This window comes from Heptranchias perlo, chromosome 19, assembly GCF_035084215.1.
Source record: "Heptranchias perlo isolate sHepPer1 chromosome 19, sHepPer1.hap1, whole genome shotgun sequence".
In the NCBI taxonomy this organism is placed as follows: Eukaryota; Metazoa; Chordata; class Chondrichthyes; order Hexanchiformes; family Hexanchidae; genus Heptranchias; species Heptranchias perlo.
The window spans coordinates 1,756,022-1,877,917 of NC_090343.1; the positions used below are offsets into that span (position 1 = coordinate 1,756,022).

At 45.6% G+C, this 121,896-nt stretch overlaps 1 protein-coding gene across 1 annotated transcript; it reads right to left on the reverse strand.

Annotated features, from left to right (window-relative positions):
- Positions 1–47,089: 47,089 nt before the first annotated feature.
- On the reverse strand, positions 47,090–121,510 carry rbl1 (retinoblastoma-like 1 (p107)). Its single transcript, XM_068000151.1, has 22 exons — positions 121,247–121,510; positions 115,246–115,379; positions 113,347–113,547; positions 112,115–112,179; positions 108,889–109,017; positions 102,134–102,294; positions 96,970–97,034; positions 90,000–90,186; positions 89,352–89,518; positions 85,833–85,945; positions 78,900–79,003; positions 78,660–78,797; positions 74,107–74,271; positions 69,776–69,908; positions 67,838–68,122; positions 64,466–64,686; positions 59,723–59,899; positions 57,631–57,702; positions 57,393–57,486; positions 54,954–55,165; positions 52,276–52,440; positions 47,090–50,428 (listed from the first exon to the last, which is right to left on the reverse strand). Exons 1-22 carry the CDS (start codon positions 121,394–121,396, stop codon positions 50,258–50,260), a joined length of 3,309 nt encoding a protein of 1,102 aa, XP_067856252.1. The 5' UTR covers positions 121,397–121,510; the 3' UTR covers positions 47,090–50,257.
- Between the last annotated feature and the right edge of the window lie 386 nt (positions 121,511–121,896).

The following is a 121,896-nucleotide window of genomic DNA, read 5'->3' on the forward strand; positions in this document are numbered from 1 at the left end:
TGATGGCACCTGTGTGGTGATCAGTGCCTCTCCCGATAACCCCACTCTCCAGGTCGATAGAGAGGTGGGCATTCTGTTAATATCAGGGGGGCTTCCAACCGTGTCAGTGCCATCCTGCATCTTAATGTCAGTTACCCTCAGGGGCACCAGCAGCGGCCCACAATACCCTCCATTGTTTGAAGGTGCCAAGTGACTGCTCATTAGCTATTGGTAGACCAGGGCTGCTCTTTGCATCCATGGCTGCAGAAACCAATTGGAAAGTCCCTCACTGCAGAGGAGCACAGATATAATTAGACCCAACACCCCCACTCCGCGATTCAGTCCTTCCTGAAATTCCTAATCTTCCTGATCTCTCTTCCTTCCTTACAAAATAACAGACCCTGGGAACAGGTTGGGGGAGACAGTCTGTAGTGGCAGGCTCTTTGACTGTGAGGGGCTTCACAGTCAAATCCAATTCAATCTGCACCCGACGTCACAGATTAGCAATCAACAGCAGATTCCCCTCCCTCCTCCCTTGGTCATCGGGACACCGGACGGCTGCAGCGAGCTGCACTTTACACAAATATTGTCATAAAATTGTGGACTAAAAGGATTAAATGTTTTAGAGATAAGTAGAAAATTGGAAGGATTTTGTGACCTCTGGGCCTCAGCCCCAGGACCTGGCTTTCATTAACGAGCATGGCCACTCACCCCACCCCCCACTCTCCCCCACCCCTCCACCCCCCACTCCCCCACTCACCCCACCCCCCACCCCCCCACTCACCCCACTCCCCCACTCACCCCACCCCCCACTCACCCCACCCCCCACTCACCCCACCCCCCACTCCCCCACTCACCCCACCCCCCCACCCCCCCACTCACCCCACCCCCCACTCACCCCCACCCCCCACTCACCCCACCCCCCACTCCCCCACTCACCCCACCCCCCACTCCCCCAGCCCCCACTCCCCCACTCTCCCCACTCCCCACTCACCCCACCCCCCACTCACCCCACACCCCACTCCCCACTCACCCCACCCCCCACTCTCCCCCACCCCCCCACTCACCCCACCCCCCACTCCCCCACTCACCCCACCCCCCACTCACCCCACTCCCCACTCCCCCACTCTCCCCACCCCCCACTCCCCCAGCCCCCACTCCCCCACTCCCCCACTCTCCCCACTCCCCACTCACCCCACCCCCTCACTCTCCCCACTCACACCGCTCTCCCCACTCCCCCCACTCCCCGCTCACCCCACTCTCCCCACTCCCCACACTCCCCCCACCCCCCACTCTCCCCACTCTCCCCACTCACCCCACCCCCACACTCCCCACACTCCCCCCACCCCCTGCTCACCCCACCCCCCACACTCCCCACACTCCCCCCACCCCCTGCTCACCCCACCCCCCACACTCCCCCCACCCCCTGCTCACCCCACTCCCCACTCCCCCACTCTCCCCACTCACCCCACCCCCCACTCTCCCCACTCACCCCACCCCCCACTCTCCCCACACTCCCCCCACTCCCCCACTCCCCCCATCCCCTGCTCACCCCACTCCTCACTCCCCCCACTCCCCCACCCCCTGCTCACCCCACTCCTCACTCCCCCACTCTCCCCACTCCCCACTCCCCCCAACCCCCGCTCACCTCACTCCCCACTCCCCCACTCTCCCCACTCCCCACACTCCCCCCACCCCCCACTCCCCCCGCTCACCCCACTCCCCCCACTCCCCACCCCCCTACTCCCCACACTCCCCACTCCTCTACCCCCCACTCCCCCCTACTCCCCACACTCCCACACTTCCCCACTCCCCCCACACTCCTCACTCCCCCCCCACTCCCCCACCCCCTGCTCACCCCACTCCCCCACTCCCACACTCCCCCCACACTCACCCACATCTATAAGAAGGTCTGTTTTTTGTTGCTGGTCCCAGCTGAGTAAACATTGTGATACACCTGACCGACCTTCCAGGAAACAGAGTAACAGGAAACCAGAGTGTAAGAAAGAACATTTTTCTTTGATGACCTAGATATTGTAATATCTAAAAAATAGAAATTGAAAGCTGTTTTTTTGGGTTCTCCTTTTGATAAGTTTTTTTTCCCTCTTCTCTCATTGTCTCCGGTATTTTTCTGTCTCCTCATGTTTTTCCTTTCTCATCCGTATCCTCCTTTGTGGGAGGGCGATGTCTCCGGGAGCACCGTCAATGGCCGTCAATCACCGTCAATGGCCGTCAATCACCGTCAATGGCCGTCAATGGCCATCAATCACCGTCAATGGCCGTCAATCACCGTCAATGGCCGTCAATCATCGTCAATGGCCGTCAATGGCCGTCAATCACCGTCAATGGCCGTCAATGGCCGTCAATCACCGTCAATGGCCGTCAATCACCGTCAATGGCCGTCAATCACCGTCAATGGCCGTCAATCACCGTCAATGGCCGTCAATGGCCGTCAATCACCGTCAATCACCTTCAATGGCCGTCAATCACCGTCCATTTAATGAGATCATGGCTGATCTGATTTTTACCTCAACTCCACTTTCCTGCCCTTTCCCCATATCCTTTGACTCCCTCGCTGATCAAAAATTTGTCTAACTCAACCTTGAATGTATTCAATGACTCAGCCTCCACAGCTTTTTGGGGTAAAGAATTCCAAAGATTCCCCCATGAGGGGTAACATCCTCTCAGCATCGACCCTATGGAGTCCCCTCAGAATCTTGTATGTTTCAATAAGATCTCCTCTCATTCTTCTAAACTCCAATGAGTATAGACCCAACCTGTTCAATCTTTCCTCAAAAGACAACCCTTCCATACCCGGAGTCAACCGAGTGAACCTTCTCTGAACTGCCTCCAATGAGTATAGTTGCGTGGGAAACCCGGAAATAATTTTGTCACATCGGATCGAATGATCACAACTCAATTGAAGGCACTTCATTTACTTTCGGGTTTCGCATCTCCCAGCTGTGCAGCGGGCGTACTGCGCACCCATGTAATAGGATGTGAGCTGGAGTATTTAAAGGACCAATGCAAAAATGGATTTTGAAGGAGAAAGGAGGAACAAGGGAAATGGAAGGACACAGAGCGAAGGCAGCACCAGGATTCAGTGACGCTTCCCATGAGTTGCTACTGCCTGGTGTGAGAAGCAGGAGGGACGTCCTGTGCCCAGCTGACAGGAGGAAGTGACCTGCTTCTGCCACTGAGATGGGCAGCAGGAGCACAGTGCCCAGGTCTGGGGTCCAGGGCAGGAAGCAGGTCAGGAAAAGTGAATAGAGTTACAGAGTCACCTACATCCTGTGGTGTACAACACCCTCCTCTCACTCTGCCCTGCCAAAGACTACTCCATCATGTCACTCCTCACACGCAGATAAGTCTCATCATCAACTGACCTTCACTTTCTGAGCACTTCCTCATCTCCTCATTTGTGAACCCACCTCTCCCACTCACCCCAATCCTGATCCAATGAGATCAATCTGTTTGATACTCACCTTCTGATGCATCTGTTTCATTGGCAGCCTCACCCAGAGCAATGCCTCCATTGGGTGACCCTGTCACCCTCACTCACTCACTCACTCACTCACACGGCTGTTCTTTCTCCCCTTGCAGGAGAAGAGAGCACAAAATGCACGGGAGAGGAGTCGGACTGGAGGGGAGCCTCCACAAATAGAGTCCCTGACAGAGGCGGAGGAGGAGGCGATGGACATCAGTCAGACGGTTGCATGGCTAGCCATCGGCGATGGCAAGACTGGCAACCCACAGACAGCTGGTGACAGAGTTTTAACATCCTTCATGATTTGATGTTATCAATGATTGAACTGTTCCACACCTCAGTATGCTCATTGGAAAGATTGTCACTTTTCCAATGAATAATTAATATTGGATTCAATTGTCCTCTAGGGCCTTCACGGATTCAAGAAGAATCAGCCTCTATGGAAGAAGGCGATTCCTCAGAGGAGCTCAATCCTTCTGTGGACACAACGTGACAGGACATCCAGGCGTGCACCAGCGCAGATACAGGCACTTCGGAGGGCCCTGTTAGACAGATAGTTGGGTTGTCACCTGATGATTCACATGTGAGCACGAGCAGACACTGGTGGCGGGGGCAGGTGTGGAGAGTCCGCGTCGGGGGGTGGTGGGGGCACTCCTCTCCAGGCTCTGCTCAGCTGGGCACAGATGCTGAACCCCGGGGGCCATCCTTGAAAAGGAGAATGATGGAGGTACAAGAGCAACTTTGTGAGGGAGTAGAAAACGTGCCATGCACGCTCACCAATAGCGGGAGGGTGGAGGAGTCCAACTCCATCGCTGGTGGATTGGTGACACAGGAAGTGCGGGAATGTCTGCAATGGAGAGAATGGCAGCCTCCATTGAGCTTCACCAATGAGTCCGTGCAGGCCATGGCACCAGCCGTGCGGACTCTGGATGCCAACATGTCTGCTGCCTTAAACAGGTAGACAGACACTTTAGGCGTGACCTTACAACGTGCCACTCTGCTGCCCAGGACTGATGTGGCCCTGGCCCAGGGGAGGGACGATGACGAAAGGGAACATAGAAGTGGGGACTCCACTCAAACCATTCCCACATTTCACGCGTTGCCACCGCCCCCCGCCCTAACCGGTACCCACAATGCCGCCTCTTTTCCCGCTGGCCGAGTCTGCCCTGTACAGGTGCAGGTGGAGCAGTCTTTGGCCGGGCCCTCACGGACTCCAAAACCCAGAGGGCGTCGGCCGAGAGCACCTCAGCAGTCAGGGCAGGGACCTGAGCAACCTGCCACCACCTCTGCTGCAGCCACAGGGGATGCACCACATAGAAGCTGTAGGAAGAGGAAGGCGAAGGTTTTGTAATCGTCAGGGTAAGCACAAGGGCGTCTGACAAAGTGTCATGTTGTTAATGTATTTTTTTTTGGTTTATGTCTCCTTAAATGTAAGAATTCTCACCACCACTGCCACATATCGCCCATTATTGATTCCCTTTTGTAAATTTGCTCTTCCATGTCCTTCATCATGACTTGATGCCACCCATTGGGCGTGGGTGCAATGGGTGTAAGTGTGGTTAAAGGACTGTTTTCTGCAAAAGGAGGGAGGGGGTGCTGGTGGTGGCTCCAGGCGGCCTCAGTATTTCAAAGTCTTCAATTTGCAGATCTAATTATGAGAACCTGTTAGATATGAGTGAATCCCTGGCATCACGAGCAGCCATGTGCGCCGCTGCTCTGGCGATGGGGGACATCTCCAAGGTCTCTTAGTCGTCTGCACAGAAGTGTATACGACAGCTTGTATATGAAAGGGATATCACTCCATCAATGCACAGCTGCTCTGGCAATGTCCTTCATCATCCTCCTCCTCTTCCTCGTCTTCTGCAATCTTGCCGTCAGATGCAGATGCTTCATGAATGCATCGGAGCTCCTCCACCTGTAACCCTCCCTGTTGAGTGATGTTGTGCGGGAAGCAACACAAGACGATTATTCTGCACACCCTCGTTGGTGAGTACTGAAGGGATCCCGCAGATCGACACAGGCACCTGAAGCACATCTTCAGCATTCCTACGGCTTGTTCAATGACAGACCTTGTAGTGATGTGACTGTCATTGTATTGCTTCTGTGCCTCATCGGTGGGTTTTCTCACAGGTGTCATGAGCCATGTCTGTAGGGGGAATCTTGTCTCCAAGGAGCCAGCCCTTAAGTCTCTCTTGCGCGTAGAAGAGGGCCAGGATGTTGGACTTGTGCAAAATGAGGGAATTATGGCAGCTGCCCGGGAATCTGGCACACACCCACAGAAACCTCTTCCAGTGGTCACACACCAGCTTCCCATTGATGGAGTGATATCCCTTTCGGTTGATGAAAAGTCCTGGCTCATGTGGAGGTCCTCGGATTGCTACATGTGTGCAATCAATTGCACCCTGTACTCTGTCTGGCTGATGTCGTCAATGGGAAGTTGACGTAGTCGGATGCCCTGGAAAACAAGCCATCAGTGACCTGTCGTATCCACTTATGTGCAGACGACTAAGAGACCTTGGAGATGTCACCGATGGCACCTTGGAAGGATTTGGAGGCAAAGAAATTGAGGGCAGTGGTGACTTTAACTGCCACTCAGTTAAAGGTCAACGTGTGGCCACCAGGCGAGCCGAGAGCAGCTCTGTATGAAGGAGCCTGCAGATGTCTGCGATCACCTGACGATTCAATCTGAGCCTGCGTAGGCACTGCTGCTCCTCAGAGAGATCCAAGAAGCTCAGCCTCTGCCTGTAGACCCTCTCACGAGGGTAGTGCCTCCTGCAACCTCAGCCCCTCCGTTGGTCCCCTCTCTGCTCTTCTCCACGTCCTTGTAGCACACCTCTGTCTTGTGGACCTGCAGATCCCAGAATTGCACACCGTGCAATGGTGCTGTGCCTCCTCCTCAGATGTACCGTGGAATAATTCCATTGCACCCCCCCCATCTGATCGCGTCAGTTTGAGAGGCTCCAAAATGGAGGTAAATTTGTCTGAACACAAGAATCCTCAGTCTCAACAAAGAAATCTCAGTTTGAACACAAAAAACTCCCAGCCAAAGGTTTCCCTGAGAGAACTGAGTGCCCGGCTGCAATATTGAGATGCGTCAATCACTGGTTTAAAGACCAAATGAGCTTCGGCTGTAACTGACCTCCGTTTCTATGGCACGTTTCAGAAGCCACGGGAGGGGCGTTCAGGAGGAGTTAAATTCAATTCTGTTACAGAATCCACAAAAAGTTCATTACCTAAAGTCTTTCAAGTACCTAAAATAGCCTTTAAATATCGGCCGGCCGGCTTTAAATGGGGGGGGGGAGTTCCAGGTTTCTGTTGCGCGCATCCTAACACTCCTGGAAGTGAGCTGGTTGGAGCCGAGATGGGGGTCCTGATGCAGAAAAGCTGCTACTTTAACCTCCCACCCGTCCCCAACCCACTCGTTGTTGGGAGTTAAAATTACCCCCATAGAATCATAGAATGATACAGCACAGAAGGAGGCCATTCGGTCCATCGTGCCTGTACCGGTTCTTTGAAAGAGCGATCCAATTAGTCCCATTCCCCTGCTCTTTCCCCATAGCCCTGCAACTTTTTCCCCTTCAAGTATTTATCTAATTCCCTTTTGAAAGTTATTATTGAATCTGATTCCACCGCCCTTTCAGGCAGTGAATTCCAGACCATAACAACTTGCTGCGTAAAAAAATTTCTCCTCATCTCACCTCTGGTCTTTTGCCAATTACTTTAAATCTGTGTGCTCTGGTTACCGACCCTTCTGCCACTGGAAACAGTTTCTTCTTATTTACTCTATCAAAACCCTTTATGATTTTGAACACCTCTATCAAATCTCCCCTTAATCTTCTCTGCTCCAAGGAGAACAATCCCAACTTCTCCAATCTGTCCCCGTAACTGAAGTCCCTCATCCCTGGAATCATTCTAGTAAATCTCCTCTGCACCCTCTCTAAGGCCTTCACATCTTTCCTAAAGTGCGGTGCCCAGAATTGGACAGGATGCACTGCAGCAACTCGCCAAGGCTTCTTCGACAGCACCTCCCAAACCCGCAACCTCTACCACCTAGAAGGACAAGAGCAGCAGGCACATAGGAACACCACCACCTGCACGTTCCCCTCCAAGTCACACACCATCCTGACTTGGAAATATATCGCCGTTCCTTCATCGTCGCTGGGTCAAAATCCTGGAACTCCCTTCCTAACAGCACTGTGGGAGAATCTTCACCACACGGACTGCAGCGGTTCAAGAAGGCGGCTCACCACCACCTTCTCAAGGGCAATTAGGGATAGGCAATAAATGCCAGCCTCGCCAGCGACGCCCACATCCCATGAACGAATAAAAAAAAGGTTGTGGATGTTGGGAGTAGATCGACAGATGTTTGTTGGGTAAGGGCATCGAGGGATATGGAGCAAAGGCGGGTAAATGGAGTTGAGGTACAGATCAGCCATGATCTAATTGAATGGCAGAACAGGCTCAAGGGGCTGAATGGTCTCTTCCTTTTCCTATGCTCCTAATTGGAAGCTGAGCAATGGCTTTGAAGAGCCTGTTGCTGTTGTGAACTGAAGGTCTGTCTTTGCACCGAGAGTCGGTAATGAGTTCAGTGGCCTCCCAACCAAAGAATCCAATTCCACCGTGGCCTCTGGAGTCTCACCGCAGATGAGATGTTCCCGTTGATTAATTCTCCGCACTGTATCTGTGAGACACCCACGGTCTTCCCAGGTGATATTTTTTATTCGTTCATGGGATGTGGGCGTCGCTAGCGAGGCCAGCATTTATTGCCCATCCCTAATTGCCCTTGAGAAGGTGGTGGTGAGCCGCCTTCTTGAACCGCTGCAGTCCGTGTGGTGAACATCTGTAATGTTCTTTATTGTCTTGCACAATGAGTCTTGATTTCAGCCTCGTTCTTCCCCAAGACCTCAGAACGATGCAACTTCCCCAACCTCCCTCAGTCTAACCTTCCTCTCATTTTGTTTGCTCTTCCAGCAATTTGCGACGCAAAACATTTTCAAGCTGAAGGATGAGGGAAAAAGGGCAGGGTGCCAATATATATACTTTAAGGAGTAATATAATTTGACAACAACGTTTAAACAGAATTGTGCCTGGGGTGGGGAGGTTGGGATGGTGGGAAGTGGGAAGGGGAGGGAGGGGGGAGGAGAGGGGATTGGGGGAGGGGAGGGGAGAGACAGGGAGAGGGAGAGACAGGGAGAGGGAGACAGGGAGGGGGAGAGACAGGGAGGGGGAGTGACAGGGAGGGGGAGATACAGGGAGGGGGAAGAGACACTGGGAGGGGGGAAACACAGGGAGGGGGGAAACACAGGGAGGGGGAGACAGGGAGTGGGGAGATAGGGAGGGGAGAGACAGGGACGGGGGAGACAGGGAGGGGGAGAGACAGGGAGGGGGAGATAGGGAGGGGAGAGACAGGGACGGGGGAGACAGGGAGGGGGAGAGACAGGGAGGGGGAGATAGGGAGGGGACAGACATGGAGGGGGGAGACGGGGAGGGGGAGAGACAGGGAGGGGGGAGATTGGGAGGGGGAGATAGGGAGGGGAGAGACAGGGAGGGGGGAGATAGGGAGGGGAGAGACAGGGAGGGGGGAGATAGGGAGGGGGAGAGACATGGAGGGGGCGGAGAGCAACAGGGAGGTGCTGGTAAATGTGCAAATTCTTTCCGCGATATAAATTTTAGAAGTGAAAACAGGAAGTGGCTTCTGAAGCTGAGGGTTTATTTACCTGTAACTGCAGTAAATGCTTGTGGTTAGAGACACATTCTCTCTGTGGCGCTCAGTATGGTTTGTGTCAGCTGAACGATGGCTGGGTGCAGTGTTACCCGGGCCACTCAGGGTTCATTGTTGGATCATTTGGAGATTGAAGGCAGAAGGTGTGGAGTGGTGACCCGCCATGACACTGGGACCAGGTGTTCATTCAATGTCAAGTGCGACAGGACGGGAGCCCCTGCCTCTGAAAGTTTGTGTTGGGACAATGTCCTTTCATCCCTGGGATCTGGGTTGAAATCCAATGCAGAGCGAGGGTTAAGGATCTCCTCGGATCCACAGTTGACTTTCCTGTTGGATACTATAGGAAGGATAGGACCCCCCTCAATAATAAATATAAAGATTTGCACAGTTCCCGCATTCAGTCGCCAGATGTTAATCGCACCTCCAATAAATACATTTTCCGGCCATGTTACAAACACTTGGACCTGGAACATCACTCACTGTCCGACATTCTCTCCTCTCTCACTCCTCCAATTCAGTACAAACTGATGAAAATCATAGAATCATAGAAAGGTTACAGCAAGGAAGGAGGCCATTCGTCCCATCAAGTCCGTGCCGGCTCTATGCACGAGCAATCCAAATAGTCCCACTCCCCCGCCCTAACCCCATAGACCTGCAATTTTTTACTTTCGAGTACTTATCCAATTCCCTTTTGAAGGCCATGATTGAATCTGCCTCCACCACCCCCTCGGGCAGTGCATTCCAGATCCTAACCACTCGCTGTGTAAAAAAGATTTTCCTCATGTCGCCTTTGGTTCTTTTGCCAATCACCTTAAATCTGTGTCCTCTGGTTCCTGACCCTTCCGCCAATGGGAACAGTTTCTCTCTATCTACTCTGTCTAGAATCTTCATGATTTCAAATCTCCTCTCAACTGTCTCTGCTCTAAGGAGAACAATCCCAGCTTCTCCAGTCTCTCCACGTAACTGAAGTCCCTCATCTCTGGAATCATTCTGGTAAGTCTCTTCTGCACCCTCTCAAAGGCCTTCACATCTTTCCTAAAGTGCAGTTTCCAGAACTGGACACAATACTCCAGTTGTGGCTGAACCAGTGTTTTATAAAGGTTCATCATGACTTCCTTGCTTTTGTACTCTGTGCCTCTATTTATAAAGCCCAGGATCCCGTATGCTTTTTTAACCACTTTCTCAACCTTCTCTGCCACCTTTAACAATTTGCACACATTTACCCCCCGATCTCTCTATTCCTGCACACCTTTTAGAGTTGTGCCCTCTAGTTTATATTGCCTCTCCTCATTCTTCCTTCCGAAATGTATCACTTTGCATTTTTCTGCGTTAAATTTCATCTGCCACATGTCTGCCCATTCCACCAGCCTGTCTATATCCTCTTGAAGTCTATCACTATCCTCCTCACTGTTTACTACACTTCCAAGTTTTGTGTCATCTGCAAATTTTGTAATTGTGCCCTGTACACCCAAGTCCAAGTCATTAATATATATCAAGAAAAGCAGTGGTCCCAGCACCAACCCCTGGGGAACATCACTGTACACCTCCCTCCAGTCCGTAAAACAACCGTTCACCACTACTCTCTGCTTCCTGTCACTTAGCTAATTCTGTATCCATGCTGCCACTGCCCCCTTTATTCCATGGGCTTCAATCTTGATGATGAGCCTATTATGTGGCTCTTTATCAAACGCTTTTTGAAAGTGAATGCACCACATTAACTGCATTGCCCTCATCTACCCTCTCCGTTACCTCATCAAAAAACTCTATCAAGTTAGTTAAGCACGATTTGCCTTTAACAAATCTGTGCTGGCTTTCCCTAATCAATCCACACTTGTCCAAGTGACTTTTAATTCTGTCCTGGATTATCGTTTCTAAAAGTTTCCCCACCACTGAGGTTAAACTGACTGGCCTGTAGTTGCTGGGTTTATCCTTACACTCTTTTTTGAACAAGTGTGTAACATTTGCAATTCTCCAGTCCTCTGGCACCACCCCAGTATCTGAGGATGTTTGGAAGATTATGGCCAGTACCTCCGCAACTTCCACCCTTACTTCCCTCAGCAACCTAGGATGCATCCCATCTGGACCGGGTAACTTATCTACTTTAAGTACAGTGAGCCTTTCTAGTACCTCCTCTTTAGCAATTTTTAGCCCATCCAGTATCTTAACTATATCTTCCTTTACTGAGACTCTGGCAGCATCTTCTTCCTTGGTAAAGACAGATGCAAAGTACTCATGTAGTATCTCGGCCATGCCCTCTGCCTCCATGAGTAGATCTCCTTTATGGTCTCTAATTGGCCCCACCCCTCCTCTTACTACCTATTTACTGTTTACATGCCTGTAGAAGACTTTTGGATTCCCTTTGATGTTGTTCTCATACTCTCTCTTTGCCCCTCTTATTTCCTTTTTCGCCTCCCCTCTGAACTTTCTATATTCAGCCTGGTTCTCACTTGTGTTATCAACCTGACAGCTGTCGTATGCCTCTTTTTTTCTGTAAGGAGTCGCACAACACCAGGTTATAGTCCAACAGCTTTATTTGAAATCACAAGCTTTCGGAGCTTTGCTCCTTCATCAGGTCCTTACTCTCTATCTCTTTTGTCATCCAGGGAGCTCTGGCTTTAGTTGCCCTACCTTTCTCTCTCATGGGAATGTACCTGGACTGTACCCCAACCATCTCCTCTTTAAAGGCCGCCCATTGTTCAATTACAGTTTTCCTGCCAATCTTTGATTCCAATTTACCCGGGCCAGATCTGTTCTCATCCCACTGAAATTGGCCCTCCTCCAATTGAGTATTTCTACTTTAGAGTGGTCCTTGTCCTTTTCCATAGCTAATCTAAAGCTTATGATACTAACTCTCAAACAGATATACCGCTTTGGATACTGTTGGGGGAGATGGCTTATCAGGGGAAAGCAGCAAGAGCCAAGTTCGGGGCACCACGGGTGACTCTGCTGCACAGGAGGGGAGGAATAAGAGTGGCAGGGCTATAGTGATAGGGGATTCAATTGTAAGGGGAACAGATAGGCGTTTCTGCGGCCACAAACATGACTCCAGGATGGTATGTTGCCTCCCTGGTGCTAGGGTCAAGGATGTCACGGAGCAGCTGCAGGGCATTCTGGAGGGGGAGGGTGAACAGCCAGTAGTCGTGGTCCATATTGGAACCAACGACATAGGAAGAAAAGGGATGAGGTCCTGCAAGGTGAATTTAAGGAGTTAGGAGATAAATTAAAAAGCAGGACCTCAAAGGTAGTGATCTCAGGATTACTACCAGTGCCACGTGCTAGTGAGTATAGGAACAGGAGAATAGACCAGATGAATGCGTGGCTGCAGGGATGGTGTAGGAGGGAGGGATTTAGATTCCTGGGTCATTGGGACTGGTTCTGGGGAAGGTGGGACCTGTACAAGCAGGACGGGTTACACCCGAGCAGGACCGGGACCAATGTCCTCGTGGGGGTGTTTGCTCGTACTGTTGGGGAAGGTTTAAACTAGAATGGCAGGGGGATGGGAACCTGAGCAGGGAGATAGAGGAGGGGGAAACAAGGATAGAAACAAAAGACAGAAAGGGAAGAAGCAATAGTGGAAGGCAGAGAAAACAAGGGCGAAAAACAAATAGGGCCATAGTGCAAAATAAAACTAAGATGACTAGCAATCTTAAAAAGACAAGTCTAAAGGAACGGAGCATTCGCAATAAGGTAGATGAATTAACAGCGCAGATAGATATTAACGGTTATGATATAGTTGCGATTACGGAGACATGGCTGCAGGGTGACCAAGGATGGGAACTGAACATCCAGGGGTATTCAATATTTAGGAAGGACAGGCAAAAAGGGAAAGGAGGTGGGGTAGCGTTGTTAGTAAAGGAGGAAATCAATGCAATAGTGAGGAAGGATATTAGCTCGGAAAATCACGATGTGGAATCTGTATGGGTGGAGCTAAGAAACACCAAGGGGCAGAAAACATTGGTGGGGATTGTCTATAGGCCCCCAAACAGTAGTGGAGATGTAGGGGAGGGCATTAAACAGGAAATTAGAGACGCATGCAAGAAGGGTACAACTATAATCATGGGTGACTTTAATCTACATATAGATTGGTCAAACCAAATTAGCAATAATACTGTGGGGGAGGAATTCCTGGAGTGTGTACGTGATGGTTTTCTAGACCAATACGTTGAGGAACCAACGAGAGAACAGGCGATCCTAGACTGGGTATTGTGCAATGAGAAAGGATTAGTTAACAATCTTGTTGTGCGGGGTCCCTTAGGGAAGAGCGACCATAACATGATAGAATTCCTCATTAAGATGGAGAGTGAAGTAGTTGAATCTGAAACTAGGGTCCTGAATCTAAATAAAGGAAATTACGAGGTGCGAGTTGGCGATGATAGATTGGGGAACTTTACTAAAAGGGATGACGGTGGATAGGCAATGGCTAATATTTAAAGAATGTGTGCAGGAATTACAACAATTATTTATTCCTGTCTGGCGCAAAAATAAAACAGGAAAGGTGGCTCAACTGTGGCTTACAAAAGAAATTAAGGTTAGTATTAGATCCAAAGAGGAGACATATAAAATTGCCAGAAAAAGCGGCAAGCCTGAGGATTGGGAGCAGTTCAGAATTTAGCAAAGGAGGACAAATAGATTGATTAAGAGGGGAAAAATAGAGTCTGAGAGTAAACTAGCAGGGAACATAAAAACTGACTGTAAAAGCTTCTATAAATATGTCGAGAGAAAAAGATTAGTGAAGACAAATGTAGGTCCCTTACAGTCAGAAATGGGGGAAATTATAATGGGGAACAAAGGAATGGCAGAACAATTAAACACATACTTTGGTTCTGTCTTCACAAAGGAGGACACAAATAACCTGCCAGAAATGTTAGGGAACCAAGGGTCTAGTGAGAGGGAGGAACTGAAGGAAACCAGTATTAGTAAAAAAAATAGTGCCAGGGAAATTAATGGGGCTAAAGGCTGACAAATCCCCAGGGCCTGATAATCTACATCCCAGAGTACGAAAGGAAGTGGCCCTGGAAATAATGGATGCATTGGTGATCATCTTCCAAAATTCTATAGACTCTGGAACAGTTCCTACAGATTGGAGGGTGGCAAATGTAACCCCACTATTTAAAAAAAGGAGGGAGAGAAAAAACAGGGAATTACAGACCAGTTAGCCTAACATCAGTAGTGGGGAAAATGCTAGAGTCTATTGTAAAAGATGTGATAACAGAACACTTGGAGGGCATTAACGGGATTGGACAAAGTCAGCATGGGTTTATGAAAGGGAAATCATGCTTAACAAATCTACTGGAGTTTTTTGAGGATGTAACGAGTAGAATAGATAGGGGAGAACCAGTGGATGTGGTGTATTTGGATTTTCAGAAGGCTTTTGATAAGGTCCCACACAAGAGGTTAGTGTGCAAAATTAAAGCACATGGGATTGGGGGGAATATACTGGCATGGATTGAGAATTGGTTGACAGACAGGAAACAGAGAGTAGGAATAAACGAGTCTTTTTCTGGGTGGTAGGCAGTGACTAGTGGGGTACCGCAGGGATCAGTGCTTGGGCCCCAGCTATTCACAATATATATCAATGATTTGGATGAGGGAACTAGATGTAGCATTTCCAAGTTTGCAGACGACACAAAGCTGGGGTGGAATGTAAGCTGTGAGGAGGATGCAAAGAGGCTCCAATGTGATTTAGACAAGTTGGGTGAGTGGGCAAGAACATGGCAGATGCAGTATAACGTGGATAAATGTGAGGTTATCCACTTTGGTTGTAAAAAGGCAGATTATTATCTGAATGGTGATAGATTGGGAAAAGGGGAGGTGAAACGAGACCTGGGTGTCCTTGTACACCAGTCGCTGAAAGCGAGCATTCAGGTGCTGCAAGCAGTTAGGAAGGCGAATGGTATGTTGACCTTCATTGCAAGAGGATTTGAGTACAGGAGCAGGGATGTCTTGCTGCAGTTATACAGGGCCTTGGTGAGACCACACCTGGAATATTGTGTGCAGTTTTGGTCTCCTTATCTGAGGAAGGATGTCCTTGCCATGGAGGGAGTGCAACGAAGGTTTACCAGACTGATTGCTGGGATGGCAGGACTGACGTATGAGGAGAGATTGGGTCAACTCGGCCTATATTCACTGGAGTTTAGAAGAATGAGAGGTGATCTCATCGAAACATATAAAATTCTAACAGGACTAGACAGACTAGATGCAGGGAGGATGTTCCCGATGGCTGGGGAGTCCAGAACCAGGGGTCACAGTCTCAGGAGACGGGGTATGCCATTTAGAACCGAGATGAGGAGAAATTTCTTCACTCAGAGGGTGGTGAACCTGTGGAATTCTCTACCACAGAAGGCAGTGGAGGCCAAGTCATTAGATGTATTCAAGAAGGAGATTGATATATTTCTTAATGCTAAAGGGATCAAAGGATATGGGGAAAAAGCAGGAACAGGGTACTGAGTTAGATGATCAGCCATGATCATTTTGAATGGCGGAGCAGGCCCGAAGGGCTGAATGGCCTACTCCTGCTCCTATTTTCTATGTTTCTATGATCGCTGTTCCCTAAATGTTCCCCCACTGACACTTGTTCCACTTGACCCACCTCATTCCACGGAACCAAGTCCAGCAATGCCTCCTCCCTCATTGGGCCGGAAACGTATTGATCAAGAAAGTCGGACGTAGGAGTGCGAATGGACTTTGAAGTTTCAGAACACTCGGTCTAAGGATGTCTCTCCCTTTGTAGACTGGGGTAAGAATGGGTCTGGTGTGTTTGTAGAGCATCTGACTTCAGAGAAGAAAACCACCCACAAGATTAACCACTGTTCAAAATAGAAATGCAGTAATGAGTAACATTACATGGCTAAAGAATATTTACCACGGCAGCCACAGGTGGTCACCTTGCCTTTCCCGAGTCCTACATGCAACTCAAGACCATCACTGCCACTAATGGGTAGAGTTATCGGAGGCTGTGAGGGGGGAGTGCCACAAAATGGACAATATTAGCTCGACCTTCCCCCCTTCACCATTACAAAGTACAGATGGTGGTAACAGAGCTCCCCATCACCCTGCTAGCCCCTCCTCCAGGGTCACTAGATTAATTCCTGGGATGAGAGGGTTGACCTATGAGGAGAGATTGAGTAGAATGGGCCTATGATCTCTGGAGTATAGAAGAATGAGGGGTGATCTCACTGAAACATATAAGATTATGAGAGGGCTTAACAGGGTAGAGGCTGAGAGATTGTTTCCCCTGGTTGGAGAGTCTAGAACCAGGGGTCATAGTCTCAGGATAAGGGGTCGGCCATTCAAGACTGAGATGGATAGATTTTGGACTCTAGGGGAATCAAGGGATGTGGGGATAGGGCGGGAAAGTGGAGTTGAGGTCGAAGATCAGCCATGATCTGATTGAATGGCGGAGCAGGCTCGAGGGGCCAAATGACTTAGTCCTGCTCCTGTTTCTTACGTTCTTAAACACCTGGGGATTTTAGGAACAGGAAAAGGCTGTTAAGCCCAACAAGTCTGTCCTTACAAAATTGATTTCAACCCCACCTACCCACCCTCTCACCATGAACTGTTCAATTTTTACCTTTACAGACAGTTGTGATTTCCTTTGTTGATATTTAGAAAGCAAAACAAAGATTGTTTGTTGAGAAAAGATGAAAAGGATTTCAGTTTGTTTTTCCAAGTGATTTAAATTTTGTTGGAAGATAAATTTCAATTATTGGACTACTTCTGAATGGCAGATGTCAGTCACAGGAAACTCTTCCCAATTTAATTTTGGCTGCAAAATCGTTTTTCTTTTAAGGAAATTGCAAAGTGTGTGCATTCATGTGTGTGCGCATATGTACATATGCCTGTGTGTGTATGTGAGTGTGTGCATAAGAACATAAGAACATAAGAAATTGGAGCAGGAGTAGGCCAATCGGCCCCTCGAGCCTGCTCCGCCATTCAATAAGATCATGGCTGATCTGATCCCAACCACAAATCTAAAGAACACAAGAAGTCGGAGCAGGACCCGGCCACATAGCCCCTGGGCCCTCTCCGCCACCCACAGGGCATTGACCGATCCGAACTCAGCTTCATGTCCAATTTCCTGCCCGCTCCCCATAACCCATGCACACACATGCATATGTGTGCATATGCATGTGTGTGCACGTACATGTGCGTGTATGTGTGTATTTGTGTGTGCATACATGTGTGTACCTGTGTGTGGGTGCATGTGCCTATGTGCTCGTGTACGTGTTTTTGTATACGTGTTCATGTGCATGTACATGTGTGTATGCATGTGTGTACGTGTGTGTGTGCATTCATGTGTATATGCATGTGTGCACATGTGCATGTGTGTGTGCAAGTGTAAATGTGTATATATGTGTGTGCATGTTTGTATGTGTGCATACATATATGTGTGCGCATGTGCATGTGTGAGGGTGTGCGTACGTGTATGTGCGTGCACATGTACACACACGTGTGCATGCACATGTGTGTGCGCGCATGTGCGTGTGTATGTGTGCGTGTACACGTGTGTTTTTGTACGTGTTTGAGTGCCTCGGTGTACATTGGGTGCGGACAGGATCAGGCTCGGCTGTGAGTTCCTGGTGAGCTGGGCTCGGGGACCATCTCCCTGCGGGTAATCAGCGCCTTTTTGGAGGGGAGAAAAGAAATTGCAGATGATCAGGCCAGACATGGTATCAGGATTCACTTTACTGGCTGGCTCAGCGAATATTACAGCTTCTCCATGGTGTGTTCCAAAGATCTAATTTACTGAAGTTGACTGTTGCTATGCCAAACCATCCAGGGACTGCAACACAATTCCTGCAGGAGGTTCACTCCTGATCGGCCATTGATAATGAAACGCATTAATTCAAAACAGCGCCGTCTTTGTTAAACTGTGCGTTTGGCAGACATTATTTTTGACATGAATCAGATTGACCTGGGTCATTGTGCCACAGTCAGGGGGTAAATCACACACTCTCCTGGCTCTTCTCAATTCCCAAACAAAAAAAAAACTGCCCAAAATTATTTTTTCCGTGAAGAGAATGCCCCTTTAACCCACCTGGCGCTGCCCTGTTGCTCTGTTCTGGACACCGCAATTACAGAGCCCAGACCAGGAAATGAAACCCTGGGCCCATCACTAATTACTCCCTGTAAACACTCTCAATGTTTTTCTTTTACAGAAAAACAGCTGAGTTCAAACAAATTGAAATGAACTTTGAGCCAATGCAATGTAATGAGGAGATGGGGACTGTGCGTCAAGGTTAATTGAGTTCAATGTGCACAGAATTTACAACAAGCGGAAAAGAGTTTGTACCTTTCGATGGTTTTACTGACACAGAATCATTGAATGATAAAGCAAAGAACGAGGCCATTCAGCTCATCGTGCCTGTGCCAGCTCTTTGAAAGAGCTGTCCAATCAGCCCCACTCCACCCTGCTCTTTCCTCATTTTTTCCCTGCAGATTTTTTCCTTTTCAAGTATTTATCCAATTCCCTTTTGAAAGTTATTATTGAATCTGCTTCCACCGCCCTTTCAGGCAGCGCATCCCAGGTCATCACAACTCTCTGCAAAAAATAATTCTCCTCATCTCACCCTTTGGTTTCACTGCAGAGGTGCCAAGAGACAGTGCCAGCTCCAGACGCAGTAACACAGTGCCAGGGGTGGCTTCAGTGGCACAAAGACCCAGGGAGGGGCACTACCAGCATACTCGGGCACTGCCCACCACCAATGTGCCCACTGTCACCTCCCGCCCATAATGTGACTCATTGTGTGATATTTTGACAGGGTAATAAAGGAGCTGTGTAAGCACTAATATACAATTCAAAAAAAAAAGTTTCTGGCTCTGAATCAAACTTCCGTTTTAATATTTATTTTAAAAATTACTAGTTGACCTCCATTGGAATTGCACATGGGCAATGAAGACAAGGAGAGGTAACTTTAACCTCACCTCAAGGTAGTGTAAATCGGGGGGAGGGGTGTAAATCGGGGGGAGGGGTGTAAATCGGGGGGAGGGGTGTAAATCGGGGGGGAGGGGGTGTAAATCAGGGGGTGGGGAGGGGGTGTAAATCGGGGGGAGGAGTGTAAATCGGGGGGAGGGGGTGTAAATCGGGGGTGGGGAGGGGGGAGGGGGTGTAAATCGGGGGTGGGGAGGGGGGAGGGGGTGTAAATCAGGGAGGGAGTGGGTATAAATCGGGGGGGGGAAGGGGTATAAATCGGGGTGGGGGGGAAGGGGTATAAATCGGGGTGGGGGGGAAGGGGTATAAATCGGCAATTCTGCAATTTTCGCAGCCTCCCCGCCCCCAACGCACCTGCAATTTGTGTGTAAAATTGAGCCCGTAGTATCTCATCACTCTGTCGCAGCATGGCAGAGCCTTTCAGGCAGTGAATTACTTTTGGAGCACGGTGACTGTTGCTGTGGGAATAAACACAGCTGCCATTCTGAGCCAGAAACCACCCACAATGTTCAAATGACTGAACGTTACCCAGTCTGAAATCAGCCAACAGATTACTGACCATGCATTGGAAAAGGGACCTGTCCTGTGTGACTCAGTTCCACACTGGGCAGAACACTGGCCCACTCAGTTAGGGGCTTCCTTCTGAGATACACAGAGCGCAAAATTCCTGCTTCATTTAGTCCTGGTATTCAGGTACAGTTAGTATAGTAGTTATGTTACTGGACTAGTAATCCAGAGAACATAAGGTCAAATCCCACCCTGGCAGTTTTAGAAATAAAAATCTGGTCTCAGTAAAAGTGACCATGAACCTGTCGGATTGTCGTAAAAACCCAACTGGTTCACTAATGTCCTTTAGGGAAGGAAACCTGCCGTCCTTTCCCGGTCTGGGCCTAAATGTGACTCCAGCCCCCACACCACTGTGTTTGACTCTTAACTGCCCTCTGAAGTGGCCGAGTGAGCCGCTCAGTTGCATCACCAACTTTTAAAGGCAACTAGGGATGGGCAACAAATGCCAGCCTTGCCAGCGACACCCACATCCTGAAAAATCTGTGAACCTGTGACCTCGGCACTTAACCCAGGATCGGGCCTGCTGGGAAACTCCGCCTCCAACCCGGGCACATGTTCCGTGGCTGGAAGGTTCCCGACTTTTTTTAAAATTCGTTCATGGGATGTGGGCGTCGCTGGCGAGGCCGTGCATTTATTGCCCATCCCTAATTGCCCCTTGAGAAGGTGGTGGCGATATATTTCCAAGTCGGGATGGTGTGTGACTTGGAGGGGAACGTGCAGGTGGTGTTGTTCCCATGTGCCTGCTGCCCTTGTCCTTCTGGGTGGTAGAGGTTGCGGGTTTGGGAGGTGCTGTCGAAGAAGCCTTGGCGAGTTGCTGCAATGCATCCTGTGGATGGTACACACTGCAGAAACTGTGCGCCGGTGGTGAAGGGAGTGACTGTTTAGGGTGGTGGATGGGGTGCCAATCAAGCGGGCTGCTTTGTCCTGGATGGTGTCGAGCTTCTTGAGTGCTGTTGGAGCTGCACTCATCCAGGCAAGTGGAGAGTATTCCATCACACTCCTGACTTGTGCCTTGTAGATGGTGGAAAGGCTTTGGGGAGTCAGGAGGTGAGTCACTCGCCACAGAATACCCAGCCTCTGACCTGCTCTTGTAGCCACAGTATTTATGTGACTGGTCCAGTTAAGTTTCTGGTCAATGGTGACCCCCAGGATGTTGATGGTGGGGGATTCGGCGATGGTAACGCCATTGAATGTCAAGGGGAGGTGGTTAGACTCTCTCTTGTTGGAGATGGTCATTGCCTGGTACTTGTCTGGAGCAAATGTTACTTGCCACATATCAGCCCAAGCCTGGATGTGGTCCAGGTCTTGCTGCATGCGGGCTCGGACTGCTTCATTATCTGAGGGGTTGCGAATGGAACTGAACACTGTGCAATCATCAGCGAACATCCTCATTTCTGACCTTATGATGGAGGGAAGGTCATTGATGAAGCAGCTGAAGATGGTTGGGCCTAGGACACTGCCCTGAGGAACTCCTCCACCAATGTCCTGGGACTGAGATGATTGGCCTCCAACAACCACTACCATCTTCCTTTGTGCTAGGTATGACTCCAGCCACTGGAGAGTTTTCCCGATTCCCATTGACTTCAATTTTACTAGGGCTCCTTGGTGCCACACTTGGTCAAATGCTGCCTTGATGTCAAGGGCAGTCACTCTCACTTCTGGAATTCAGCTCTTTTGTCCATGTTTGGACCAAGGCTGTAATGAGGTCTGGAGCCGAGTGGTCCTGGCGGAACCCAAACTGAGCATCGGTGAGCAGGTTATTGGTGAGTAAGTGCCGCTTGATAGCACTGTCGACGACACCTTCCATCACTTTGCTGATGATTGAGAGTAGACTGATGGAGCGGTAATTGGCCGGATTGGATTTGTCCTGTTTTTTGTGGACAGGACTCTGCCATTGGTGAGCGTCTGTACCACTAAGTTACGACCTTCCTACATTACAACATTGACTACACTTCAACACTACTTCATTGTCTGTAAGGCGCTTTTGGGCAGTCCTGAGATCGTGAAAGGCGCTATATAAATCCAAGTTCTTTCTATCTTTTTCTTTCTTTCTTCCATAGGCCTGGGGGAGAGGGTTCCCAACCCCCACCACAGCAGCTCACTTTTTGCTACTTTTAAAAAAAAGATTTGTTCCTTCCAAATCTTCAGGGGTCCAGGCCTGAACCTTCCAGGTGGGCCCCACAACCACTGGGGGTCTGACCATACTCCAGGACCCCCCGAACCCCTGGGGTGTGGGAATTTAGGGGGTCCCCACTGCACCCCCACCCTTTGCAACGGTGGTCACGTTTGGGGCAGGTGGAGGCTTCACCCCTGACTGGCTGCCGAGGAAACCCCGAGGGATGGGAGGCCTGAGGCCTGAGGCCTGGTGTGTGCTGAGGCCCAGCTTAGTTTCTGGCTGTGGTGCTGGATTCCTGCCTGGTGAAGGACCATGGTCCAGAGAGCAAGACATCGCCAGGGTTGGAAGGAGTAGGAGAGAAGATACGAAAATCAAGAACTAGGTGGTTAGGTGAAACCAAGCTTGGATTTTAAAATTTGGATTTAATGTGGATTATAGGATGAAGAGAAGACTGACGGAGGGGTTCACAGTTCACAGCCGGGAAAGAATATTCCGGATTTCAATGGTGAGGAGCAGGAAAATGGGAGAGTGAGTCAGAAAGTGATATTGGAGTTTAGGAAGAACAAGACAGGACAAGTCAGAGGAGCAATGATCAAAGTGGTAAAACAGAGAGAGGGAGAGAGAGAGAAAGAAAGTCAGGGAAAGAGGGAGAGAGAGATAGACAGTGAGAGAGAGAGAGATAGACAGAGAGGGAGAGAGACGGGAGAGGGAGTCAGGGAGAGAGAGAGACAGACAGAGAGAGGGAGAGAGACAGGGGGAGAGAGAGACACACAAGGAGAGAGAGAGACAGGGAGAGAGAGAGAATGACAGAGAAAGACAGAGAGAAAGTGAGAGAGAGACAGAGAGAGGAACAGAGAGTGAGACAGACAAGGAGAGAGTAAGAGACAGAAACACAAAGAGACAGAGAGATACAGAGAGAGAAAAAAAACAAAGAAACAGAGAATGAGAAACAGGGAGAGAGACAGAGGGAGAGAGACAAAGGGAGAGAGACAAAGAGAGAGGAGCAGAGAATTTAGGTGAGAGTGATAGAGTAAAAGTTGGACTAGTCCCTCGAAGCTGCCAGTTCCTCTTGCATCCCCTGAGGAGGGTGGGATGAGGGTGTGTAATCCCGCCCCTGGCTCAGTTCCTGGGATTGCAGCATCGGTGAGGTGGGTCTTGAGATCAAGAAACGACCGCCACAGTCATCATTGATAACAAAACTGCCGTTCGCCTTTCTCAAGAGGCTTGCTGTTCAGGACAAGCGGTGACTTTGAACATTCGGAGTCCGTGTTTATCTCCTCACTGAGTGCTGATTGCAAACAGCACCATTCGTGTTTGCTCTGTGTCAGGCAACATCATAAAAAGTAAATATTTAACAGCTTTTAATTCCAGCTTCAATGAGTGCCGTGTGTGCAATTGCAAGAGCACAACATGTACTGATAGCAACTCAGAGTCCACAGCCGCAGGTCACCTGCCAGCCTCCCACAGAATGACTCACCTATGCAATGTGGGTAGAACATTGCGGAGCTGAAACTGGGAAAACTTCCAGAACTATTTGATTAAAGTACAAGAATATAGAATACAAACCAGTAACGCTAGAAGGACAAAACACATCAGTTGGCATCCTGAGAAAGGGTTAACATTTCACCTGTTCCAACATTCACAATTATTTTCTATTCATTCTCAGGATGTGGGCGTCGCTGGCGAGGCCGGCATTTATTGCCCGTCCCTAGTTGCCTTGAGAAGGTGGTGGTGAGCCGCCTTCTTGAACCGCTGCAGTCCGTGTGGTGAAGGTTCTCCCACAGTGCTGTTAGGAAGGGAGTTCCAGGATTTTGACCCAGCGATGTTGAAGGAACGGCGATATATTTCCAAGTCAGGATGGTGTGTTACATGGAGTGATGGTGTTCCCATGCATCTGCTGCCCTTGTCCTTCTAGGTGGTGGAGGTCGTGGGTTTGGGAGGTGCTGTCGAAGAGGCCTTGGCGAGTTACTGTAGTGTATCTTGGGGCTAGTACACACTGCAGCCATTGTGCATCAAAGCAAATGAGTTCATAGAATCATAGAAAATTATGGCACAGAAGGAGGTCATTCGGCCCATCCTGTCTGTGCCGGCTGAAAAAGAGCCACCCAGCCTAATCCCACTTTCCAGCTCTTGGTCCATAGCCTTGTAGGTTACGGCACTACAAGTGCACATCTAAGTGCTTTTTAAATGATTTGAGGGTTTCTGCCTCTACCACCCTTTCAGGCAGTGAGTTCCAGACCTCCACCACCCTCTGGGCGAAAAATATTTCTCCTCAACTCCCCTCTAATCCTTCTACCAATTACTTTAAATCTATGCCCCCTGGTTATTGACCTCTCTGCAAAGGGAAATAGGTCCTTCCTATCCACTCTATCTAGGCCCCTCATAATTTTATACAAAGTTCTCTGGTGTCCTTTATTTTCCCAAATTGGCTTTGGTACATTTAACCTGTGAATACTGCAGATTATATATAATCCCTATCCTAAAATCAGCAAAATCCATTCAGTATTGAAAGTGCCAGGTTGAGGGATAATCTCAGAATCCTGGTCACAACGGAGAGGCAGTTCTGTTTTTGGAGCTTTCTCAGATATTTTTCCAGGATTCAGTGTGTCACCCCATTCCCATAGAATCGTAGAAAGGTTACAGCACGGAAGGAGGCCATTCGGCTCATCGAGTCCGTGCCGGCTCTATGCAAGAGCAATCCAGCTCGTCCCACTCCCCCACTCCACGTAGCCCTGCAAATTTTTTCCTTTCAAGTACTTATCCAGTTCCCTTTTGAAGGCCATGATTGAATCTGCCTCCACCACCCCCTCAGGCAGTGCATTCCAGATCCTAACCACTCGCTGTGTAAAAAAGTTTTCCTCATGTCACCTTTGGTTCTTTTGCCAATCACCTTAAATCTATGTCCTCTGGTTCTTGACCCTTCCACCAATGGGAACAGTTTCTCTCTATCTACTCTGTCTAGACCCTTCATGATTTTGAATACCTCGATCAAATCTCCTCGCAACCGTCTCTGTCCCAAGGAGAACAACCCCAGCTTCTCCAGTCTATCCACGTAACTAAAGTCCCTCAACCCTGGAATCATTCTAGTAAATCTTTTCTGCACCCTCTCTAAGGCCTTCACATCTTTCCTAAAGTGCGATGCCCAGAACTGGACACAATACTCCAGTTGTGGCTGAACCAGTGTTTTATAAAGGTTCATCATGACTTCCTTGCTTTTGTACTCTATGCCTCTATTTATAAAGCCCAGGATCCAGATGCTTTCTTAACTGCTTTCTCAACCTGCCCTGCGATTTGTGCACATATACCCCCAGATCTCTCTATTCCTGTACCCCTTTCAGAATTGTGCCCTCTAGTTTATATTGCCTCTCCTCGTTCTTCCTACCAAAATGTATCACTTTGCATTTTTCTGCGTTAAATTTCATCTGCCACGTGTCCACCCATTTCACCAGCCTGTCTATATCCTCTTGAAGTCTATCACTATCCTCCTCACTGTTCACTACACTTCCAAGTTTTGTGTCATTTGCAAATTTTGTAATTGTGCCCTGTACACCCAAGTCCAAGTCATTAATATATATCAAGAAAAGCAGTGGTCCAAGGACCGACCCCTGGGGAACATCTTCCTCCAGTCCAAAAAACAACCGTTCACCACTATTCTCTGCTTCTTGTTATTTAGCCAATTTTGTATCCATGCTGCTACTGCCCCCTTTATTCCATGGGCTTCAATCTTGATGACAAGCCTATTATGAGGCACTTTGTCAAATGACTTTTGAAAGTCCATATATACATCAACCGCATTGCCCTCATCTACCCTCTCTGTTACCTCATCAAAAACTCTATCAAGTTAGTTAAACATGATTTGCCTTTAACAAATCCGTGCTGGCTTTCTCTAATCAATCCACACTTGTCCAAGTGACTGCTAATTCTGTCCCAGATTATCATTTCTAAAAGTTTCCCCACCGCTGAGGTTAAACTGACTGGCCTGTAGTTGCTGGGTTTATCCTTACACCCTTTTTTGAACAAGGGTGTAACATTTGTAATTCTCCAGTCCTCTGGCACCACTCCTGTACATAAGGATGTTTGGAAGATTATGGCCAGTACCTCCCTATATGTGGACCCGGACTCCCCATGGCCTGGAGTGCACTGAATATCCAGGTCTTTTGTAGCGAGCCACGTGATCCTGCTGGATTTCCGATAGGAAGTGGAGTAAACACTTTACTACACTCTGACTTAGGCTGTAAACTGCCACACACATTTATTAATCAATAAACTGGCTAAGTAAACAGTAACAATGACTCATTGTAGATTCACAACAGTAAAAACGTTTAACTATCCTTCCTTAGATTCAGTAGGATAACTAGAATTCACATTTGCTGCAATAAACTGTAATGTGAACTGAGCCAAACATAAGGTCATTCTCAGGATGTGGGCATCGCTGGCAAGTCCAGCATTTATTGCCCATCCCAAGTTACCCTTGAGAAGGTGGTGGTGGGCCTTCTTCTTGAACCGCTGCAGTCCGTGTGGTGAAGGTTCTCCCACAGTGCTGTGAGGGAGAGAGCTCCAGGATTTTGACCCAGCGACGATGAAAGAACAGCCGATATATTTCCAAGTCAGGCTGGTGTGTGAGTCGGAGGGGGACTTGGAAGTGATGGTGTTCACATGCATCTGCTGCCCTTGCCGTTTTAGATGGTGGAGGTTGCGGGTTTGGGAGATGCTGTTGGAGAAGCCTTAGCAAATTGCTGCAGTGTATCCTGTAGGTAGAACACACTGCAGACAGTGGTGGAGGGAGTGGGAGTTTAAGGTGGTGGATGGGCTGATGATCGAGCGTACTTTTTTGTCCTGGATGGTGTTGAGTTTTTTGAGCATTGTTGCAGTCATACTAACCTTTACTTGGCCTATTATTACTTGGCCCAGGGTCTCTCTGGCCTATCTGACTTTCTCTGACAAACCTGAATAGGAGAGGCTGAGAAATACTTTAGAAAAATTGATAACAAAGGCAATTTAAATCTCAGAAACTCAAAAAGAGCTGCCAATTAAACATATTTGACTGTGCGATGGCGTAAAACGAGTGATTGACAGCCCATTATTCTTCTGTCCCGGTTGAAGTCAATGGAAATGAGAATGGGGAGGGTTGTAAAACGAGCTGCTGATTCGCTATCGCCCGTTTTACACCATCGCACAAAGTCAAGAGCTACCCCAAAATGCTTCTATTTGAATTAAATGGTTTGGCCCCTCCCTTGGACATCTGACACAGACAAAATATTTACTGTATCGAAACCAGTTGAGGCAATTCTGTAGGTGCTCCTGATTTTCCACCCCAGACCCTTTGATGGACAGCTCTGTAACAGAGACTACAGCTTGTAGATTTACATTTGGCTGACTCTGTTCAGCTGGCTGCTCAGTCTGAGGCCTCCAACAAGTGGCCATGAGAGATGAGTGACCAATGCTTTGAGGGTGAGTCTTCTGTTGAGGGTTAGCACATTAGACAGAGGCTGTCCTGCAGGATCCTCTCCATTCACTATCACTTCCTGGGTTAATCACCACAAGCCATGGCTAATGTGCGGCTAAATATGGGCCAGCATATCCAAAGTGGGCAGCACTGACGGGGACAGTGTTGCTGTGGCAGGTGGGCGGGTATTTATAATTTTATCTCTGCGTTCGTCCAATTTTGGTCTCTTGCGCATCCCTGATTTTCAACGCTCCACCATTGGCAGCTGTGCCTTCAGCTGCCTAGGCCCCAAGCTCTGAAATTCCCTCCCTAAACCTCTCTCTTTTCCTTTAAGACACTCCTTAAAACCTTCCTCTTTGACCAAGCTTTTAGTCACCTGTCCTAATATCTCCTGATGTGGCTTGGTGTCAAAACTTTTGTCTGATAATTGCTCCTGTGAAGTGCCTTGGGACGTCTTACTACGTTAAAGGTGCTATATAAATGCAAGTTGTTGTAAATCCCCCCTAAGGGGGTGTAAACGATTGCAGGTTGATCCATCACATTCCTGAAGTCTACTACAGTTAAAATATGTTAAGGAAACCTAACTCTTCTTCAGCTGCCCTGAGACAGTCGCCCCATTCTCCTGCTGCTGACCCCAAAGTGGGCTAACTGGTACAGATGGAACTCACCAAAATTATTGTAATAAGGCTGACCCTGGGAAATTGGCTGAGGTTCAGGGCTGGGAAAAACGTTGGGATTTCATCAAGACAACAAATCCCACCTGTACTATTGGGTCCGAGGACTGTCCATTCTCTGTTTAATGTTCAGTAAATTTGTCTATTGGATTGTCGGTTGTGCCCTAGTTTGAATGAGCGAATACTCATCCATCTACTGAATACCAGGAGGCCATGTGACGGCCTGTGATATACTCTGTAAGCCAGTGACAAGGGTTTGATCCTTAGCTCTTGCTGCATGTACCCAGTTTGTTGGGCGGGTGTGGTCCACTCCAGGTCATGGGGGAAGTGAGCCCGCTTACAGAGCAACTGGTGGCCCTAAACTCCAGGAGAATATCTAGCATAAAAACCCATAGATGTGACAACAGCCAGACTGCGCTGCACAGCTGATATAAACGGAAGAAATAGGTCCTGATAAAGTGGGCTCTGAACACTGTTGTCAGCTCAGCTCCAGGGGGCAGCCTGTTACTGATAGTCACTGATCAGTAACTCATCGCCCGCTGTCTCAGTATTGACAAGCTGCCTCATCAATCACCTGGTAAAGATCCCGAATGTGACAGACACTAACAGTTGGCCAATGGCTCTAGATCTATTGACAGCTCCTTGTCACAAGTAATTGATGGGCGGACAGCAAGTGGGAAACATCTGTCTTGAAGCTCACACCTTCAGCCCAGGGCTGCATCAGCCCATCTGCTCTGGCAGCTGTTAACTATTTTTTCCTTTCCGACAATCTTTGTAGATTTTCATCTCGACATCAGTGATCTGTTTGTGATTACTTTCTTCTGTGATTCTCTGCCTCCCTAGGCTGCACAATCGATGGAAAGGGCCTCCAGTCACCACAGCCCTGCACTCTGCAATTCCCTTCCACACCCTTTCCGCTACATCGTTTCTCAACTTCAAAAGCCTCCTCAAAACCTACCAAGTCTCCACTCCCAGGTACAGAGCCAGGAAACAGAGGGTGGAAGAGTCATGACATCTGGTCCAAGCCCCTTCACTTTGCCCAGAAATGTTGGGAAGGTGTTCACAGATCAACTAATTGGCCCATTCACGGCAAGAACAAAATGGTATCTCCCATGTTGAGTGGTGCCAGTGGCTGCCATCTACATTGTGCCTCTTAACGGCAACTTGATTTTGAGGACAGAGAGCATAAGGATCTCATGATTGGCATCTTGTGCTATCAGGGGCACTGGGCGTCACCTCAGTTGTAGAGTCACCACATCTCTTACACCTCGTTATCCAGAGGGAGTGCTGTAACATAAACTGAGTAGGAGATGTACGCTGACTTATTGCAATATGTGGAATAAAGTTCTAAGGAAAGGGTTAAACCTCTGAGCTTCCAGCATCAGGTCCGAGAACGACACAAAGAAAGAACTTGCATTTATATAGCACCTCTCACATCCTCACAATGTCCCAAAGTGCTTCACAGCCAATAAAGTACAAGTCAGAGGAGGTCATGATCAAACTGTGACAGATTGCACCTCAAGCACCGTGTCCAGTTCTGGTCAGACCCACCTTCAGCACCGTGTCCAGTTCTGGTCAGACCCACCTTCAGCACCGTGTCCAGTTCTGGTCAGACCCACCTTCAGCACCGTGTCCAGTTCTGGTCAGACCCACCTTCAGCACCGTGTCCAGTTCTGGTCAGACCCACCTTGAGCACCGTGTCCAGTTCTGGTCAGACCCACCTTCAGCACCGTGTCCAGTTCTGGTCAGACCCACCTTGAGCACTGTGTCCAGTTCTGGTCAGACCCACCTTGAGCACCGTGTCCAGTTCTGGTCAGACCCACCTTCAGCACCGTGTCCAGTTCTGGTCAGACCCACCTTCAGCACCGTGTCCAGTTCTGGTCAGACCCACCTTGAGCACCGTGTCCAGTTCTGATCAGACCCACCTTGAGCACTGTGTCCAGTTCTGGTCAGACCCACCTTGAGCACTGTGTCCAGTTCTGGTCATCGCAACACAAGAGAGACATTCAGGTTCTGGACGTAGAGCAGAGAGGAGCCACGAGGCTAATCCTGAGGCTCAGGATCTGAGTTATGGGGAAAGACTGGAGAGAGTTGGCGAGGAGGCGACTGAGAGGTTGTCTTATAGAGATATGATAGTTAATGGCAAGGAAAAGGTTAATCCAGAGTACTACTTTAAATGAAACAGTGAGAGTGGCACAAGGGGACACAAGTTCAAACTAATAAAAGTCAATTTTTGGACTGATATCAGGAGGGAGTAACACTTGGAATGGACTCCCAGGGAGGGGGTGGGGAGCAGAGGAGAGGGTTAAGAGCAGAGGGGAGGCAAAAACACTGGAATCATTAAAAAAGAACTGGATGCTGCAGTGGTGAGACTGTGGGGTCTTTCTCAATGGATGAATTAAGATGGGCCGAATGGCTGTCCTCACTTGTGAATATGTTGTGTCTTGTGAAGTGTTGTTGCTGTTGTGCAGGCAAACAGGGTTGGAATTTCTGTAGGCTGGGTGGTTCAGAGTTACAGAGGGAGGAGTTTATACATTCTCATACCATAAAGCATTTCACAATGGGTCAGAAAGTGCATTGAATTCTGAGGAAGATTAATCTTTCAGTCAGCTGTACATAAATGGTAAGAATCGAAGCTTCATTCACCCTAATGCAGCCCCCACCCCCCACCCATTACACTTTTGTTATCATTACCTGCGGGTTAGTTCCGGAAACATCTACAGAGGGATTTCTTCTTGTTTATTAAATTTAATTGTAAAACCACTATCGATTAAGCACAGTCAAAGGTATTAACGATTACTTGTCCGGTCACCTTGTTATCTTAACTTGTAACTATTCTGATCTGTGCCTTCAGCTGTCAAGGCTCTAAGCTCTGGAATTCCCTCCCTAAACCTCTCCCTCTCTCTCCTCCTTTAAGATGCTCCTTAAAACCTACCTCTTTGACCAAGCTTTTGGTCACCTGTCCTAATATCTCCTGATGTGGCTCGGTGTCAGATTGTGTCTGATTTACGCTCCTGTGAAGTGCCTTGGGAAGTTTTCCTACATTAAAGGCGCTGTATAAATGCAAGTTGGTGTAGTTGAGTCTGACCCTGTCCTCACGCAGTGCCCAGCAGGAGTCACTGAGTAACTATCCGGAACAGGGTGGAACACTGGGGTTAATTATAGACCCCCGGCAGAGGATATGACTTGAAGCTGAGATCTTCCTGCTATAATTGGCTCAGTGCCACACCGGGCTGTGAATTTACCCAATGGGATCGAGGGGAACAGCCAGATCAATCTTCTTAACCAGAGATAAAATCATGGGATGGGCAGATAGCAGGCTACAGAACCTCTGCTCAAGAGCGGCGATGGGTTTCTGCCAAACTCATTGTCCTGCCAATAAACACAGAACTGTTTCAAAACTGACGGTGACGAGGCCCAGACTGTGTGATGAACAATAGTTTCATCCTCCTGGTTCAGTGAGTAGCACAAACTCACTGTAACCTGCTGTCCTCCGTCAATCCCAGTTACTCAGAGGAAATCAACTGGCGTCTGGTTACAACTAAATGGATAAGTAAACACAGGAATTAAATGTCTGGTGAATATGAGTAAAGAAGGATTAACTGTCTAGCTGCGTACCTCACTCTGCTGGTTCTCTGAACTCCCGAGCCTCAAAGGAATCAGCAGATATACACATGTGCATATATACATGTACATACACAAGACGCACACGTGCACACACACACTCACACCATAGAACCCAGTGGGGGGTCACTGAGTCGTAATGAGGGGCAGGCATCCGAGCTAAGTTTCCCCCCCCTCTTGCTTGGGTTACTGGAGCCAGCCTGGGTGGGATCGACTAACTCAACACAGATCGGGGGCCAAACCTGGGATCTTCCTGGTCCTATACGCTTAGCTCCGCACTGAGCAGGCACCGGAGTGCAAGTGATTGAGATCAGAGATGATTTAACCCCATTTCCTCCCCTTCATCTCTCCAGTGTCCCTGGGTTTGAGAGTGTTGCACACAATGAACTCACTGATTGACTTCACTGATTTACAAACTCCCCAGAAACAGGTGATTGTAGCAACCAGTTGCAAGGCTGCTGTTTATAACAGGAAGAGACTTACAAACCTCAGCTCATAAGAGAAAAGAGTCAAGTTAGTTTGCCTGCTGGTGGGTCAGCTGCAGATGTTTCAACATCCTGGTTGATTTTTTTGGCAGAAGGACAGAGTCCTCACAGAATAAACCCAGACATTACATCTGCTGCCTCACTGTGAATTCATAGCAAAATCCTTTTCTGGTTATGTCATTTGTTTAGACTTCATTAAATGTTGTGGAGGGGGCGAGAGAGGGGCACTGAGCAGGAAGTGTGTGTATTGATCGGATTGGCTGGAGAGCCAGACTAGGGGAGTCCTAACCAATAAAATGCTTGTGCCGAATTTCCTTTTTTTGCCGTTGGCCAACATCAATAATGAAAACCCAACTCTTGCCTTCATTTCGAACCAAATCTTGGCTGGAACGAGGCCAATTTGGCTCCTGTCAGCTTTGGGAATAAGTTCCATTTCCATGATAGTTATGTAGACAGGATGGGAAGTCAGGAACCGGGGCCAATGACTCAGCACCAGGCAAGGGAAACCCATTAAAACCTCCAACTCATTAAATATAATTTCCTTCATAACTGCAGACTACAAGTCCCCAGAATTCCCACCACTAGATGTCTTTTGTGGGTTATTCTGGGTAACAAATACTTCCTGTTCGGGGGACACCTGGTGTTAGGACCAAGGCATTACCACCAGCTCTGATTCTTCCTCCCTCTGAGGAATATACAGGACTGTCAATGCTGGTCCTTCAATCATAAACAACAACAACTTGCATTTAAATGGCACCCTTAGTGTAGTAAAACGTTCCAAGGAGCTTCACAGGAGCGATTATCAAACAAAATTTGACACCAAGCCTCATAAGGAGATATTAGGGCAGACGACCAAAAGCTTGGTCAAAGGAGTAGGTTTTATGGAGAATCTTAAAGGAGGAGAGAGAGGTAGAGAGGCAGAGAGGTTTAGGGAGGGAATTCCAGAGCTTAAGGCCTAGGCAGCTGAAGTCACGGCCATCAATGGCGGTGCGATTAAAATCGGGGATGCGCAAGAGGCAAGAATTGGAGGAGCACAGAGATCTCAGAGGGTTGTAGGGCTGGAGGAGGTTACAGAGATAGGGAGGAGGACAAATGTAATCCATTTGGCACCTTCCTGCAGCACTTAATTGCAGTTTTGATTGTCACTAGTTTGAGTGACTAGTCCCAGTTTGGTTCCCTATTGATCAACTTGTTACCTGAGCTCTCCTGTCCCTCTCTCTGGCCCAGGAAACACACACTGTGATGGCAGTGGGAGGAGGCGGATCAGGGGATCCGTTAACGTTGGGTCTCCACTGCGCTTGAGCAACGCTGGGGCTTCCTGGGGGGGGGGGAGGGACAATTCCTGCGTCTGCTCCCTTTCAATTTGATGTCAGAGATGATGCCCTCCGTGTACGGTACTTTCAAGAATGCGGAAGTGGGGCCCACCAGTACCCGAGGGGCCGGTCCTATTACAGCTGTGGGTCGCAACAGGTGCTGGAAGGAGAGTGGCCTCACTGGAAAAGGGGCCATTTTTGCTGGGCTTGCTAGCTCTAGTCTCTAGTGACTGGACAAACGTGGCAGATAAGCCCCCTGCCTGCACCATTCCCAGCGGGCGGGGGAAGAGGGGATTAAAATACCCCGAAGGTCACTGTCATTGTCCTGCACCTACTGGAGACTGGTTACCGAGTGCCACTGGCAGTGAGTTAGCCACAGGCTTCCCACCTGCTCTACTGCCAGTCATAACGGATTTCAGAAAATGAAAGGAGGAAGAGAAAAACAAATGAAACAAACGGTTAATTAAATGAATAAATAAACTGCATACAGAAGATCAAAGAAGCACTTCTTGCGAAATGAGTCCTTGACAGCTGTTTTTTGCCTGTTGTAAATGGTTTCACACTTAGTCTCACTGTGCCGTGAGGTTAATGATTACACACATTCAGCTAACTGCAAAAGCACAACTGAATAGTTTATAAATGAGGCCAAGGCAGTTTAGAAACCACACACATTCCTGTGTCTAACTCGTTACACTTCCCGCAATTCAGCTCTGTTCCCGCGCTTTCTTGTATCATGATAATTAATGAGAGGAGGCAGGAAGTGATACAGGAAACGCCCATCGTCCTTTAACTATTTAAAGACTCTTTAAGGCCACATTTACTACAGCTGAACAGAAACTTTCTTCTGCTGCTCTAATTAGTGGCTAGTGAGTGGTACTTTATTGGTTGAACAGAAATCAGGGACTTACACACACGGGAGAGGGCTGGAAACATGGGAATTGGGTGTGATTTATAAACTATATGTTCAATAAGTGACAGGTTTTAGTAATAAAAACTGCAAGTCCACAGAAGGTCCATCAGAATCTGAAAGGGAAAAGGAGGTTCCGCCTTGTAAATTGACTTGTCCTTTCTCTTTACAGGTGCAGTTTTTACTGAGGAAAATTGAGACCACTGCACTGTCAGACGTGCCGTCTTTGTGATGTTAAACAGTCTACCCTCTTAGGTGGACGTAAAAGATTCCACAGCACTATTCAAAGAAGAGCGGGGGAGTTCTTCCCAGTGTCCTGGCCAATATTTATCCCTTAACCAACACCATTAAAACAGATTTTCTGGACATTTATCCCATTGCCGTTTGTGGGATCTTGCTGTGTGCAAATTACAATTCACCTCAATGTCTGCCTGGGCTTTGGAGGTGAAAAACCAGCCAGGATTATCGCTCCTAATTGCTACCCAGGAGCAGGTGCGGGTGTGAATCAGGCTTGTGGGCGATGCCCCCTCACCCCCCACCCCGTGGAATATCCTGCTCATCTGTGCAGGCTCACCAATGAGAAATGCTGATTTGGACGAAGTATCGGAGGACTGCCAGAGCACGTGCAGCGATACTGTGGCAGTAATCGGAGCCTTGGGTAGAAAAATAGAAGAGTAAAATGCTGTTTGAAACGCTTCCCCTGTGTTGTCACATGATATAAGCGCTTCCCCCTTCAGAATATAATTCTGGCGGGATCTTGTGGTCAGGCCTTGACCCCGCCCCACCCTTAACCACCGATAATTACTTGTAATTATAAAAATAACCTTGCGTGATAACAAACAAGAGTGTTGGCTGGACTTGGTGTAAGAGGCTCTCTTCTCAAGTCACAAGTCATTTCCCAAATCACTCAAGCCTCCTTGCGGTTGACTGAATTCTTCGATGATGTCGCGGTGCTGATAACCCAGGCTATAGATAGATTCGGTCAATAGAAACAACCTTTAACAACAGTTACAGCACAAGGCACGGTCTTCAACAGAATTGAAAAGCAGAGAAGTTATGTTAAGTTTGTATCGGACCTTAGTTAGACCACACTTGGAGTACTGTGCACAGTTCTGAAAGGCTGAACAGCCTGAGGCTCTTTTCTCTAGAAAAGAGAAGGCTGAGGGGTGACCTGATAGAGGTCTTTAAAATGATGAAAGCGTTTGATAGGGTAGACATAGAGAAGATGTTTCCACTTGTGCGGAAGTCCAAAACTGGGAGCCATAAATATAAGATAGTCACTAATAAATCCAATGGAGCATTCAGGAGAAACTTCTTTACCTAAAGAGTGGTTAGAATGTGGAACTCGCTCCCACAAGGAGTAGTTGAGGTGAATAGCATAGATGCGTTTAAAGGGAACCTAGATAAACACATGAGGGAGAAAGGAATAGAAGGATATGGTGATAGGGTGAGATGAAGTAGGGAGGGTGGATGCTCGTGTGGAGCATAAACACGGCATAGACCAGTTGGGTCGAATGGCCTGTTTCTGTGCTATAAATTCTATGTAATTCAACAAGATCAAACAAGTAGCTACAGACTAGGATCACGAGAGGCCAAGGTTTTAGAACTTTACGACCAACATTAAAGGAGTTCTGATTACCTGGTGTTTGCTTTATTCACAAGAGCCATTACAGCTCCCCTGACAGTGCAGCCCCATGTGGCTCGAAGGGTTCTTACAGGCTGTGACCTCAATGCACCTACTTCAGTAGAATGATGCTAAAACCGCTGCTGTAACACATCAGCTATGAGCCTGTGGTTTCAATGAGCCTCAGTCACAGATAGCACTTCTAAGAATTCGGAGGAGAAAAACTGCTACTCTGATCAGAGCCTCAGCCAGAGACTGGGGTGAAATTGGGTCAACGAAAGCAAAAATGAGCCCCATGAAACCTACTTTGTATTTCAATACTCTCCATTCCTGAATGCTGTAACATGATAACTTACATTGATGGATTTCTGGACAAAGGATCGATCGACACTGGCCCACAGGAAGAGTGATGGGCACTGAGTAAGGAGTGGAGGACAGTCAGGGGAGGTGACCAACAGCATGGTCAGTTAGGGGGGTGAGTGAAGGGACGGTCAGTTAGGGGGGTGAGTGAAGGGACAGTCAGTTAGAGGGGTGAGTGAAGGGACGGTCAGTTAGAGGGGTGAGTGAAGGGACGGTCAGTTAGAGGGGTGAGTGAAGGGACGGTCAGTTAGGAGGGTGAGTGAAGGAACGGTCAATTACAAGAGGTGAGTGAAGGGACGGTCAGTTAGGGGGGTGAGTGAATGAATGGTCAGTTAGGAGGGTGAGTGAAGGGATGGTCAGTTACAGGATGAGTGAAGGGATGGTCAGTTACAGGATGTGAGTGAAGCGACGGTCAGTTAGAGGGGTGAGTGAAGCGACGGTCAGTTAGAGGGGTGAGTGAAGCGACGGTCAGTTGGGGGGGGGGAAGTGAAGGAACGGTCAGTTAGGGGAGGTGATTAAAGGGACGGTCAGTGACAGGAGGTGAGCGAAGGAACAGTCAGTTACAGGAGGTCAGCGAAGGGACGGTCAGTTACAGGAGGTGAGCGAAGGGGCGGTCAGTTACAGGAGGTGAGCGAAGGGACGGTCAGTTACAGGAGGTGAGCTAAGGGACGGTCAGTTACAGGAGGTGAGTGAAGGGACGGTCAGTTACAGGAGGTCAGTGAAGGGACGATCAGTTACAGGAGGTGAGCGAAGGGACGGTCAGTTACAGGAGGTCAGTGAAGGGACGGTCAGTTACAGGAGGTGCGTGAAGGGACGGTCAGTTACAGGAGGTGAGCTAAGGGACGGTCAGTTACAGGAGGTGAGCGAAGGGACGATCAGTTACAGGAGGTCAGTGAAGGGACGATCAGTTACAGGAGGTGAGCGAAGGGACGGTCAGTTACAGGAGGTCAGTGAAGGGACGGTCAGTTACAGGAGGTGCGTGAAGGGACGGTCAGTTACAGGAGGTGAGCTAAGGGACGGTCAGTTACAGGAGGTGAGCGAAGGGACGATCAGTTACAGGAGGTGAGGGAAGGGACGATCAGTTACAGGAGGTGAGCGAAGGGACGATCAGTGACAGGAGGTGAGCGAAGGAACAGTCAGTTACAGGAGGTCAGCGAAGGGACGGTCAGTTACAGGAGGTGAGCGAAGGGGCGGTCAGTTACAGGAGGTGAGCGAAGGGACGGTCAGTTACAGGAGGTGAGCTAAGGGACGGTCAGTTACAGGAGGTGAGTGAAGGGACGGTCAGTTACAGGAGGTCAGTGAAGGGACGATCAGTTACAGGAGGTGAGCGAAGGGACGGTCAGTTACAGGAGGTCAGTGAAGGGACGGTCAGTTACAGGAGGTGCGTGAAGGGACGGTCAGTTACAGGAGGTGAGCTAAGGGACGGTCAGTTACAGGAGGTGAGCTAAGGGACGGTCAGTTACAGGAGGTGAGCGAAGGGACGATCAGTTACAGGAGGTCAGTGAAGGGACGATCAGTTACAGGAGGTGAGCGAAGGGACGGTCAGTTACAGGAGGTCAGTGAAGGGACGGTCAGTTACAGGAGGTGCGTGAAGGGACGGTCAGTTACAGGAGGTGAGCTAAGGGACGGTCAGTTACAGGAGGTGAGCGAAGGGACGATCAGTTACAGGAGGTGAGGGAAGGGACGATCAGTTACAGGAGGTGAGCGAAGGGACGATCAGTTACAGGAGGTGAGCGAAGGGACGATCAGTTACAGGTCAGTGAAGGGACGGTCAGTTACAGGAGGTGCGTGAAGGGACGGTCAGTTACAGGAGGTGAGCGAAGGGACGATCAGTTAACAGGAGGTCAGTGAAGGGACGGTCAGTTACAGGAGGTGCGTGAAGGGACGGTCAGTTACAGGAGGTGAGTGAAGGGATGGTCAGTTACAGGAGTTGAGCGAAGGGACGGTCAGTTACAGGTCAGTGAAGGGTCGGTCAGTTTGGGGGTTGACTGTAGGGATGGTCAGTTAGGGGGGTGGGTGAGGGGATGGTCAGTTACAGGAGGTGAGTGAAGGGACGGTCAGTTACAGGAGGTCTGGTGATGGGGGGTCCAGGGAGAGAGTTCTATGTGGGGGGTGTGGTGGGGGTGCGGTTGAGGTGTTGCAGTCCAGGGAGAGTGTTCTGCAGCGGGGGGAGGTTTGAGGTGTTGCAGTCCAGGGAGAGTGTTCTGCAGCGGGGGGAGGTTTGAGGTGTTGGGGTCGAGGGAGTGTTCTGCAGCGGGGGGAGGTTTGAGGTGTTGGGGTCGAGGGAGAGAGTTCTGCAGCGGAGGGAAGTTTGAGGTGTTGGGGTCGAGGGAGAGAGTTCTGCAGCGGAGGGAAGTTTGAGGTGTTGGGGTCGAGGGAGAGAGTTCTGCGGCGGGGGGAGGTTTGAGGTGTTGGGGTCGAGGGAGAGAGTTCTGCGGGGAAGGGCAGATGACATGGCTGAAAGCCCCTGCTACCGAGGGGGGAACGTACAGGAGATGAAGCTGGTTGAGCACAGGGCGAGTGGGGAGAGTTCCACAGGTTTCAGGCACTTTGTGGGATCTTGTCCACAGCTTGTTGTTCGTGTGTGAACCTCAGGACCGAGTGGCAACACGCTGTTTGACTGTGGGTGACCTCACAGCCAAAGCCTTCCTTTTATTCATTCATGATTTATTCATTCACCTGACGAAGGGGATAATCTCCGAAAGCTTGTGATTTTAAAATAAAATTGTTGGACTATAACCTGGTGTTGTAAGATTCCTTACATTCATTCATGATTCACTGAGCAGTACAGACTATGAAAGTCCCAGATTCACTCCCGGGTATCTGTTATTCTATATATAAAACACCCGGACTCCTTGATTAGATTCCAGGATGTTCATTGCCCTGTACCATAGACTCCCTCAAACCCTTGTCATCTCTCTCCCCGATGTCAGAAGTCTCCTTTCAAACTTTGACCATGCCTTCAGTCACCTAACAGTTTTCCTGACCTACTTCGAAGTGTTCAATCCCCTCTATGATGCCTCGAGATGTTTTGCTGTGTTAAAACTGCTTTATCAGTTCTAGAAGCTGTTTTTGATTGCACACGCATTAGTTTGGACTGATCCATTTTATAGACAGTCACTAAGTGTAATTTCTGGTGTATCTCCACCACCCTGTGGCAGTTTTCGATACTGCAGACAGCTCCATACAATCCAGTTTGTGGAGTTAACAGTTCAACCCATCAACTCTCTCTAATTTTGACACCTTCAATTATCCAGAAGCAGTTTTACAATAAATATTGTAACGGGCTCTCAGACTCAACAACATCATACATTAGAGTCCCACAAACTGGATACTGTTCGTGTAGGAATTATTGACTGGCAAGCAGAATTCTGACAAACTTTCCCTCCTTTAAAGTGGCCCCTATCAATATGCAAAAGTGTTAGCCAAATATTTTAGCCAGACATCTGCTAAATATCTTTTCTTTCCTGTGCCAAATGAGAAATGTCAGATGCCAATTTATGTGTTGGTGATGTGATGACACAGTTTGATGCAACTTACATGGTATGAAACAAGGTGCTGGCTCATGTGGTGAACGCTGACCCTACAGAGAGAGCAGGATTAGTTCCGGGCTGGGGTGGAGATCACGTCTTATAGAAGGTAGATGAAATACCAGGTAATATAAGGGTGGTCAATGTCGTCTCCTGGACTAGTTTCGATTGTCTAAAGTGGTTGGAGAAGAATTTTCCCAGATTTTTTTTAACCTAATTGGCTATGGGTTTCTTGCCTCTCCCAGGGGATTACATGGCCCCTGGGGGATAGGGGGTTGTCTAATCATGACTATGAGGGGCAGCTTTGATGGACCAGATGGTCTTTTCCTGTCCATCATTTCTGTATGCCTGTGAATGATTCAGAAAATAGCGTGGAGGTTACAACTTACGTTATGCAGATGACTGTTGGGAGTATGGCTGGCTCTGCTGCACAGGAGGGCAGGAAAAAGAGTGGCAGAGCTATAGTGATAGGGGACTCGATTGTAAGGGGAATAGACAGGCGTTTCTGCGGACGCAACCGAGACTCCAGGATGGTATGTTGCCTCCCTGGTGCAAGGGTCAGGGATGTCTCGGAGCGGCTGCAGGACATTCTGGAGGGTGAGGGTGAACAGCCAGTTGTCGTGGTGCATATAGGTACCAACGATATAGGTAAAAAACGGGATGAGGTCCTACAAGCTGAATTTAGGGAGTTAGGAATTAAACTAAAAAGTAGGACCTCAAAGGTAGTAATCTCAGGATTGCTACTAGTGCCACGGGCTAGTCAGAGTAGGAATGACAGGATAGCTAGGATGAATACGTGGCTTGAGAGATGGTGCAAGAGGGAGGGATTCAAATTCCTGGGCCATTGGAACCGGTTCTGGGGGAGGTGGGACCAGTACAAATTGGACGGTCTGCATCTGGGCAGGACTGGAACCAATGTCTTAGGGGGAGTGTTTGCTAGTGCTGTTGGGGAGGGTTTAAACTAATGTGGCAGGGGGATGGGAACCGATGCAGGAAGTCAGTGGGAAGTAAAGTGGTGACAGAAATAAAAGGCAGTAAGGGAGAGTGTACAAAACATGACCGGACAGATGGTCTGAGAAAGCAGGGCAAAGACCAAGGGAAGTCTAGATTAAACTGCATTTATTTCAATGCAAGAAGTCTGATGGGCAAGGCAGATGAACTCAGGGCATGGATGGGTACATGGGACTGGGATGTTATAGCTATTACTGAAACATGGCTAAGGGAGGGGCAGGACTGGCAGCTCAATGTTCCAGGGTACAGATGCTATAGGAAAGATAGAGCAGGAGGTAAGAGAGGAGGGGGAGTTGCGTTCTTGATTAGGGAGAACATCACGGCAGTAGTGAGAGGGGATATATCCGAGGGTTCGCCCACTGAGTCTATATGGGTAGAACTGAAAAATAAGAAGGGAGAGATCACTTTGATAGGATTGTACTACAGACCCCCAAATAGTCAACAGGAAATTGAGGAGCAAATATGTAAGGAGATTACAGACAGCTGCAAGAAAAATAGGGTGGTAATAGTAGGGGACTTTAACTTTCCCAACATTGACTGGGACAGCCATAGCATTAGGGGCTTGGATGGAGAGAAATTTGTTGAGTGTATTCAGGAGGAATTTCTCATTCAGTATGTGGATGGCCCGACTAGAGAGGGGGCAAAACTTGACCTCCTCTTGGGAAATAAGGAAGGGCAGGTGACAGAAGTGTTAGTGAGGGATCACTTTAGGACCAGTGATCATAATTCCATTAGTTTTAAGATAGCTATGGAGAATGGTAGGTCTGGACCAAAAGTTAAAATTCTAAATTGGGGAAAGGCCAATTTTGATGGTATTAGACAGGAACTTTCAGAAGTTGATTGGGAGAGTCTGTTGGCAGGCAAAGGGACGTCTGGTAAGTGGGAGGCTTTCAAAAGTGTGCTAACCAGGGTTCAGGGTAAGCACATTCCTTATAAAGTGAAGGGCAAGCCTGGTAGAAGTAGGGAACCTTGGATGACTCGGGAGATTGAGGCCCTAGTCAAAAAGAAGAAGGAGGCATATGACATGCATAGACAGCTGGGATCAAATGGATCCCTTGAAGAGTATAGAGATTGCCGGAGTAGAGTTAAGAGAGAAATCAGGAGGGCAAAAAGGGGACATGAGATTGCTTTGGCAGATAAGGCAAAGGAGAATCCAAAGAGCTTCTACAAATACATAAAGGGCAAAAGAATAACTAGGGAGAGAGTAGGGCCTCTTAAGGATCAACAAGGTCATCTATGTGCGGAACCACAAGAGATGGGTGAGATCCTAAATGAATATTTCACATCGGTATTTACGGTTGAGAAAGGCATGGATGTTAGGGAACTTGGGGAAATAAACAGTGATGTCTTGAGGAGTGTACATATTACAGAGAGGGAGGTGCTGGAAGTCTTAACGCGTATCAAGGTAGATAAATCTCCGGGACCTGATGAAATGTATCCCAGGACGTTATGGGAGGTTAGGGAGGAAATTGCGGGTCCCCTAGCAGAGATATTTGAATCATCGACAGCTACAGGTGAGGTGCCTGAAGATTGGAGGGTAGCAAATGTTGTGCCTTTGTTTAAGAAGGGCGGCAAGGAAAAGCCTGGGAACTACTGACCGGTGAGCCTGACATCTGTAGTAAGTTGTTAGAGGGTATTCTGAGAGACAGGATCTACAGGCATTTGGAGAGGCAGGGACTGATTAGGAACAGTCAGCATGGTTTTGTGAGTGGAAAATCATGTCTCGCGAATTTGATTGAGTTTTTTGAAGGGGTAACCAAGAAGATAGATGAGGGCTGTGCAGTAGACGTGGTCTACATGGACTTTAGCAAAGCCTTTGACAAGGTACCGCATGGTAGGTTGTTACATAAGGTTAAATCTCACGGGATCCAAGGTGAGGTAGCCAATTGGATACAAAATTGGATTGACGACAGGAGACAGAGGGTGGTTGTAGGGGGTTGTTTTTCAAACTGGAGGCCTGTGACCAGCGGTGTGCCTCAGGGATCGGTGCTGGGTCCGCTGTTATTTGTTATTTATATTAATGATTTGGATGAGAATTTAGGAGGCATGGTTAGTAAGTTTGCAGATGACACCAAGATTGGTGGCATTGTGGACAGTGAAGAAGGTTATCTAGGATTGCAATGGGATCTTGATAAATTGGGCCAGTGGGCCGATGAATGGCAGATGGAGTTTAATTTAGATAAATGTGAGGTGATGCATTTTGGTAGATCGAATCGGGCCAGGACCTACTCCGTTAATGGTAGGGCGTTGGGGAGAGTTATAGAACAAAGAGATCTAGGAGTACAGGTTCATAGCTCCTTGAAAGTGGAGTCACAGGTGGATAGGGTGGTGAAGAAGGCATTCGGCATGCTTGGTTTCATTGGTCAGAACATTGAATACAGGAGTTGGGATGTCTTGTTGAAGTTGTACAAGACATTAGTAAGGCCACACTTGGAATACTGGGTACAGTTCTGGTCACCCTATTATAGAAAGGATATTATTAAACTAGAAAGTATAGAGGGATATGGGCCAAGTGCAGGCAATTGGGACTAGCTTAGTGGTATAAACTGGGCGACATGGACATGTTGGGCCAAAGGGCCTGTTTCCATGTTGTAAACTTCTAAATACTTTGATACAGGGAATGGTTGAGGCTGAGACCATTGCATCTTTAAAGGGAAAACTGGATAAATATTTGAAGCAGAGGAAGAGAACTGGGCAGTGGAATTAGTTTTGGGTTGCTTTAGCAAAGAGCTGTCACAGACACGATGGGCCAAATGGCCTCCTTCTGTACTGTAAACTTCTATGGTTCTAACCAATCTCTGTGCTATCTCAGCCCCAGCTAATTGATCTTTTCCCAGGTGTTTAGGACCTGCTCCTGATCCCCAGAATTGCCTCGTCTCCGGTCCACTCCTCACTCCAGCCTCATCATGACCTAACTTTTACAAATCCACACTGCCTGTCCCTGGTTAGCCGATGGACTCTAGAAATTTACCACAACTTAAGACTAACTGATGTATAATTTACTGGTTTATCCCTTTTCTCTTTCTTGAAAAAGATCAAGGCAGATTTCAAAAGAAAAATAATTCTAGTTTTCAACTGAAAGTCACTAGAATTCAGAAGCAGTCCCAGGAGATACCCATTGTTTCAAAACATTCCTCCTTCTAATCCTCAGTAAATTTCTTGCACACTTCACCAGGTCGGTGTTCTAATCACCAAAACTCTTAGGGGCTGAACTGCACCATCTTGTGGAGAAATTGTACATTCAGCGAGAGTGCTGTTTCAGAGTTGGAATTTATTCAGAACGCTTTTAAAGAAGGAACTTGCATTTATAAAACACCTTTCACGCCCTCAAGACATCACAAAATACCTCACAGCAAATGAATTACTTCTGGAGTTTAGTCATTGTTGTTTTGTAGGCAAACAAAGCAGCCAATTTACGCACAAAATCTCACAAACAGCAAATCTGATTTTGATGTTGTTGGTTGAGGGAAGGATGATACCCAGGACAACCTGTTCTTCTTTGAATAGTGCCATGGGATCTGTAACATCTTATTGGTGGTGGAACCGTGCTGTGCGCAAAATGTCTGCCATGTTTGCCTGCAAAACAAGTGACTACAATTCCCCCAAAAAAGTACTTAATTGGCTGCAAAGCAATTTGGGAAGTCCTGAGGACATGAAAGGCACTACATAAATGCAAGTTCTTTCTTAAAAGCCTTTACCTTCTTTCTAAAAATCCTTACGCTGTATGATCAGATTCCTTGGAGGTCATTCACAAGTGTGTTTAATGTGTGTGAATTTGTAGACTGGGAGTCCTGAATTCCATCAGCAGTTGTAAATGTTTATTTCATCGATTGTAAAAAAGAACTGTCCCTCTGAGAAACTGCTTGAATTTAACTTAAGTTTGTTGATGCTTTCTGCACTCCTCAGCTCAGTGGGCAGTACTTTCACCCCTGAGTTGGAAGGTTGTGGGTTCAAGATCCATGCCAGGACTTGAGCACATAATCTAAGCTGGCATTTATGCATCACTTGCCTGTGGGTATTTTGGTAGAAATTAAAAAAGTTTGCCAAATAATCACTTTCTCAACAAACCAAAAGTTCTTTAAAAACGGCCCAGCAATTTCCACCTTTTAAATTTTTACAGATATAGGTCTTGTTAAAAACATAATGTTTTAACACAAAAACTTACCGTATATACTGTAATATAAGGAGACCCACATATAAGACTCTCTTCCTCAAAAAATCTGTGATCTTTGTATAAAATAAGGGTGACTATTACAAAGCTTTTACCACCAAAATTCTCCCCTTCCCGTTGGCTGGTGTCCACTAATATATTTTCCCTGTTCTTTCTCATTTCAACCAGCCCATTCCTATCAGCCCCACTCCGTAAGAACAGTCAGCCCCTCGAGCCTGTTCTGCCATTATATTAGATCCTGGCTGACCTGCCTTATCAACATACCCTCCACTTATCCAGCACTGCAACAGTTAATCAGCAGTTCTCTCTATCGACTCCATTTCCTGGTGTCTGCTGCTGATTTTAAATCACTTCTCCCTGTGTCCATCTTGCTGGGCTGTCTGCAATTTTAAATCAGAGGCTGAAGACTGGACTGAAGCAGGGAGTTGGGTAGCAAATTTGCTATTAAACTATCAGTGCTCGCGAAGCAACAGCTGGTCGGGTTACAGCACTGCTGCTGTTGAGTGCACCATCTTTGGAGAAATTCCTCTGCAGGGTCAGGAGGGAAACCTGAGGGAGGCTATAGTTCATTCACAATGTAACTCCAAACAGGGACATAAATATCTAGTCTTATACAGGAAAAGAAAGACTTGCATTTATATAGCACCTTTCACAACCTCAGGATGTCCCAGAGCGCTTTACAGCCAATTAAGTGCCTTTGGAAGTGCAATCACTGTTGTAATACAGGAAACGCAGCAGTCAATTTGTGCATAGCTAGATCCCACAAACAGCAATGAAATAAATGACCAGATAATCTGTTATAGTGATGTTGGTTGTCGGACAAATATTGGCCAGAACAGCAGGGCCTGCTCTTCTTCAAAATAGTGCCATGGGATCTTTTAAGTCTCCCTCAGAGGGCAGACAGGGCCTCGGTTTAACATCTCATCCAAAAAATGGCACCTCCGACAGTACAGCACTCCCTCAGTACTGCAATGGAGTATCAGCTTACCTTATGTGCTCAAGTCTCTGGAGTGGGACTTGAATCCATGACCTTCTGACACAGAGGCAAGAGTGCTACCACCGAGCCACAGCTGACACCATAAGGACCGTAAACAGTAAATGTTACACCATAATATTTTTAAAAAGACATCAATCCATGTAAAACATCAGTGAGACAGTCCAATGGTAGGTCAAATCTAATAGAATTTAAGACATGGTTCTACGAATGAAAGCTTTGAGCAGTGTACCTTTAAAGAAAGTCAGAATGTAGAATGATTGCTGGTAAATATTTTTTCTTTTATTAAAACGAAGCCCCAAAAATAAAAGATATATTTGAACTGGCAGTGTCACTTCTGTCACACGCGGGTAAAAAGTGCACTTTACGCAAAATGGAAATCTTTGAAAGTTATCAAAGGGTGGACGAGTATTCCACAAACAATGCAATCTCCCACTTCTGCTCATTGTTTGACCATTCATTGTCAGGGAAAGCAAAGTACATCACTGGAAGCTGTCAATTCCTGGTGGGTGGAGGAGGGGGGAAAGGGGGAGATTCCCTCATCACCATGTTAGCAACACTGTAAACACACTGGGAAGATTTTGTCTGATTACTGTTTCAATGATCGTTATCATTTACGATGTAGCTCTCAATAACGATCAGGAGATAGTATTTCCAAGAGGATTTCTCTCGCTCTCCCGTTGTAACTTTAGTGGAAACCCTGGAGAAACGGAGTAAATGGTCAGTCAGGCTGTTTCTCTGTGATTTCTGTTGCAGTGATGGTGATTGAAAAACCCCCTGCAGAAATTCTATCCCCAGATGTTTACGATATTGCAAACATTTAACTACTGTAGGAAATGTTCTCCCCTCCTATCAGTAGGGCCCAGTGGTATAAGTAATATAGGAACTTCACTGACAAACAGTAGGCTGTAGGCTGCTTGTAAACACTTGCCTCACCAGAACTGAGTATTCAAAGTTGAGCAGTGGAGACTTTCAACCCAGCAGAAGTAAAGGAGAGACACAGGAACTCATCACCTCTCCCCCACTCTGGTCTAGGGACGTAGCTGGAAGTGGCAGGGCAGCTGTGAATGACCCAGAAAGGAATTAAACAAATCCCACAAAAAAGAAAAAAGAAAAATCTGGGGGGAGAAAAATGAAACAAGAATTGATAATTTTCTTAAAATTTTCATTCAAACTCAAAGCTGAAATCGTCTCTCAATTCCATACACAAAGCATTAAAAGTACAAATATTAATGCATAGGATAATCTAAAACTTAAGCTCTATACAAATATACATGATAATTAACAACTCCAACCCTCTTTTTCTCAACAGAAAAGTATGTAGAAAGGAGAGAGAGCGTGTGTAGATGCTACACAATATATTTTAAAACACCGCTGCTTATCGCAATAGTGATAAACACACACAGACCTTGCAGGAGTCAATCACAAATCCTCGGTGAACCCTCTGAGATGCAGCACTTGTTGCTGATCATGAAGCCAGATGAAAACTGCAACACACTTATAACTTTTATATAAATATAGATAAAATCAGAGCATCTGTGGGATAACATCTGAATCTTTCCAATGCGTTGGGGGCAGGGGGTGGGAGCAAAACACCACTGATATATGAAGGGCCCCACCTGGTGTTAACCTAGCTTTCTCTTTCAGAAGTTGACTGGCCTGCTGTGTATTTTTAATGTCATCATTTTTTAGTATCTTTTATGTCATCACTGCTTATTTCTTGAGCTCAGTGGCTCAAAAAGATACCCACTGTTTGAAAATAGCACCAACATGAATCTTATTGTTTTATATATATTTAATATTTCTTGTGAATTTTTGTGCTCATTAAGGTGAGCAATGTCAGCGTTTGTACGCGGATCAGCATCAAGCATTCCAGGTCAGGTATGGCATGGGTTTGATATATAGGAAAGCTCCCTCTATTCTGTCCCAACATTGTACCTCAGCACCAACCTCTGTCACATTGCTGCTGTACACTTTCCATTTGCTAAACCTTGGGGAGGAGGCAGTGAGGTCTTCTTGTAATCTGGTCCAGCCTCTGTGATGGACACTAATCTGACATTTCAGCAAGGCATGTCTGCAGCACTGTCGGATGTATAGCCAGTCTGGCTCACTAACTGAACCTCGAGGATAAGACCTATCGCCTCCAAGTCAATGCCCTAATGGGGAGATACTCGTAACTGGTCCAACAGTGGGAAACGTACCAGTACTCCAGCTGCATGGTTTCAACTGGTTAAACTCTAAACACTTGGGGGTCCTTAAGCCTTGGTTCAGCCAACCTGCGCCAAAACTTTCTAGATCTGGATAAGTGGGGTGTGTCCCTATGGGGAGAGTTTGCACTTTGTATTGGGCAAACACAAATTTTACCCGTAAAGATTCCTCAGTAACTGGACTTGGAGACTCTTAAATACAGTGATGGGCTTCCACACGTGACAGACGCCCAGCTAACAGTGCCAAATTAGGGGCAGTTTTGAGATGTGGATTCACAGGGGTTGAAACTGTCCAAATTCATTTAATTAAAACCAGAAAAAAGAGACTTTCATCCCACCTGTCTGGGTTACGTTCAAGCCCAGGTCCCAGGTGAAAGTGCAATGTTTAACCCACTGCGGCACCTAGTCTCCCCGAGATATCACCCGACGCTTCACAAGCACATGGCCACCATCATGGTGTAATGTGGGTGTCACATCTATGAAATAATGCTTAAAACACACGAATAGCATTCTGGGGACATGTGAAGGTTTTGGCAGCCATGGCTACAAGATTTAAAAATATCAAGAAGTATAAATGCCAAAGTCCACCAGCCAAACTACAGGATAGAGCTCTGCATTTAAAATTGTGAATGGCAGATGGAAAAATGCTTGTTTCTCATGGAAACAGGAAATGGCAAAAGCCTGGAACAGAAGCTGAGCAAGGCACGAGGTTACGGTGAAGACTCTTCCTCACAGTCTCTCCTCAGACACAAACCCAGCAGCAAATAGATTCATGAAAATCCTAACACCACCTCCTAACTGTATTGAATTCTTTACAGTCTATACTGGTTGTAAGCTGGACCTGAAAATAACAACAAACATTCTCAGTAAAGACTGAAACCTCAAGACGAACTTGTTTCCCGTAGGTAAACTGGAACGAGGATTTTATTCATCCTCCCAAACTTAAAAGAATCAGTCAGTGCAGTGATGGCAATAAGGCACTTTACAGCTGATGCCACTGACTGACCCTGTATTGACAATCTCAGAGGCCAAAGAATGGAGGTATGGGAAATGAGAAGATGTCACACTGATGCAGTAAGGGGAGGTGCTTTTCTGAGCTACATGCTGAAGTAAATCGGGACAAAACAGAGAGAGCATCTATCTGTGTTTTACCTGAACCGGAAGATGGTTGGTGCTGGGACTGGGTGTTCAAAATGGAAACCGTTCCTTCCCCAACACTAACATCCCTCACCTCAACAAGCACAAAACTCACACAAAAGAGTTCTGATTCCATTGTGCTCTGAGGCACCTTGTAGGCTACACATGGGAGACTAGTGCAACTGTTTTCAGTGTTTGTGAGTAGATTGTAATAACTGAGTGTCATTCAGCTCCATAATAAATGAATTGGGACACTGCAGCTATTCTTGGGGACAGGGATTATAAAGTGCATTCCACTCTATGAGAATTCCACTGCATCAGATGTTGGTGATTTATTAGTGCTTTACTGAGAGACTGCTACACTCTCTCAGCTTGGTTACTTTTTTCTTTAATTGATTCCCCCCCCTCTCAAAAATACACACATAATCATAAAAATGAGCTTTTTGAAGCTTGCTTGTTCCTACAATAACTGCCGACAACCTAAATCCAAACCAATCACTGAAACCACGCTGGCCAAACTAAGCCACAGATAACCCAAAGACCCTCTTCCTCACATCTGAAGCTATTATTTAACTGCATAAAAGGTCAAAGCATACCTGCAGGAAACTGAAACTGGCACCGATATGAAATGTTGATCCCTTGCTCTTGCTAACATTCGCACACAAAGCACGCGCAAAGTGTGAAATTTCTGATGATTGATTACGAGACTATTTGTTTTATTCCATTAGTGCCCAGTGACCCTGTATATTCAAAGTCTGTTCCCAATGAACAACCATTACTGAATAATTAGTTTAAGGGAAAAGGGGTACACAAGGGTCTGGTGGCCATGCCACAACGTAATGGCTGAATGTGGGAGGGATTCTAGGCTCTTTCCACACATAATAATACTCTATCTTCTGATATAAGTCTGATTCTAGAAACTCTACATAATAAACCCTTCGCAGAAGCTTTACTTTGCGTTACATTCTGTTTTCAGTGATTCGCCCGCTCGCTGACGACATCCTGCAGCCGCTTCAACAAAATGTCGTCGTTTTCTTGGCAGAGACACTTTGCCGGAGACTCACTGTCACTTTCCATGGTGAACGCTCGCTTCCTGCTCAGCCGCTCCCCCTGTTTGATCATGCAGTTGATGTCCCTGAGATTCTGTGAAAATATCAGAACGAGAAGAGTGAGCAACAAGCCAGTGATTAAATTATATTACAACTACAATTAAGACGCGTTATGATTGGTCTCTTTAATTCTGACTTTAACATGCCAGTATTTTACCCCCACCTTCCTTCCCTCCAATTCTGTAGTCTTATCCCTCCTCCTATGTACTGAGCTACAGTTCTATAGGTAAATCTGGCCCTCCATTAAGTTACCTGAATGGCCATTCTTCACATGTGAGCCAGAGGTGGGTAAACCATCAGTTGAGTATCTGCATGTTTACACATGCATGCAAGCAAGCAGATACACATGCATGTGAGCACATACATGTGTGTACACATACCTGCATGCAAACACGCACACTGCATGCACACATGCGAGCACATGCACGTGTGCACATACACACGCATGCGAGCACATACACGCTCATGCACAGACACAAAACTGCAATCAGAATTGGGAACCGCAGCTGAGTTTTCCTTTCTCTGGCTGAGGCACTGAAGCAAATTATAGTGTCCCCACAGTCTCCCTGGCTGAGATTAGCTAATTCAGCACAGGCACTTGATCACAAGATAAATATGGATGATGAAAGCCATTCGGCACATCTTCATTCATCCATCCAAAAAATCCTACAGTCCCCCATTGCAGCATTTAATTGTCTCTTAAATGATTCCCGTGTTTTTGCCTCCACTGATCTATCTGGGATTCATTCTATGTGTTGATCACTCATAGAGTGAACTAAAGAAGAATTTCCTGCTATCTATCTTTCATTTACTTTTTACTAAAGTTGTGTCCCCTTGGCCCATTCCAGCAATTTAATTTGAAGTAATATTCTGGAGCTACCATTTCCATTCCCTTATCTATCTTATGTACCTCTATAAGATCAACTCTCAGAGACCCCCTTTCCAGGCCGAGAAGCTCAAGTCGCTCATGTCTTTCCTCACAACTCATTCTCCTCACACCGGGGATCAGCCTCATGGTTCTTCTCTGCAGTGTCCCCAGCGGTTGAATATCTCCCGTCTGTCTCGGTGACCAGAACCCGACACAGTTCTCAAGATTTGCTCTGAACGAAGCCCTCTACAGGCTGATCACCATTTCTTCTGACTTATATTCTACTGTTTTGGCTACATAGTTCAATATCCTATTAGCTTTGTTGTTTGCTGCTCTGCATTAGTTGGACATGTAGAGCATCGAAACTACTGAGACCCTTACATCTTATTCAAATTCATCCATAGCTATTTCAACATCATTTACGAAGTACGTGCGTTGTCCATTTTTCCTTTCTGTGTGTAGCACTTTACACTTGTCTGAGTTAAATTTTATCTGCCGTTATTCTGCCCACTCACATATTTTGTCCAGTTCATTCTGTAATTTCTGAACTGTGGCCTTTGATCTTGGGACCTTCCTGGTCTGTATGATTCAGTACAACAGAACACTATTCAGGTTTTTGCTGATCACTCCTTACATAAGTTCCCAGTAAGGGAGAGAAAATGGACTAACCACCAAAAGGCTTGCATATACTTCTGAGAGAAGAATGATGCAACAGGCCTTTAACAAAGGAATAAGTTAGTCAGCCACCTACTTTCTCAGTGGCACAATTGAATGGTGCAATTACAAAACAGAAAAAAAGAGTGGAGAAAGTAACTAAAAATGTAAAATTTTTCTTAGCATGCCTCTGATAGAGCTGTCAAGTACAGAAGGTCTATCGCACAATAATGTTCATAAATATCTTTAACAACCTGAATCAGGTTAGAATGTTTAAAACTGATATTAATCTCTCTGCTGCATTAACCTGAAACACAACAACAAAGGTGACCAATGTTTTTTATGTGCGAAAGGCTCACCTTTGATGGGCTCCGGTTAAACCTGTACATCATAGCCGTCCGTGGTGTGAGGGTGGTGCCGTTCTTGTGAGGGGAGATGTAGACCGTGTGTCGCTGTGATATCCGCCGCGGTGATACAGGGTGGGGTTTAACATTTGGAAAGGGAGACAGTGGCGGTGCTTCCACCTGTCAAGGTAAAATTCAAAGTTGCAGTTTGATGCTGATACACAGGAATTAAACTCAGTAGGCCTAGTCTTAAAGACAAGCTGTTAATCAATCGCAAACCAGGTTTCCCTTTATATACATTTCTTTACCCTACTTTCTAAACAGTTTCTCTTATTCCTTCCATTTTGCTAGCTGGTCCTCACAAATGCAGCCAAATGAGCTCTTCCCAGGCCCCAGGCCACTGGGTACCAGGAGGTGCAAGGGAATACAGCAGATCAGACAAGACTTTCTCACCATCTTCCCACAAGGAAGCACTGATCTCGCATTAGCTCTTCCCCAGAGTTGCGAGGCTACAATGGGCACTGAGCAATGCAGGAAGTCAAGCCTGGGATTCCATCACTCTGCCGGTATGTCAATGTGCCGTACTTCTATGCTACTAACCACGTGTAGGTTTCTTAAAAAGAAATACCCTGTGACACATTTCCGGATTTTTTGACCATTTTTCCACAGGAAGGATTTGGAGAACGTTACTTGTAATGTGTTTTAAAAGGACACTGTATTACTGCAAGGTAAAAAGGGGCCTAGAGATTGTAGGTAGTTTAGACGCTAATGAGCTCATTTTGATGTTGTTTCCTCATAGACTGTAAACAATAAGCAATTTGGTGGCATGTCTCCATAGTTCATAAACACCTCACACCCATTGTTGGAAGGTTTTTGATCTCTCTTTGACTGGGAACAGTCAGGAATAAAGCAAAGTATCAGACACCTAAAAATCAGTCAAGCTTTTGCAACAGAAGCTGTAGCTGAGGCAAAAGGACCCAGAAAAGGCAGGCTCAAAAAGTCAGGGTGCAGAGGAGTTGTTCTGTTTAAGTCAAACAGAATGACCCATGCAAGTGGGGTAATTTGTTATTATTTTCATGTATTATGCAGAGATAAGTTGCATTGATTGAACTAAGTGAATCCAACAACTCCGTTATCGTGGTATCGTGCAACTACCAGGATAGTAGAAGGCCAACTAGCTGGACCCTGGTCTTTTTTTTTCCCATCTAGAAATGCCTACGTTCCACATGAATCTGATCACAACTATGGCTCTGTATGTTCACCTTACTGTGGAACACAGCAGCTTAACAATTTGAACCAAACTCTGCCTCATTTACTGTTAACTCGGTCGATCTTCAGAAAGATTGAATACATGTGCAAAACACACGGATATCGGTTCAGGTCACAAGGAGGTTCAATTGTTACACCCTTGAGATCTACTACCCGATAAGTAGATATAGGGCAGAGTGAGTCATCTCCCATAAAACTTACAGGAGTGACTGAGCCACTGAACCTGAGAAGGTATCAATAGCAAACCCTGTAACAACTTAACAAAGCAGTTAAGTCAACAGTCTTTTCTTTCCCTCTCCTGAAGGAGTTGACTCCTGGTTGTTCCATACGCACCAACTGCCCTTCATTAACTTGTCCCCATTCACAATATTAATGGGTGAACCTTCATACAAGTGTCAGGAGGCACCACAGCCAAGCCCAATCTTGTCCTCATCCTGTCTTTATCCGATGTCCACACGCATGCTGGACACTGGCCTGGCCAGTTTCCCCCTCTGTAACCCGAGGCATGGAGACCAACTGAAGCATCCATACTACTGTATTTCGGATGGACGTTAAACCGAAGCCTCGTCTGCCCCCTTGGGTGGACTTAAAAGATTCCATGGCACTATTCGAAGAAAAGCTGGAGAGTTCTCCCAGTGTCCTGGCCAATATTTATCCCTCAAACAACATCACTAAAACAGGATCTGGTCATTATCTCATTACTGTTTGTGGGATCTTGCTGCGTGCAAATTGGCTGCCGCGTTTCCTACAGTTCAACAGTAACTACACTTCAAAAGTACATCGTTGACTGCAAAGTACTTGGGATGTCCTGAGGTCGTGAAAGGCGCTATACAAATGCAAGTTCTTTCTTTACTAGCTAGGATCAGTTAACTCAGATGCACTAGGGATCAATCCTAGAACACTGCTTGTCTATATTACTCAGCACCTCAATAAAGTGGCTGAGCCATCGTGGAAGCTCAACTGAACAGTTTGAATGTATTTGAACATGCAGATCTAAAAGTTCAGTTTCCCAGTTGGCTATCCTGGATCTGAAAGGGTAGTTTTTCGATGCCTGATTAAGTTGTTGCTGGACACAACATCTCAACAAAGTTCTTCACCATTCTGAACTGTACAGTGCCCTTAAAGCCACAATCCCTCCCATGCACTGCTGGGCGTAGAAACATTCTGTTTAAAAGCAAGGTGTGATCTACTAAAGGGAGATATCTGTACCGTTTTATCATTTATACTCAAAGTTATTGGTTTACTACTTTCATGCAAAAACAAAATCGAAATGCAGAATGTGATCCCCAAAACACCAGTTACAAAGCAATGCAGGAATCCTGATATAAGAATAGAATTTGTCTTATGAAGTCATCGTACACCAGTGGCACTTATACTTTAGAAATGCTGGTTAGAAGCAGTCTCGAACACTCATGTTTACTTACCCCACACTCCAGTTTTACATTGGAGTACTTCAGTGCAAACCCTTTAATCCTGTTCACATAGATAGTGTTATAGAACTTAATGAGATCACCCCGCTCTTCCTCCACTGCAGCGGGACACTTGGACGATCTGGTCGGAGTCACTGCTGGGCTGCTTCCCTTGTCAGGAGGATGCGCATTGTTATTTTTCGAGCTAGGGTCACCACTGCTGGATACTAGAAGTGGCGCAAAAAAAAAGTTAAAATATAATTCTGAGGTTTTAAGATGGGCTCCTTAAACTATCCAATCACTCCATACACAAGTGTCTTTAAAGCAGTCTTTTCTTATTCCACCCCCAGTGAAAATCAAAGCAATTCTACCAGGGGTGTATTTTCAATTAATTTTAGTGCTTCTCAAGGTGCAGGAAATCAGTGCTGGGGAATGGAACACTTTGTCACCTTCAGTACTCCCAGATCAGGAAAATGAAGAGTAAAGCTCCCTTCACTCTGCCCCAACAATGTGCTTTAATTTCAATCTTAGAAGAGCACACCTTGAGAAATTTCAGTTTCTCACACCAGCTATCTACTCTGCTGGCTGGGTATTTTGTGGTGCGAGGACACCGAAGGAGGACGAGAACCAACACATCAAAACGCCAGACTGTGTGAAGGTTTATACTTAAATGGTGTCACACGGTGGAGGGGAGGATTGGTACACATAGCGCTTATGCTTCTAAACTACCTCAAATTCAGTAACAACTTGCATTTAGGGTCTAGTGAGAGGGAGGAACTGAAGGAAACCAGTATTAGTAAAAAAAAAGTGCTAGGGAAATTAATGGGGCTAAAGGCTGACAAATCCTCAGGGCGTGATAATCTACATCCCAGAGTACTAAAGGAAGTGGCCCTGAAAATAGTGGATGCATTGGTGATCATCTTCCAAAATTCTATAGACTCTGAAACAGTTCCTACAGATTGGAGGGTGGCAAATGTAACCCCACTATTTAAAAAAGGAGGGAGAAAAAAAATAGGGAATTACAGACCAGTTAGCCTAACATCAGTAGTGGGGAAAATGCTAGAGTCTATTATAAAAGATATGATAACAGAACACTTGGAGGGCATTAACGGGATTGGACAAAGTCAGCATGGGTTTATGAAAGGGAAATCATGCTTAACAAATATACTGGAGTTTTTTGAGGATGTAACTAGTAGAATAGATAGGGAAGAACCAGTGGATGTGGTGTATTTGGATTTTCAGAAGGCTTTTGATAAGGTCCCACACAAGAGGTTAGTGTGCAAAATTAAAGCACACGGGATTGGGGGTAATATACTGGCACGCAGTATAACGCGGATAAATGTGAGGTTATCCACTTTGGTTGTAAAAACAGAAAGGCAGATTATTATCTGAATGGTGATAGATTGGGAAAAGGGGAGGTGCAACGAGACCTGGGTGTCCTTGTACACCAGTCGCTGAAAGTGAGCATTCAGGTGCAACAAGCAGTTAGGAAGGCGAATGGTATGTTGGCCTTCATTGCAAGAGGATTTGAGTGCAGGAGCAGGGATGTCTTACTCCAGTTATACAGGGCCTTGGTGAGACCACATCCGGAGTATTGTGTGCAGTTTTGGTCTCCTTATCTGAGGAAGGATGTCCTTGCCATGGAAGGAGTGCAACAAAGGTTTACCAGACTGATTCCTGGGATGGCAGGACTGATGTATGAGGAGAGATTGGGTGGACTAGGCCTATATTCACTAGAGTTTAGAAGAATGAGAGGTGATCTCATCGAAACATATAAAATTCTATCAGGACTAGACAGACTAGATGCAGGGAGGATGTTCCTGGTGGCTGGGGAGTCCAGAACCAGGGGTCACAGTTTCAGGATACGGGGTATGCCATTTAGAACCGAGATGAGGAGAAATTTCTTCACTCAGAGGGTGGTGAACCTGTGGAATTCTCTACCACAGAAGGCAGTGGAGGCCAATTCATTAGATGTATTCAAGAAGGAAATAGATATATTTCTTAATGCTAAAGGGATCAAGGGATATGGGAAAAAAGCGGGAACAGGGTACTGAGTTAGACAATCAGCCATGATCATTTTGAATAGCGGAGCAGGCCCGAAGGGCCGAATGGCCTACTCTTGCTCCTATTTTCTATGTTTCTATGTTTATACGTAGAAAAATGTCTCAAGGCATTTCACAGAGGTGTAATCAAAAAAATGAATCAAGGAAGGAGATATTAGGAAGGATGACCAAAAGCTTGGTCAAAAAGGTGGGTTTTAAGGAGGATCTTAAAAGAGGAGGGGGAGGTGGGAGAGGTTTAGGGAGGGAATTCAAGTGTGTTCAATAAAAATCAGTCTTTTTAAAACAAAACACTTTTTTTCCCTGCCCCTAACCCCTGCTCCATGTTAAATTTGGACCAGTTGCTTCCTCAGAAAAGTTCCAAAAATTCTCACAGTAGAGCAGTACGACTCACCCTGCACTTCCATGTTTACATCTTCCCCTGTGTGCTCATCAATACCAGTACTCCTCGACCATCTCCCTCCTGTCAGAAGAACGCTTCTGTACACCTGAATAAAAGAGTTTAAATTACACAGAAGGGAATTAGCAGAGAACCAACCAGTGAGTCCTGTATATATTTTCTTGTTAAAAAGAACACTCAACAACCAAGCGTGAAGAAGGGATAAGGATCTACATTAGAAATGCAAACTCACATGGCTGCTGGCTTGAGGTTGGCTTCTGTAACATTTCATTATATCTGTGAAAGACCTGTCCTCCTTAGTAACCTGTAGAGACAGTATCAGTGATAATATAACACAACCAGCTAATCTCCTGTGAACTTGCGAACAGAGAGGTGTTTTAAAAAAATTGTAATGCTCATCCTGTAATGATCTCTCCCACTCTACAATTCTTTCGTCCCACTCTGTTCTCAGTTTTTCTACTCTTACATTGTCACTTTCTTTGCCTATCACACATTTTCTCATTTTACATCTCCATATTTTTCTCTCTGCTACTCTCTCAGACTCATCTGTTCCCTCACTATTTCAGTACAAGCAATGCCTGTGAGCACAAGTTCGTATTTCTTTTCTTTTAACGGTAGTTTTTAAAAATTCTTTCATGGGATGTGGGCGATAAATGTGAGGCCAGCATTTATTGTCCATTCCTAATTGGCCGCGAGAAGGTGGTGGTGAGCAGTCTTCTTGAACCGCTGCAGTCCGTGTGGAGAAGGTTCTCCCACAGTGCTGTTAGGAAGGGAGTTCCAGGATTTTGACCCAGTGACGAAGGAACGGCGATATATTTCCAAGTCGGGATTGGTGTGTGACTTGGAGGGGAACATGTAGATGATGTTAGGAACATAGAAATATAGGAACAGGAGTAGGCCATTCAGCCCCTCGTGCCTGCTCTGCCATTTGATAAGGTCATGGCTGATCTGTGTTCTAACTCCATTTTCCTGCCTTTGGCCCATTTCCCTTAATACCTTTGGTTGCCAAAAAGCTATCTATCTCACATTTAAATTTAGCAATTGAGCTAGTATCAAGAGAGTTCCAAACTTCTACCACCCTTTGTGTGTAGAAATGTTTACTAATCTCACTCCTGAAAGGTCTGGCTCTAATTTTTAGACTGTGCCCCCTACTCCTAGAATCCCCAACCAGCGGAAATAGTTTCTCTCTATCCACCCTATCTGTTCCCCTTCCCTAACCCAGGGGTGCTGCAACCAATTATAATGGCCCTTACATTACCTCAACTTAGATCTGGTAACTCAGCACGGATCAGGGAATTGGGCTTTCCTGCTTTGTACTGCTCAGACAACACTGAAAATTCCTGGGCTGGGAGACAGTAGCATGGTGGGCTGCCAGTATGGAGGCGGATACCTGGCCTCCCAGGGTTCCGCCCCAGCATTTTCAAGGGCAGGCACATAATATGCCCACTTGTGGGCAGCCATATTCCGCAGGCAGATTAATGAGGAAAATACATCACTATTTTCCTCATTTGCACCTTTAGCAATGCTAGTCACAAGGGGAGTCTATGAATTGCTAGGCCCCTGAAGGGGAAGAGAGTTTGAAATTTAGAAGACTGGTCTTGCAATGCAATTGTTTGCAGAGTGATCAATTAGATTGCCTAAACTGCAAAAAGAGGACAGCCACATTTAAAAAATATTTCTGAGATGGTTCTTCAGCCCTGCAGGGCCACTAATTCTTCCCCCCTTCCCCAGTCAGGCTGGTGCCCCAAAAAGGGTGCGGGGTGAATGCAAATTAATCAAAGTATCCTCGCCCCAGGCAGCTAATGGAGTCCAGAAAATCGACAGTGAACTGCCCCCGAGCAGCTTCCCCCCAACCAAGGAATTTTAGGGCCAGAGACTTTATGGAGTCACTGGTATGGCTTCACGTTGAATCATTCTCCCAGGGTCTTTCTAAGAAAACAAATCAAAAAGCTTTGCCGTCCTGCCTTGCCATCATTAAGCCTTTAAAGAAACCCAGTATGAAATGATGGGAAAAACGTTAAAAAAACCCCAGCATTTTGGCTTGCTTCATTTCTTTTATACCGTACTCCTTTTTTTTGTATATTAAGCTATGGAATGACAGAATGCAGTCGGAGACAACAGGAACAGGACAGATGTCTCATGAACAGGGCCTTGGTGCCTGCGTGGAACATCAAAGAGACTTGGGGAAATTGTATTGATTACCAACAGGTAAGTCAAAGATTTCCCATAGTCTCAGACATGCTCCATCAACCCTGCAAGTGGTGATTAGCTCAGCTCTGAACCAGGGAGAGAGCCCCACAAGCTCAGAAACGCAAATACCATACCTTTGCCATTATGTAGACAGCACAGAGGAGGAGTTGATCCAGGTGCCTGTCCGTCATCAGATCTGTGCAATGCACCAAAGAATACTCAAAGCAAGTCCAGATCTTCCTACGAAGCTCTGCAGACACATCCAGCTTTAGACACAAGTCACGCAGACGGACGCTGGCCAGATGATATACCTGGAAGGAAAACATCCTTATATTTCTGTACATTAGTAAAGAGAGAAAAGCAAAAGAATAGAGAAACAGAAAACAATTCCACTCCTCAAAAGAAAAAAATGCTGATATAAGAACAGGTGCAGGCCATTCAGCCCCTCGAGCCTGTTCCGTTGCCTAACAAAAATCGAGCAGTCTTAGTTTTTTTGAAATTTTCAATTGACCCCCAGCCATAGCAGCTTTTTGGGGGAGAGATTTCCACTACCCTTTGTGTGAAGAAGTGCTTCCTGACATCACCCCTGAATGGTCTAGCTCTAATTTTATAACCTTAAAACATGTCCCCCTGTTCTGGACTCTCCCACCAGAGGAGATAGTTTCTCTGTATCTATCCTATTGAATCCCTTAATCATCTTAAATGCCTCAATTAGATCACCCCTTAATCTTCTAAACTCAAGGGAATATAAGCCTAGTCCATGCAACCGGTCCTAATTTGGCCATTGACCAAAATTCTAAGATGGGAGGTGCAGTTGAAAGGTCACCAAACGAATCAACAAAACACAGTGGAATGTGGGAAAAAAAACAAAGTTGAATTAAACAGCCACCACCCAGTGAATCACATCTTCAGACATGGTGCGACCATGTCTTTGTTTTAAAGCAAAACCGATCAACACCTAGGGCGTTGGATACAAAAGGAGCCCTGTATAGCAGGTGATCAACAATCAGCATTAATTCGAAGAACAATAGCCCATCGAGAGAGGCAACTGCAGCAAGACGAGGGGCCATCGAAACCCATCAAGAACTTTTAAGAGGCTTTGAAAGAACTTTTAAACGAACATTGAAGTAACCTTGTTAACGTTAAAAACTATTGTAAGAGAGGCGTATAAAAGTGGAAGCCCGAAACCCCCTTTTTTCTCTTTTATCTCTCAGATTCCTCACTCATGCAACGCAGCCCTGACTTTTGTGCTGATTCCTCTGCCACCCGAGCTCTCCAGAGAGGAGAGCGGCTTCCAGCGAAATCAACGAACCCTACATGATAGAACAGGTCAGCCAGACCCGCAGGTGCGGAAGGACTGGTGAGCCTCGAACATGTGTGTGTGTGTGATAGGTGTCTCCAGGGTCCCCACCAACCTCTTAGTTTAGTGGGGTAGTGTACTGTAGTGTGTGTGTAACCCAATGTACTGCGTAGGACCATTTTAATCGTCATTTTCTTCGCATTGGTGGTACAATAAAACCAACCTTCCAATTCAAAAATCAAACACCGAGTTTGTGTGTTCTCTGTGCTATTCAGCTATGTGATTCATCACCAGGTGCGTTAGCACAAGTCTCGTTTTTCCCGGACCCCGATCCGTGAGGTATAGGTGTTCCTGGGCTAGACCGGGGACCCGATATCCGCACCAATCAATAGGGTGAGAATACCCCCAAAACACCCTACAGTATCATTCTGGTGAATCCACGCTGCACCCTCTCTTAAGCCCACTATATCCTTCCTGAGGTGCAGTGAATGGACAAACAGGTTGCAGATACAATTTAATGTGGATAAGTGTGAGGTAATTCATTTTCAGAGAAAAAACAAGGAATGGAAATTACACACTAAATGAAAAGATGCCAAGGGGTGTGGAGGAACAGAGAGACCTCAGGATTCAAATATATAATTCCCTGAAAGTACCAGTGCAGGCAGGTGAAGAATAAAAAGGCCAACAGCATTTTGGGTTTCATAAATAGGCACATAGAGTAAAGAGCCAATGATAAATTGCAGCCAATTCGATTCACTCCATGTGATATCAAGAAACGGCTGAGTCACTCGCCACAGAATACCCAGCCTCTGACCTGCTCTTGTAGCCACAGTATTTATGTGGCTGGTCCAGTTAAGTTTCTGGTCAATGGTGACCCCCAGGATGTTAATGGTGGGGTAATGCCATTGAATGTCAAGGGGAGGTGGTTAGACTCTCTCTTGTTGGAGATGGTCATTGCCTGGCACTTGTCTGGCGCGAATGTTACTTGCCACTTATCAGCCCAAGCCTGGATGTTGTCCAGGTCTTGCTGCATGCGGGCTCGGACTGCTTCATTATTTGAGGGGTTGCGAATGGAACTGAACACTGTGCAATCATCAGCGAATATCCCCATTTCTGACCTTATGATGGAGGGAAGGTCATTGATGAAGCAGCTGAAGATGGTTGGGCCTAGGACACTGCCCTAAGGAACTCCTGCAGCAATGTCCTGGGGCTGAGATGATTGGCCTCCGACAACCACTTCCATGTTCCTTTGTGCTAGGTATGACTCCAGCCACTGGAGTCTTTTCCCCGATTCCCATTGACTTCAATTTTACTCGGGCTGCTTGATGCCACACTCGGTCAAATGCTGCCTTGATGTCAAGGGCAGTCACTCTCACCTCAAAGGGCAGTCACTCTCACCCCAAAGCCTTTCCACCATCTACAAGGCACAAGTCAGGAGTGTGATGGAATACTCTCCATTTGCCTGGATGAGTGCAGCTCCAACAACACTCAAGAAGCTCGACACCATCCAGAACAAAGCAGTCCGCTGATTGGCACCCTATCCACCACCTTAAACATTCACTCCATCCACCACTGGTGCACTGTGGCTGCAGGGTGTACCATCTGCAAGATGCAGCAACTCGCCAAGGCTTCTTCAGCAGCATCTCCCAAACCCGCAACCTCTACCACCTAGTTAGGACAAGGGCAGCAGGCGCGTGGGAACAACATCACCTGCACGTTCCCCTCCAAGTCACACACCATCCCGACTTGGAAATATATCGCTGTTTCTTCATAGTCGCTGGGTCAAAATCCTGGAACTTCCTACCTAACAGCACTGTGGGAGTACCTTCACCACATGGACTGCATGTGATTCAAGGAGGCAGCTCACCACCACCTTCTCAAGGGCAATTAGGGATGGGCAATAAATGCTGGTGTTGCCAGCGACGTCCACATCCCATGAATGAATACGAAAAATGTGTACAAAATATTCCGTTAGGTAACAGTTTGAGACCTGAATGCAATTTTGGGTGCTCCATTATGGAAAGGACATTAAAGCCATAGAGAGTGTACAGCGTAGATTCATCAGGATGATGCCAGGGATGGGAAACTATATGAGGAGAGACTTGAGATACTGGGACTGGGATGAATAGTTAAAGACTGTTTCCTGAGTCAGTGACGAGGGGGCCATCAATTTAAAATCACTAAGAGAGTGAGGGGAGAGGTTAGGAGGAATTTTTTTACACAGAAAGTTGTTGGAACATGGAATACTTTATCAGAGTAAGCGCCTGAGACAGAAACCACTGCATCTTTTAAGGGACTACTGGATAAATATTTTAAGCAGAACAAGATACAGTGGGGTGAGCGCGATGCAGTGATTAGTTTTGAATTGTTCTAGCAAAGGGCTGACATAGGCACGATGGGCTGAATCAGCTCCTTTTGTTCTGGAAACTTCTATGGTCCCATAGAAAGTTAGGGCATGGACTAAATGCTGAAAGTGACAGAAAAGCCGATAATTAAAATATATTTCAATAATATCTACAGTTATTACTGCTACTGATGGACCAACATTGCTTTCCTTACAAAAATATGTATACATACATTTGGAGTGTTTCATTTTTATTTTAATATGTCTTGCATCAAAAGGACTGAGGCAGCTGGGGGTGTAAAGTGGGCAGGAATAGTGCAGATGTGGCAGGATTTCAGCTGCAAGTTTATACAGTAGGTCTTGGTGCATGATTAGACCCTTTCTGCATCTCTTGGCCGAGACTTACCCCAAAGTTGGAAATCGTTGATCAAGAGAACAACAAATCAGGGCATTTGTGGCAGCAAATGGAGTTGGTGCTGTGAGTGCTATTTGATAATGTAAAACAGAGAGGGGCTGATTTTCCTGATCTCTGCTCCCGGAAGTGTCCATTCCCTGGATTCAAAAGCTGAGAAAAAAAAGGGAAGGGGAGAAAGAGATCCGTTATGTCAGGTCTCCACCCCCTTTATGTTGCCCCAGGTTTTCCAGGAGGGGGCAGAGCTGGACCTGTGCCTGCAATGGACAAAGGGCACCAGTGGAATGATAATGAAGTGGGAGATTGCATTTCTAGCCTCCTGCATCCTTTCCCAATATTTATGGCCATGGGGTACCCAGACACTGGGGCACCCCAGAAGCCTTTGGAGACCGAGTTTCGGAAACCCCCCTAAGATCCTCCAGTCTGGGGGGCGAAGGCCAGCAGTAAGCTGAAGACCCCAAAGGTACGTACAAAATTCTTCAGTACCCACCCAGCGGATCTTTGGGCCTTGGAGCTTTCAGCTGCACTCGACTTTCCTTCTGCGTTTGCTGGCACAGGGCTCTGCCGGGTGCACACAGGCACTGATAGTGGCTCAGGACTGGAAATTCAGGAGCACCTGGGCCTGGACACCTGCTCCTATCCAGCGCTGGAGCAGAGGTCAGGAAAATCGGCCCCGTAATCTAGAATCTCGTCTAATTTGAATTTGCAGCAGTAATATAAATTATATAGAGTCTACAGCACAGAAACAGGCCATTCGGTCTATGCTGGCATTTATGCTCCACACTAGCCTTGGTGTTAGATCTGTGTATTTGGAAACTCACCTTTCTGAAGAATAGTGCCAGTGAGCCAGTCTTCTTTGGCTTACTGATTGCTGCTACTGTAGGCTCCTGCACTGCAGTAATTCCCAGTCGTTTGGGTGAAGAATTGATTAAAGCCTGGGCAGAGAGGGGCACTTGAACGGTTTCTTCTACAGCCTGTGCTTGCTGGGGTACATTCAGCTGGACTGGGATGAAGGTGATCCCTCCAGTCTCATTAGTAATACCTGAAAAATAAACAGCAAACAATTCCACTTCAATAACAGAGTCATTGGGAGTTTTTCTCCATTGAGGAGGTTCCCATAAACATAGAATAGAATCATAGAAAGGTTACAGCATGGAAGGAGGCCATTCGGCCCATCGAGTCCACGCCAGCTCTAAACAAGAGCATTCCAGCTAGTTCCACTCCCCCGCCCTATCCCCGTAGCCCTGCAAATTTTTTTACTTTCAAGTACTTATCCAGTTCCCTTTTGAAGGCCATGATTGAATCTGCCTCCACCACCCCCTCGGGCAGTGCATTCCAGATCCTAACCACTCGCTGTGTAAAAAAGCTTTTCCTCATTCACCTTTGGTTCTTTTACCAATCACCTTAAATCTATGCCCTCTGGTTCTTGACCCTTCTGCCAATCGGGACAATTTCTCTCTATCTACTCTGTCTAGAATCTTCATGATTTTGAATACCTCTATCAAACCTCCTCTCAACCTTCTCTGTTCCAAGGAGAACAACCCCAGCTTCTCCAGTCTATCCTCATAACTAAAGTCCCACATCCCTGGAATCATTCTGGTAAATCTTTTCTGCACCCTTTCTAAGGCCTTCTCATCTTTCCTAAAGTGCGGTGCCCAGAACTGGACACAATACTCCAGTTGTGGCTGAACCAGTGTTTTATAAAGGTTCATCATGACTTCCTTGCTTTTGTACTCTATGCCTCTATTTATAAAGCCCAGGGTCCCTTATGCTTTTTTAACCGCTTTCTCAACCTGCCCTGCCACCTTCAACGATTTGTGTACATATACCCACAGATTTCTGTGCTACTTTACCCCTTTTAGAATTGTGCCCTTTAGTTTATATTGCCTCTCCTCATTTTTCCTACCGAAATGCATCACCTTGCATTTTTCTGCGTTAAATTTCATCTGCCATGTGTCCGCCCATGCCACTAGCCTGTCTATATCCTCTTGAAGTCTATCACTATTCTCCTCACTGTTCACTACCTTTCCAAGTTTTGTGTCATCTGCAAATTTTGAAATTGTGCCCTGGACACCCAAGTCCAAGTCATTAATATATATTAAGCAGTGGTCCCAGCACCGACCCCTGGGAAACACCACTGTACACGTCCCTCCAGTCTAAAAAACAACCATTCACCACTACTCCCTGTTTCCTGTCACTTAGCCAATTCTGTATCCATGTTGCTAATCCCCCTTTATTCCATGGGCCGCAATCTTGATGACAAGCCTATCATTCGGCACTTTATCAAATGCCTTTTGAAAGTCCATATACACCACATCAACTGCATTGCCCTCATCTACCCTCTCTGTTACCTCATCAAATAAACTCTATCAGGTTAGTTAAACACGATTTGCCTTTGACAAATCCGTGCTGGCTTTCCCTAATCAATCCATACTCGTCCAAGTGACTGTTAATTCTGTCCCGGATTATTGTTTCTAAAAGTTTAACCTCAGTGGTGGGGAAACTGACTGGCCTATAGTTGCTGGGTTTATCCTTACACTCTTTTTTGAACAAGTGTGTAACATTTGCAATTCTCCAGTCCTCTGGCACCACCCCAGTATCTGAGGATGTTTGGAAGATTATGGCCAGTACCTCCACCATTTCCAACCTTACTTCTCTCAGCAGCCTAGGATGCATCCCATCTGGACCGGGTGACTTATCTACTTTAAGTACAGTGAGCCTTTCTAGTACCTCCTCTTTATCAATTTTTAGCCCATCTAGTATCTCAACTATATCTTCCTTTACTGAGACTCTGTCAGCATCTTCTGCCTTGGTAAAGACAGATGCAAAGTACTCATTTAGTACCTCGGCCATGCCCTCTGCATCCATGAGTAGATCTCCTTTATAGTCTGTAATCGGCCCCACCCCTCCTCTTACTACCCGTTTACTGTTTCAATGCCTGTAGAAGACTTTTGGATTCCTTTTTATGTTGGCCGCCAGTCTATTCTCACACTCTCTCTTTGCCCCACTTATTACCTTTTTCACTTCCCCTTTGAACTTTCTATATTCTGCTTGGTTCTCACTTGTGTTACCAACCTGACATCTGTCATACGCCCCTTTTTTCTGCTTCATCTCACTCTCTATCTCTTTTGTCATCCAGGGAGCTCTGGCTTTAGTTGCCCTACCTTTCTCCCTCGTGGGAATGTACCTAGGCTGTACCCGAACCATCTCCTCTTTAAAGGCCACCCCCACTGTTCAATCACAGTTTTGCATGCCAATCTTTGAATCCAATTTACCCGGGCCAGATCCGTTCTCATCCCACTTAAATTGGCCCTCCTCCAATTGAGTATTTTTACTTTAGAATGGTCCATGTACTTTTCCATAGCCATTCTAAACTTCATGATATTATGAACGCTGCTCCCTAAATGCTCCCCCACTGACACTTGCTCCACTTGGCCCGCCTCATTCCCTAGAACCAAGTCCAGCAATGCCTCCTTCCTTGTTGGGCTGAAACGCACTGGTCAAGAAAGTTATCCTGAACACATTTCAAAAATTCCTCCCCCGCTTTGCCCCTTATGTTATTATCCCAATCTATATTAGGGTAGTTGAAGTCCCCCATTATCACTACTCTATGGCTTTTGCACCTCTCTGTAATTTCTTTGCAAATTTGCTCCTCTATATCCTTCCCACTAGTTGGTGGCCTATAGAATACACCCAGTCGTGTGATCGCACCTCTATTGTTTCTTAACTCTAACCAAATAGATTCTGTCCTTGACCCCTCCAGGACATCCTCTTTCTCCAGCACTGCAATACTCTCCTTAATCAATACTGCCACCCCACCGCTCCTTCCCTTCTTTCCTGAACACCTTGTATCCAGGAATATTTAGTACTCAGTCCTGCCCTTTTTTGAGCCAGGTCTCCGTTATCGCCACAACGTCGTATTCCCATGTGGCTATTTGCGCCTGCAGCTCACCAACCTTGTTTACCACGCTTCGTGCGTTTACACACATGTACTGCAAACCAGTCTTAGACTGTCTTGTATTCTCTTAGTCTGATCCTACCTAATACCGTACTATTTCTTGCTCGAGTGCTATCTTTCTCTCCCGATCCTTTGTGCCCCTTGTTTCTCCTTCGAGGATAATTTGAACTGCTGTGTCCAAGCACATGACACACTTGCCTTCAAGCAGAGGTAATACAGACACACACAAACTAACCTTGCACAGGTATAGTTAGCGTTTGACCGTTGGTTGCCGTTACTGTGGCTGTTGCCATGGTTACAACAGTCTGCCCAGGAGAGAGGGTAATGTTTTCATTGGCTATACTTTGTGTCTGAATAATTCTCAGCCCAGTTGACTGGGTGGCATTGATCTTGTTCTGTGCGATATTCACGTGAGTGTCCATTGAATTGTCATCACCGAAGAGTCTCCTTTTAGCACTTCCTGCAGAGGGAGAGGTGAACCGATCATGGACGGACAGTGGTGATGCTGGGGGAGGAAGATCTGGAAAAAAGTGAATTGGCAAACAATTAGCAATAACAATTACCAAACCAATAATGTCCTAGCCATCGCCAAGGTCGTTATGCTCTCTTGTGGTGCTCTTATATTTAAAACAACAGCCAACAGCAAATGTGACGTTCTCTTGGCATTCACTGCACCCAGCAATCCAACTCACCAACTTCTTTTTTTGCATGAGTCTTAGGAACTGCAGCCAGATTCACCAGCTCTCGGTAAATGTGTAAATGAGGTAGGGTGTGGTGGGAGGCAGGAACAGTGCTGCTCTCCTGAAACTGGCGCTGAAATGTAAAACGTCTTAACATAGCCAAAGAGAACCTGCACCACACTGTTAGTTATTCAACACATCAGGTATACATTCTCCAAACACTTAGTAACTGCTCTAAACTGAACAGGTTTGGTTACCGGAACAAAATAGTCATGGCTTGTGCAATTTTTTTTTAGCAGTCAGCTACAGAAGTCAAGTTAAAACTTTTGGTTGCTGACAATAATTACTGTGCAATATAATGCTGAACCTCTAACAAGTATCTTTTTATTTATAAAATCAAAATTAGATCAATGAATTAGAAGCGGATGTAAAACTATTCATTGTAAGTCAAGAGGCTGAGGTGTGACATTAACCACTGCAGCCATCTGACTATCACCTGCAATCACAACAAGGTGATGGAATGTAGTTATCCTCCATTAAACACATTCACAAAAAACGTTAAGCATTTGAACCTACAACGCCAACAACAACCTGCACCTTTAAAATGGAAAAACAAACCAAGATGCTCCACAGAGGTGTGAGGAAAAAAAATGGGTGTCGAGTCAAAAAAGGAGATAATAGGGGAGTGAAGCTGAGTCATAAGGAAGGTCTTAAAGGCGGAGAATGTTATGGAGAGGCAGAGAAGTTTAGGGAAGGAATTGCAGAGCGTGGGGCCGAGGCCTCTAAAGCCACAGCCACCAATGGTCGGGTGAAGGGAGGGGGATACACAAGCGGCCAGTCAGAAGAATGCTGCTTATTTAGGACATGTAGCATGGAGGTAGTGCATGGGTTGAGAAGGGGGAGAGCTAAGTGTCATCAGCGTATATGTGGAAGCTGACCCCACATCTATGGATGATGTCACCAAGAGGAAGCATGTAGATGAGGAAGAGGAGGGGGCCAAGGATAAATTCTTCAGGGACTCCTGAGGTGACAGCACAGGGGTGGGAAAAGAAGTCACTGGCAGAGATGTTGTGGCCATAATTGGAAGGGTAAGAGTGGAAACAAGAAAAGGCAGTCACACTGAGCTAGACAACGGTGGAGATACATTGGAGGATGATAGTGTAGTTAACTGTGTCAAAGGCTGCAGGAAAATCGAGAAAACATAACGCATCATGGTCAGTTACAAATCATGCCATTCACAACTTTGGTTAGGGCTATTTTGATGCTGTGAGAGGGGTAGATAATGGAGGGATACAAGCAGGGAGTTGTGAGAGAAATGGGCACGAATCTGGGAGGCGACAATAGGTTCAAGGACTTAGGACAGGAAAGGGAGGTTGGAGATGGGTGGTAGTTTGCAATGACAGATGGGTAGCGGCTGTTTTTTTTTTATTAAGCAGGGATTAATGATGGCTGTTTTGAAAGGAAGGGAAATAGTGCCTAAGGAGAGAACTTACCACGTTTGTTGAAGGTCCCTGCAATGTCTGTCCGTACTTCCTTTACCCGAGGGTGTATTATAGGAGACATTGGCATCAGTGGGAGGTGGGTGGGACCTCCATTACCAGTTTCGAAATTGGAAGGAAAGGTCACCTGAAAGTACAATTAGTTTTAGGACTTCTTATATTTAATAACTGGATAAACTAAATATTGCATTCCCACCTTCAGTTACAATCGCAACATACATCTAACCTCTATGTGCAAGGAAGCGCATTCAATTCAATATAGTGAATAGACAATTGGAAAAAATTTTTTAGAACAAAACTGTTGCAATATAATAGTTACAGTAAAGACACAAGGGGCAGAAGATAAGATGAGGAAGAGGCTAAGGGTGGAATGTTGGGAAACTCCTGCTGACGATGTGGGAAAGGAAAGAGAAGCCATTACTGGAGATGCGCTGGTTGCATTTGGACAGTTAGGAACGGAAAAATACAAGGGCAGTTCTATGGAGCTGGATGACAGAGGAGGGTTACTAGAGGTGGATGGCATGATTAGCCATATCAAATGTTGCAGATAGATTGAGAGGGACAAGGAGGCATAATGGATCACAGTCACAGATCCACAGGCTTTAGTTTTACTGCCGTGGGATGGGTAAGAGCCAGTCTGGAGGAGTTCGAACAGGGAGTTATGGGAATTATGGTAGTGGAGCTGGCAGGAGATGATATCTTTAAGGACCTTAGAGGGGAAAGGGAGGCTGATGAAGTCGTAGTGGGGACAAATTGGTTGAGGGTGCATTTTCCGAGAGAGGGGTATTGACGGCAGTTTTGAAGGGGAGTGGGATGGTGCCTGAGGACAGATAAACAGTGACAACGTCAGGTAGCATGGGGGCCTGGAAGGGAATTTGGGTGGGAAAGGATGGAGGGAGAAGGAAGTGGGTTTCATGAACGTTGAACTTGGAGATTGGGGGGAGCAGGGGGTGGAAGAGAATGGGAGAAGCTGAAAAAAGATGAGGGTTCAGGAATTGAGTGGGTGGGAGACTGGGGGAGGTTGAGGCCCGGAGCTGAGAGGAAGGGGTGAAGTAGTGGAGGCAGCTGCACAGATGGTCTCGATCTTAAAGACAAAGAATTCATGAACTCCTCCTTCTTGGTGTTTTGAAATGAGGATAGAGGGGCAGAGGGGTTTAAGGAAGTGCCTGGTCATTAAAAGGAGCCTAGGATTTTCCTGCCCTCTGAAGTAGTGGGTGTTTTGTCTGGGGAGAGCGAAGTATGATAACATGATGTGGTCTAGCCAGATCTGGCAACCGATGGCTAGGCCAGTTGTGCGGCAGGTACACTCGAGTTTGTACCCCCTTAACAGGAGAGAATGAAGTTAGGGTGTACCAGGGGAGTGACAGGAGTGAGAAACAGTGAGTCATTTTCTAGAAACAAGGATATCAAAGACAGAGGCAAGGAAGCAGCTAAACAGGCCAATGTCAGCAGAGATATCTTGGTAGATGGAGGGTCAAAAGTAAGGAACTTGGGAGTTAGAGAGTGAGTTTGTGATAGAGCTGGGGAAGAGTACTTTTCCTGAGCAGTTCGTGAGAACAGTGTGAAAGGAGGAGGGTCGGAGGATGTGTGTGGTAAGGCAGGTGAGGAAATGGTCAGAGATGGCCTTGTCGGCGAACAAGACCTCAGGTGCAGAGAGGCTAAGGGAAAAGAGAATAGAAATGTCTTGATCATAGGGCTTGGAAGAGCAGTAAATTACAAGGATTTTAAAAGAGAACCATGAGGGATGGAGCAACGTGAAGTGTTTGGAAAAAAGAAAAGGTGCTGGAGGATTAGGACGCAAATGGGTGACTTAGAAATGAACGAACACCTTGGAGGGCTAAATAGGGAGCGGCAGTTCTTGTTGATCTGTTGGCAGAATTGGAGAGGCGGCATTTGAGGAGGTGGTTGGGATTGGGAGGAAGCTGAAGATTAACCTCTGAAGAACGTGCATGAGATGAATATCAAGAATGGCAGATGCGGTAGTTGGGGTTGCTGATTTGAGAGAACCAGCGATGGTTGCCATGACTGGCAGAGAATGTTGAGGCAGCTGCGGAGGGAAGCTACGGACTCCTTCAAGGAAGGACTCAAGCTTGGGATGGCAATAGGAGAGATGGTAGCCTGAGGAGTAGTGATGGATTGAGAGAGGTATGGTGCCAGACAAGAGGAAGCATAGTCAGGTGAGAGGAAGAGAAGAGAGGAGAATGGGGCTCAGGAAGGCACAAAACAGGATGAGAAGTGGTTTTGGGTTTGAAGCAGCAGCCAAGATACATACACAAATGGACAGAGAGAATCTGAATTAGATAGGGAACAAGGCGAGACAGGTGGGGATCTTAAGAGAGACAATGGAGAGGAGAGAAGGAAATCACTTCAACAGTGGAGGGCCAGGAAGCAGCGGTGGAATGAAGACAAGTGAAAGGGAGATTGAAACAGTCACCAGCCAGCTGAGAATAGAGGCCCAGTTCTGAGTAAATAAAGGAGAGGGGAGCCATCGGAGGAACAGTATCGACCAAAGTACAGGCAGAGGTTGATTGAGAAAGTTAAGTGTAATCATGGAACCAAAGGAGAGGAGAATCGATCAGGTGCCGTGGTGGTTGATCCAAGGGTCTAGAGGAGCTGTGGATTTGGTATAAGGAAACAGTGAGAGAACGGAGAATGAGTAAACATCAAGTCAGCTAAGCATTCAGAATGGATGTGATCAATGAGTCAGCAAAGGCATATGATGAAAAATGACCAAGCTGGGTCCTGCTAGAAAAGGGGCCTTTTCTCACCCGTTATGAAAATGGCACAATTTTACACAGTGGAGTGGCCATATTAATTTGCAGACGTAAAGCAGGAGTATGGACATGTAAAACTGGTGTTAACAGAAAGTTAACATGGAACTTCAGTCTTGTGTCACAGTATGATGATTACAACCCAATAATTTTTTTTTATTCGTTCATGGGATGTGGGCATCGCTGGCAAGGCCGGCATTTATTGCCCATCCGTAATTGTCCTTGAGAAGGTGGTGGTGAGCCGCCTTCTTGAACTGCTGCAGTCCGTGTGGTGAAGGTTCTCCCACAGTGCTGTTAGGAAGGGAGTTCCAGGATTTTGACCCAGCGACGATGAAGGAACGGCGATATATTTCCAAGTCGGGATGGCGTGCGACTTGGAGGGGAACGTGCAGGTGGTGTTGTTCCCATGTGCCTGCTGCCCTTGTCCTTCTAGGTGGTAGAGGTCGCGGGTTTGGGAGGTGCTGTCGAAGAAGCCTTGGCGAGTTGCTGCAGTGCATCCTGTAGATGGTACACACTGCAGCCATGGTGTGCTGGTGGTGAAGGGAATGAATGTTTAGGGTGGTGGTTGGGGTACCAATCAAGCGGGCTGCTTTGTCCTGGATGGTGTCGAGCTTCTTGAGTGTTGTTGGAGCTGCACTCATCCAGGCAAGTGGAGAGTATTCCATCATACTCCTGACTTGTGCCTTGTAGATGGTGGAAAGGCTTTGGGGAGTCAGGAGGTGAGTCACTCGCGGCAGAATACCCAGCCTCTGACCTGCTCTTGTAGCCACAGTATTTATGTGGCTGATCCAATTAAGTTTCAGGTCAATGGTGACCCCCAGGATGTTGATGGTGAGGGATTCGGTGATGGTAATGCCGTTGAATGTCAAGGGGAGGTGGTTGGACTCTCTCTTGTTGGAGACGGTCATTGCCTGGCACTTGTCTGGCACGAATGTTACTTGCCACTTATCAGCCCAAGCCTGGATGTTGTCCAGGTCTTGCTGCATGCAGGTAGGGATTGCTTCATTATCTGAGGGGTTGCGAAAGGAACTGAACACTGTGCAATCATCAGCAAACATCCCCATTTCTGACCTTATGATGGAGGGAAGGTCATTGATGAAGCAGTTGAAGATGGTTGGGCCAAGGACACTGCACTGAGGAACTCCTCCAGCAATGTCCCGGGGCTGAGACGATTGGCCTCCAACAACCACTACCAACTTCCTTTGTGCTAGGTATGACTCCAGCCACTGAAGAGTTTTCCCCCTGATTCCCATTGACTTCAATTTTACTAGGGCTCCTTTGTGCCACACTCGGTCAAATGCTGCCTTGATGTCAAGGGCAGTCACTCTCACCTCACCTCGGGAATTCAACTCTTTTGTCCATGTTTGGACCAAGGCTGTAATGAGGTCTGGAGCCGAGTGGTCCTGGCGGAACCGAAACTGAGCATCGGTGAGCAGGTTATTGGTGAGTAAGTGCCGCTTGATAGCACTGTCGACGACACCTTCCATCACTTTGCTGATGATTACGATATACAATACGTTACTCAAAAGGAATGTATAAATTATCTGCACTCACCTCTTCACACGTTGGAACTTTATTGTCTGCTCCTTGCAAAGCCTTCCAAAGTGCTGAGTCATGGCTCCAAGCTCGACTCTCCAAAATCTGCTCTTCAACATTGTTGAGGTGTTTCACCATATCACGAGAAAGACCCTCCTCTGCCCGAATCAACACTTCTATCACCTAAAGGAGGGGTTATCACCAATAATGTTAGTGTCACTGACATCAACTCCAGCTGCTTTTCTTTTGATGTGAGTCATATTAAATATTAATACTCATTCTAGATGATTGTCTAAATTAAGTTGTCCCTCCATGGTGTAATGGATAGAACATTCTGTCCAGTCAAACTGACTAAACTCCTTCATTATGCATTGTTAGTTTAAATCTGATTGCACAATGAATCACCTTCAAACATGGCAATTCCTTTTGAGGTTATTAAGCCAAGAGGAACATTTTCCCACGTCTGATTCCCAGTGTCAGCATCAAACATGGGCCAGCTTCTTCCACTATGTTTCAACACCACAGGCCCGAATTTAACTCTGGGTGGGTGGGTAGTGAGGTGAGGTCCTGCTCCATAGAAGGAAAGAAAAACTGAGGCTGATTCTTTTCTGTCCCAGGTTGGGCTGGTGGGATAGCTGCAGCAGCTTCCACACTCAGGCGCGAATTAAAATTGCAGTCAGGTCGTGATGACGTAACAGGACCCGACATGCATATGTAAAGAAGGACCTTGCCGACTTTGGGCCGGTTTCCATGCCCCCTGCTCAGGAAAGCAGGTTAAAATTGCAGACTGGGGGCTCCTGGCGAATCCAGGGCGGGTAAGTGACTCAGGGTATCTAAAGTGCCTTCCTGCCCACTTTCCTCCACACGGATAGGATTAAAATTGCCTCCCATATCTTTAAGCCTGGCCAGCCCCTCCTGCACCAGTGATATACTTCAATGCAAGGAGTATTACAAACAAAGCAGATGCGCTAAAGGCACAGATAGACACATGGCAGCATGATATCATTGCTATGACGGAAACCTGGCTTAAAGAGGTGGATAATTGGCAGCTCAATATCCCTGGATATAGAGTTTTCAGGCAGGACAGAGTGGGTGATAAAAAAGGAGGGGGGGGGGGTGTAGCATTATTAGTTAAAGAATCAATTACAGTTGTGAGAAGGAATGATATGCTAAATGGATCATCAATCGAGGCCATATGGGTTGAGCTAAGAAATAAAAAAGGGGCAGTCACGCTACTAGGAGTGTACTATAAACGCCCGAATAGTGAAAGGGAGATAGAAGAACAAATATATAGGCAAATTTCTGAGTGCAAAAATAAGAGGGCAATAATAGTAGGGGACGTCAACTACCCTAACATCAACTGGGATTTAAACAGTGTGAGGGGCACAGAGGGCGCAAAATTCTTGATCGGTGACCAGGAGAACTTTTTTAGCCCAACAAGAGGGGATGCAATTCTAGATTTAGTCCTGGGAAATGAAGATGGGTAAGTGGGTGAAGTGACAGTGGGTGACCATATTGGGGATAGTGACCACAATTCAGTTAGTTTTAGCATTATTATGGAAAAGGACAGAGTTAAATCAGGAGTAAACGTTTTAAATTGGGGGAAGGCAAATTTTACAGAACTAAGATTTGGCAGAAGTGGACTGGACACAACTACTTGAGGAGAAATCAGTGGCAAGCCAGTGGGAGGCACTAAAAAGTGAAATTCTACAGGTACAATGCAGACATGTCCCCTCAAAGAAAAAGGGTGGCACTGCCAAATTTAGAGCCCCCAGGTTGTCTAGAAGTATACGGAGCAAGATAAAGCAGAAAAAGAAAGCTTATGATTGTCACAGAAAACTAAATACTGCAGAAAGCCTAGAGGAGTATAGAAAGTACAGGGATGACGTAAAAAAGGAAATAAGGAAAGCAAAGAGGGGGCATGAAAAAATATTAGCTCGTAAGATTAAAGAAAACCCAAAGATGTTTTATCAGTACATTAAGAACAAGAGCATAGCTAAGGAAAAGATGGGACCTCTCAGGGATGATAAGGGTAACTTGTGTGTAGAAGCAGAGGATGTGGGTAGGATTTTAAATGAATATTTTGCCTCCGTATTCACAAAGGAAAGGGATGATCCGGACATAGTAGTTAAAGAGGAGAGGTGTGAAATATTGGATATGGTAAACATAACGAGAGAGGAAGTACTAGAGGGACTGGAATCCTAGAAAGTTGATAAGTCACCAGTGCCGGATGGATTGTTTCCTGGGCTATTGAAGGAAGCCAGGGAGGAAATAGCGGATGTTCTGAGGATTATTTTCCAATCCTCACTAGATACAGGGGAGGTACCAGAGGACTGGAAGACTGCAAACGTAGTACCATTGTTTAAAAAGGGTATGAGGAAAGGCAAACAATTATAGGCCGGTCAGATATACCTCGGTGGTGGGCAAACTATTAGAATCAATACTGAGAGATAGGATAAACTGTCACTTGGAAAGGCATGGTTTAATCAGGGATAGTCAGCATGGATTTGTTCAGGGAAGGTCATGCCTTACAAATCTGATTAAATTCTTTGAGGAAGTGACAAGGAGGATTGATGAGGGTAGTGCAGTGGATGTTGTCTACATGGATTTAGTAAGGCATTTGACAAGGTCCCACATGGCAGACTGGTCAGAAAGGTAAAAGCCCATGGGATACAGGGAAATGTGGCGAATTGGATCCAAAATCGGCTCAGTAACAGGAAACAAAGGGTAAAAGTCGATGGATGTCTTTGCGAATGGAAATCCGTTTCCAGTGGTGTGCCACAGGGCTCAGTGTTGGGTCCCTTGCTGTTTGTGATATACATTAATGATTTGGACTTGAATGTAGGAGGCATGATTGGCAAATTTGCAGACGACACAAAAATTGGCCGTGTAGTTGATAGTGAGGAAGATAGACTCCTGAAGATATCAATGGGTTGGTGGAGTGGGTGGAAAAGTGGCAAATGGAGTTCAACCCAGAGAAGTGTGAGGTAATGCACTTAGTGAGGGCAAACAGTAAAAGGGAATACGCAGTAAACGGGAATATATTGAGGGGGTAGAGGAAGTGAGAGACCTTGGAGTGCATGTGCACAGGTCCCTGAAGGTGGCAGTACAGGTAGATATGGTTGTGAAGAAGGCATATGGAATGCTCTCCGTTATTAGCTAAGGTAAAGAATACAAAAGCAGGGATGTAATGATGGAACTGGTCTGGAGAGAGTGCAGAGAAGATTTACAAGAATGTTGCCAGGGCTTGAAAATTGCAGCTACGAGAGATTGGATAGGCTGAGGTTGTTTTCCTTGGAGCAGAGGAGGTTGAGGGGTGACTTGATTGAGGTGTACAAAATTATGAGGGGCCGAGATAGAGTAGACAGGAACTACCTGCTTCCCCTAGCGGAGAGTTCAAGAACTAGAGGACATACATTTAAGCTGATTGGCGGAAGGATTAGAGGGGACATGAGGAAAAACTTTATTTACCCAGAGGGTGGTGGGTGTATGGAATTCGCTGCCCGAATTGGTGGTAGAGGCAGGGACCCTCAACTCTTTTAAAAAGTACCTGGACCTGCACCTAAAGTGCTGTAAGCACCTTCTAGCACCCAGTTTGTAGCCCTGCAGCTTACAGCACTTTAGGTGCACAGACACGATGGGCTGAATGGCCCCATCTGTGCTGTATCTTTTCTATGGTTCTATGATATTGTTATTTCCTATGGCCTCCCAGGGAGGTTCAGCTAGGAGGAGTAAAGCAGCACCATTGAAATAAATAGGCAATAACATGGCAGTAATTAGGGTAACAGGAAATGTGTGCATGCAAAAGACTTTTAATACATTATATATAGCATATAAATAGATAGATGCATTAGTTTACTTTTGCTGCTGCTGACATTTTGATGTGATGAGTCAGGCCCCGACATACTAGTTCACAGAATATAGATTTACTTTGACTGGTGAATTTGGGCACAGGATTATTTCAGGTCGATTCTGCCTTGCCCTGAATGGAATACCTTTACTATATCAAATATCAGAGTAAGGAGATGGCTCATAAAGACACAAGAAATTCTTGCTAGTGGTTATGTTGCTCTAACTTCATACGCATGTGGTAGCAAGTTAGACTCTGAAGGTTGCACAGCACTTAGGAACATAGGAACAGGAGTAGGCCATTCAGCCCCTCGTGCCTGCTCTGCCATTTGATAAATTCATCCATCACAATATCATTGCTTGGTTCATCGGTGGCCCATGAGGGAAATAGTAAACACCCCAGGTGTGGGGGGGAATGGAATCAAAAATTAAACAGTGAAATAAAGTCAAATTACCAAACTATTATCCAGTTACAGAGTGATTCAGGACTAGGAGCATGTCCCTCGACCATCCTGGTCAAGGTAACAGTGATATTTGAAAGGGGGCCAGGTAAGATTAGGACTGATGTCCAAAAGTTCTTCTTCATACATATACTGATCAACATGTGGAATGGACCCTGGTAAAGTAGTGGAGGCAAAAACCCTGAAGCTTTTAAGAGCTGAAATTGGCTAAATGAGCTTCCTCATCAATATCTATCTTGGGATCATAAATTCTTGACTTACCTTGTAGAAGTAAAAGGGGCTAAGATTCAGGATGTCAATAATCCATGGGAAGGTGCGCTGGGAACTATAGGAGGAGAGGACTATCTCCAGGCAGCAAGCCATCAGAGAACGATGAAAAATATCTTGTTCCAGTAACACCTTGAGAGTTAAAATTCAATTTAATTACCACAGTCTACACAATGTACTGATGTACAGAATAGTGATAAGTCTACTTCATGCAAAACTGCGCCAGCTACTCACAGTCATGTCTTTCCCAGGATTGCGCCGACTTTCCTGCACCATCACGGTCTCCAGGATTTTGTAATACAAGATTTCAGCGAGCCGCAGCCGTTTAATGGCAAAATCTGTTTCAAACAATCCCAACACAAAAGGGGATTTCCATAAATTCTTTCAGTTTTGGTGTAAATTCTTTCAGTTTTGGTGAAGACACGGCCACAACATTTTCATTTTGGGCTATTGGAACATTACAGGAGCAGCAACATTTATAAAGGAAACATTTATTAGATAATTAGCTAAGCAATAATGAATAAAATATTGATATGTGAGGAGCCATCCATACGGATTACAATCATTCAGTAAGAGGGGAGAAGGTACTTTAAGAAAACTACTTGCATTATGTGGCACCGTATCACATATTTCAAAGTGCTTCATACAATTAATTTCTTTTGTAATGGTGAGTGCTGATTCACTGTATACCTTCGAGAGAGAGCGGGACCAGTTTCTGACTGGGACAGAGATCGCATCATACACGAGGTAGGTACCAAATAATATAAGTCACGTGGTCTCCTGGAATAGCTTCGAATGGCAATTGGGATCGAAGAGGAATTTTCCAGATTCCCGCCCCACCACTCTCATTGGCCACGGTTTATAATCTGTTTCTCACTTCTCCCAGGAGACTACATGGCATCAATGTTTTCCTATGTTCAAATGCAGCAACATGCTTTAAACTGCTAATGGATGAGTGATGAGTTAATATGTGCTTCTGAATCCAGTTGGAATTTTGGCCAAGACACCAAGGGAACTCCCTGCTCTGAGAAGGACCATGGGATTCTTTTTTAAAAATTTAATTTCTGTTAGAATTTGTGCTCATTAAGATGAGGGTTGTTGTTAGTCCTGGGGTTAGAACACTTTCCATTTCAGGTACCCAGTATTTGTATTAAGCACTAGCCCAGATCAGGTTTAACACAAAAAGCAAAATACTGCAGATGCTGGAAATCTGAAATACAAACAGAAGATGCTGGGAACATTCAACAGGTCAGGCAGCATTTGTGGAGAGGAAGTTAATGGAGTAGGGGTAATGTTTCATGTCAGAACTCAATGAAAGATCATCGACCTCAAATGTTAACCCTATCTTCCTCTCTCCACAAATGCTGCCTGACCTTCTGAGTGTTTCCAGCATTTTCAGTTAAAACACAGCTGGAGACAGGAGTAAAGCAACATCCACTCAACCCCAAACTCAGAAGAGCACCCCCTAATGCACCAGCACCATATCTCACACCAACTACTCTAATGTCTGTCTGAGTAACATTGCCCATAGAATCATGGAATGGTTACAGCACAGAAGGAGGCCATTTGGCCCACTGAGCCTATGCCAGTTCTTTGTAAAAGCAATCCAGTTAGTGCCATTCCCCCTAGTCCTGCAAATTTTTTCCCTTCAAGTATTCATCCAATTCCTTTTTGAAAGCCACCATTGAATCTGCTTCCACCACCCTTTCAGGCGGCGCATTCCAGATCATAATTACTTGCTATGTAAAAACGTTTTTTTCTCATGTCGCCTTTGGTTCTTTTGCCAATCACCTTAAATCTATGTCCTCTGGTTCTCGACCTTTCTGCCAATGGGAACAGTTTCTCTTCATTTATTTTATCTAAACCCATCATGATTTTGAACACTTCTATCAAATCTCCTCTCAACCTTCTTCGCTCTAAGGAGAACAACCCCAGCTTCTCCAGTCTATCCACGTGACTGAAAACCCCTGATCCCTGGAATCATTCTAATAAATTCTTTCTGCACCCTCTCTAAGGCCTTCACATCCGTCCTAAAGTGTGGTGCCCAGAATTGGACACAATAATCCAATTGTGGCCCAACCAGTGTTTTATAAAGGTTCAACATAACTTCCTTGCTTTTGTACTCTATGCCTCTATTTATAAAGCCCAGGATCCCGTACGTTTTTTCAAACACTTTCTCAACCTGTCCTACCACAGTCAAAGATTTGTGCACATTTACCCCCAGGTCTCTGTTCCTGCACCCCTTTAGAATTGTACCATTTAGTTTATATTGCCTCGCCTAATTCTTCCTGCCAAAATGTATCACTTTGCACTTCTCTGTGTTAAGTTTCATCTGCCATGTGTCCGCCCATTCCACCAGCCTGTCTATGTCCTCTTGAAGTCTATTACTATCCTCCTCACTGTTTACTACACTTCGAAGTTTTGTGTCATCTGCAAATTTTGAAATTGTGCCCTGTACACCCAAGTCCAAGTCATTAATATTATCAAAAAAGGCAGTGGTCCTAGTACTGGCCCTGATGCCCACTAGAAACTGCACCATCCAGTTTCCCCACCACGGGATCTTTAACATTCACCTGTTCAAGCAGACTGGACCTAAATTTGACACCTCATCCAAAGGACAGCAGCTCTGACAACGCAGCATTCCCTTAGTACAGCACTGGAGTGTCAGTCTAGATTATGTCCTCAAAACCTAGTAAGGTATTTGAACTCAGAATTTTCTGACCCAGAAGCAAGAATACTGCCAACTGAGCCAAGATGACACAGGAATGCTTCACATGCACTTTTTAAACAGATGTGTAATCAACTTTCATCTTTCTTCAGTATATACTTGCAGTGATGATAGGAGACAGCAAAATTTGTACTTTAAAAATGACAATTATGGATGTCCCTTAATGAAGGGTCTCAATAGAAAGTGGCACAGCACCAGCCTTTTAAACAAACTTGAATTCATTTTGTGTGAGGAGAGATTGAGTAGACTAGGCCTGTATTCTCTAGTGTTTAGAAGAATGAGAGGTGATCTCATTGAAACATACAAAATTCTTACAGGGCTCAACAAGGTAGATGCAGGGAGGCTGTTTCCCCTGGCTGGGGAGTCTAGAACCAGGGGTCACAGTCTCAGAATAAGGGGTAGGCCATTTAGGACTGAGATGAGGAGAAATTTTTTCACTCAGAAGGTGGTCAATCTTTGGAATTCTCTACTCCAGAGGGCTGTGGAGGCTCAGTCATTGAGTACATTCAAAACAGAGATCAATAAGATTTCTAGATATTAAAGGCATCAAGAGATATGGGGATAGTGCAGGAAAATGGCGTTGAGGTAAAAGATCTGCCATGATCTTGTTGAACGGCAGAGCAGGCTCGAGGGGCCGGATGGCCCACTTCTGCTCCTTTTTCTGATGTTCTTATGTTCTCTCAATTTTTGCCCCACGTGTCCTGAAGCCAGTGATTCACACTGAGGTTTGGTTTCAAACAAATCTGCAGCCTTCGAGTACATCAAATAAGTGTCCCATTTATATATCTATATATACACCCTCAAGGCAAAAAAAGTACAATATACTATTGATACAGGCGCTAGACATTGCTGCCACTTTAGTGGATTTTACTGTGGCGGACAACTTTTAGCGGATAAAGGAAATGTTGTTTGGGTGCAGGTGTACGCTCAAGATCCTTTTCAGGCTGAATTCGTATCATTAGTCCTGCTGGTACATAGGAACAAAGGAATATAGAAACAGGAGTAGGCCATTCAGCCCCTCGAGCCTGCTCCGCCATTTGATAAGATCCTGGCTGATCTGTGATCTAACTCCATAAACCTGCCTTTGGCCCATGTCCCTTAATACCTTTAGTTGCAAAAAAGCTATCTATCTCACATTTAAATTTAGCAATTGAGCTGGTATCAATTGCTGTTTGCGGAAGAGAGTTCCAAACTTCTACCACCCTTTGTGTGTAGAAATGTTTTCTAATCTCGCTCCTGAAAGGTCTGGCTCTAATTTTTAGACTGTGCCTCCTATTCCTAGAATCCCCAACCAGCGGAAATAGTTTCTCTCCATCCACCCTATCTGTTCCCCTTAATATCTTATAAACTTCGATCAGATCACCCCTTAATCTTCGAAACTCTAGAGAATACAACCCCAATTTGTGTAATCTCTCCTCGTAACTTAACCCTTGAAGTCCGGGTATCAATCTAGTAAACCTACGCTGCACTCCCTTCAAGGCCAATATGGCCTTCAGAAGGTGCGGTGCCCAGAACTGCTCACAGTACTCCAGGTGCGGTCTAACCAGGGTTTTGTATAGCTGCAGCATAACTTCTGCCCCCTTGTACTCCAGTCCTCTAGATATAAAGGCCAGCATTCCATTAGCCTTTTTGATTATTTTCTACGCCTGTTCATGACACTTCAATGATCTATGTACCTGATCCCCTAAGTCCCTTTGGACATCCACTGTTTTTAACTTTTTACCATTTAGAAAGTACCCTGTTCTATCCTTTTTTGATCCAAAGTGGATGACCTCACATTTGCCTACATTGAATTCCATTTGCCACAGTTTTGCCCATTCACCTAATCTATCAATATCCCTTTGTAATTTTATGTTTTCATCTACACTGCTTACAATGCCACCAATCTTTGTGTCATCGGCAAACTTAGATATGAGACTTTCTATGCCTTCATCTAAGTCGTTAATAAATATTGTGAATAATTGAGGCCCCAAGACAGATCCCTGCGGGACTCCAGTAGTCACATCCTGCCAATGTGAGTACCTACCCATTATCCCTACTCTCTGTCGCCTTTCGTTCAGCCAACTTCCTAACCAAGTCCATACTTTTCCCTCGATTCCATGGGCTTCTATCTTAGCTAACAGTCTCTTATGTGGGACCTTATCAAATGCCTTCTGGAAGTCCATATAAATAACATCCATTGACATTCCCCTGTCCACTACTTTAGTTACCTCTTCAAAAAATTCAATCAGGTTTGTCAGGCACGACCTACCTTTCACAAATCAATGCTGGCTCTCTATGATTAACTGAAAATTCTCGAGGTGTTCAGTCACCCTATCCTTAATTATAGACTCCTGCATTTTCCCCACAACAGATGTTAGGCTAACTGGTCTATAATTCCCCGGTTTCCCTCTCTCTCCTTTCTTAAAAAGCAGAGTGACATGTACAATTTTCCAATCTAGAGGGACAGTTCCTGAATCTAGAGAACTTTGAAAGATTATAGTTAGGGCATCTGCAATGTGCTCATCTACTTCCTTTAAAACCCTGGGATGGAAACCATTTGGTCCTGGGGATTTGTCACTCTTTAGTGCTATTATTTTCTTCATTACTGTTGTTTTACTTATCTTAATTTTATTGAGTCCCTGTCCCCGATTCAATATTAGTTTTCTTGGGATTTCCGGCATGCTATCCTCTTTTTCTACTGTAAATACTGACACAAAGTAATTGTTCAACATGTCCGCCATTTCCCCATTGTCAATGACAATATCCCCACTTTCAGTTTTTAAGGGGCCAACACTGCTCCTGACCACCCTCTTTTTCCTAATATAACTTTAAAAGTTCTTCGTATTGGTTTTGATATCCCTTGCAAGTTTCTTTTCATACTCTCTTTTTGTAGCTCTTACTATCTGTTTTGTGACCCTTTGTTGATCTTTGTATTTTTCCTATTTGCCAGGATCTGTGCCATTTTTTGCCTTTTTGTATGCCCTTTCCTTATGTCTCATACTGCCCCTTACCTCTTTAGTTGTCTAGCTGTTTTTTTTGGCAAGTAGAGTTCTTGCCCCTCAGGGGTATAAACCGATTCTGTATCACATTAAATGTTGCTTTTAACATTTCCCACTGATCATCAGTCGTTTTACCCATTAACAGATTTGCCCAGTTTACTGTGGACAGTCTCTGTCTCAACCCATTGAAGTCAGCCTTGCCCAAGTCTAGAATCTTAGCAGCTGATTCACTTTTTTCCCTTTCAAACACTACCTTGAACTCGGTCATGTTATGATTGCTATTGGATAGATGTTCATGCACAGTTAAGCTGTTAACTAAAGCTGGTTCATTACTCATTACTAAATCTAGTATGGCTTGCCCCCTTGTTGCCTCTAGGACATACTGCTGTCGAAAACTTTCCCGGACACACTCAAGAAATTCACTACCTTTCTGACAGTTGCTAGTCTGCTTTCCCCAATCTCTGTGAAGGTTAAAGTCCCCCATTAAGACCACTATGCCTTTCTTACACGCTTGTCTAATCTCTGCATTTATACAATCTAGCACTTCAGAGCTGCTGCCAGGGGTCCTATACACAATTCCCACTATAGTTTTAGATCCTTTCCTATTTCTCAATTCAACCCATTAGGTTTCTGTTGGCTGCTTACCTCTCGTTATATCCTCCTTTATCATTGAAGTGATTTCATCTCTAATCACTAAGGCTACTCCTCCCCCTCTTCCATTTTCCCTATCTCTCCTGTAGACCTTGTAACCCGGTATATTTAGTTCCCAATCCTGACCATCCTGCAGCCATGTCTCAGTAATAGCTATCATGTCATATCCTCCAATTTGAATTTGTACCTGTAGTTCATTGAATTTATTCCTTATACTCTGTGCATTTGTATATAGAACTCTTAGTTGGGCCACACGCCCTAGCCTTCAGCTTTGATGCTGGGTTAATCGCTTTACGCCTTCTAGTTTTCACTTTATCTGTAAAGCCTAAAGTACACTTTCTTTCTGCTGCTCTACGCTTTTCCCTTTCACTTGTGCTTGAACAACTATTTGTATTGTAAATTTCCCCTGGGTCCTCCCATCTCTTGTGGCTCTCAACTTTACTCTCTTCTGACTCCCCGCTCAGGTTCCCATCCCCCTGCCACTCTAGTTTAAACCCTCCCCAACAGCAGTAGCAAACCCCCCTGCAAGGATATTAGTCCCGGATTTGTTGAGGTGTGGAAAGGTGCCGAAGAAAGCTTCCCCGCAGAAAGGAAGAAAGAAAAATATTTCAGGGGCAGTGACTGTGTGAGGTTATATATGTGCACCTTCAAGTAGTTGATTTCCATGCAGCACTGACTATGGATTGGAAGCTCTCCCACAGGCGATGTGTGGCACAATGACACCCAATCAAGGCAAAGGGATGGGAATGTATTCCACCTTCAGTCAAAGAAGAAAATAAAAGCTACAGGCCTCGCTGAGCTTCTCACCTATATGAGAACCGGCCTGATTTTCCGTAGGTTGGGTGTAGCGCTGGCAGAAGGTCTCACCCATCTCTTTCACTCGGGCAGTTATAGCTTCAATCGGGTTCCGCGAACAGGAGCTGAAATAAGTGAACAAAGCTTTAAAATTGTAACACTGGTAGGAACTTGAAATATAGAAGAATTTGAAAAAAAAAAGACCCTGCAATTAAGCTGTATGGGGATGGAAAGTTAGAAGCTGTATGGGGGTGGAGAGTTGCTGCAGAATGGGGTGGAGAATTAGAAATAAGATGTATGGGGTTGGAGAGTTGCTGCAGTATGGGGTTGGAGAGTTGCTGCAGTATGGGGTTGGAGAGTTGCTGCAGTATGGGGTTGGAGAGTTGCTGCAGTATGGGGGTGGAGAGTTGCTGCAGTATGGGGGTGGAGAGTTGCTGCAGTATGGGGGTGGAGAGTTGCTGCAGTATGGGGGTGGAGAGTTGCTGCAGTGTGGGGTTGGAGAGTTGCTGCAGTGTGGGGTTGGAGAGTTGCTGCAGTATGGGGGTGGAGAGTTGCTGCAGTATGGGGTTGGAGAGTTGCTGCAGTGTGGGGTTGGAGAGTTGCTGCAGTGTGGGGTTGGAGAGTTGCTGCAGTGTGGGGTTGGAGAGTTGCTGCAGTGTGGGGTTGGAGAGTTGCTGCAGTGTGGGGTTGGAGAGTTGCTGCAGTGTGGGGTTGGAGAGTTGCTGCAGTATAGGGGTGGAGAGTTTTTTAAAAATTCGTTCACGGGATGTGGGCGTCGCTGGCGAGGCCAGCATTTATTGCCCATCCCTAATTGCCCTTGAGAAGGTGGTGGTGAGCCGCCTTCTTGAACCGCTGCAGTCCGTGTGGTGACGGTTCTCCCACAGTGCTGTTAGGAAGGGAGTTCCAGGATTTTGACCCAGCGACAATGAAGGAACGGCGATATATTTCCAAGTCGGGATGGTGTGTGACTTGGAGGGGAACGTGCAGGTGGTGTTGTTCCAATGCGCCTGCTGCTCTTGTCCTTCTAGGTGGCAGAGGTCGCGGGTTTGGGAGGTGCTGTCGAAGAAGCCTTGGCGAGTTGCTGCAGTGCATCCTGTGGATGGTGCACACTGCAGCCACAGTGCGCCGGTGGTGAAGGGAGTGAATGTTTAGGGTGGTGGATGGGGTGCCAATCAAGCGGGCTGCTTTATCTTGGATGGTGTCGAGCTTCTTGAGTGTTGTTGGAGCTGCACTCATCCAGGCAAGTGGAGAGTATTCCATCACACTCCTGACTTGTGCCTTGTAGATGGTGGAAAGGCTTTGGGGAGTCAGGAGGTGAGTCACTCGCCGCAGAATACCCAGCCTCTGACCTGCTCTCGTAGCCACAGTATTTATATGGCTGGTCCAGTTCAGTGTCTGGTCAATGGTGACCCCCAGGATGTTGATGGTGGGGGATTCGGCGATGGTAATGCCGTTGAATGTCAAGGGGAGGTGGTTAGACTCTCTCTTGTTGGAGATGGTCATTGCCTGGCACTTATCTGGAGCTAATGTTACTTGCCACTTATCAGCCCAAGCCTGGATGTTGTCCAGGTCTTGCTGCATGCGGGCTCGGACTGCTTCATTATCTGAGGGGTTGCGAATGGAACTGAACACTGTGCAGTCATCAGCGAACATCCCCATTTCTGACCTTATGATGGAGGGAAGGTCATTGATGAAGCAGCTGAAGATGGTTGGGCCTAGGACACTGCCCTGAGGAACTCCTGCAGCAATGCCCTGGGACTGAGATGATTGGCCTCCAACAACCACTACCATCTTCCTTTGTGCTAGGTATGACTCCAGCCACTGGAGAGTTTTCCCCCTGCAGTATAGGGGTGGAGCGTTGCAGCAAGAGGTGCCAGGGCCTGTACACTGCCCCATTTATGAAAGGAAACATTTTCTTTAATTTTTGCTCCGATTTCTGAACACTGGGTGCAGCCCCCGGGATGCAGCATTTAAAGAGTAAAATGGTAGGATGGCAGGGACACAGCAAAGCACGTCCAAAAGTTGCTTCCCACTCCCAGATCCACCAAGACAACTTAGTGGGGAGGGAAGGCAAAACCTAGGCACAAGTGTCTAAAATGGGGAACTGTTCCATTCCCAGCAGTACCAGCTCTCACCTTGAATACAACATTTGTAAAAAGAAAGTTAAGAACTCTTTCATAAGCTTAAAAGGTCTGCAACAGTGTAGCACTGGCATAAATAAAACACCAATCAATTTGTAATTATGCCCAGGATGAATCCTGTAGGTTCTGTGTTGTGGATATCCCTCATGGACTCCGATTCCCAGGCCCTATCTGCCTATTCAGGTGAATGTTAAAGATCTCATGGCACTATTCAAAGAATAGCAGGGAGTTCTCCCAGTGCCTTCACCAACATTCTTCCCTCATCCAAAAGCACTACCAAAAACAGACTGCTGTTTGTGGAGCAGGACTTCTGCGGAATAACTGCTGTGTTTTCCCACATAACTAAAGCCACTGCACTCCAAAGGCAGCTCATTGAGATTTTTTGATGTGATAATACATCATATAAATGCAAGTATTTCTTCTTGACTGTTTTAAAATCATTACTGTAGTAATCACATTGTTGTAAATATCCACACCCAATGAGTTTCGAAGGTTAAGGGGTGATCTAATCGAAGTTTATAAGATATTAAGGGGAACGGATAGGGTGGATAGAGAGAAACTATTTCCGCTGGTTGGGGATTCTAGGAGTAGGGGGCACAGTCTAAAAATTAGAGCCAGACCTTTCAGGAGTGAGATTAGAAAACATTTCTACACACAAAGGGTGGTAGAAGTTTGGAACTCTCTTCTGCAAACGGCAATTGATACTAGCTCAATTGCTAAATTTAAATGTGAGATAGATAGCTTTTTGGCAACCAAAGGTATTAAGGGATATGGGCCAAAGGCAGGTATATGGTGTTAAATCACAGATCAGCCATGATCTTATCAAATGGCGGAGCAGGCACGAGGGGTTGAATGGCCTACACCTGTTCCTATGTTCCTAATAAACCAAGCCCAGTGAGATATAAAAGTGCAGTTCACACATGTCTGCTCTGTGGAAACAACAATAACCAAATCTCATCTATGTGGTTGAATCTCAATGTCTCAGTGGAACTAGGATGGGCAGTAAATGCTACCTTGCCAAAATCACCCACATCCGAAGAACAAATAATAATAATAAAAAACTTAATCTTGTCTCCCATCCCCCTTCCCATTTTTCTCCGCCGACCATATACCAGGTGCAGTCAAGAGCAAACAGGCAATCTCCTTCCTTTGCCTCAGCCAATACTGGTCTGAGACTGACTGTTAGGGGCAGCCTGATGATGACTCTCCTCAGGGATTTTTCCTCTCTGCCTATCGGGTGGTGCTGGCCTCCCAGTGGCACCTCCCAATAGCTGAGATCGGAAAACCAGGAGAGTGGGGGAAAACTGAATGCATCCCACCTGTTTGTAGTGTGGTGGCACAATGCACAAATCCATTACACTGTTAACTTGGTAAAAAATGCTTTGCTTACTTGAAAATCTGCAGCAGATGCTCGCTGGGAGCGTTCTTAAGCCCCATTACCATGGTCTGTAAACGACTGACGCTTTGTGTGGCCGAGGATACTGGTGTTACAACTGGCTCTTTCTCTTTCAGGTATCGCCTTCCTGTCAATGGTGTTGAAGGTGCTAAAGACTTTGTCTGTGAGAACATCAACAGCGGAGTTCAGTATATAATCTCCCTCACCTAGAATACTCAAGATATATGCCAGCCTTGTACTGTAGGAATATCTCAAGGTGGCAACCTAAAGGTTATAGCTAGGATTGAGGTTTTGGGACTTGAACTTCAGATGGTCAAAGCCAAATACTTTGGGTTTACGTCCACCTGAACAAGTAAACAGGGCCTCAGTTTAATATCTCATCCACCAATGTTGCACTCTCTCAGTAATGCACTGAAATGTCAGCTTAGATTACCTGATCAAGTCTTTGGAGTGGGACATGAGATTCTGACTCAAGAAGCAAGTGGGCTACTACAAAGTCATGGTCAAAAAGAGGAGGAAGGGAGCAGTAACAACTGGCTAGGAACAGAGGATAAAATATTAAGAAAAACTGAAGAACCTAAAGAATAATTTCTTGTCAAAGTGGTGCAAACAATTGTTGAACACTAAAGAGCTTCTAATTACTTTTTCAAAGTGCTGTTGCAGGTTGCACTCCACTTGCATTCTTGCCGACAGTTTGCCAACTGGAACATCTGTTGTAGATTTTCGAGGTGTCCCTATTTCCTCATCGGCATCTTCTCCCAGAAATATGCGCTCGTCAAAATCTCCCACTGTCAGAACGTACTCTTCATATTCCTTGTTTACAGCTTTGCTGCACAAAATAAGGACAATGTCAAAAATAATAATTTCATAAACAGAGACTAGGCTCATTTCTAAGTAGCACTTTATCTATAAAAAAGAGAAGTGCACAATGGGGAGAAGAATGGTGCTTTCCTTGTCATGGCTTTGAATCCTAGCATATACTAATGGATTGCAAATCTCAAGTTTTCTCTCTTTCAGCTGTAATGATCCTATATAATATGAGTTTGGGATAGTTTCAACTCAGTTCCCTGTGGGCACGATCCCAAAGCACACAACTATCTACAATTCAGCAATCTCATCCTGAGAGACAGCTAGTGCAGGAAACAGAAATGTCACACCATGCACTGTATGAAAACTTGGTTGACTCTTAACTGTCCTCTGAAATGGTCTATTAAGCCACTCAGTTGCATCAATTCCACTACAAAAAAGGCAGCCAACTACCACCTTCTCAAGTCAATTAAGGATGGGCAATAAGTGCCAGCCTTTCCAGTGACGCCCACAGCCCGAGAATGAATTTTTTTTTAAAAAGACTGTATCCGCTGAAGTGCCACAAGCAACACCAATGAAGATCTACTAACATGTATAAAATAAATCCCCATGCCCATAGAATCATAGAATGGTTACAGCACAGGAGGCCATTCATCCCATCGAGCCCGTGCCGGCTCTTTGTAAGAGCAATCCAGTTAGTCCCATTTGCCCACTCTTTTCCCGTAGCCTGGCAAATTTTTTCCCTTCAAGTATTTATCCAATTCCTTTTTGAAAGCCACAACTGAATCTGCTTCCACCATCCTTTCAAGCAGCACATTCCAGATCATAACTACTCGCTGTGTAAAAAAGTTTTTCCTCAACCAAAAGCCTTTGGTTCTTTTGCCAATTCCGTAAATCTGTGTCTTCTGATTCTCGACCTTTCCGCCAATGGGAACAGTTTCTCTTTATTTACTTTATCTAAACCCGTCATGATTTTGAACACCTCTGTTAAATCTCCTCTCAACCTTCTCTGCTCGAAGGAGAACAATCCCAGCTTCTCCAGTCTATCCATGTGACTGAAGTTCCTCATCCCTGCAACCATTTGAGTAAATCTTTTCTGCACCCTCTCTAAGGGCTTCACATCCTTCCTAAAGTGCGGTGCCAGAATTGGACACAATAATCCAGTTGTAACCAAACCAGTGTTCTATAAAGTTTCAACATAACTTCCTTGCTTTTGTAATCTATGCCTCTATTTATAAAGCCCAGGATCCCGTATGCTTTTTTAACCACTTTCTCAACCTGTCCTGTCACCTTCAAAGATTTGTGCACATCGTCCCCAGGTCTTTCTGTCCCTCCGCCCCCTTTAGAATTGTACCATTTAGTTTATATTGCCTCTTTTCGTTCATCCTGCCAAAATGTATTACTTCTCACTTCTCTGCGTTAAATTTCATCTGCCATGTGTCCATCCATTCCACCAGCCTGTCTATGTCCTCTTGAAGTCTATCACTATCCTCCTCAATGTTCACTACACTTCCAAGTTTTGTGTCATCTGCAAATTTTGAAATTGTGCCCTGTACATCCAAGTCCAAGTCATTAATATATATCAAAAAAAGCAGTGGTCCTAGTACCAACCCCTGGGGAACACCACTGTATACCTTCCTCCAGTCTGAAAAACAACCGTTCACCACTACGTTGTTCCCTGTCACCTAGCCAATTTCGTATCCATGCTGCCACTGCCCCTTTTATTTTATGGGCTTCAATTTTGCTGACATGCCTATTATGTGGCACTTTATCAAACGCCTTTTGAAAGTCCATATACACAACATCAACCGCATTGCCCTCATCAACCCTCTCTGTTATCTCATCAAAAATCTCAATCAAGTTAGTTAAACACGATTTGCCTTTAACAAATCTGTGCTGGTTTTCCTTTATTAATCCACACTTGTCCAAGTGACTATTGATTGTCCAAGTGACATGTACATTTAACAGAAGAAAATCTTTTCCCCCATCCCTCCTCTGGTGCTCCATAGTGCATACCATTGTCACCACACAGTAAGTCAGTGATGCACCCCAGGACCAATGTCAGCCATCTAAATAGCTTCTGGGATCACAGGTTGACATGCTTATCCCATTTTCTTTTATTCTCGCTTCCCGTCTCTCTCTCCCTCTGGTGGATAAGTGCCTTGCTCCCAATTGGCATTGCCCTCAAATCCCCAGGTGATACAGCAGCTCGCCATCAGAAGAGCAGTGGCTGTAAATCCACATTCCATAGCTTTACAAACTAACAGTTTGGAAAATTAAACACTTCCCTCCCCTGATTTGAAACGAGCAATGGTTCCCAGATGGCTCGATTTGTCTGGCACTTGCCCAACATATTTAAAATAATTGAATATGGAAATAAGACTTGGTTCAGCCAAGGTCAAGTTGGGCGCATACGATAAATACGCCACCCAACTTAAGCTGAGGAGGAAGGAGGAAAAATGGGGCTTCTGTTGCTCGCTGAAATGTCTTTTAAACTTGAAACTTTATTCTGAATATAATACTATAAAATACCAGATGTTCGACACCATGTGTAAACAGAGTTCAAGATGTTCATTCGACATGTTAATGGGCTCCAGGCTCACCCAGTCTCTGTTACAACTCAAGCTCGCTCATGCCCAATGCAAGAGTCCTCTATAGGCAAGCTCTTGCTCCCTATGGACTCAAATGTGACCTTGTGCGGGAAGTGATCTGGGATACTGTGCGAACAATTAATCCGTTTATTGTTATCGGATAGCATGTAGGAATTCTCACTTCACTTCAGAAGACAAATATCAGCCACACCTGATACTTTTCATAACAGGCTGAGCTGTTAATTCATTAACACAGTTATTTACACTGATTGGCAGTATAGGTGAGATATTTGAAACAGTTCAATACAACAATCTGAAGTCAGCTCACAATGAGTTAAATAGGCAAACCAGTCAGATGAAATCTTTGAAGTACCTCAAATGCAGCACTTCTCCGAAATCACCAGCAGTCTAGCACCTTCAGCCAACAAACATAATACAGTTTTTGAATAATTTATGTAGGCACATTTCGTCCCCGCACCTCATGGCTAGATACAACTGAACTAGCAGCACATGAACTGTGCTTCTTATAACGCACATAAAACTCGCTTCTTATAACGCACATAAAACTCTTTGCAGACAGGGACTAGCTATTAGCAAAAATGAGAGCACATGGAATTGGAAGTAACTTTTTGATATGGGTTGGTAATTGGTTGGGAGGTAGGAGACAGAGAGTAGGGATAAAGGGTTCGTTCTCTGATTGGCAGGATTTGACAAGTGGTGTGTTCAGGGATCTGTACTGGGGCCTCAGCTTTTCACCATATATACTAATGACTTGGATGAAGGAATAGAGTTGTATATCCAAGTTTGCAGATGACAGTAAGTTAGGAGGCACAGTAAGTTGTATGGATGGGAACAGGAAGGTACAAGGGGACATAGAGAGACTAAGTGAGTGGGCAAAACTATGGCAAATGGAGTTCAATGTGGGGAAGTGAGAGGTCATCCACTTTAGATCTCAAAGACAAATTGGAATATTTTCTTAATGGTGGGAGACTAGGAGCTGTGAGGGGCAAAGGGTGTTCATGTACATAAATCACTAAAAGCTAGTACACATGTAGTAAAGTAATAAAAAAGGCTAATGGAGTGTTGGCCTTTATCTTAAGGAGATTGGAATTCAAAAGTGAGGATGGGATGATGCTTCAGTTGTGCAGAGCCTTGATCAGACCCCATCTGGAGTACTGCATTCAGTTCTGGACACCGCACCTCAGGAAGGATATTTTAGCCTTGGAAGGTACAGCACAGATATACTAGAACGATACCAAGGCTTAAAAGGTTTAAGTTATACGGACAGGTTGCATAAACTTGGCTTGTATTCCCTTGAGTTTAGAAGATTGAGGGGTGATGTAATCGAGGTGTTTCAAATGATTAAGGGGGCACAATCTTAAAATTAGAGCTAGGTCAGTTAGGAGTGAAATCAGGAAGCACTTTTTCATACAAAGGGTCAGTGGAAATCTGGAACTCTCTTCCCAAAAGTCTGTGGATGCTGGGGGTCAATTGAAATTTGACTGAGATTGACAGATTGACAGATTTTTGTTAGGTAAGGGCTTCGAGGAATATGGAGCAAAGGTAGGTAAATGGAGTTAAGATACAGATTAGCCATGATCTAACTGAATGGCAGTACAGGCTCGAAGGGCTGAAAGCCTTGGTATTATTCTGGTATATCTGTGCTGTACCTTCCAAGGCTAATATATCCTTCCTGAGGTGTGGTGTCCAGAACTGAATGCAGTACTCCAGATGGTGTCTGACCAAGGCTCTGCACAACTGAAGCACCATCACTCCTTATGTTGGGGTGATGGTGCTTCAGTTGAGGGGGTGACTAGGCGTGTGGATGAGGGTAACGCAGTGGATGTGGTATACATGGATTTCAGTAAGGCCTTTGATAAAGTCCCGCACAGGAGACTGGTCAAGAAGGTACGAGCCCATGGAATCCAGGGTGCCTTGGCACTTTGGATACAAAACTGGCTTAGTGGCAGAAGGCAGAGGGTGATGGTCGAAGGTTGTTTTTGTGACTGGAAGCCTGTGGCCAGTGGGGTACCACAGGGATCGGTGCTGGGTCCCTTGCTGTTTGTGGTCTACATTAATGACTTGGATATGAATGTAAAAGGTATGATCAGTAAGTTCGCTGATGATACAAAAATTGGTAGGGTGGTAAATAGCGAGGAGGATAGCCTCAGTCTGCAGGACGATATAGATGGGTTGGTCAGATGGGCGGAACAGTGGCAAATGGAATTTAACCCGGAAAAGTGCGAGGTGATGCACTTTGGAGGGACTAACAAGGCAAGGGAATACACAATGAATGGGAGGACCCTCGGCAAGACAGAGGGTCAGAGGGATCTTGGTGTGCAAGTTCACAGATCCCTGAAGGCAGCGGAACAGGTAGATAAGGTGGTAAAGAAGGCATATGGGATACTTGCCTTTATTAGCCGAGGCATAGAATATAAGAGCAAGGAGGTTATGATGGAGCTGTATAAAACACTGGTTAGGCCACAGCTGGAGTACTGTGTGCAGTTCTGGTCGCCACACTACAGGAAGGATGTGATCGCTTTGGAGAGGGTGCAGAGGAGATTCACCAGGATGTTACCAGGGCTGGAGCGCTTCAGCTATGAAGAGAGACTGGGAAGATTGGGTTTGTTTTCCTTGGAGCAGAGGAGGCTGAGGGGGGACATGATTGAGGTGTACAAAATTATGAGGGGCACAGATAGGATGGATACTAAGGAGCTTTTTCCCTTCGTTGAGGGTACTATAACAAGGGTACATAGATTCAAGGTAAAAGGCGGGAGGTTTAGAGGGGATTTGAGAAAGAACTTTTTCACCCAGAGGGTGGTTGGAGTCTGGAACTCACTGCCTGAAAGGGTTGTGGAGGCAGGAACCCTCACAACATTCAAGAAGCATTTGGATGAGCACTTGAAATGCCATAGCATACAAGGCTACGGACCAAATGCTGGAATATGGGATTAGAGTAGACAGGGCTGATGGCCGGCGCGGACACGATGGGCCGAAGGGCCTCTATCCGTGCTGTATAACTCTATGACTCTATGACTCTAAACGTCAGTTTGAAAGGGGTAATTGCTACATAATGCTCACTAAAGTGACCACAAACCAACATGGAGGGCCTCAAACATGACAACCTACAAACTGTAGGCCACTATTAAAATCTGATAACATTTTGTGCAAAGCAAGCGGCCTTTCTGATCAGATTAAGTGATTGTCTCTGGTGAGAGATTCCCTATTCGTGACTTTGCAATCAAAATATTAGCATATCATCACAGAACCATAGAAGGCTAAAGCATAGGAGTGTATTCAGCCCACTGTGTCTGTGCGGGCTCTCCGAAAGAGCTATCCATTCAGTCTCACTTCCCTGTCACTTACATTTTCTTTTTCAATTATTTATCCATTCTCTTATAAAAATGATTGGAGATTCTATTGGTTCATTGCTTCTGGTAGGGCATTCCATGTCCTAAAAACACTCGATCTAAACTCTCCTTAGTTTGATCAAATCTCTTCTTATTCTTCTTTATCCTAATTTACAAAACCTAGGATCCTATGTGCTTTTCTTTTACATAGAAAATAGGAGCAGGAGTAGGCCATTCGGCCCTTCGAGCCTGCTCCGCCATTCAATATGATAATGGCTGATCCTCTATCTCAATACCATATTCCCGCTCTCTCCCCATACCCCTTGATGCCTTTTGTGTCTAGAAATCTATCCAGCTCCATCTTAAATATATTTAGTGACTTGGCCTCCACAGCCTTCTATGGTAGAGAATTCCACAGCTTCACCATCCTCTGAGTGAAGAAATTTCCCCTCATCTCAGTCCTAAATGTCCTACCCCGTATTTTGTTACAGCTTTAAATACCTTGTCCTCCCTCTTTTAAAGATTTGTATATCTGAAGCCCTAAGTCTCTCTGCTCCTTAAGTTTTACTATTTAGAGGATATTTCCTCTAATTCTTCCTACCAAAATGTCGCCACATTAAGTTTTATCTGACATTTATCTGCTCAATCTACTAACATGTTCATGGCCCCTTGAAGTTCCTCTTCGGTTAACCATGCTCCCTATTTTTGTGTCATCTGCAAATTATGCCAACCATATCCAAGTCTAGATCATTTTTATATATTGAGGAGAGCAATAGTTTTAACCCCGACTCCTGGGGACATCACTCTTTACATCAGTTTTCAGCCTGCTATCCTGGTCACATATTTATATCACTTTAAACTCACTTGTTGTCTGTGAAATTGGTAACATCCAGAAGTCCTATGAGGAGCTCGCTGTTGCCTTTCAGAATCTGAAATCAAAATCTCAATGTCAGAAACGTAATAAAACTGATTCAAAATTTACCGTAAGGACTGCTCCCCTGGTGGCAGTCTGTAGTTACTACAGACCACCTAATGGAAAGGAGGTGGAGGAAGAAATATGTAAGCAAATATGTGAAATGAGTAAAGGACATAGAATAATAATCACGGGAGATTTTAACTATCCCCAAATAAATTGGCAAGAAGAGGTAGGTAAAGGAGGACAATGCAGTTTTTACAATATGTGCAGGACTCCTTTCTTGTCCAGTATGTAAAAGGCCCAACAAGAGAGGAAGCCCTGCTGGATCTAGTAATGGGAAATGAACAAGTACAGGTCAGAGAAGTAAGCATAGGGGAACATCTAGGCAATAGCAATCACAACATACTAAGGTTTAAGATAAAGATTGAGAAGGACATAAGTAAGACAAAGACCAAAGCAATAAATTGGAAAAAAAAGCTGATTTTCAGGAGATGAGAATGGAACTAGGGAAAATAAACTGGAAACATTTACTGACAAACTAAGAAATAGAACAGCAGTGGGAAACATTTAAAACGGTGATCAATAGAGTCCAGGAGAAATATATCCCATTCAAAAGCAAAAACAAACTAGCCAGTAATGATACGCCATGGATGAATAAAGAAATAGGGCAAAATTGAAACGAAAGAAAAAGGTATACACTAAGTGCATAGACAACAAAGGAGAGGGTGACAAAAGGGAACACGAAAAGGTTAGTATAGAAGCTAAAAAAAACAATTAGGAAGGCAAAGAGAAACTACAAAATTAAATTATCAAGGAATATAAAAAGAAATAGTAAAGTATTCTATGACATAAATAACAAAAGAAAAATTAGGAGAGGGATAGGGCCAATAAAGGATACACGCGACAAACTCATAGGCAATGACAGCGAAATGGCAGAAATATTAAATAATTACTTTGCCTCAGCATTTACCAGGGAGGCTAACATGGTGGGCATGACATTAGAAGAAGAAATCAAAAAAGATAGACATTTAAGATAGAAAGGGGAGAGATAATTGATAAACTAATCAAACTTAGAGAGGATAAAATCCCATGTCTGGATGGATTGCATCCGCACATATTAAAATAAGTTAAGGAAGAGATAGTATATATTACATATATATAAAAATTAATTAGAAAAGGGAGTAGTGCCAGAGGACTGGCAGACAGCTAATGTGATTCCCATATTTAAAAGGGGAGATAGAACCAGTCCAGGGAACTATAGACCAATTAGCTTAACGTTGGTGGCAGGAAAGATAATGGAATCTTTACTCAAAGATGTAATAGAAAAACATCTAGAAACCGAAAATATAACAAAGAATAGTCAGCACCGATTTCAAAAGGGAAGGTCATGCTTGACCAACCTTACTGAATTTTTGAAGAAGTAACAGTAAACTATCTCAAACAAGAGAGAGTCTAGCCACCTCCCCTTGACATTCAACGGCATTACCATCGCCGAATCCCCCACCATCAACATCCTGGGGGTCACCATTGACCAGAAACTTAACTGGACCAGCCATATAAATACTGTGGCTACAAGAGCAGGTCAGAGGCTGGGTATTCTGCCTGCGGTGAGTGACTCACCTCCCGACTCCTCAAAGCCTACCACCGTCGACAAGGCACAATTCAGGACAGTGATGGAATACTCTCCACTTGCCTGGATGAATGCAGCTCCTACAACACTCAAGAAGCTTGACAACATCCAGGACAAAGCAGCCCACTTGATTGGCACCCCATCCATCATCCTAAACATTCACTCCCTTCACCACCGGCACACTGTGGCTGCAGTGTGTACCATCCACAGGATGCACTGCAGCAACTCGCCAAGGCTTCTTCAACAGCACCTCCCAAACCCACGAATTCTACCACCTAGAAGGACAAGGGCAGCAGGCACATGGGAACAAAACCACCTGCATGTTCCCCTCCAAGTCACACGCCACCCCGACTTGGAAATATATCGCCGTTCCTTCAACGTCGCTGGGTCAAAATCCTGGAACTCCCTACCTAACAGTACTGTGGGAGAACCTTCACCACACGGACTGCAGCGGTTCAAGAAGACAGCTCACCACCACCTTCTCAAGGGCAATTAGGGATGGGCAATAAATGCTGGCCTTGTCAGTGACGCCCACATCCCATGAACGAATAAAAAAAAAAGGGTAGACAAGGGTAATGCAGTAGATGTAATATATTTAGATGTTCAAAAGGCCTTCGATAAAGTACCGCACAGTAGACTCATGACTAAGGTCAGAGCATGTGGAGGCAGGGGACAAGTAGCAGAATGGATAGCAAGCTGGCGACAAAACAGAAGTAAGGGAGCATGGGTTAAGGGTAGTTATTCAGACTGGCAAAAAGTGGGAAGTTGTGTTCCACAAGGATCAGTGGGACCACTGTTGTTCATCATTTACATAAACGATTTGGATTTGGGAATTGGAAGTACAATTTCAATATTGATGAACGACAACAAATTGGGGGGTACAGTTAATACAGGAAGACATTAATAAACTTGCAGAATGGGCGCGTAATTGGCAAATTAATTTCAATATAGGTAAGTGTGAGTATTAAATTTTAGTTAAGAGTCTAAATGGGGTAGAGGAGCGAAGGGATCTGGGGGTATAGATTCACAAATCACTAAAAGTAAAGACGCTGGTTAATAAGGCCATAAAAAGAAAACCAAGCACTGAGGGATAGAATTGAAAAGCAGAGAAGTTATGTTAAACTTGTATAGAGCCTTGGTTAGGCCACACCTGGAGTACTGACCCAGGTCTACTGTCTAATCTCCATATCATAAAAAGGATATAGAGGCACTGGATAAGATGCAAAAAAGATTTACTAGGATGATACCAGAACTGAGAGGTTATACTAATCAGGAAAGATTAAGGCTGGGGCTCTTTTCTTTAGAAAAGAGAACGGTGAGGGGTGACCTGATGGAGGTCTTTAAGATTATGAAAGGGTTTGATAGGGTAGACGTAGAGAAGATGTTTCCACTTGTGGGGGAGCCCAGAACAAGGGGCCATAAATATAAGATGGTCACTAATGAATCCAATAGGGAATTCAGGAGAAACTTCTTTACCCGGAGAGTGGTAAGGATGTGGAACTCGCTACCACAAGGTGTAGTTGAGGTGACAAACGTAGTTGCAGTTAAGGGGAAGCTAGATAAACACATGAGGGAGAAAGGAATAGAAGGATCATCAGAAAAATCATCAGCAAAGTGATGGAAGGTGTCGTCGACAGTGCTATCAAGCGGCACTTACTCACCAATAACCTGCTCACCGATGCTCAGTTTGGGTTCCACCAGGATCACTCGGCTCCAGACCTCATTACAGCCTTGGTCCAAACATGGACAAAAGAGCTGAATTCCAGAGGTGAGGTGAGAGTGACTGCCCTTGACATCAAGGCAACATTTGACCTAGTGTGGCATTAAGGAGCCTAGTAAAATTGAAGTCAGTGGGAATCAGGGGGAAAACTCTCCATTAGCTGGAGTCATATCTAGCACAAAAGAAGATGGTAGTTGTTGTTGGAGGCCATCATCTCAGCCCCGGGGCATTGTTGCAGGAGTTCCTCAGGGCAGTGTCCAAGGCCCAACCATCTTCAGCTGCTTCTTCAACGACCTTCCCTCCATCATAAGGTCAGAAGTGAGAATGTTCGCTGATGAGTGCACAGTGTACAGTTCCATTCGCAACCCCTCAGATAATGAAGCAGTCTGTGCCCGCATGTAGCAAGACCTGGACAACATCCAGGCTTGGGCTCATAAGTGGCAAGTAACAGTCGCGCCAGATAATGACCATCTCCAACAAGAGAGAGTCTAACTACCTCCCCTTGACATTCAACAGCATTACCATCGCCGAATCCCCCACCTTCAACATCCTGGGCGTTACCATTGACCAGAAACTTAACTGGGCCAGCCACATAAGTACTGTGGTTCCAAGAGCAGGTCAGAGGCTGGGCAAGTGACTTACCTCCTGACTCCCCAAAGCCTTTCCGCCATCTACAAGGCACAAGTCAGGAGTGTGATGGAATACTGTCCACTTGCCTGGATGAGTGCAGCTCCAACAACACTCAAGAAGCTCAACACCATCCAGGACAAAGCAGCCCGCTCGATTGGCATCCCACCCACCATCTTATATATTCACTCCCTCCACCACCGGCGCACCATGGCTGCAGGGTGTACCATCTGCAAGATGCACTGCAACAACTCGCCAAGGCTTCTACGACAGCACCCCCCAAACCCGCGACCTCTACCAACTAGAAGGACAAGGGCAGCAAGCGCATGGGAACACCACCTGCACGTTCCCCTCCAAGTCACACACCATCCCGACTTGGAAATATATCGCTGCTCCTTCATCGTCGCTGGGTCAAAATCCTGGAACTCCCTAACTAACAGCACTGTGGGAGAACCTTCACCACAAAGACTGCAGCGGTTCAAGAAATCACCACCACCTTCTCAAGGCCAATTAGGGATGGGCAATAAATGCTGATGTTGCCAGCGACACTTACATCCCATGAATGAATTAAAAAAACACTGATGGGGTTAGATGAAGTATGGAGGGTGGAGGCTCGTGTGGACATAAACACCGGCATGGACATGTTGGGCCAAATGGCCTGTTTCTGTGCTGTACATTTTATGTAATTCTATGTAACTCTGATGGTCTGCTTCTGAGCAATGGTTCACTCCCTGGTCTGTGCTGAGTTTGCTGATCTCAATCCATGGGCAAAACACTGAAATTGGCTTCAGCATCCCCAGGTTAGAAGGGGTAGTGGGGAGAAAGAATAAACAGGAAATCTTGAGGGCAATTAGAAGTTAATTGTTATCCAAAATGGCACAGCCCATGTTCTCACCTGCACTAAGATTTACATTCCCTGCAATTGGCTTCCCACATCCAAACATAATTATGATCCCAAAATACACTGGGCACATCCTGGTTTTAGAGAGGATACAGAGGGGGAGGCCTGGGACCTGCCAATGTTCTTTTCTGGTTCTGTATATTCCAATGTAATGGAACACTTCTGAATTTACAAGATAGCACGTGGAGTGGATGTTGTATCACTAGTGCTTGCTTCGCTGCTGTTTTGGCTTACCTTTCTCTCAAACAGCTTCTTAATGTAAGGTTTCCAGTAGTGCTCCTTGATGCCTTTTGCTTCTACTATGAGCCCATCATGCAAGTCACATAGTTTGTCAATAATACATGGAGGATGCCCTGGTGGCTTATAATCCGGGCTGCTAAACTCTGGCGGCAAACCTGCATAATGCACAAATGTAACACATTTTAGGAGAAGTATTTCACCTACAGAAAGTCACTCTGTCCCCTTTACTGCTTGAAAATTAAACACCACTACCAAAAAACTAATCAGGTGACAAATAGAACTGATGGGTCTGGAACATAGGAACTGAAGTAGGCCATTTAGCTCCTCGAGCCTGTTCTGCCATTCTATTAGAACATGGCTGATCTGCACCTCAACTCCATTTACCCACCATTTTTCCAAATCCCTTGATACCCTTACCTGGAGAGAGTTCCAGATTTCTATTAACCTCTGTGTGAAACAGTGCTTCCTGATTTCACTCCTAAAAGGCCTAGCTCTAATTTTAAGATTGTGTCCTCTTGTTCTGGATTCCACCTCCAGAGGAAATAGTCCCTCTTTATCTACCCTTTATCATTTTAAACATCACCCCTCAAATGTCTAAACTCAAGAGAATAAAAACCATGTTTACACAACCTGTCCTGATAATTTAACCCCTTTAAGCCCCGGTATCATTCTGGTGAATCGGTGCTGTACCCCTCCAACATCACTATATCCCTCCCCCACTGGCTTACTGTGGCTGCAGTGTGTACTATCTACAGGTTGCACTGCAGCGTCACCATTGCCTCTTCAACAGCAGCTCCCAAACCAGTGACCTCCACCGCCTGGAAGAACAAGGGCAGCAGGTACATGGGAACACCATCACCTCCAATTCACACACCATTCTGACGTGCACATATATCGGTTGTTCCTTCATCATTGTTATGTCAAAATCCTGGAACTTCCTACCTAATAGCATTGTGGGAGCACCTTCACCACACGGACTGCAGCGGCTCAAGAAGGCGGCCCACCATCTCCTTCTCAAGAGCAAGTAGGGATGGGCAATAAAATGCTAGCCTTGCCAGCGACACACACATTCCGAGAGTGAATTTTTAAAAATCTTCCCTGAGGTGCAGTGCCCAAAACTGAACACTGTACTCATGATGGGGTCTGACCATGGCTCTATACAACTGAACGATCACTTTCTCACTTTTGTCTTACAATCCCCTTCCGGTAAAGGCCAACATTCTATTAGCCTTTTTGTTGATTTTTATATCTGTGTACTAATTTTTAGTGAGTTCTGTACAGGGACACCTAAACCCATATAGACAACATCTAGAGACACTCCCCTATCCACCATGCCAGTGATTTCCTCAAAAAAATCAACTAGATTAGTCAGACATGACCTACTCGTCACAAATCTATGCTCACCCTCTGGTCAGCTCATAATTATTCAAGTGCTCAGACACTCTATCTCTGCTGATAAATTCCAGTAGCTTCCCCACAACAGATTTTAAACTGTCAGGTCTGTTTTTTCCCTCCCTCCCTCCATAAATAATGGAGTGATATTTGCAATTTTTCAATCCATAGGCACAATTCCTGAATCTAGAGCTTTGGAAAAATATGAATAACAAATCTGCAATTCCCTCACATTTTTTTTAAACACCCTGGGATGGAAACCATCAGGTTGTGAAGATCCGCCTACCTTAAGTCCCATTATTTTCTACATTACCATATTTTACTTATATTAAATACATTAAGTTCTCCCCCGTTGACTTATTTATAGGTTTCCTTATAGTGTTGGTATTTTGTCCCCTATCTCTACTGTAAAAATGGATACAAAGTACTTATTTAATAAGTCTTCGATTTTCTTATTGCCCATCACAGTCTTGTCTGCATCTGTCTTTATGGACCCACATTCCCTTTTGCTGCTCTTTCTCTTAATATAGAATCATACAGCGCAGGAGGCCATTCAGCCCATCAGGCCTGCGCCGGTTCTTTGAAAGAGCTATCCAATTAGTCCCACACCCCTGCTCTTACCCCATAGCCCTGCAATTTTTTCCCCTTCGAGTATTCATCCAATTCCCTTTTGAAAGTTACTATTGAATCTGATTCCACCACCCTTTCAGGCAGTGCATTCCAGATCATAACAACTTGCTGCGTAAATAAATTTCTCCTCACCTCCCCTCTGGTTCTTTTGCCAATTGCCTTAAATCTGCGTCCTCTGGTTACCGACCCTTCTGCCACTGGAAACAGTTTCTCCTTATTTACTCGATCAAAACCATTCATGATTTTGAACACCTCTATCAAATTTCTCCTAAACTTCTCTGCTTTAAGGAGAATAACCCCAGTTTCTTCAGTCTCTCTACGTAACTAAAGTCCCTCATCCCTGGTACCATTCTAGTAAATCTCCTCTGCACTCTCTCTAAGGTCTTGACATCTTTCGTAAAGTGTGGTGTCCAGAACTGGACACAATACTCCAGCTGAGGCCTAACCAGTGTTTTACAAAGGTTTAGCATAACTTCCTTGGCTTTGTACTCTATGCCTCTATTTATAAAGCCAAGGATCCCGTATGCTTTTTTAACAGCCTTCTCAACTTGTCCTGCCACCTTCAAAGATTTGTCTACGTACGCCCCCAGGTCTCTCTGTTCCTGCACCCTCTTTAAAATTGTACCATTTAGTTTATATTGCCTCGCCTCACTCCTTCTTCCAAAATCCATCACTTCACACTTCTCTGCATTAAATTTCATCTGCCATGCGTCTGCCCATTTCACCAGTCTGTCTATGTCCTCCTGAAGTCTATTACTATCCATATTATTTTTCATATTCTCTTTTTGCATCCGTTATGACTTTATATCCCTTTGTTGCTTTTGATAGCTCTCTCACTTAAGATAGAGCAGTGGACTTGGACACTGCCTTCATCCCCTGAAAGATAACTCCAGCCTGACTCAAATGAAAATCTCCCCCTTATTCTGGCTTTAACAGTCCTACATGAAATGAACTTGGGCATTTTCCATCCAGTTCCCAACTGACACGAGTCCACGCAGCACATATTTCCCAGAATCCGGCAGCTGTTGATAATGGAGAGTTTCATTCTCCAGCACTGGAACCATTGATGACCACAGAAATTCATCCTCCACTTTCATTTTAAACGTGGGTATCTGAAAACTTTTCTTCATTTAGTGCTTGACTTTGAATTTGAACCTTCTCCCTATGACTTAAATCTTAAAATGAAAAAGGTATATACCCAGGAGTGAATTCTAAACCTGGGAGAGGTCCTTACCAGAAACAAAATCCAACTGAAACCAGCCGGACTATATTTAGCAGTCCGAACTGGTTCCATTTCAAGATAGCTGGATCAAATCTGCTGCTTCTGGTGATGGCAAGCTAAATGGATTCAAAAACCAGTTGAACAAATGAATCAGTATTTCCTACTTGGCTGTAATAACAAGTTAGCACAATACTGTAAAATAAGACAGAAAGCACATTAGTGCAGTAAGTTATGATATATACTGCCCCCTGCTATTGCAACTTATACCATTGAGTTGCCAACACATGTAATTTGTCACAAGTTCATGATTTTTGAAAGTGTTTAAAATCTTTTGATTCAAATGGGAAATGGATGTACAAAGCCACATTTAAGGGGTAATTTTTAGACTTTGTTTGAACAGCAGTGAGCCTTATTTATTTGTTCATGGGATCTGGGCGTCGCTGGTATGGCCAGCATTTATTGCCAATCCCTAATTGCCCTTGAGAAAGTGGTGGTGAGCTGCCTTCTTGGACCGCTGCAGTCCGTGTGGTGAAGGTTCTCCCACAGTGCTGTTAGGAAGGGAGTTCCAGGATTTTGACCCAGCGACGATGAAGGAACGGCGATATATTTCCAAGTTGGGATGATGTGTGACTTGGAGGGGAACATTAATCTTAAAATGAAAAAGGTATATACCCAGGAGTGAATTCTAAACCTGGGAGAGGTCCTTACCAGAAACATGTACCTGCTGCCCTTGTCCTTCTAGGTGGTAGAGGTCGTGGGTTTGGGAGGTGCTGTTGAAGAAGCCTTGGCGAGTTGCTGCAGTGCATCCTGTGGATGGTACACACTGCAGCCACAGTGCGCTGGTGGTGAAGGGAGTGAATGTTTAGGATGGTAGATGGGGTGCCAATCAAACGGGCTGCTATGTCCTGGATGGTGTCAAGTTTCTTGAGTGTTGTTGGAGCTGCACTCATCCAGGCAAGTGGAGAGTATTCTATCACACTCCTGACTTGTGCCTTGTAAGTGGTGGAAAGGCTTTGGGGAGTCAGGAGGTTGAGTCACTCGCCGCAGGCAGAATACCCAGCCTTTGACCTGCTCTTGTAGCCACAGTATTTATATGGCTGGTCCAGTTAAGCTTCTGGTCAATGGTGATCCCCAGGATGTTGATGGTGGGGGATTTGGTGATGGTAATGCCGTTGAATGTCAGGGGGAGGTGGTTAGACTCTCTCTTGTTGGAGATGGTCATTGCCTGGCACTTGTCTGGCGCGAATGTTACTTGCCACTTATGAGCCGAAGCCTGGATGTTGTCCAGGTCTTGCTGCATGCGGGCATGGACTGCTTCATTATCTGAGGGTTTGTGAATGGAACTGAACACTGTGCAATCATCAGTGAACATCCCCATTTCTGACCTTATGATGGAGGGAAGGTCATTGATGAAGCAGCTGAAGATGGTTGGGCCTAGGACACTGCCCCGAGGAACTCCTCCAGCAATGTCCTGGGGCTGAGATGATTGGCCTCCAACAACCACTACCATCTTCCTTTGTGCTAGGTATGACTCCAGCCACTGGAGAGTTTTCCCCCGGATTCCCATTGACTTCAATTTTACTGGGGCTCCTTGGTGCCACACTCGGTCAAATGCTGCCTTGATGTCAAGGGCAGTCACTCTCACCTCTCCTCTGGAATTCAGCTCTTTTGTCCATGTTTGGACCAAGGCTGTAATGAGGTCTGGAGCCGAGTGGTCCTGGCGGAACCCAAACTGAGCATCGGTGAGCAGGTTATTGGTGAGTAAGTGCCGCTTGATAGCACTGTCCACGACACCTTCCAATACTTTGCTGATAATTGAGGGTAGACTGATGGGGCAGTGATTGGCCGGATTGGATTTGTCCTGCTTTTTGTGGACAGGACATACCTGGGCAATTTTCCACTTTGTCGGGCAAATGCCAGTGTTGTAGCTGTACTGGAACAGTTTGGCTAGAGGCGCGACTAGTTCTGGAGCACAAGTCTTCAGCACTGCAGCCGGGATGTTGTCGGGGCCCATAGCCTTTGCTGTATCCAGTGCACTCAGCCGTTTCTTGATATCACGTGGAGTGAATCGAATTGGCTGAAGACTGGCTTCTGTGATGGTGGGGATATCGGGAGGAGGCCGAGATGGATCATCGACTCAGCACTTCTGGTTGAAGATGGTTGCAAACACTTCAGCCTTGTCTTTTGCACTCACGTGCTGGACTCTGCCATCATTGAGGATGGGGATGTTTACAGAGCCTCCTCCTCCCATTAGTTGTCCACCACCATTCACGACTGGCTGTGACAGGACTGCAGAGCTTTGATTTGATCCGTTGGTTGTGGAATCGCTTAGCTCTGTCTATAGCATGTTGCTTCCACTGATTAGCATGCATGTAGCCCTGAGTTGTAGCTTCACCAGGTTGGCACCTCATTTTTAGGTACGCCTGGTGCTGCTCCTGGCATGCTCTTCTACAGTCCTCATTGAACCAGGGTTGATCCCCTGGCTTGTTGGTAATGGTAGAGTGAGGAATATGCCGGGCCATGAGGTTACAGATTGTGCTGGAATACAATTCTACTGCTGCTGATGGCCCACTGAATCTATCCCATTCAGCACGGCGATAGTGCCACACAACACGTTGGATGGTGTCCTCAGTGCGAAGACGGGACTTCGTCCCCACGAGGACTGTGCAGTGGTCACTCCTACCAATACTGTCATGGACAGATGCATCTGTGACAGGTGGATTGGTGAGGATGAGGTCAAGTAGGTTTTTCCCTCGTGTTGGTTTGCTCGCCACCTGCCGCAGGCCCAGTCTGGTAGCTATGTCCTTTAGGACTCGGCCAGCTCGGTCAGTAGTGGTGCTATCGAGCCACTCTTGGTGATGGACATTGAAGTCCCCCACCCAGAGTACATTCTGTGCCCTTGCTACCCTCAGTGCTTCCTCCAAGTGGTGCTGAACATGGAGGAGGAATGATTCATCAGCTGAAACAGGGCGGTACGTGGTAATCAGCAGGAAGTTTCCTTGCCCATGTTTGACCTGATGCCATGAGATTTCATGGGGTCCGGAGTTAATGTTGAGGTCTCCCAGGGCCACTCCCTCCTGACTGTATATCACTGTACCGCCACCTCTGGTCGGTCTGTCCTGCCAGTGGGACAGGACATACCCAGGGATGGTGATGGAAGAGTCTGGGACGTTGGCTGTAAGGTATGATTCTGTGAGTATGGCTATGTCAGGCTGTTGCTTGACTAGTCTGTGGGACAGCGCTCCCAATTTTGGCACAAGTCCCCAGATGTTAGTGAGGAGGACTTTGCAGGGTCGATTGGGCTTGTTTTGCCTTTGTCGTGTTCGGTGCCTCGTGGTCTGATGCTGGGTGGTTCAGGAGTGCAAAGTGACAATTAATAAGTTTCCAGAAAGCGTGGGACTCGCAAGACGATCTCAGTCCTTTGGTTAGGTTATTACCACGCAATCCCTCAAAAGATACGCACTATTCTCTGTATCACACTCAGGACAAAAGCATCAACTCTTACCTTCGAACCCAGGGTTAAGCAGATCTTTTCTGTTAGGGCACAGTAAAGCATTTCCAAATACGAGATCCAGGCAACAGAGTAAGAGGTGGTAAGAATTCACAAGGTCATCTCCGATTGTACGGAAATTGCCTGCAAAACACAACAATGAAAGGTCAATGACCTGAAACGTTAGCCCAATGTTTCTCTCCCAACAGATGCTGCCTGACCTGCTGAGCTTTTCCAGCATTTTCTGTTTTTATTAATAATTTAAACATTTGGACTCATTCTCTTCGAGCAGAAAAATAGTTATAAAAGTAATATTTCCTGCAACATTAAAACATTCACTCATTTCTGAGTTGGGCAAGTTTTAAAGATGTGACTGATTGGAAAAAATAGGGAATCCAGTTGTTGTACTGTATGTGGATGTTCAAGTGTTAGATAAGATGTGAGGCTTGTTAGACAAATTCAGACATACGGTATAAGAGGAAATGTAGCAGAATGGATAGAAACTTGGTTGACAGACAAAAGACAAAGAGTAAAGGATAAATAAGTGTTGAAGTGTTATACCCCAGGGCTCAGCGCTGGGTCCACTTTTGTCCTTGGTGTATATTAATGGATATTACAGCACAAAAACAGTCTGCTCAGCCCAACAACTCACACGAGCAGTAGTCCGAATCGCATGTGCCCATCCTGTTCCCATATCCCTCTATTCCCCTTTCCTTCAACCACCTATCTAACCTATTCATAAATGCTGACAGCATCTCTGCTTCAATCACTAACCATGGAAGTGAATTCCATAGCTTCATAACCCTGTGTAAAAAAGTTTCTTCTGCTCTCTGTCTTAAATATCATATATTTAATCTTATATCTATGTCCTCTTGGTCTAGACCCCTCAATCACTGGCACCAGTCTATTTCTAGCTACTCTGTCATGGAATCATAGAAAGATTACAGCACAGGAGGCCATTCGGCCCATCGAGTCCGCACCGGCTCTATGCAAGAGCAATCCAGCTAGTCCCACTCCCCTGCCCTATCCCCGTAGTCCTGCAAATTTTTTCCTTTCAACTACTTATCCAGTCCCCTTTTGAAGGCCATGATTGAATCTGCCTCCACCACCCCTCGGGCAGTGCATTCCAGATTCTAACCACTCAGTGTGTAAAAAAGTTTTCCTCATGTCACCTTTGGTTCTTTTGCCAATCACCTTAAATCTATGTCCTCTGGTTCTTGACCCTTCCGCCAATGGGAATCGTTTCACTCTAACTACTCTGTCTAGGCCCTTCATGATGTGGAGATGCTGGTGATGGACTGGGGTTGACAATTGTAAACAATTTTACAACACCAAGTTATAGTCCAACAATTTTATTTTTAATTCCACAAGCTTTCGGAGGCTTCCTCCTTCCTCAGGTGGTGTGGAAATGACATTTTCGAATCCTTCGCATTTTAAAATCACAGAACAATGCCTGGTGATTACTGCCCGTTGCCAAGGCAATCACAGTGAGCAGACAGAAAGGTGTCACCTAAAAAGGCCACCGAATATACAAACCCCCAAAAAAGAGAGAGAGAGAGAAGGAAGACAGTCAATGACCCGTTATATGGGGTTACGTGTAGTGTGACATGAACCCAAGATCCCGGTTGAGGCCGTCCTCATGGGTGCGGAACTTGGCTATCAATTTCTGCTCGACGATTTTGCGTTGATTTTGAATACCTCTATCAAATCTCCTCGCAATCATCTCTGTTCCAAGGAGAACAACCCCAGCTTCTCCAGTCTATCCACATAACTAGAGGCCCTCATCCCTGGAATCATCATAGTAAATCTCTTCTGCACCCTTTCAAAGGCTTTCACATCTTTCCTAAAGTGCGGTGCCCAGAACTGGACACAATACTCCAGTTGTGGCCAAACCAGTGTTTTATAAAGGTTCACCATGACTTCCATACTTTTGTACTCTATGGCTCTATTTATAAAGCCCAGAATCCTGTATGTTTTTTTATGCTTCTGTCCCATCCTTTATAATTTTAAAAGTGATGGCATTGGCTCTATGGTAGCACTCTCACCTCTGAGCCAGAAGGTTATGGGTTCAAGCTCCACTGCAGATACTTGAGACAGAATCTAGGCTGACACTTCAGTGTAGTACTGAAGGAGTACTGCACTGTCGGAGGTGTTGTCTTTCAGATGAGACGTTAAACCGAGGCCGTGTCTGTTTTCTCAGGTGGATGGAAAAGATCAGATGGCACTGTTCGAAGAAGAGCAGGGGAGTTCTCCTCAGTGTCCTGACCAATGTTTATCCCTCAACCAACATCACTAAAACAGATTAACTGGCCATTATCACATTGCTGTTTGTGGGATCTTGCCGTGCGCAAATTGACTGCCACGTTTCCTATGTTACAACAGTGACTGCAGTTCAAAAGTACTTCATTGGCTGTAAAGTGCTTCAGGACATCCTGAGGTCGTGAAAGGTGCTATATAAATGCAAGTGCCTTCATTCTTTTTTAAAAATACTTCTATCAAATCACCCCTTAATCTCCTCTGTTGTAAACGAAAACAACCCCAGCTTTTCAGGTCTTTCCTCATACCTGGCAGCATCCTAGCGAATCTGCATTGTGCCCTCTCTGTTGCTTCAACATCCTTTCTATAATGTGGAACCCAAAACTACACATACTCCACCTGTGGTCTTACTAAAGTTTTACAGAGATTCACCATTACATCTCCACTTTTATATTCCATACCTCGTGCCATAAAACCCAGTATTCCATTAGCTTTTTTTCTGGCCTTATCCACTTGAGGTGCTGCTTTTAATGTCTTGTGAACCTGAATCCCCAAATCCCTCTGCTCTTCCACATCACTCACCTTTCCCCATTCAAAGTATAATTATTACTTTTTTTTTTAAAACCACCTCATATTTAGTGACATTGAATTCCATCTGCCAGTTTTTTGCCGATTCCACAATCTCATTAATATCTCTTGCAACTTCCTTTAGCCCTCAGAATTATTTACTATGCTTCCTATTTTGGTATTGTCTGCAAATTTGGATACTACTCTCTCTAGCCCTAGTTAACTTACGTAGGCCCAGAAATGAACCTGTGGGACACCGTTACCCACTGAAACAAAGCAGAATGAAATGAAGTGAAGTGACAATATGAAAAAAATAATACTCCGGGAAGCAGGACTGTTCTATATAGTAGAAACTTGGTCAATAGCTAGCAACCACAATAACTGATAAAACGGAGAACAAGAGAACAAGGTCTCTTACCTTTAGTGTACACAAACAAGGTCCAACAAAAACTAAATGCATCAGTTGCACTGCATGGAAGGCGCCTGTAAGGAAAGGAGCACATCTTTACATTATAAACGGAATTTCTTTTATTTCTTCGAATTTTGTCTTAGCAAATGTTCTCATTCTCCCCTGGAAGGTGTTGATTTCTTGCTGGGGTTTGGTTTCACTGATACCGGTCACACTCCAGCGCCTCACCTCACGAGCCATTATTCATGTGTGAGACTTGACAGTGACTGCTGGCAGTCTGTTCAACCACAGGGGCATTAAACCCAAGTTAACCCAACAGTCTGGTACTGTTCTTACCCAACACACACATGTGCATACAATTTTAGTGAAGGTGTTTAGATAATGATCAAGAATGGGTACTCTAGCTAGTTTTCCCTTCCCTATCATTGGGGCACTGAGGCCAACTGTAGTACTGTACTCCTAAACACCTGGCTGAGGTAGGCTAACTCTGCACAGATCAAATGATCAAACCTGGGTCTTCCTCATCTGTATGACTTAATTATTCATTGTGTAAAGCCACAAAGCCATCAGGACAGCAATTTTTAACCCCATTACTAGATTTGGTATTGTTATATTGGATGATATCTAGAGACTGCTTAGAGAACTGGGGTAGAGGAGGAGGAGGAGGAAAAAGATAAATCGAGAAAGCAAGCCCTTTCCCTCCTAAATTTACTCCTCCAATTTTTTCTCCTGACTTTTTCTCTCCTGAGGGCAGCGATTCTTGCTGGGGCAATTGCACAGCTGTCTGTCACCTTCAGGTACCTCACTCCAGTAGACGCTATTCACGTGAGAATTGGGTAGTCAGTGTTACTGGACTATACAACTGTGGAAAGCCAATGTTGCCACCCATAGAACCATAACCCTGGATGAGTTGTTGCCTTCAAGACAGGATAAAATTGTGGAAAAACCCAAAGGTTAGCTGGCTGACTTTCTGCAACGCAAGTTTTCATTTTGTTGTCACCGCCATTGAACAAATGTTTTCATAGGATTTATTTCCTTGCATTTATACTGTCCACAACCCCCGCACCCAAAATCAGCTCTTCACATCAGCCACCTTCTCCAACAGAGAGCACATCACAGCTTTCCAATGATTTAGTATTGGGATTTGCACTTGTAGGTTAGCAACCTAATATACAGCCACCAGAGCTATAAGATTACACTGGAGATCAAAGCTACCATGATCAAAAACAGGAATAACTTACCGCTGTTTCCTGCTTCTCTGAAGCCGAGGCTGATCCTCATGACGGTTTTGAAACATGTCCAAAAATATAGGTTCAAATTTTTTGAAAATAACAGTTGAAACTTCAAAATTCCTTTCCAGCTGCTCTACTCGTTCTCGGAATTCTTGGGATAAGTTGGCCATATCTGCCCATTTCTTCATCTTGCTGAAGAACTGAATTAGGCTATACAATGAGCAAGAATGGAGCATGGTGAAGAAAAATGAGATACACTGAAAGACACGAGCAGACTTCCGCAAGTGAAATAAATTAGAGATGCAGAGCAGAAGTGTTAAACCTCTATTTTTAGACCTTTTATGAACTTTCTCAATTTGACTACCGCTGTTATTACAGAAGTTCAGGAAGTTGTTGTAAATGCTTGTGCAGCAAATAAAGTTTACTCCCTGCAAAGATCACATTTTTTAGCATTTATGACAACTTTTAATTAATCCATCTCCTAGGATAAACATGACAGAGACTGGGGACTCATTGAAATGGAGGGGTAGAAAATATTAGGTTCCATCAGTTGTATGCTAGTGGTCCAACGCACTGTACCATGAAGCACCACAAATTAATTACCATTTCTAAGAATTTTAAATCAGCACCCTCATAGTCTCAGTAATTTCTTCAAAATTGCGATTTCAGATGTCAGCCGTGTACACTGCTAGAAAAGTTTTTGTTCAAATAAAAACACAGAAATAAATAAAAACAAATTAATACTAACAATAACTTTTTGTAACAGGTTGAATTTTGAAAAGGGATAAGGATTATGACAATAGCTTTTTAAATAGCATAACTTTGTAAATCTTCTCTTATAATAGACTATTGGGAACAAACGAAATAATACACTACAGCCAGTTTGTTGTATGTAGCATATATATTAACAAGGAAATCACAATGTCACAGCCAAGGTCTTGGTATTTCAGCAAACACAACAGCTGCGTGGGGATTAATAAATTATAGTACACTAATGACAAATAAAAGTGAGTTCTGTGATGTGGTTAAATATCTGCAAACATATTTAAATCCCTCATATAAAAACAGAAAATGCTGGAAATACTCAGCGAGTCAGGCAGCATCTGTGGAGAAGGAAACACAATTAACGTTTCAGGTCGATGACTCTTCGTAAATCCCTCCATGGCCTTGCCTCTCCTTACCTCTGTCACCTCCACCATTGTCACAACCTCCGCCAAAATCTCCATTCCTCTGACTATGACCTATTATGCATTTCCTCCCTCCCTTCACTCCACCATTGGTAGTTGTGCCTTCAGCTGCCCAGGCCGACTGCTCTGGAATTCCCCCCCAAACTCATCTGCTTGTCTGCCTCCCTCTCCTCCTTAAAACCCACCTCTTCAAGCTATTGGTCATCCATCCTAATACCTCTTTGTTTTGGTGTCCATTTTTTCTCTTCCATCTCTGTGAAGGGTCTTGGAATGTTTTTCCATGTTGTAGTTCAGATTCTAACCAAATAATAACCCAGTAGGCAAACTGCTGCCCTGGAATTTGTCTGCACTTGAAAATATTCGTTTAACAAAAATATATTTGACTATCCTATTCCCAACTATCATACTGTTCAATCTGAGGTTAATTAAATTTCAGTGATCTAAGTATTCTACAGGGGTGTCATACATTAGCAAATCATAACTTTCCAAATCTAGAATGCAGATAGAATTCCCACTGAGATCTGAACCCCAAAGCAGTGTTCTTTTTTAAACACTCCATCTCGCTCACTGCAAGATCCCTCAGTCAGGCCTGAGAGACTGAGAGTTTTTCCATGATCATGAACACCACTTCATGTCAGACAATCGGAGGTTCATTTCTACAGAAGTAGAACTGATTCCATTATTCTCTGCATCCAAATCTGGAATAAAGGATGACTGTTACCTTAACTTTGACGACCGCAGGATTCTCGTCAGTGAAACGCCGTTTCCTTCCATGGTTCCCTTGCCGACTGTTGGTGTGATGCTTTTTCGACAGGCCACGTATAAGGCACAAGCAAGCCAGTGCAAAGTTTCCCCCTAAAAACAAAAAAATGGAAACTTATAAAAAAAATACTAAGAGCTATTACTGAATCTTTGACAGAAAACTCAACTTTTTTTTAATTCATTCATGGGATGTGGGCGTTGCTGGCAGCATTTATTGCCCATCCCTAATTGGCCTTGAGAAGGTGGTGGTGAGCCGCCTTCTTGAACTGCTGCAGCCGGTGTGGTGAAGGTTCTCCCACAGTGCTGTTAGGTAGGGAGTTCCAGGATTTTGACCCAGAGATGATGAAGGAATGGCAATATATTTCCAAGTCAGGATGGTGTGTGACTTGGAGGGGAACGTGTAGGTGGTGTTGTTCCCATGTGCCTGCTGCCCTTGTCCTTCTAGGTGGTAGAGGTTGCGGGTTTGGGAGGTGCTGTCGAAGAAACCTTGGTGAGTTGCTGCAGTGCATCTTGTCGATGGTACACACTGCAGCCACGGTGCGCCGATGATGAAAGGAGTGAATGTTTAAGGTGGTAGATGGGGTGCCAATCAAGCGGGCTGCTTTGTCCTGGATGATGTCGAGCTTCTTGAGTGTTGTTGCATCTGCAACTCATCCAGGCAAGTGGAGAGTATTCCATCACACTCCTGACATGTGCCTTGTAGATGGTGGAAAGGCTTTGGGGAGTCAGGAGGTGAGTCACTCGCCGCAGAATACCCAACCTCTGACCTGCTCTTGTAGCCACAATATTTATGTGGCTGGTCCAGTTAAGTTTCTGGTCAATGGTGACCCCCTACTAATCCCTACTTCTTACATGGACACCTTTAAATAAATCAAGCTGTTACTTCATCAATGCAGTTAGGTGGGAACTTCATTTTAAAAGAAAATTCATCCCATCTCCCTTGCATGCGTTGAGTCATGCTGTGGTATAGATCCACAGGCCCTGAAATATCTCATTCAACAACCATTGTTCATGTGCGAGCCTAGACAATAAGTTATTCAATTATGGACAGCATCAGCCTAATCCTGTCCTCATCCGATGACACATTCCCATTTACTGGATGTGGCGGAATGACGTGAGCATGTCAGTGTTAGTAGTCTTGTGTGGCCATTACCAAAATACACATTGTAGATGGTGGGACAGGCAAGTTAACACCAGTTACAGTAAAATAGAAAATTTAAATAGGGCTAACATTTTTGAATCCCTTCAGTCTGGCTTCTATCTTGTTCAAGGCACTGAGATCATTCTTGAAAAAGTCACAAATGACATTCTATGCGACTGCATCTGTGGTGCATTGTCTTCTCCTCAACCGCTCCGCACCATTTGATACAATCAATCACACCATTCTCCTCCATCGACTCTCCTCCACTGTCCACCTCTATGGTACTGCCCACATAGTTCTACTCTTACCTATCTGAACGCAGCCAGTGCGTTTCCAGCAATTGCCCTTTTCCTGCCCTGTGATCTCTGGAATTCCCCCAAGGATCTGTCCTTGGCCTCCTCCTCTTCCTCATCTACATTCAGTCACTTGGTGACATCATCAGGTCAGCTTCCACATACACGCTAATGACACCCAGCTCTACCTCTTCACCACTTTTCTTACCCTCATGATTATTTCACTGTCAGAAAATCAGTCTGATATCAAGTAATAGATTAGTCACAATTTACTTGAATTGATCACCAGGAAGATATAAGCCATGATTTTCAGCCCCCACTCCATCAGCATCCCTGCACTTGTTCAGACTGAAACAGACCATGCAAAACCTTGGGATCCTGTTCGAACCACATTTGAGGTTCAAATCCCACAACCTATCGACCACCAGAATACCAGAATTACTTACTTCCAGCTCCACAACATCACCTGTCTCCTCCCGTATCTCATCCCCACTGTTGTTAAAACTCTCATCCATGCTTTTGTCATCTCCGGACTAGATTTCTCCAGTGTCTTGTTTGCTGACTTTCCATTCTCCATAAACTCCAACTCAGCTGCCCCTATTGTGATCCACATTAGCTCCCTGTCCCTCAACACATTGAATTTAAAATCCCTGTCTTCATCTTCAAATCCCTCCATGACCTGCCCCACTCTATCTTTGCAATCTCACCCAGGTCAACAACCAAATAATAGGGGCAGCCCAGCCCAGGTATAAATGTAAGTTTAACATTCAGGAAATGCATGCTGGTAAGACCACTGACAGGCAAAACATTCTTCAGTTTTATTTTTGTAGCAAATGGGCAGATACAAAATCTGCAAAAAGAAAAACAAATAAAAACTTACAGCAGGTCTTTAGTCAAATTGTAAATTTACGGCGAATTTACTGTCAGTTGCAAGTAATTTAATCTCTTAAAATCTCTCTCTCCAAGATGTTTATACAGCTAAAGACTTGTAGGGTGCACAGTAATAATCTCCACTTCTTAGAGCAAAGGAAGCAACTGAAACATCCAGAGTAACCAAATCAGAGAAGAGTAAAACAGCAAACCCTGGGCAAGATCCGCTACATCATTTGTGTGTGCAGCTAACGTCTGTTTTTAAAAACTAACCACTTTAAACGCCACTTCCTCTCTTGTTAAAGGGACATCACAGTTCACAGAGCTGCTCAGCAGTGAATACTAGTTGACCGCAAATTCTTTATCTTCAACGAGATCTATTTACCAGGTACGGAAAAATAATGTGGAAATGAAAAGCTGGTATCAGTAAAAGTGACCATGAAGCTGTCGGATTGTCATTAAAATCCAACTGGTTCACTAATATCCTTTGGGAAAGAAAACCTGCCATCCTTACCCAGTCTGGGCCTACACGTGACTCCAGTCCCACACCAGCATGGTTGACTCTTAATGCCCTCTGAAGTGGCCTAGTAAGGCACTTAGTTGTATCAAACTGCTACAAGGGTCAAAATTGTGGAACTCCTTACCTAACAGCATTGTTGGAGCATCTTCACCATAGGGACTGTGGCGGATCAAGAAGGTGGTTCACCACCACCTTCTCAGAGCAATTAGGGATGGGCAATAAATGCCGGCCTTACCAGCGACACCCACAACCGAGAATGACTTTTTAAAAATGTATCAGTTGCTCCACATGCCACACCCAGATATCCACTCCTCTTTGCTCTTTCGTTTTCTTTGCTGTTTTGTACCAGTTTACATTTGCAAACAAGTTTCTTCGCTTTAATATATCATTCGATTACATCAAGCATTGATACAGCCTTAACCAAAGGCACAAACAATATTCTCTGTGACTATCACCATATTGCATTATCCCTCTTCAACCTCTATATACAGCCTTTGACATGGTCATCCAGACCATCCTCCTACACCTCTCCTCTATTCTGTTCAGTGGGACTGTCCTTGCTTAGTTCCACTCTTACCTAACCACTTGTAGCCAGGGCATCTCTACCAATGGCTTCTCTTACCACCCCTGCACCATCATCTTGGAAATCCCCCACAGATCTATCCTTTGCCCCCTCCTCTTCCTCATTTACATGCTACTCCTTGATGACATCATTCAGACGCGGAGCCAGCTTCCATATGTACTACAAAAACAACTTGCATTTATATACTGCCTTTAATGTAGTAAATCATCCCATGATACTTATGTATGCTGATCTTGATTCCTCCACTGCTTGCTTGTCTGACATCCAGTTTTGGATGAACTGCAATTTCCTCCAGCTAAACAGTGGGAAGGCTAAAGCCATTGTCTTCGGTCTGCACCACGAACTCCAACTTCTCCCCAGGCACTGTCTCAGTCTAAATCTGACTATATGCAAACTCAGCGTACTATTCAAGCCCAAGCTAAGCTTCTGACATGTATCCAATCCATCACAAAGAACACCTACTTCCACCTCCATAACATTATCCACCTCTGCCCCTAACTTAGCCTATCTGATACTGAAATCCTCATTCATGCCTTTGTCACCTGCAGACTTGACTATTCCAATGCAGTTATGGCCGGACTCCCACCTTCCACCCTCCGTAAACTTCAGCTCATCCAAAATGCTGCACCCATTTCCTATCTCGCACCAAGCCCTCCAAGCCCATCACCCATGTCCTTGCTAACCTGCACTGGCTCCTGGTCCCCCAGCACCTCAAAGTTAAAATTCTCAACCTTATGTTTAAATCCCTCCATAGCCTCACCATTCACTATGTCCATTGCCTCCTCCTGCACTACAACCCTCCCCAACTAAACTCTCCTTTCTCTTGACCCCAGCCTCTTGTGCATCCCCTCCTTTTGCCCCATCATCAGCAGCTATGCATTTAGCACTATAATTCCCTCCCTATACTGTTCCACCTCCCCTTCCCACTCCTATAAACCCACTTCTTTGACCAAGCTTTATAATATTGCCTTCTTTGACTTGGCATACATTTTCCCGTACGTCTTTGTGAAACACCTTGGAATGTTTTTCTATGTTAAAGGCGTTATATGAATAAAAGTTGTTGTTACATATCAATACTAAAAAAAGCACATTACTACAGTCAGGCAAATATGTTAATAGTCATCAGTCCCATATAAGTTCCTGCCATAATTTATACACTGCACCACCACTCCTCAAGGCACCTTAGTAACTTCTGAAAACCGCTGAACAAATCAAAGTGCAAACACTGTGAATGTGTAGGCTTTCTGCAGCAATTTTGAGAATGATATTTGGATTTATTTAACAGTGAATACAGAATCTGCAAACCAAGGGAAGTTTTTGTACCAGTTTTGGTTTATTTTAAGACCCTCTTAATCTTATTTTCTCCAATGGAAACAAATTCAGTTCTGTCAACCTCTTTTCATTTCTCCCAGTAATTGAGTCAGATTGCATTGCCCCAGATACTGGTTACTGAGCTGGTTTGGGTTGTTTTAGTAATTGGTTAAACAGCTGGTCTGGTTGTCTCAGTTATTAACTGGTGACCTTTGTGGGGGCGGGGCGGGGAGTACCTATCCTTGCAGCTTTTCCCACTCTGCTACGGTAACTTTGGTAGGAACCGCATTTCTGCCGAAGTTATGATGGTGAAGTGGGAATAGCCCCGAGGAAATTCCCACACTGGTCTCAGAGGTCCCAGTTACTGATCAATATTGCTGAACTGCTTTGTGATCTCCCATTTATTGATTGTTATCAATCATTGACCTGGTCTGGGTTGTCACAATCAGTAATTATTGTTGACTTGTTTTGGGTTGTCCCTGATATTGATTATTGACCCAAAGTGGGCAGTCCCAGTTATTGATTATTGACCCATTCTGGATTGTCCCAGTTATTGGTTATTCACTCTGGATTATCCCAAGTTATTAGTTAAATTATTTGACCCCAGTTATGGGTTATTATTGACCCAGTTTGGACTGTCCCAATTACTGATCAATATTGTTGACCTAATTAGAGCTGTCCCAGTTATTGGTTAATACTGTTAACTGGGTCAGGGCTCCTAGTTATTGATTGTTGACTCTGCTTTTGTCCTATTTATTATTATTGACCTGGGTTGATTATTGAACCGGGCTGGGCTATCCCAGTTATTGACTATTGACCCAGGCTGGGTTGTCCCTGTTATTGATCTGGACTGGGCTGTCTCAGTTATTTATTATTGATCCGGGCAGGGCTGTCCCAGTTACTGGTTGTTGACCTGGGCTGGACTATCCCAGTTATTGGTTGTTGACCCAGGCTGGACTATCCCAGTTATTGATTATCGACCCGGGCTGGACTATCCCAGTTATTGGTTGCTGACCCGGGCTGGACTGTCCCAGTTATTGGTTGCTGACCCGGGCTGGACTGTCCCAGTTATTGGTTGCTGACCCGGGCTGGACTATCCCAGTTATTGGTTGTTGACCCGGGCTGGACTGTCCCAGTTATTGGTTGTTGACCCGGGCTGGACTGTCCCAGTTATTGGTTGTTGACCCGGGCTGGACTAGGCTGCCCCAGTTACTGAGATGCCTGTTGAGCTGCCGCTCTCACCTCCAGGGTGTAGTTGATGCCGATCCTCTGGAAGTTGTCCCAAGCCTCAGCGCTCGTCTCCTCGTCCATGTTCAAATCCTGACACAGCTTCTCGAAGCACTCGCGCACCCTCCAGCGCCTCTCGGCTCCCTCATCGTCTCCGCTCGGCATCGTCTCAGAGAAGGTGATAATTAAATGGCAGTAACCCACCCTGTGTTTTTTTAAAATATTGATTTAGATTTTTTTTCGCCTCCGAATTTAAATCCCCTCAGCGGCTGCGATGGGCGACACCAATCCCACAATGCACCGCGCTGCCCTGCCAGTGGCGCGAAAATCCCGACCGCAGCGCGCCTCCGGCTGCTTCCGCGCCACCACAAACTAGTCCAGGTACCTCGGCTCGGGCCTCTTCGGTCTGTGTTGTTCACAGTCATTGTTAACGATGCGGATTTTGCTGCGCGTTCCTTTACAATCACTACCGAGTTTAGCTGATGTGTTTGTCAGGAGGGAGGGGAAAAGGGGGATGGATCAAGCGGCAGCAGCATGTGATGGAGCAGGGCCTTCTTTCGCGCAGTGGACGCTGGGAGTTGTAGTCGTGGCCGTCACTCGCCCTCCGCCCTCCAACCCGGCCACTGCCGCTTTTCCAACTTGAAGAGTCATAGAGGTAGGTGCAG

Bases quoted from the DNA above. Each gene is read 5' to 3' on its own strand.
- rbl1 (XM_068000151.1), bottom strand. From the start codon at position 121,396: ATGCCGAGCGGAGACGATGAGGGAGCCGAGAGGCGCTGGAGGGTGCGC. The intron at 89,519-89,999 runs GTAATTAGAAGC...ATGTTCTCACAG, and splicing joins TGCAACAGCACTTTGAAAAA to ACAAAGTCTTTAGCACCTTC. The intron at 78,798-78,899 runs GTGAGTAGCTGG...TTAACTCTCAAG, and splicing joins ATCCTGGGAAAGACATGACT to GTGTTACTGGAACAAGATAT.